Raw genomic sequence first — 144179 nt, 5'->3', positions numbered from 1 at the left:
TATAGCCCAGTTTGAATCAATTCATCTATCATTTTTATTGAGCGCTTATTGTGTGCAGAGCACTGTACTGAGTATTGGGAGAGACAAAAGAAGAAAAAACAGACTTTCAAATAGCAGAAAAGACTAAGAAAAATAGCCTGTCATGAGCCTATTGCCGGGGAATTGTCTCCTCTTTAATATCAGGCACTCAATGTAGGAGCCCTTAATAATAATAATAACAATAATGATATTTCTTAAGTGCTTACTATGTGCCAGGCTACGTACTAAGCACTGGAGTGGATACAAGCAAATCGGGTTGGACACGGTCCCATGTGGGGCTCACAGTCTTAATCCCCATTTTACAGATGAGATAACTGAGGTACAGAGAAGGGAAGAGACATGTAGCCCCCAGGATTCAGACCTGTGCAGGGATTTGATTCCCTTTAATTTCAGGTGTTCAATGACAAGTTTGAAATGAAACTAGACGGTGAGCCCATTTCTAGACTGTGAGCCCATTGTTGGGTAGGGACCATCTCTATATGTTGCCGACTTGTACTTCCCAAGCGCTTAGTACAGTGCTCTGCATACAGTAAGCGCTCAATAAATACGATTGAATAAATGAATGAAACACCTCCACTATGTGTAGCGGAAAGCTTTATTTCATCCTTAATCTACTAAAAGTAGGGGGTAGATATGTACACACACCTACACAAACAACAACCTAAACTACACCACCTTGAGTTACCAATCCAGCGTGGCACAGTGGATAGAGCCCGGGCCTGGGCTGCAGAGGGTCATGGGTTCTAATCCCAGCTCCGCCAATTGTCTGCTGTATGACCTTGGGCAAGCCGCTTCACTTCTCTGGGCCTCAGTTACCTCATCTGCAAAATGGGGATTGAGATTGTGAACCCCACGTGGGGCAGTGTCCAGCCCGATTTGCTTGTCTCCATCCCAGCGCTTAGTACAGCGTCCGGCACATAGTAAGCGCCGGACAAATACCATAATTCTTCAAATTATTAATCCAACTGGTTTCGGGCAGATGGCCCCATACTTGGGGGAGTTTTAAGGAGTTCTAGTTCAAGTCTTAGGTGCTTTGGCAGTGGGTACAGAGCAATTTAACTCCTCCTCAAACCCCGCTGCAAAACAATTCCGTTTCTCCTCAGCCATTCGAGTCATCATCATCAATCGTATTTATTGAGCGCTTACTGTGTGCAGAGCACTGTACTAAGCGCTTGGGAAGTAGAAATTGGCAACATATAGAGACAGTGCCTACCCAACAGTGGGCTCACAGTCTCAAAGTCCCCTTCAAACTTGTCGGCAAGATAATTTAGTTTCTCCTCAGCAGTTCAGTTCTCCTTAAACTTCTCAGCAAGATCATTCAATCTCTCCTCCGATTCCTCCCCAATCCTTGTTGCTCAAAGCTCCTTAAACTTCTCAGCAAGATCATTCAATCTCTCCTCCGATTCCTCCTCGATCCTTGTTGCTCAAAGGGTCGAAGAATAGCTTCTTAGGAAATGGCTTCTGTGGTACAAGACGAATTCACTGTCGCTCACCACATAGCCCAGTTTGGATCAGTCAAGCCATCCACTGTTTTTATTGAGCGCTTCCTGGCTGCAGCGCACTGTATTAAGGGATTGGGAGAATACGATCTAACAAATAACAGACTTTCAAATAGCTGAAAAGACTAAAATAAAACCCCAGTTTGAATCAATCAATCCGTCCATGGTTTTTATTGAGAGCTTACTGTGTGCGGAGCACTGTATTGATCGTTTTGGAGACTACAGTGTGACAAAAAACAGACTTTCAAATAGTAGAAAAGACTATGAAAAATAGTTCAGTTTGAATCAGACTACGAAAAATAGTTCAGTCTGAATTAATCAATCCATCCAACGTTTTTCTTGAACACTTACTGTGTGCAGAGCACTGTATTGATCGTTTTGGAGACTACAGTGTGACAAAAAACAGACTTTCAAATAGTAGAAAAGACTATGAAAAATAGTTCAGTTTGAATCAGACTATGAAAAATAGTTCAGTCTGAATCAATCAATCCATCCAACGCTTTTCTTGAACGCTTACTGTGTGCAGAGCACTGTAGTGATCGTTAGTGACAAAAACCAGACTCTCAAATTGCAGAAAAGACTAAGAAGAATAATCCACTTTGAATGGATCAATCCATCCGTTGTTTTTATTGAGCGCTTACTGTGTGCACAGCACTGTGTTGAGCACTTGGGAGAGCAAAAATATAACAAAAAACAGACTTTCGCATGGCAGAAAAGACCAGGAAAAATAGCCCAGTTTGAATCGATCCATCATTCTTATTGCATGGCTGGAAAGACTAAGAAAAGCAGCCCAGTTTGAATCAATCCATCAATCCATCATTCTTATTGAGTGCTTTCTGTTTGCAGAGCACTCTGCTGAGAGCTTGGGAGAGCAAAATATAACAAAAAACAGACTTTTGCATGGCAGAAAAGACTGAGAAAAACAGCCCAGTTTGAATCAATCCATCATTCTTATTCAATCATTAACACTTTAAATCATATTTATTGAGCACTTACAGTGTGCAGAGCACTGTACTAAGTGCTTGGAAAGTACAATTCAGCAACAGATAGGGACAATCCCTGCCCAACAATGGGCTCACAGTCTAGAAGGGGGAGACAGACAACAAAACAAAACAATTGAGTGCTTACTGGGTGCATAGCACTGAGCTAAGCGCTTGGGAGAGCAAAATATAACAAAAAACTGACTTTCGCATGGCAGAAAAGGCTAGAAAAAATAGCCCAGTTTGACTCAATCCATCAATCTATCATTCCTATTGCATGGCAGAAAAGACTAAGAAAAGCAGCCCAGTTTGAATCAATCCAGCAATCTATCATTCTTATTGGGTGCTTACTGTGTACAGACCACTGTGCTGAGTGCTTGGGAGAGCAAAATATAACAAAAAGCAGTCTTTCACATGGCAGAAAAAACTAGGAAAAATAGCCCAGTTTGAATCAATCCATCAATCCATCATTCTTATTGCATGGCAGAAAAGACTAAGAAAAGCAGCCCAGTTTGAATCAATCCATCAATCTATCATTCTTATTGAGCGCTTACTGTGTGCAGAGCACTCTGCTGAGAGCTTGGGAGGGCAAAATATAACAAAAAACAGACTTTCGCATGGCAGAAAAGACTAAGAAAAGCAGCCCAGTTTGAATCAATCCATCATTCTTATTGAGCGCTTACTGTGCGCAGACCACTGTGCTGAGCAGTTGGGAGAGCAAAATATAACAAAAAACAGACTTTCCCATGGCAGAAAAGATGAGGAAAAATAGCCCAGTTTGACTCAATCCATCACTACACCAATTCTTATTGCACGGCAGAAAACTAGGAAAAACAGCCCAGTTTGAATCAATCCATCAATCCATCATTCTTATTGAGCGCTTACTGTGTGCAGAGCACTCTGCTGAGCGCTTGGGAGAGCAAAATATAACCAAAAACAGACTTTCGCATGGCAGAAAAGACTAGGAAAATTAGCCTAGTTTGAATCAATCCATCAATCTTATTGCATGGCAGAAAAGACTAAGAAAAGCAGTCCAGTTTGAATCAATCCATCATTCTTATTGAGCACTTACTGTGCGCAGAGCACTGTGCTGAGCAGTTGGGAGAGCAAAATATAACAAAAAACAGACTTTCCCATGGCAGAAAGGATGAGGAAAAATAGCCCAGTTTGACTCAAACCATCACTCCACCAATTCTGATTGCACGGTAGAAAACTAGGAAAAACAGCCCAGTTTGAATCAATCCATCAATCCATCATTCTTATTGAGTGCTTACTGTGTGCAGAGCACTCTGCTGAGCGCTTGGGAGAGCAAAATATAACAAAAAAACAGACTTTCGCATGGCAGAAAAGACTAGGAAAATTAGCCTAGTTTGAATCAATCCATCATTCTTGTTGCATGGCAGAAAAGACTTAGAAAAGCAGCCCAGTTTGAATCAATCCATCATTCTTATTGAGCGCTTACTGTGCGCAGAGCACTGTGCTGAGCAGTTGGGAGAGCAAAATATAACAAAAAACAGACTTTCCCATGGCAGGAAAGACGAAGAAAAAATAGCCCAGTTTGACTCAATCCATCACTCCACCAATTCTTATTGCACGGTAGAAAAGATGAGGAAAAACAGCCCAGTTTGAATCAATCCATCATTCTTATTGAGCGCTTACTGTGCACACATCACTCTGCTGAGCGCTTGGGAGAGCAAAATATAACAAAAAACAGACTTTCGCATGGCAGAAAAGATGAGGAAAAATAGCCCAGTTTGACTTAATCCATCACTCCATCATTCTTATTGCACGGTAGAAAAGACGAGGAAAAACAGGCCAGTTTGAATCAATCCATCACTCCATCATTCTTAATGAGGGTTTACTGTGTGCAGAGCACTGTGCTGAGAGTTTGGGAGAGGACAATCGTAAAAGCGGGCCTGAAATAACTGGTCAATAAATACGATTGATGATTGATTGATTGATTGATTGATTGACTGATTGAAATCCCTGCAGAAGCTGGGAGTTTCTGCCCAACTTTGGGCCGAGGATTGAAAGCGGGAGAGCAGCGCCCTCTGCTGGCCCTTTGTGGGAAGGCCCAGAGCGCTCAGCCCTGCAGTTCAACGCCTTTGCTCCACCTCATTTCTCAAAAATGCTCTTAATTAGGGCATTTAATAGGGTAAGTAATAATAATAATAATAATAATAATAATGGTGGTATTTATTAAGCGCTTACTATGTGCAAAGCACCGTTCTAAGCGCTGGGGAGGTAACAAGGTGATCAGGTTGTCCCATGGGGGGCTCACAGTCTTAATCCCCATTTTACAGATGAGGTAACTGAGGCACAGAGAAGTGAAGTGACTTGCCCAAAGTCACACAGCTAAGTGGCGGAGCTGGGATTTGAACCCATGACCTCTAACTCCGAAGCCCAGGCTCTTTCCACTGAGCCACGCTGCTTCCCTAGGACATGGCTTCAAAATCCCCGCTCTGCCACTTGCCGGCTGTGTGACTTCGGGCAAGTCACTTTTAGACTGTGAGCCCACTGTTGGGTAGGGACTGTCTCTATATGTACTTCCCAAGCGCTTAGTACAGTGCTCTGCACACAGTAAGCGCTCAAGAAATACGATTGATTGATTGATTGATTCACTTCTCTGGGCCTCAGTTCCCTCATCTGTAAATGGGGATGAAAACTGTGAGCCCCACGTGGGACAACCTGATCACCTTGTAATAATAGTAATAATGATGGCATTTATTAAGCGCTTACTATGTGCAAAGCACTGTTCTAAGCACTGGGGAGGTTACAACGTGATCATGTTGTCAATCAATCAATCAATCGTATTTATTGAGCGCTTACTGTGTGCAGAGCACTGTGCTAAGCGCTTGGGAAGTACAAGTTGGCAACAGATAGAGACGGTCCCTACCCAACAGTGGGCTCACAGTCTAGAAGGGGGAGATAGAGAACAAAATCAAACGTACTAACAAAATAAAATAAATAGAATAGATATGTACAAGTAAAATAAATAGAGTAATAAATATGTACAATCATATATACATATATACAGGTGCTGTGGGGAAGGGAAGGAGGCAAGACGGGGGGGGATGGAGAGGGGGCGAGGGGAAGTGGAAGGAGGGGGCTCAGTCTGGGAAGGCCTCCTAACATCAATCAATGTTGTCCCACGGGGGGCTCACAGTCTTAATCCCCATTTTACAGATGAGGTAACTGAGGCACAGAGAAGTTAAGTGACTTGCCTAAAGTGACAGCTGACAAGTGGCGGAGCTGGGATTTGAACCCCTGACCTCTGACTCTGAAGCCTGTGCTCTTTCCACTGAGCCACGCCGCTTCCCCGAGCGCTTAGAACAGTGCTTTGCACAGAGTAAGTGCTTAATAAATGTCATCATCATCATCATCATCATCATTTGTTAAGCGCTTACTATGTGCAGGGAACTGTACGAAGCTCTGATGTGGACACCAGCAAATCGGGTTGGACGCAGTCCCCGTCCCATGTGGGACTCGCAGTCTCAATCCCCATTTTAATAATAATAATAATAATAATAATAATAATAATAATAATAATGTTGATATTTGTTAAGCGAGCCCGTTGTTGGGTAGGGACCGTCTCTATATGTTGCCAACTTGTACTTCCCAAGTGCTTAGTACAGTGCTCTGCACACAGTAAGCGCTCAATAAATACAATTGAATGAACGAATATGTGCCAAGCACTGTTCTAAGCGCTTGGGTAAATACAAGGCAATCAGGTTGCCCCACAGTGGGCTCACAGTCTTCATCCCCATTTTACAGATGAGGGAACTGAGGCCCAGAGAAGTTAAGTGAGTTGCCCAAGGTCACACAGCTGACAAGTGGTGGAGCCGGGATTAGAACCCACGACCTCTGGCTCCCCAGCCCGGGCTCTTTCCACTGAGCCACGCTGCTTCTCTACAGATGAGGTCACTGAGGCCCAGAGAGGTGAAGGGACTTGCCCAAGGTCACACAGCGGACTAGTGGTGGATCTGGGATTATTAAGATTATTAATATCAATATTAATAATAATAATAATAATAATAATGGTATTTATTAGGCACTGTCATTGTGGCTCAGTGGAAAGAGCCCGGGCTTTGGAGTCAGAGGTTGTAGGTTCAAATCCCGGCTCTGCCACTTGTCAGCTGTGTGACTTCGGGCAAGTCACTTAACTTCTCTGTGCCTCAGTTACCTCATCTGTAAAATGGGGATTAAGACTGTGAGCCCCACGTGGGCCAACCTGATCACCTTGCAACTTCCCCAGCGCTTAGAACAGTGCTTTGCACATAGTAAGCACTTAAAACATACCATCAATAATTAATTAAGTGCTGGGAGAGACACAAGCAAATTTGATTAGGCACAGTCCCTGTCCCACGTGGGGTTCACAGCTTTAATCCCCATTTTACAGATGAGGAAACAGAGGCCCAGAGAAGTGAGGTGACTTTCTTAGGTCACCCAGCAGACAAGCGGTGGAGCCGGGATTAGAACCCATGACCTTCTCCAGGCCCTGGTTCTGCCCACTACACCATGCTGCTTCTGTAGCCAACTTGTACTTCCCAAGCGCTTAGTACAGTGCTCTGCACACAGTAAGCGCTCAGTAAATACGATTGATTGATTGATTGATTGTAGAAACACAGAAATACAGAATACAGAATTTGTTAGCTGCTGTTAAGTATTTGTTAACTGCTTACTATGCACCAGACACTGTAATAAGCTCTGGGAGAGGAGAAGCAGCATGGCTCAGTGGAAAGAGCCCAGGCTTTGGAGTCAATCAATCAACCAATCAATCAATCGTATTTATTGAGCGCTTACTCTGTGCAGAGCACTGTACTAAGCGCTTGGGAAGTACGAGTCGGCAACACATAGAGACAGTCCCTACCCAACAGCGGGCTCAGAGATCAGGGGTTCAAATCCCGACTCCGCCAATTGTCAGCTGTGTGACTTTGGGCAAGTCACTTCACTTCTCTGGACCTCAGTTACCTCATCTGGAAAATGGGGATTAAGACTGTGAGCCCCCTGTGGGACAACCTGATCACCTTGTAACCTCCCCAGCGCTTAGAACAGTGCTTTGCACGTAGTAAACGCTTAATAAATGCCATTATTATTATTATTATTATTATAAGCAAATCAGGCTGGACACAGTCCCTGCCCCACATGGGGCTCACGCTCTTAATCCCCATTTTCCAGATGAGGGAACTGAGGCCTTCAGAGAGAAGTGAAGTGACCTGTCCAAGGTCACCCAGCAGACAAGTAGAGGAGCTGGGATTAGAACTCAGGTCTTCCGACCCCCAGGGTCGGGCTTTTTCTGGCAGGCCACGCTGCTTCTGTGTTAGCATATAGCTAACATGCTATAGTTAGAACAGTGCTTTGCACATAGTAAGCGCTTAATAAATGCCATTATTATTATATATTGCCCCCCAATGTCCCCAGAGAAGCTGGCTGGCAAGGCCATTGGCTCTGGTGAGCTAATTGTGCCCCAGGGCCCCCATCTCCTGCCATGGGAGATTGGGCATCGGTCAATCAATGCTACTTATTGAGTGCTTACAGTGTGTAAAGCACTGTATTAAGCACTTGGGAGAATCAATCAATCAATCAATCGTGTTTATTGAGCGCTTACTGTGGCAGAGCACTGTACTAAGCACTTGGGAAGTACAAGTTGGCAACATATAGAGACAGTCCCTACTCAACAGCGGGCTCACAGTCTAGAAGTGGGAGACAGAGAACAAAATCAAACATATTAACAGAATAAAATAAATAGAATAGATATGTACCAGTAAAATAAATAGAGTAATAAATATGTACAAACATATATACATATATATAGGTGCTGTGGGGAAGGGAAGGAGGTAAGACGTGGGGGATGGAGAGGGGGACGAGGGGGAGAATACACCATATAACATTCATTCATTCAGTTGTATTCATTGAGCACTTCCTGTGTGCAGAGCACTGTACTAAGAGCTTGGGAGAGGACAATATTACCGCATAACATTCATTCATTAAATTGTATTTATTTATTATTATTATTATTATTATTATTAATTCAATTGTATTTATTGAGCACTTACTGTGTGCAGAGCACTGTACTAAGTACTTGGGAGAGGACAATATTACCATATAACATTCATTCAATCATATTTATTGAGCACTTACTGTGTGCAGAGCACTGTACTAAGTGCTTGGGTGAGTTCACCATATAACATTCATTCATTCAATTATATTTATTGAGCACTTCCTGTGTGCAGAGCACTGTACTAAGCACTTGGGAGAGGACAATATTACCCTATAACATACATTCAATCATATTTATTGAGCACTTATTGTGTGCAGAGCACTGTACTAAGTGCTTGGGTGAGTTCACCATATAGCATTCATTCATTCAATTGTATTTATTGAGCACTTCCTGTGTGCAGAACACTGTACCAAGAGCTTGGGAGAGGACAATATTACCGTATAACATTCATTCATTCAATTGTATTTATTTACTGTTATTATTATTATTTCATTCCTATTTATTGAGCACTTCCTGTGTGCAGAGCACTGTACTAAGCACTTGGGAGAGGACAATATTACCCTATAACATCCATTTAATCATATTTATTGAGCACTTACTGTGTGCAGAGCACTGTACTAAGGGCTTGGGTGAGTTCACCATATAACATTCATTCATTCAATTGTATTTATCGAGCACTTCCTGTGTGCAGAGCACTGTACTAAGAGCTTGGGAGAGGACAATATTACCGTATAACATTCATTCATTCAATTGCATTTATTTATCATTATTATTATTATTATTATTAATTCAATTGTACTTATTGACCACTTACTGTGTGCAGAGCACTGTACTAAGCATTTGGGAGAGGACGATATTTCCATATAATAATGATAGCATTTGTTAACTAGGTGCAAAGCACTGTTCTAAGTGCTGGGGAGGATACAAGGTGATCGGTTTGTCCCATGTGGGGCTCACAGTCCTTCTCCCCATTTTACAGTTGAGGTAACTGAGGTACAAAAAGTTGTGGCTACCAATCAATCTGCGCATCAGGCAGAAACTCCTCACCCTGGGCTTCAAGGCTGTCCATCCATCCCCTCGCCCCCTCCTCCCTCACCTCCCTTCTCTCCTTCTCCAGCCCAGCCCGCACCCTCCGCTCCTCTGCCACCGCTCACCTCCTCACCGTACCTCGTTCTCGCCTGTCCCGCCATCGACCCCCGGCCCACGTCCTCCCCCTGGCCTGGAATGCCCCCAATCCCTCTGCCCCTCCGCCAAGCTCGCTCTCTTCCTCCCTTCAAGGCCCACCTGAGAGCTCACCTCCTCCAGGAGGCCTTCCCACACTGAACCCCTTCCTTCCTCTCCCCCTCATCCCCCTCTCCATCCCCCCCGTCTTACCTCCTTCCCTTCCCCACAGCACCTGTATATATGTATATATGTTTGTACATATTTATTACTCTATTTTACTTGTACATATCTATTCTATTTATTTTATTTTGTTAGTATGTTTGGTTTTGTTCTCTGTCTCCCCCTTTTAGACTGGGAGCCCACGGTTGGGTAGGGACTGTCTCTATATGTTGCCAACTTGTACTTCCCAAGCGCTTAGTACAGTGCTCTGCACACAGTAAGTGCTCAATAAATACAATTGATTGACTGATTGTGACTTGCCCAAAGTCACACAGCTAACAAGAGCACACAGTTCTCCCATCCTCCTGTCTCTCCCCACTTCAGTCTATACTTCACGCTGCTGCCTGGATCATCTTTGTGCAGAAACGCTCTGGGCATGTTACTCCCTTCCTCAAAAAGCTCCAGCGGCTACCAGTCAACCTACGCATCAGGCAAAAACTCCTCACCCTGGGCTTCAAGGCTGTCCATCCATCCCCTCGCCCCCTCCTCCCTCACCTCCCTTCTGTCCTTCTCCAGCCCAGCCCACACCCTCCGCTCCTCCACCGCTGACCTCCTCACTGGGCCTCGTTCTCGCCTGTCCCGCCATCGTCCCCCAGCCCACGTCATCCCCCTGGCCCGGAATGCCCTCCCTCTGCCCATCCGCCAAGCTAGCTCTCTTCCTCCCTTCAAAGCCCTACTGAGAGCTCACCTCCTCCAGGAGGCCTTCCCAGACTGAACCCCCTTTCCCTCTCCTCCTCCCCATCCCCCCGGCGCTAGCTCCTTCCCCTCCCCACAGCACCTGTATATATCTTTGCACAGATTTATCGCTCTATTTATTTTACTTGTACATATTAAGAGAAGCAGCATGGCTCAGTGGAAAGAGCCCGGGCTTTGGAGTCAGAGGTCATGGGTTCGAATTTCGACTCCGCCACGTGTCTGCTGTGTGTCCTTGGGCAAGTCACTTAACTTCTCTGAGCCTCAGTTCCCTCATCTGTAAAATGGGGATTAAGACTGTAAGCCCCACATGGGACAACTTGATCACCTTGTATCCCCCGCCCCAGCACTTAGAACAGTACTCTGCACATAGTAAGCGCTTAACAAATGCCATCATTATTATATTTACTATTCTATTTATTTTGTTAATGATGTGCATCTAGCTTTATTTCTATTCATTCTGATGACTTGACACCTGTCCACATATTTTGTTTTGTTGTCTGTCTCCCCTTTCTAGACTGTGAGCCTGTTGCTGGGTAGGGACCGTCTCTATATGTTGCTAATGTGTACTTCCCAAGTGCTTGGTACAGTGCTCTGTGCACAGTAAGCTCTCAATAAATATGATTGAATTAATGAATGAATGTACGTAACTGTAATTTTATTTATTTTAAAGTCTGTCTCCTCCTGCTAGACTGTAAGATCATTGTGGGCAAGGAATGTTCTGTTTATTGTTCTATTGTACTCTCCGAAGGGCTTACCGTAATACTAATAATGATAATAATGATGGCATTTGTTAAGCTCTTACTATGTGCAAAACACTGTTCTAAGCGTTGGGGAAGATACAAGGTGATCAGGTTGTCCCACGTGGGGCTCACAGTCTTAATAACCATTTTACAGATGAGGTAACTGAGGTCCAAAGAAGTGACGTGACTTGGCCAAGGTCACACAGCAGACAAGTGGAATAGCTGGGAGTAGAACCCATGATTTTCTGACTCCCAAGCCTAGTCTCTAGCCTCTAAGCCACGCTGCTTCTGGTACTTTGTATGACATTAAGGACTCAATAAATGATAATTAATAATAATGATGGTATTCGGTAAGTGCTTATTATGTGCCAGACACTGTTCTAACCGCTGGAGTGGATATAAACAAATCAGGATGGACACAGTCCCTGTCCCGCAAGGGGCTCACAATCTTAGACCCCATTTTACAGATGAGGCAACTGAGGCCTAGAGAAATGACCTGCCCAAGGGAAGTGACATGCCCAAGGTCACACAGCAGACAAGTGGTAGAGTCTGAATTAGAACCCATGACCTTCTGACTCGCAGGCCTGTGCTCTACTTTCCCAGGTGTTTAGTACAGAGAAGCAGCATGGTTCAGTGGGAAGAGCCTGGGCTTGGGAGTCAGAGGCTGTGGGTTCTAATCCCGGCTCTGCCACTTGTCAGCTGTGTGACTTTGGGCAAGTCACTTAACTTCTCTGTGCCTCTGTTACCTCATGTGTAAAATGGGGATTAAGACTGTGAGCCCCACATGGGACAACCTGATTACCTTATATCTACCCCAGGCTTAGAGCAGTGCTTGGCACATAGGAAGCGCTTAACAAATTCCTGCTCTGCACGCAGTAAGAGCTCAATAAATACAATTGAATGAATGAATACGCCATGCTGCTTCTCACCAAATATGATCGAATGAGTGAAAAAAGAAGAAAAAAGACGAGGAGATCCAGAACAGAGTGGTATTGACACCTGTCTACTTGTTTTGTTTGTTGTCTGTCTCCCCACTCTAGACTGTGAGCCCGTCTCTAGATGTTGCCGATTTGTACTTCCCAAGCGCTTAGTACAGTGCTCTGCACGCAGTAAGTGCTCAATAAATATGATTGAATGAATGAATGAGGGATCAAAAAAGTGGAGAAGAGGAGCAGTCAGGTGGGTAGGAGGAAAGCAAGATTAGTATCAGGTCAGTCCCTCTGAGGCCTGAAAGAAAATGCAGCCTCGGGGGATTGAAGAGGTTAAGAGCCTCACATTCATCCAGGCTGGATACACCAACAACTTGTCCATCTTTAGCTTGGTAGGAAGTGGCATAATAATAATAATAATAATAATAATAATAATAATAATAATAATAATAATGGTATTTGTTAAGCGCTTACTATGTGCCAAGCACTGTTTTAAGCCGTGGGGTAGATACAAGGTAATCAGGTTGTCTCACATGGGGCTCACAGTCTTAATCCCCATTTTACAGATGAGGGAACTAAGGCCCAGAGAAGTGAAGTGACTTGCCCAAAGTCACACAGCTGACAAGCAGCGGAGCCGGGATTAGAACCCACCACCTCTGACTCCCAAGCCCTGGCTCTTTCCACTGAGCCTTTATGATGCTTATCATAATGGAAAGAGTAGTAGAGAACTGGGAGTCAAAGAACCTTTTAAAAAAAAAAGCTTTTTGTTAATCACTTCCTATGTGGCAGGCACTGTACTAAGCGCAGGGGTAGACTCAAGCTAATCAGGATGGACATAGTCCCTGTCCCACTTGGGGCTCATAGTTCTTAATCCCCTTTTTACAGAGGAGGGAACTGGGGCACTGAGAAATGACTTGTCCAAGGTCACAAGTCAGACAAATACTCAGACCTAGCTTCTAACCCCAGCTCAGCCATTTACCTGCTTGTGTGACCTTGAGCAAGTCACTTCACTTCTCTGGGCTTCGGTTACCTCATGTGGAAAATGAACCTTGAGACTGTGAGCCCCATGTGAGACAGAGACTGTATCCAACCTGATTAGCTTTTATCTACCCCAGCACTTAAAAAACAGTGCTTGGCACGTAGTAAGCGCTTAACAAAAACCATCATTATTAACATTATTATTTCCTCACCTGTGAAATGGGGATAAGATAGGAACATCTCCAGGAGGCCTTCCCAGACTGAGCCCCCTCCTTCCTCTCCCCCTCCCCATCCCCCCCACCTTACCTCCTTCCCCTCCCCACAGCACCTGTATATATGTATATATGTTTGTACGCATTTATTACTCTTTTTAGTTATTTATTTTATTTGTACATATTTATTCTAATTATTTTATTTTGTGAATGTTTTGTTTTGCTCTCTGTCTCCCCCTTCTAGACTGTGAGCCCGCTGTTGGGTAGAGACCGTCTCTATATGTTGCCAACTTGTACTTCCCAAGCGCTTACTTACAATGCTCTGCACACAGTAAGCGCTCAATAAATACGATTGAATGAATGAATGAATGAACATTCCTCTCATCCGTTGCAGTTGAGTGGAATATGAATAGGAGGCCTTCCCAGACTAGGAGGCCTTCCCAGACTGAGCCCCTTTCTTCCTCTCCCCTTCGTCCCCCTCTCCATCCCCCCATCTTACCTCCTTCCCTTCCCCACAGCACCTGTATATATGGATATATGTTTGTACATATTTATTACTCTATTTATTTTACTTGTACGTATCTATTCTATTAATTTTATTTTGTTAGTATGTTTGGTTTTGTTCTCTGTCTCCCCCTTTGAGACTGTGAGCCCACTGTTGGGTAGGGACTGTATATGTTGCCAATTAGTACTTCCCCAAGCGCTTAGTACAGTGCTCTACACATAGTAAGCACTCAATAAATACGATTGATGATGATGATGATATGAAGGCCCCACACGGCTTCAGTCCTCCCGCCACAGCTGAGGGGATCCTCTGCCAGCTTCCCAGCATATCTTGTGCACACTGGATCCCCTAGGGAAGCCAAGCCAAATGGCTGGGAACTGTAGTCTTTCCCTCCCTGGCATTGTTCTTTTCATTTTCTTTTTTACGGTATTGGTTAAGTGCATTCACTTTCCTAAGCACTGGGGTAGATACAAGATAATCAGGTCAGACACAGTCCCTGTCCCACATGAGGCTCACAGTCTTCATCCCCAATATTGCAGATGAGGGAACTGAGGCCCAGAGAAGTGAAGTGACTTGCCCGAGGTCACATAGCAGACAAGCGGATGGATCACAGGCCTGGGAGTTTGAAGGACCTGGGTTCTAGTCCTGGCTCTGCCATTTATTAATATTAATAATTATTATAATAATAATGCTATTTGTTAAGCCCTTACTATGTGCGCCTAGCACTGTTCTAAGCGCTTGGGTAGATACAGTCTTTTAGACTGTGAGCCCACTGTTGGGTAGGGACTGTCTCTATATGTTGCCAATTTGTACTTCCCAAGCGCTTAGTACAGTGCTCTGCACATAGTAAGCGCTCAATAAATACGTTTGATGATACAAGGTAATCAGGTTGTCCCACAATCTCACGGTCTTAGTCCCCATTTTACAGAGGAGGTAACTGAGGCACAGAGAATCAATCAATCAATCAATCAATCGTATTTATTGAGCGCTTACTATGTGCAGAGCACTGTACTAAGCGCTTGGGAAGTACAAATTGGCATCACATAGAGACAGTCCCTACCCAACAGTGGGCTCACAGTCTAAAAGGGGGAGACAGAGAACAGAACCAAACATAGCAACAAAATAAAATAAGTAGGATAGAAATGTACAAGTAAAATAAATAAATAAATAAATAAATAGAGTAATAAATATGTACAACCATATATACATATATACAGGTGCTGTGGGGAAGGGAAGGAGGTAAGACGGGGGGATGGAGAGGGGGACGAGGGGAGAGGAAAGAAGGGGCTCAGTCTGGGAAGGCCTCCTGGAGGAGGTGAGCTCTCAGCAGGGCCTTGAAGGGAGGAAGAGAGCTAGCTTGGCGGATGGGCAGAGGGAGGGCATTCCAGGCCCGGGGGATGACGTGGGCCGGGGGGTCGATGGCGGGACAGGCGAGAACGAGGTACGGTGAGGAGATTAGTGGTGGAGGAGCGGAGGGTGCGGGCTGGGCAGTAGAAGGAGAGAAGGGAGGTGAGGTAGGAGGGGGCGAGGGGATGGACAGCCTTGAAGCCCAGGGTGAGGAGTTTCTGCTTGATGCGCAGATTGATCGGTAGCCATTGGAGGTTTTTGAGGAGGGGAGTAATATGTCCAGAGCGTTTCTGGACAAAGATAATCCGGGCAGCAGCATGAAGTATGGATTGAAGTGGAGAGAGACACGAGGATGGGAGATCAGAGAGAAGGCTAGTGCAGTAGTCCAGACGGGATAGGATGAGAGCTTGAATGAGCAGGGTAGCAGTTTGGATGGAGAGGAAAGGGCGGATCTTGGCAATGTTGCGGAGCTGAGACCGGCAGGTTTTGGTGACGGCTTGGATGTGAGGGGTGAATGAGAGAGCGGAGTCGAGGATGACACCGAGGTTGCGGGCTTGTGAGACGGGAAGGATGGTAGTGCCGTCAACAGAGATGGGAAAGTCAGGGAGAGGACAAGGTTTGGGAGGGAAGACAAGGAGCTCAGTCTTCGACATGTTGAGCTTTAGGTGGCGGGCGGACATCCAGATGGAGATGTCCTGAAGGCAGGAGGAGATGCGAGCCTGGAGGGAGGGGGAGAGAGCAGGGGCAGAGATGTAGATCTGGGTGTCATCAGCGTAGAGATGATAGTTGAAGCCGTGGGAGCGAATGAGGTCACCAAGGGAGTGAGTGTAGATTGAGAACAGAAGGGGACCAAGCACTGAACCTTGGGGAACCCCCACAGTAAGAGGATGGGAGGGGGAGGAGGAGCCTGCAAAAGAGACTGAGAAAGAACGACCGGAGAGATAAGAGGAGAAGTTAAGTGGCTTGCCCAAGGTCACACAGTAGACAAGTGGCAGAGTCAGGATTAGAACGCAAGTCCTCTGATTCCCACACCCAGGCTCTTTCCGCTAAGCCACGCTGCTTCTCTAGCAGCATTTGTCTGCTGGGTGACCTTGGGCAAGTCATTTTACTTCTCTGGGCCTCAGTTACCTCATCTGTCAAACGGGGACTAAGGCTGTGAGTCCCATGTGGGACATGGGCTGTGTCCAACCTGATGACCTTGTATTTACCCCAGTGCTTGGAACAGTGCTTGGCACATATTAAGAGCTTAACAAATACCACAATTATTATTATTATTATTATTAAAAGGAAACGCTGAGTCTCTCATGGACACCAATCCAGCCTTCTGTCTAGCTGGTCCAGTAAAAGCAGCCGAAACATTAAAGAAAATATTTACAGAACAGAAGGTCTTCAAGCAATCCTTCGATTGATGGTATTTCTTGAGCACTTACTGTGTACAGAGCACTGAACTAAGCCGTTGAAGAGTACAATATAAAAGAGTTGGTGGACACACTCCCTGCCCACAACACGGTTAAAGTCTAGAGGGGGAGATCTTCGAGGAAGTAACTTTCCACCTTCTAAGAACTAGAGAACGCCTTCGAAATAGGTTGTCATTTTTCAAAACTGAAGTAATACGTATCCCTAAAAATGCTTGCCTTAGCAGCATTTTCATAAACTTTCCACGTTCTTCTGCCGATGAACCTTTAAAAACACGTTCCAATCGTATGACAGAAGAATGCCATTTAGAAAATAAAATGAGCTAAAAATAACTGCAGGAAACTGCTGACTGCCTCTGTCACTGACCTAAATTCTGTAAATCACTACAGGTTCCCTCCAAAAGCGCTGAGGCTTGAGGGCCAGGGTAGAGGGAGAGAGAAAATACAAATAATAATAATAGCAACCGCGGTATTTGTTAAGCATTTACTATGTGGCAGGCACTGTACTAAGTGCTGGGGTGGAATCAAGCAAATCGGGTTGGACATAGTCTCTGTCCCTCCCGGGGCTCACAGTCTTAACTTCCATTTTCCAGATGAGAGAACTGAGGCCCAGAGAAGTGATTTGCCCAAGGTCACAGAGCAGACAAATGGGGGAGCCGGGATTAGAACCCATGACCTTCTGACGCCCAGGCCCTGTCTCTGTCCACTAAGCCATGCTGCTTATGTACAGATACAGAAGGCAGAACATCTAACCGAGAAAACGTATTCATGTCCTTTTAAACTGTGAGCCCACTATTGGGTACGGACTGTCTCTATATGTTGCCAACTTGTACTTCCCAAGCGCTTAGTACAGTGCTCTGCACACAGTAAGCGCTCAATAAATATGATTGATGATTATGATGATGATGATGTCCCAAAGCAAATGCCCAAATGAACCAGTTTGGTTCTCCCAGTGGATCAGATTTTATTTTATTTTGTTAGTATGTTTGGTTTTGTTCTCTGTCTCCCCCTTTTAGACTGTGAGCCCACTGTTGGGTAGGGACTGTCTCTATATGTTGCCAATTTGTACTTCCCAAGCGCTTAGTACAGTGCTCTGCACATAGTAAGCGCTCAATAAATACGATTGATGATAGAGGCTAAATCTCATGGTGTAGTGACTAGAGCACAGGCCTGGGAATCAGAAGGTCATGGGTTCTAATTCCGGCTCCGCCACTTGTCAACTATGTGACTTTGGACAAGTCACTTCACTCCTCTGGGCCTCAGTTCCCTCATCTGCAAAATGGGGATTGAGACTGTGAGCCCCACGTGGGACAGGGACTGTGTCCAATCTGATTTGACTGTATCCACCCCAGTGCTTAGTACAGTGTCTGGAGTATAGTAAAGGCTTAACAATTACCTACTGAGAGTTCACCTCCTCCAGGAGGCCTTCCCAGACTGAGCCCGCTCCTACCTCTCCCCCTCCCCATCCCCCCGCCCTACCTCTTTCCCCTCCCCACAGCACCTGTATATATGTTTGTGCAGATTTATTACTCTATTTATTTTACCTGAACATATTGGTCATATTTACTTAGAGAAGCAGCATGGCTCAGTGGAAAGAGCATGCGCTTGGGAGTCAGAGATCATGGGTTCAAATCCCGGCTCCGCCACTTGTCAGCTGTGTGACTTTGGGCAAGTCACTTCACTTCTCTGTGCCTCAATTACCTCATCTGTAAAATGGGGATTAAGACTGTGAGCCCCACATGGGACAACCTGATCACCTTGTATCCTCTCCAGCGCTTAGAACAGTGCTTTGCACATAGTAAGCACTTAACAAATGCCATTATTATTATTATTATTCTATTTATTTTATTTTGTTAATATGTTTTGTTGTCTGTCTCCCCCTTCTAGATTGTGAGCCCACTGTTGGGTAGGGACCGTCTCTATATGTTGCCAACTCGTACTTCCCAAGTGCTTAGTACAGTGCTCTGCACACAGTAAGTGCTCAATAAATACGATTGGATGAATGAATTAATGAATGAATGAATGATCGTAATCATGATTACGGCCCACAGCGAACGCCTGAATGACCCAGTTTCATTGCCCCGTCGATTGGATAAGGACTAAATCTCATTTTGCTTTGTTATGACTTGGAAAGGCCCACCTTCCTCTGCGTCCGCCAAACTTGCCTTTACCTTTGACTCGGTTCTCTCGTTCAACCCGCGACCTACGATCTGTCACCAAATCTTGTCATCAGTGTGGCTCAGAAGAAAGAGCACGGGCTTAGGAGTCAAAGGTCATGGGTTCAAATCCCGGCTCAGCCACATATCAGCTGTGTGACTTTGGGCAAGTCACTTCACTGGGCCTCAGTTACCTCATCTGTAAAATGGGGATTAAGACTGTGAGCTCCCTGTGGCACAACTTGATCACCTTGTAGCCTCCCCAGCACTTAGAACAGTGCTTTGTATGTAGTAAGCGCTTAACAAATGCCATCATTATTATCTCCACAATCCGCCCCTCCCTTTCCGTCCAAACTACTACTGCGTTCATCCCAGCACCTCTTCCATCGTGCTTCGATTGCCTCCTCGCTGACCTCCCTGCCTCCTGTCTCTCCCCATTGACGCGGTCCTCCGCAGTTACCAGCCTTTCTTTACCTACCAAAACTTCTTCGTTCCTGTAATAGCCGTGTTAACAGACGACAAATTTAGCCACTTGCGTGACGAACGTTCAGCTAGCCGGATTCCTGAAACTATTTGTGGAAAGTGAATCGACATTGCATCGCTCTGCCCAAATGCAAAATCGGTTTTCGTGTGTGTGTGTGGCGGGGGGAGAGATGTAAAAATAGGGCCACGAGGCAAAAAGAACTTAGAGGCGTATATAACTGTAAATTTTAAGGATGCGTAATTGATGATTATGAGAACAGAACTGAGAAGCAGCGTGGTTCAGTGGAAAGAGCCCGGGCTTGGGAGTCAGAGGTCATGGGTTCTCATCCCGGCTCCGCCACTTGTCAGCTGTGTGACTTTGGGCAAGTCACTTAACATCCCGGCTCCACCGCTTGTCAGCTGTGTGACTTTGGGCAAGTCACTTCACTTCACTGTGCCTCCGTTCCCTCATCTGTAAAATGGGGATGAAGACTGTAAGCCCAACGTGGGACAACCTGATCACCTTGTATCACCCCCAGCGCTTAGAACAGTGCTTGACACATAGTAAGGGCTTAACAAATGCCATTATTCATTCATTCAATCATATTTATTGAGTGCTTACCGAGTGAGGAGCACTGTACTGAGCACTTGGGAAGTACAAGTTGTTATTATTATTATTATTATGACAATACGGAGGTGGCTCATCATGAGTCGCTCACTGCTTAGGGGGCCACTTCTGTTGAACCCGATTCCCCAAGAAGCCGAGCGTAGGCAATCGGAAGAGGTGGCTTGTCCGGTCACGAGTGTCGGCCAGATTTGCGGAGCAGGCCATTTCGACCACAATCCCTGCCTAGCCTGGAAATGGAAGGCCAAGTGAATACAAATGCAACCCTGAAGAGGGCTTAGCTAATGACGGAGTCGACATTTCGCCCACTTCCCCATTCGGAATGATTTTGAGAATGAGCGCTGCGCTCCCCTACATTACCCGAAAAGGAAATTGCAGAGTGGGTCTGCTTTTTCTTAATGCCAGGGAGAACTCTTCAAGGAGGCCATATAGCTCTGAGTGTTTTGCTGCCACACCCTCAATTCCATTACTTCAAATCCCCGCCGGCCCCAAAGCTCGGAGTGCACTTCCTCAGGCTTGCTCCCAAGCACCAGGAGAAACACAAAACCATCTGGATCTGAACTGGGGGAGGAGGGAATGTTGCTCTTCCTGAATTTTCAGACAAAAGCTTCTACTTGTCCTATGCCGTGGAGTCGTCTCCGACCCATAGCGACTCCATGGACACATCTCTTCCACAACGCCCCGCTCTCCATCTGCCATCGTTCCGGTGGTGGATCCACAGAGTTTTCTTGGGAAAAATCCAGAAATGGTTGACCATCGCCGCCTTCCGCACGGTCAACTTGAGTCTCCACCCTCGACTCTCTCCTGTGCCGTTGCTGCCCAGCGCAGGGGAATTTCTACTAAGCTCCTCATAACGCCATCTCATCGATGCTGGAGAAGCAGCATTGCTCAGTGGAAAGAGCCCGGGCTTTGGAGTCAGAGGTCATGGGTTCAAATCCCGGCTCTGCTACTTGTCAGCTGTGTGACTTTGGGTGAGTCACTTCACTTCTATGGGCCTCAGTTACCTCATCTGTCAAATAGGGATAAAGACTGTGAGCCCCCCGTGGGACCACCTGATCACCTTGTAAACTCCCCAATCAATGAACCAATCATATTTATTGAGCGATTACTGTGTGCAGAGCACTGGACTAATCAATCAATCAATCAATCGTATTTATTGAGCGCTTACTATGTGCAGAGCACTGTACTAAGCGCTTGGGAAGTACAAATTGGCATCACATAGAGACAGTCCCTACCCAACAGTGGGCTCACAGTCTAAAAGGGGGAGACAGAGAACTGAACCAAACATACCAACAAAATAAAATAAGTAGGATAGAAATGTACAAGTAAAATAAATAAATAAATAAATAAATGGAGTAATAAATATGTACAACCATAAGCGCTTGAAAAGTACAAGTTGGCAACATATAGAGACAGTCCCTACCCAACAGTGGGCTCACAGTATAAAATCGCTTAGAACAGTGCTTTGCACATAGTAAGCACTTAATAAATGCTATCATTATTATTATTATTAACGCTGGGGGCTTACAGAGAAGCAGCATGGCCTAGTGGATAGAGCATGGGCTGGGAGTCAGAAAGACGTGGGTCCTAATCCTAGGTCCGCCCCATGTCTGCTGTGTGACCTTGGGCAAATCACTGAACTTCTCTGTGCTTCAGTGATGTCATCTGTAAAACGGGGATTGAGTCTGTGAGCCCCACGGGGGTCGGGAAAGGGGCGCGACCCGATGCTTTGGGCGAGGCCTGTAGTGGGCGGGGTCAGGTGGTCGGGGGCGGGAGGCTCCGGCCTCCGGCCCGGCCGGACAGGGGACAGGAGGGGACGGGAGGGCCCCACCGGGACACCGGCAGACAGACAGACAGACAGACAGGGGGCGGGAGGCGGGGAGGGCCGCCAGCTGATCCGACCTGAGGGACATGCGGTCCGGGCTCCTTCCTCCTCTTCTCCCCCTCCTCCTTTTCTCCTTCTTCTCCTCCTCTTCCCCCTCCTCCTCTTCTCCCCCTCCTCCTTTTCTCCTTCTTCTCCTCCTCTTCCCCCTCCTCCTCTTCCTCCCCCTCCTCCTTTTCTCCTTCTTCTCCTCCTCTTCCCCCTCCTCCTCTTCTCCCCCTCCTCCTTTTCTCCTTCTTCTCCTCCTCTTCCCCCTCCTCCTCTTCCTCCCCCTCCTCCTTTTCGACTTCTTCTCCTCCTCTTCCCCCTCCTCCTCTTCCTCCCCCTCCCCCTCCTTCTCCCCCTCATTCCCCTCCTCCCCCCTTCCCCTCTCATTCCCCTCCTCCCCCTCTCATTCTCCCCCCTGCTTCTCCTTCTTCTCCTCTTCTTATCCTCCTCCTCTTCCCCCTCCTCCTCTCCTCTCCTTCCCCTCCTCCCATTCTCCCCCGTCCTTCCCCTCCTCCTCTCCTCTCCTTCCCCTCCTCCCATTCTCCCCCGTCCTTCCCCTCCTCCTCCTCCTCTCATTCCCCTCCTCCGCCTCCTCCTCCCATTCTCCCCCCTTCCCCTCCTCTCTTCCCCCTCCTCCTCCTATTCTCTCCTCCTCCTCCTCTCCTTCCCCTCCTCCCCCTCTCCTTCCCCTCCTCCCCCTCTCATTCTCCCCCCCTTCTCGTTCTCTTCCTCCTCTCCTCCTGCTCCCCTCCTCCCCCCCTCCCCCCCTCATTCCCCTCCTTCCCCTCCCATTTCCCCCCTTCTTCTTCTCTCCCTCCTTCCTCTTCTCCTCTTCCTATCCTCCCCCTCTTCCCCCTTCTTCCTCCCCCCTCTGCTGGCCCCGCCCCCTCTGCCTGCCCCGCCCCTATTGGCCCCGCCCCTGCGCACCATTGGTTCCTTCTCCCGACCCCGCCCCCTTCTGGCCCCGCCCCCGCACACCATTGGTTCCTTCTCCCGGCCCCGCCCCGCCCCCGTGCCGGCCACGCCCCCCCGGCGCCGAGCCCGCCCCCTGCCGGCCCCGCCTCCCCCCCACCGGCCGTCCCCGGTTCGGTCGGGAACCGACAAACCCCGAGCCGAGCGGGCCCAGGGGCGCCGATGGGGGCGACGGCGCCCCCCCGCGGCCCGCTGCTGACACTGCTGACACTGCTGATCCTGCTGCTGCCGCTGCCGGTGGTGCCGGGGGGCCCCGGCCTTGCCCCCGGCCGCGCCTTGGTGGTCCCGCACAGCCACATGGACGTGGGCTGGGTGTTCACCGTTCAGGTCAGGCCAGCCGCCCCCCCCCCATCCCCCCCCCCCAATACACCCCGGCCCCCCGGCCCGCACCCCCATGGGACCAAACTCAGGCCCGCCGCAGAAAATACAAAAAAAATACAATAATAATGCCCCTTATTAAGCGCCTACTATGTCCGTTCTCTGGGCCTCAATTCCCTCAGCGCTTAGAACAGTGCTTTGCACATAGTAAGCGCTTAATAAATGCCATCATTAGTATTATCATTATCATCTGTCAAATGGGGATTGAGATTGTCAGCCCTATGGGGCAGGGACCGTGTCCGACCCGATTGGCTTGTATCCACCTCAGTGCTTAGCGTAATGATAATAATAATAATAATAGTAATAATAATAATGACATTTGTTAAGCGCTTACTATGTGCAAGCCACTGTTCTAAGCGCTGGGGGGGATGCAAGGTGATCGGGTTGTCCCACGTGGGGCTCACAGTCATAATCTTCATTTTACAGATGAGGTAACTGAGGCTCAGAGAAGTCAAGTGACTTGCCCAAGGTCACACAGCAGGCCTGTGGCGGAGTCGGGATTCGAACCCATGACCTCTGACTCCAAAGCCCGGGCTCTTTCCACTGAGCCACACTGGTTCTCTAATGCCTGGCACATAGTAATAATAATAGTAGTAATGATAATGATCATGGTGGTATTTATTAGGCGCTTACTATGTGCAAAGCACCGTTCTAAGCGCTGGGGAGGTTGCAGGGGGATCAGGTTGTTCCCACAGGGGGCTCACAGTCTTCATCCCCATTTTACAGGTGAGGAAACTGAGGCACAGAGAAGTGAAGCGACTCACCCAAAATCACACAGCTGACAGTTGGAGGAGCCGGGATTTGAACCCCTGACCTCTGACTCCGAAACCCGTGCTCTTTCCACTGAGCCACGCTTCTCTATGGCAAGTGACTCGCCCGAGGTCACACAGCACACAAGCGGCAAAGCTGGGATCAGAACCCACAACCTCTGACTACGTGCCAAGCGCCGTTCTAAGCGCTGGGGTAGATACAAAGCTAATCAGGTTGTCCCCTGTGGGGCTCATAGTCTTCATCCCCATTTGACAGATGAGGGAACTGAGGCCCAGAGAATAATAATAATAATGATGGCATTTGTTAAGCACTTACTATGTGCAAAGCACTGTTCTAAGCGCTGGGGCGGTTACAAGGGGATCAGGTTGTCCCACGGGGGGCTCACAGTCTTCATCCCCATTTTACAGATGAGGGAACTGAGGCACAGAGAAGTGAAGCGACTAGCCCAAAGTCACACAGCTGACAGTTGGCGGAGCCGGGATTTGAACCCCTGACCTCTGACTCCGAAACCCGTGCTCTTTCCACTGAGCCATGCTGCTTCTCTATGGCAAGTGACTCACCCGAGGTCACACAGCACACAAGCGGTGGAGCCGGAATTAGAACCCACGACCTCCGACTACGTGAACCCACGACCTCCGACTACGTGCCAAGCACTGTTCTAAGCGCTGGGGTAAATACAAGCTGTAGATACAAGCTAATCAGGTTGTCCCCCATGGGTCTCATAGTCTTCATCCCCATTTGACAGATGAGGGAACTGAGGCCCAGAGAATAATAATAATAATGATGGCATTTGTTAAGCGCTTACTATGTGCAAAGCACTGTTCTAAGCGCTGGGGCAGTTACAAGGGGATCAGGTTGTCCCACGGAGGGCTCACTGTCTTAATCCCCATTTTACAGATGAGGTCACTGAGGCTCAGAGAAGTGAAGTGACTTGCCCAAAGTCTCGCAGCTGACAGTTGGAGGAGCTGGGATTTGAACCCATGACCTCTGACTGCAAAGCCCGGGCTCTTTCCACTGAGCCAGCTGCTACGGACCCGAATTCATTCATTCATTCATTCATTCAGTTGTATTTATTGAGCACTTACTGTGTGCAGAGCACTGGACTAAGCGCTTATTTGTTAAGCGCTTAGTATGTACCAAGCACTGTTCTAAGCGCTGGGGTCGATACAAGCTCATTATGTTGTCCCGCATGGGGCTTACAGTCTTAGTCCCCATTTGACAGATGAGGGAACTGAGGCTCAGAGAATTTACATGACTTGCCCAAGGTCACACAGCAGACAAGTGGCAGAGGTGGAATTAGAACCCACGTTCCCTGACCCCCGAGCCTGTGCCTCCCCTCCCGAGGTCATGGGTTCAAATCCCAACTCCGCCAGTTGTCCGCCGTGTGACTTTGGCCAAGTCACTTAACTTCTCTGGGCCTCAGTTACCTCATCTTTAAAATGGGGATGAAGACTGTGAGCCCCTCGTGGGACAACCTGATCACCTTGTATCCCCCCAGCGCTTAGAACAGTGCTTCGCACATAGTAAGCGCCTAACAAATGCCATCATCATTATCTTGAGAAGCAGCGTGGCTTAGTGGACAGAGCAACGGCTTGGGAGTCATAGGTCGCGGATTCTAATCCCCAATCCACCACCTGTTAGCTGTGTGACTTTGGGCAAGTCACTTAACTTCTCTGTGCCTCAATTCCCTCATCTGTAAAATGGGGATCGAGACTGTGAGCCCCAAGTCGGACAACCTAATAACCTTGTATCTATCCCAGTGCTTAGAACAGTGCTTGGCACATAGTAAGCGCTTAACAAATACCAACATTATTATTATTATTACATATTATTAACAATATAACTATTATTAATATTAATAGTAATATTAATATTATAATTAATAATAATAATGATAATAAATCCTCTACCATTGTGAAGATCAAGTGTTTGAAACCAACTCAGGAACCCTCCTAAATCCAGACTTAAGCGACTTGTCAACAACGAAACAATAGTACTAATCATAATGAACTTTTCCTGTCCTTCCCCCTCCAAGGGAGCTATCAAGCTCAAGCCCAAAGGAACCGTTTCAATGCTAAGAAGTTATTTAAATTCCGGCAAATGGTGTAATCTCCAAAGATAAGCACCGAGGCTTAGTGGAAAGAGCCCGGGCTTTGGAGTCAGAGGTCATGGGTTCAAATCTCAGCTCCGCCAATTGGCAGCTGTGTGACTTTGGGCAAGTTACTTCACTTCTCTGTGCCTGTTATCGACAAGTAGGGTGCAAAATAGGTTAACTCGGTGTAAATCGGCCGCAGGGTGCTTGTACCCAGGGTGGTGACGCAGATGGGAAATAATAACTCGGAGACATGAGTTCAGATAGAGCAGGAAAGAAGGAAAGTGCTTTGCACATAGTCTTTTAGACTGTGAGCCCACTGTTGGGTAGGGACTGTCTCTATATGTTGCCAGTTTGTACTTCCCAAGCGCTTAGTACAGTGCTCTGCACATAGTAAGCGCTCAGTAAATACGATTGATGATGATGAAAGTGGCTCCCTGCCCGTTCACCTCCCGGGAGAGGTACGAGTGACAGGCAGCCCCAATCCCAATATCCCTGTGTCTTTTATTGAGTTACAGCAACATGGGAATGGGGCATTTGGAAATTTCAGGAATTCAATTGGGACAGGCAGGGTGTTACAAATTCTCTTTGTTCTCCCTTCCTACGGCCTTGTGCAAGATGTTGTTATTTGCCCTATGGCCTTGCATAGATAGGTCTGTAAATTCTCGTTAATAGGGAGGTAAATTCTCGTTAATAGGGAGGTAAATTCTCGTTATCTTCGGTTGGGTGTTCCTTGATGGCCTTGAAGGCATCTGTTGCAGACTTGTTCTCTCGGCCTGCACAAATGGAGGGTTACTGTCAGTATACACAAAATGGAGTCAGTCATGTCAAGTCCATTAGTGGACAACAGTGCCTCAGTTACCTCATCTGTAAAATGGGGATTAAGACTGTGGGCCCCCTGTGGGACAACCAGATTGTCTTGTAACCCCCCCAAACCTTAGAACAGTGCTTTGCACATAGTAAGCGCTTAATAAATGCCATTGTTATTATTATTCTCTGGGCCTCAGTTCCCTCATCTGTAAAATGGGGATGAAGACTGTGAGCCCCCCGTTGGGACAACCTGATCACCTTGTAACCTCCCCAGCGCTTAGAACGGTGCTTTGTACATAGTAAGCGCTTAATACATGCCATCATTATCATTATTATTAAAATGGGGATGAAGACTCTGAGCCCCCCGTGGGACAACCTGATCACCTTGTAACCTCCTCAGCACTTAGAACAGTGCTTTGCACATAGTAAGCGCTTAATAAATGCCATCGTTATCATTATTATTAAAATGGGGATGAAGACTGTGAGCCCCCTGTGGGACAACCTGATCACTTTGTAACCTCCCCAGCACTTAGAACAGTGCTTTGCACATAGTAAGCGCTTAATAAATGCCATCATTATCATTATTATTAAAATGGGGATGAAGATTGTGAGCCCCCCATGGGACAACCTGATCACCTTGTAACCTCCCCAGCACTTAGAACAGTGCTTTGCACAGAGTAAGCGCTTAATAAATGCCATCATTATTATTATTATTATTATTAGATAGGCAACTGTTAATTAAGGTCTGTATTGAACCCAGAGAATAATCTTTCCTGTTCTTCCTTATCCTTGCTCCTCCACCTTCCACCCTTCCATCCCACCCCCAAATGTCGACAATCTCGTACGCATGGCGTAGTGGCTAGAACTCAGCCCTGGGAGTCACAAGGTCACAGTTCGAATCCCACCTCTGCCCCTTGTCAGCTATGTGATCTTGGGCAAGTCGCTCCACTTTCCTGGGCCTCAGTTATCTCATCTGTAAAATGGGGATTGAGACTGTGAGCCCCACGAGGGACAGGGACTGTGTCCAACCTGATTTGCTTGTATCTTCCCCAGTGCTTAGTACGGTGCCTGGCACATAGTAAGCACTTAACAAATACCATAATAATAATAATTATTATGTTCCCAAACATGTAATACAGCGCTCTGCACACAGTAAGTGCTTGATAGATACCAGCGATTGATTGATCTGCCTTCCAAAATGGGAGCTCTCGGCTTCAATTATTACACAGGGTTAAGCACTGGGGTAGATGTGGGATAATCAGCTTGTGCCATGGCTGCCCCTCATGTTCATTGAGTGCTTACCGTGTTTATTCATTCATTCAATCGTATTTATAGAGCGCTTACTGTGTGCATTCATTCATTCCATCGTATCTATTGAGCGCTTACTGTGTGCATTCATTCATTCATTAAATTGTATCTATTGAGCGCTTACTGTGTGCATTCATTCATTCATTTAATCATATTGAGCGCTTACCGTGTGCATTCATTCATTTATTATTATTATTAATAATAATAATAATAATAGTATTTGTTAAGCATTTAACAAATGGTATTTGAGAAGCAGCGTGGCTCAGTGGAAAGAGCCCGGGCTTTGGAGTCAGAGGTCATGGGTTCAAATCCCCACTCCGCCAATTGTCCAGCTGTGTGAGTTTGGGCAAGTCACTTCACTTCTCTGTGCCTCAGTTCCCTCATCTGTAAAATGGGGATTAAGACTGTGAGCCCCCTGTGGGACAACCCGATCACCTTGTAACCTCCCCAGCACTTAGAACAGCGCTTTGCACATAGTAAGCGCTTTATAAATGCCATCATTATCGTTATTATTACTATGTGCCAGGCATTATGCTAAGCACTGAGAAGCAAATCAGGTTGGACACGGTCCCTGTCCCACACAGGGCTCACAACCTCAATCCCCATTTTCCAGATGAGGTAACTGAGTCCCAGAGAAGTGAAGTGACTTTCCCCAGGTCACACAGCACAGAATTGGCGGGGGCCAGAATTAGAACCCATGACCTCCTGTCTCCCAGGCCTGTGTTCTGTCCATTAGACTATGCTGCTTCTGCACCGTCTGCCTGGGGCTGATCCACTGTGCTTATCACGAGGAGCGTGGACTTCACCCCTAAGATTCCCTGTGAACAGATAATGTAGAACAAATCCGAAACAGCTTTGTGGAGTTCTAATCACAGGCAGGATACGGATTGGGGGAATTTCAAGGACTTACCTCGCTACGCTCCGACTCCAGCCCAGCTGGCACACTTCATTTCTCTAATGCCAACCTTCTCACTGTGCCTCCATCTCGTCTGTCTCACCGCCGACCCCTCACCCACGTCCCGCCTCTGGCCTGGAATGCCCTTCCTCCTCAAATCATCAATCAATCGTATTTATTGAGCGCTTACTGTGTGCAGAGCACTGTACTAACCGCTTGGGAAGTACAAGTTGGCAACGTATAGAGACGGTCCCTACCCAACAGCGGGCTCACAGTCTAAAAGGGGAGACAGAGAACAAAACCAAACATATTAACAAAATAAAATAAATAGAATAGATATGGACAAGTAAAATAAATAAATAAAAAGAGTAATAAATATGTACAAACATATATACATATATACAGGTACCATCAGCTTTAAAGCCCTCCATCAGCTCACCCCTCCTACCTCACCTCACTACTCTCCTACTACAGCCTACACTGCACACTCCACTTCCCTAATGCCAACCTACTCACTGCCCATCAGTCTCGCCTATCACACCCCCCGACCTCTCACCCACGTCCTGCCTCTGTCCTGGAACTCCCTTTCTCTCCATATTCTAAGAGATCAACGCTTTTTCACTTTATTGAAGGCACATCTTCTCAAAGAGGCATTCCCTGACAAAGCTCTCATCCCTCGTCTCCCACTCCCTCCTGCGTCACCCCGACTTGCTCCCTTTATTCACCCCCCCCGCCCAGCCCGACGGCACTTATGTCCATGTCTGTAACTTATTTATATTAATACCTATCTCCCCCTATAGATTTGTAAGCTTGTTGTGGGCAGCGAATACGTGTCTTATATTGTTACACTGGACTATCACCAGTGTGCATTACAGTGCTTTACATACAGGAACTGCTCAATAAAGACAATTGATTGCCCTTGCCCTTGGATTTGCACCCTTAAAATCCACCAGACAATCCCTCTCCCTCGCTTCAAAGCCTTATTGAAGGCCCAACTCCTCCAAGGAACCTTCCCTGACTAAGCCCTCCTTTCCTTTTCTTTCATTCCCTTCTGCGTCGTCCTGACTTGCTCCCTTTCTTCATCCCCCCTTCCATCCCCGTACCACTTACGTCCATAGCTGTCATTTATTTATTTCAATGTCTATCCCCCCCTCTAAACTGTAAGCTCACTGTGGGCAGGGATTGTGTCCATTTATTGTTGTACTGTACTCTCCCAGCACTTAGTACAGTGCTCTGCACACAGTAAGCACTCAATAAATACGATTGAGTGAATGATTGAAAGGGACAAGTCCAAGGACAAAGACGATGCACAATCAATCAGTCGTATTTATTGAGCGCTTACTGTGCGCAGAGCACTGTACTAAGCACTTGGGAAGTACAAGTTGGAGGATGGAGTAGGGAAAGGTAGGGGTTAGTCGAGGAAAGCCTTCTTGGAGGAGATGAGAATTTACTAAGACTTTGAAATCATCAATCGTATTTATTGAGCGCTTACTATGTGCAGAGCACTGTTCTAAGCGCTTGGGAAGTACAAATTGGCAACATATAGAGACAGTCCCTACCCAACAGTGGGCTCACAGTCTAAAAATGAGGGAGAGTGGTGGTCTGATGTGGATGGAGGGGGAGGCTTTCAGCTCAGAGGCTGGATGGGAGCAAATCCACCTCCTCTGGAACATAAACTCTTAGTGGGCAGGGGTTGCACCTACCCATTCCCTTGTATTGTGCTCTTCCGAGCCCTTAATAATCATTTGATCGTATTTATTGAGCGCTTACTGTATGTAGAGCACTGTACTAAGCGCTTGGGAGAGGCAGTACAACAATAAACAGACACATTCCCTGCCCACAACAAGCTTTCCGTGCTTGGCACACAGTAAGGGCTCTATACTCAGAGCCCTGGTGACATTCATTCATTCATTCATATTTATTGAGCACCTACTGTGTGCAGAACACTGTACTAAGTGCTTGGGAGAAGAAAAGGTAAGAAGAAACAGACACATTCCCTGCCCACAACAAGCTTACCGTGCTGTGCACACAGTAAGGGCTCAATACTCAGTGCCCCGGTGACATTCATTCAATCATATTTATTGAGCGCTTACTGTGTAGACTGTGAGCCCGTTGTTGGGTAGGGACCATCTCTATATGTTGCCAACTTGTACTTACCAAGCACTTAGTACAGTGCTCTGCACACAGTAAGTGCTCAATAAATACGATTGAATGAATGAATGCGTGCAGAGCACTGTACTACTACTACTACTAATAATGGCATTTGTTAAGCGCTTACTATGTGCCAAGCACTGTTCTAAGCACTGAGGGGGGTACAAGGTAATCAGGTTGGACACAGTCCGTGTCCCACATGGGGCTCACATTGTTAATTCTCATTTTCCAGATGAGGGAACTGAGGCACAGAGAAGTGAAGTGACTTGCCCAAAGTCACACAGCTTAGTACAGTGCTCTGCACATAGTAAGCGCTCAGTAAATACGATTAATGATGATTAGAACCCATGGCCTTGGACTCCCAAGCCCGGGCTCTTTACACTGAGCCACGCTGCTTCTCTGCATTGGGCTAAGTGCTTGGGAAAGGACAAGATAAGAAGAAACGGACAGATTGATTCATTCGTTCATTCAGTCATATTTATTGAGCGCTTACTGTGTACAGTGCACTTTACTAAGCGCTTGGAAAGTACAAATCGGCAACATATAGAGACGGTCCCTACCTAACAGCAGCGTGAGAAGCCGTGTGGCTCAGAGGAAAAAGCTGGGCTTTGGAGTCAGAGGTCATGGGTTCAAATTCCGGCTCCTCCACTTGTCAGCTGTGTGACTTTGGGCAAGTCACTTAACTTCTCCGTGCCTCAGTTCCCTCATCTGCAAAATGGGGGTGAAGACTGTGAGCCCCACATGGGATAACCTGATCACCTTGTAACCTCCCCAAGCGCTTAGAACAGTGCTTTGCACATAGTAAGGGCTTAATAAATGTCATTATTATTATTATTATTATTAACAACGAGCTCACAGTCTAGAAGGGGGGAGACAGACAGTTGTGACAGTTTTGCTGGGCCGGATTCACGGAAAAAAGAGGCCAAGGGTGCAACTCTTTTATGTTTTGTGATCTGCCTGACCTGAGGTCATGGGCCTTACTGATTGTATTTTGCTGCTTTCCTTCTTCCCTTTTTAGGAGAGCATGCAGGCTTACGCAGCCAACGTCTACACTTCCGTGGTGGAAGAATTGACCAAAGGAAAACAGCGCAAATTCGTTGCGGTAGAACAAGAGTTTTTTCGGCTGTGGTGGTACAACATAGCTACGGAGATCCAGAAACAGCAGGTAATTTTGCTGGATTCTTTTTTAATTGTTATTAATAATAAATAATAATTATGGTGTTTGTTAAGCGCTTATTCAGTGCCAGGCGCTGTACTATGTTCTGGGGGGGAATACGAGCAAATCGGGTTGGACACAGGCCCTGTCCCACGTGGGGCTCACAGTCTCAATCCCCATTTTCCAGATGAGGTAACCAAGGCACAGAGAAGTACTCCTTACCTCCTTCCCCTCCCCACAGCACCTGTATATATGTTTGTACGTAGTTATTACCCTATTTATTTATTTATTTTATTTGTACATATTTATTCTATTTATTTTATTTTGTTAATATGTTTTGTTGCCTGTCTCCCCCTTCTAGACCGTGAGCCCGCTGTTGGGTAGGGACCGTCTCTATATGTTGCCAACTTGTACTTCCCAAGCGCTTAGTATGGTGGTCTGCACACAGTAAGCACTCAATAAATACGGTTGAATGAATGAATGAATGAAGTAAAGTGACTCGCTCAAGGTCACACAGAAGACACGTGGCAGAGTTGGGATTAGAACACATGACCTTCTGATTCGCAGGCCTGGGCTGTATCCACTAAACCATGCTTCTATGTGGCAGGCACTGTAATAATAATAATAATAATGATGGCATTTATCAAATCTGCACCAATCCAGTCCCCACTGTTTTCAAATCTACCAATCACTGTGATCAGCAACAGCAGTATATAAGCCCATTGTATCGGGCACTCGGGGCCTTTTCCCTTAAGGAAATGAGCCCGCCGGGTGCGTTACCCCCTATTCGGTCTTCGGGGCCTTTTCCCTTAAGGAAATGAGCCCACCGGGTACGTTCCCCCCTATTCGGTCTTCGGCCTTACCAATAAAACTTTATTAAAACTTTCGGCAGTCACATGCTGTCTGATTAATTCTTTAGTTGCCAGGCGACTTGGTGGCCATCCGGAACAACCGCCGCCATCAACAGCACCCGTATATATTTGTACATATTTATTACTCCATTTATTTTACTTGTACATCATCAATCGTATTTATTGAGCGCTTACTGTGTGCAGAGCACTGTACTAAGCGGTTGGGAAGTACAAATTGGCAACATATAGAGACAGTCCCTACCCAACAGTGGGCTCACAGTCTAAAAGTCCATTATTTATCTATTTATTTTATTAATATGTTTTGTTCTGTCATCTGTCTCACCCTTCTGGACTGTGAGCCCGCTGTTGGGTAGGGACCATCTATATGTTGCCAACTTGTACTTCCCAAGCGCTTAGTATAGTGCTCTCCACACAGTAAGCGCTCAATAAATACGATTGAATGAATGAATGAATGAATAAATGAATTAAGCGCTTACTATGTGCCAAGCACTGTTCTAAGTGCTGGGGAGGTTACAAGGTGATCAGGTTGTCCCATAGGGGGGCTGACAGTCTTAATCCCCATTTTACAGATGAGATAACTGAGGCTCAGAGAAGTGAAGTGACTTGCCCAAAGTCACACAGCTGACAATTGGCGGAGCTGGGATTTGAACCCATGACCTCTGACTCCAAAGCCCGTGCTCGTTCCACTGAGCCATGCTGCTGTACTAAGCGCTTGGGGCTGGGGGGGAGGGTGTGATAAGAGCAAATCGGGTTGGACATAGCCCTGTTCCACAAAGGGCTCACAGTCTCAATCCCCATTTTACAGATGAGGGAACCGAGGGACAGAAAAGTGAAGTGACTTGCCCAAGGTCACGCAGCAGACAAGGGGCAGAGCTGGGATGAGAAGAATTAGAACCCAGGTCCTTCTGACTCTCGGGCCCGTACTCTTTCCACTAGGCCAGGCTGCTTCTAGACTGTGAGCCCACTGATGGGCAGGGACTGTCTCTATATGTTGCCAACTTGTACTTCCCAAGCGCTTAGTACAGTGCTCTGCACACAGTAAGCGCTCAATAAATACGATTGATTGATTGATTGCTTCTCTGTTTATTCAGTCTATTAACCAGTGGAACTTCTGTCAGGATTTTGGTGGCCCGGAAAGGGTAGCCTTTTTGCTGATGTAGTGGACGCAGCCCAATGCTGGCAGGTGGAAAAGATAGAAAAATGAAGGGAAATTTTCAAGTTCCTTTTTTATTTTTTTTTCTGGTGTGTGAGACCAGTTTCTTCTCCACATCCCAGGAGTACTGTCCTCCTCGGTTTTGGAAATTCAGTTAAGAACCGGGACTGAAGATATCCTGTCTACTTGTTCTGTTTTGCTGTCCGTCTCCCACCTTCTAGACTGTGCGGCCCGTTATTGGGTAGAGACTGTCTCTATATAGGTCATGGGTTCAAATCCCAGCTCCGCCAATTGTCAGCTGTGTGACTTTGGGCAAGTCACTTAACTTCTCTGTGCCTCAGTTACCTCATCTGTAAAATGGAGATGAAGACTGTGAGCCCCAAGTGGGACAACCTGATCACCTTATATCCTCCCCAGCGCTTAGAACAGTGCTTTGCACATAGCAAGCGCTTAACAAATGCCATCATTATTATTATTATTACATGTTGCCGAATTGTACTTTCCAAGCGCTTAGTACAGTGCTCTGCACACAGTAAGCGCTCAATAAATACGATTGATTGAATGAATGAATGCATGAATAAATACGATTGAATGAATGAGTATCCCTGGGTTAGATGTTGAATTGGATTACTTTTTTAGCAATGCGAAGCAGCGTTTCTCAGTGGCTAGAGCCCGGGCCTGGGAGTGGGAAGGACCAGGGTTCTAATTCCGCCTCCACCGTTTGTCCACTGTGTGACATTGGACAAGTGACTTAACTTCTCTGCGCCTTACTTACCTCATCTGCAAAATGGGGATGAAGACTGTGAACCCTTTGTGGGATAGAGACTGTGTCCAACCTGATTAGCTTGTATCTACCCCAGCAATTAGTACAGTTCCTGGCACAAAGTAAGCGCTTAACAAATCAATCGTATTTATTTTTTTATTTAACAAATAAAATGTGTTATTTAACAAATACCATCATTATTATTATTATTAAATTACTCATTTATATTAATGTCTCTCTCCCCCTTCTAGACTGTAAGCTTGTTGTGGGCAGGGACCGTGTCTTTTTATTGTTGTATGGTACTCTCCCAAACGCTTAGTACAGTGCTCTGCACACAAAGCAGCATGGCTCAGTGGAAAGAGCCTGGGCTTTGGAGCCAGAGGTCATGGGTTCGAATCCTGGCTCCGCCACATGTCTGCTGTGTGACCTTGAGCAAGTCACTTCACTTCTCTGAGCCTCAGTTCCCTCATCTGTAAAACGGGGATTAAGACTGTGAGCCCCACATGGGACAACCTGATCATCTTGTATCCCCCCAGCGCTTAGAACAGTGCTTTGCACATAGTAAGCGCTTAACAAATGCCATCATTATTATTATTATAACCACTCAATAAATATTACTGATTAAGTGGATGAGGTGAATGCTGCAGTCCGTTACTTAGATTTACTGGGCACATCCAGAAAACAGACACATTCTTCTGAACTTGATTAGTCATTGATGTCATGTTTTCCCAAAGGGCTTCCACATCAATTTTTTCCTTTTATTTTCCTGTATCCTTACAACACCCTGTGAGGCAGAGGGAGGCAGGAATTTTCATTTCCATTTACAGAGGAGGAAACGGAGGTTCAGAGAGGTGAAGTAAGTTGCCCGAGGTCACACAGCTGAGCAGGGCCAGAGAGTAGAAGTATGGCCTAGTGGGTAGGGTGGGAGTCAGAAGGACCTGGAGTCTAATTAATCCCAGCTTCACCACTTTTCTGCTGTGTGACCTTGGGTAGGCCCGTAACCTCTCAGGGTCTCAGTTACCTCATCTGTAAAATGGGGATTAAGAGTGTGAGCTCCTGATTTTCTTGTATCCACCCCAGCGCTTCCAACAGTGCCTGGCACATAGTAAGCACTTAACAAATACCATAATAATAATAATAATTATTATTATCATAATTAATAATAACCAGGATTAGAACTCAGGTCTCCCAAATCCAGGCTCCATGTGTTTTCTGCCAAACACGTTGCCAGGCCATCCTGATAGAGGTTTTTCTGTAGCCTCGCCTTTGAAATGATTTGAAGAATGTGAGGCGGAAATAAACCCGTATTTGAGGGCAGGAATCCTGTTTTCTAACTCTTGTACTCTCCCAAGTCCAGGATTGTTCTGCAAAAATAAGGCTCAATAAATTCTATTTAAGGCGATGATGATCGTTATAATGATGGGGATACTCTATTATGAAGACTAAATGGTATCAGTAGCAATCAAAATTTATTCATCAATTTATTTACAGTAGGTAAAGGTACAGTTTTTTTTTCTTGCAAGGAATACTTTTGTTAGTGGTGTTATCAGAGCAGCAGTGTGGTCTAGCAGAAAGAACCCAGGCCTCGGGAGTCAAAGGACTTGAGTTCTAACCCCAGCTCTGCCTGCTGTGTGACACTGGGCAAGTCACTTCACATCTCTAGGAAGCAGCATGGCTTACTGGCAACAATCAATCAATCAATCAATCAATCGTATTTATTGAGCGCTTACTATGTGCAGAGCACTGTACTAAGCGCTTGGGAAGTACAAATTGGCATCACATAGAGACAGTCCCTACCCAACAGTGGGCTCACAGTGTAAAAGGGGGAAACAGAGAACAGAACCAAACATACCAACAAAATAAAATAAGTAGGATAGAAATGTACAAGTAAAATAAATAAATAAATAAATAAATAGAGTAATAAATATGTACAACCATATATACATATATACAGGTGCTGTGGGGAAGGGAAGGAGGTAAGACGGGGGGATGGAGAGGGGGACGAGGGGGAGAGGAAAGAAGGGGCTCAGTCTGGGAAGGCGGGCTTGGGAGTCAGAGGTCGTGGGTTCTAATCCTGACTCTCCCACTTGTCAGCTTTGTGACCTTGGGCAAGTCACTTCACTTCTCTGTGCCTCAGTTACCTCCTCTGTAAAATGGGGATTAAGACTGTGAGCCCCACGTGGGACAACCTGATTACCTTATATCTACCCCAGTGCTTAGAAAAGTGCTTGACACATAGTAAGCGCTTAACAAATGCCATCATTGTTTTTATTATTATTAAAATGGGGATTCAATCCCTGTTCATTGTCTTAAAAAGTGAGCCCCGTGTGGGACCTACCTGATGATCTTGTATCTAACCCACCACTTAGTACACTCCTGGGCACATAGTAAGCACTTAACAAATACAAACGGTGCTAAACAGCGCTTAATAAAAACAAATGTTAGTGATATTTGTTGAGCACTTACTATGTGTCAGGCACTGTACTAAGTGCTGGGATAGATATAAGATTCATTCATTCATTCAATCATATTTATTGAGCGCTTACTGTGTGCAGAGCACTGTACTAAGCACTTGGGAAGTACAAGTTGGCAACAGAGAAGGTCCCTACCCAACAATGGGCTCACAGTCTAGAAGGGGAAGACAGACAACAAAAAACATGTGGACAGGTGCCAAGTCATCAGAAGAAATAGAAATAAAGCTAGATGCACATCATTAAACAAATAAATAGAATAGTACATATGTACAAGTAAAATAAATTGAGTAATAAATCTGTACAAACATATATACAGGTTCTGTGGGGAGGAGAAGAAGGTAGGGTGGGGGGGATGGGGAAGAGGAGAGGAAAAAGGGGGCTCAGTCTGGGAAGGCCTCCTGGAGGAGGTGAGCTCTCCTGGAAGAGACTTTGAAGGGAGGAAGAGAGCTTGCTTGGCAGATGTGCGGAGGGAGGGCATTCCAGGCCAGGGGAGGACGTGGGCCGGGGGTTGACGGCGGGACAGGCGAGAACGAGGCACAGTGAGGAGGTTAGCGGTGGCAAAGGAGCGGAGGGTGCGGGCTGGGCTGGAGAAGAAGAGGAGGGAAGTGAGGTAGGAAGGGACGAGGGGATGGACAGCCTTGAAGCCGAGAGTGAGGAGTTTTTGCTTGATGCGTCGGTTGACAGGCAGCCACTGGAGATTTTTGAGGAGGGGAGTAACATGCCCAGAACATTTCTGCACAGAGATAATAATAATGGCATTTGTTAAGCACTTACTATGTGCAAAGCACTGTTCTAAGCGCTGGGGAAGTTACAAGGTGATCAGGTTGTCCCATGTGGGGCTCAGTCTTAATCCCCATTTTACAGATGAGGTAACTGAGGCACAGAGAAGTTAAGTGACTTGCCCAGAGTCACACAGCTGACAATTGGCGGAGCCGGGGTTTGAACCCATGACCTCTGACTCCAAAGCCCATGCTCTTTCCATTGAGCCACGCGAGATGATCCGGGCAGCAGCGTGAAGTATAGACTGAAGTGGGGAGAGACAGGAGGATGGGAGATCAGAGAGGAGGCTGATGCAGTAATCCAGTCGGGAGAGGATGAGAGATTGAACCAGCAAGGTAGCGGTTTGGATGGAGAGGAAAGGGAGGATCTTGGCGATGTTATGGAGGTGAGACCGGCAGGTTTTGGTGACGGATTGGATGTGAGGGGTGAATGAGAGAGCGGAGTCGAGGATGACAACAAGGTTGCGGGCTTGTGAGACGGGAAGGATGGTAGTGCCGTCTACAGTGATGGGAAAGTCAGGGAGAGGGCCGGGTTTGGGAGGCAAGATAAGGAGTTCAGTCTTGGATATATTGAGTTTTAGATGGCGGGCAGTCATCCAGATGGAGATGTCCTGAAGACAGGAGGAGACCCGAGCCTGAAGGGAGGGAGAGAGAACAGGGGCACAGATGTAGATTTGGGTGTCCTCAGCATAGAGATGATAGTTGAAGTCGTGGGAGTGGGACACAGTTCACGTTGCAAATGGGGCTTAGTATTACAGGCGACATAATAATACTGATGGTATTTGTTAAGGCACCATACTAAGCTTTGGGGCGGGTACAAGCAAATCAAGGTGGAAACAGTCCCTGTCCCACGTGGGGCTCACAGTCTCAACCCCCATTTTACAGATGAGGGAACTGAGGTCCAGAGAAGTGAAGTGTCTTGCCTAGCTTGTGTCTGCCCCAGCGCTTTGAACAGTACTTGCTACATAGTAAGCACTTAACAAATACTATTATTATCGTTTACAAATGCCATAAAAAAAAAAGAGCCTGATACAGTAGTCAACGCAGGATATGGTAAGTCTGGCCAGGCTGCTTCTCTGAATACCAAATAAACGATGCTAAAATACTAAATAAAGAATAAATCCTATTGATTCAGAAATGTAATTCACTCTGACCTCTTCCTATTCCACAGGTGTCTCAGTTACTGCAAGAAGGACGCCTGGAATTTCTCATCGGCGGCCAAGTGATGCACGATGAAGCGGTGACGCTAATCGACGACCAGATTTTGCAGTTAACAGGTGCGCTGGCAGGTTTTCTTGATCGATAACAGAGGGTGACTCAACTCGCCAAAGTTCATAATGAGAAGCACCGTGGCCTAGCGGCTAGAGCCCGGGCCTGAGAGTCAGAAGGAGCTGGCTTCTAGTCCCGGCTCCACCGCTGTGTGACTTTGGGCAAGTCACTTCACTTCTCTGGGCCTCAGTTACCTCATCTGTAAAATGGGGATGAAGACAGTGAGCCCCCCGTGGGACAACCTGATCACCTTGTAACCTCCCCCGGCGCTTAGAACAGTGCTTTGCACATAGTAAGCGCTTAATAAATGTCATTATTATTATTATTATTATTATTTTACAGATGAGGTAACGGAGGCCCAGAGAAGTGACTTGCACGGCAGACATGCGGCGTAGCCGGGATTAGAACCCATTCATTCATTCAGTCGTACTTATTGAGTGCTTACTGTGTGCAGAGCACTGTACTAAGCGCTTAATCTATGACCTTCGGACTCCCAGGCATGGGCTCTATCCATTGGGCAACGCTGCTTATTGTGCACGACTTGCAGTGAAGAAATATTGGAAATATATATCTACGTGGCTAGGTTTTCTTAGCTTCAAACGCAAAGGGGAATCCCTCTTACAAAGTGAATAAGGGCTGAAGGATTTTTGGAAAGGAAATGGAGGCGTCTGTTGGTTTTAGGTCTGTTTTTCTTTAATGGGTACTTCCCAAACGGCCAGTACAGGGCAGTGAGCCCAGTGGGCTCTCAGTAAATATCCTAGAGAAGCAGCTTGGCTCAGTGGTAAGAGCCCAGGCTTTGGAGTCAGAGGTCATGGGTTCAAACCCCGGCTCCGCCATTGTCAGCTGTGTGACTTTGGGCAAGCCACTTCACTTCTCTGCGCCTCAGTTACCTCATCTGTAAAATGGGGATTAAGACTGTGAGGTCCCCGTGGGACAAACTGATCACCTTGTAACCTCCCCAGCGCTTAGAACAGTGCTTTGCACATAGTAAGCGCTTAATAAATGCCATCATCATCCTAACTCTCACTCTGTACCGCTTCTCTATCCTGTGCCATGGGGCTCAAATTTTTTCCCCTCTTTTCTACCCCCAGTGATCCTGTGAGTTACAACCCATCCATATTCCAATACAGAAACAGATCCGTGTATTTTGGTGGAGTGGCTAGAGCCCGGGCCTGAAAGTCAGAAGGTCATAATAATAATAATAATGTTGGTATTTGTTAAGCGCTTACTATGTGCCAAGCACTGTTCTAAGCTCTGGGGGGGATACAAGGTGATCAGGTTGTTCCACAAGGGGCTCACAGTTTTAATCCCAATTTATGGATGAGGGAACTGAGGCCCAGAGAAGTGAAGTGACTTGCCCAAAGTCACACAGCTGACAAGTGGGAGAGTCGGGATTAGAACCCACAACCCACCCATCCATATTCCAATATAGAAACAGATGCATCAGAAGCAGTGTGGCTCAGTGGAAAGAGCATGGGCTTTGGAGTCAGAGGTCATGGGTTCACATCCCGGCTGCGCCACTTTCATTCATTTCATTCATTCAATCGTATTTATTGAGCGCTTACTGTGTGCAGAGCACTGTACTAAGAGCTTGGGAAGTACAAGTTGACAACATATAGAGACGGTCCCTACCCAACAGTGGGCTCACAGTCTAGAAGGGGGATATAGAGAAAAAAACAAAACATATTAACCAATTAACAGAATAAAATAAATAGAATAAATATGTACAAATAAAATAAATAAATAAATAGAGTAATAAATACGTACAAACATATACACATATATACAGGTGCTGTGGGGAGGGGAAGGAGTTAAGGCTGAGGGGATGTGGAGCTGTGTCAGCTGTGTGACTTTGGGCAAGTCATTTAACTTCTCTGGGCCTCAGTTACCTCATCTGTAAAATGGGGATTAAGACTGTGAGCCCCCCGTGGGACGACCTGATCACCTTGTACCCTCCCCACTGCTTAGAACAGTGCTTTGCACATAGTAAGCGCTTAACAAATACCAACATTATTATTATTATTATTATTATTATTATTATGCATATATTTTGGTGGGGTGGCTAGAGCCCGGGCCTAAGAATCAGAAGGTCATGGGTTCTAATCCCGGGTCCCCCACTCGTCTTCTGTGGGAACTGGGGCCAGTCTTTACTTGACAGGCAGAGCCGTTAATGTTTGCAATTAAAGAGGTGTCTTTGGCATTGCAGAAGGACACGGGTTTTTGTACGAAACCTTTGGGATTCGGCCTGAGTTTTCTTGGCACGTTGATCCTTTCGGAGCGTCTGCTACTACCCCGACTGTGTTCGCCCTGGCCGGCTTTAATGCCCACCTCATCTCCCGAATCGACTACGATCTGAAAGATGCCATGCAGAGAGACAAGGTAAGAATAATAACAGTAATTATGGGACTTCATTCATTCATTCAATCGTATTTATTGAGCGCTTACTATGTGCAAAGCACTGTACTAAGCTCTTGGGAAGTACAAGCTGGCAACATGTAGAGACGGTCCCTACCCAACAACGGGCGCTCAGTCTAGAAAGGGGAGACAGACGACAAAAAACATGTGGACAGGTGTCAAGTCGTCAGAACAAATAGAAATAAAAATACATGCACATCATTAACAAAATAAACAGAATAGTAAATATGTACAACTAAATAGAGTAATAAATCTGTACCAACATGGGCTTACTATGTGCCAAGCACTGTTCTACATTTTGGGGTAGATACAAGTTAATCAGTTTGGACACAGTCCCCGTCCCACGTGGAGTTCACAGTCTCGATCCCCATTTTGCAGATGAGGGAACTGAGGCACACAGAAGTGAAATGACTTGTCCAAGGTCATGCAGCAGACAGGTGAAGGAGCTGGAATTAGAGATGCAGCGTGACTCAGTGGAAGGAGTCCGGGCTTGGGAGTCAGAGGTCATGGGTTCTAATCCCAGCTCTGTCACTTGTCAGCTGTGTGACCTTGGGCAAGTCACTTAACTTCTCTGTACCTCATTTCCCTCATTTGTAATATGGAGATTAAGACTGTGAGCCCCACATGGGACAACCTTGATTACCTGGTAGTCCCCCTCTCAGTGTTTAGAACAGTGCTTGGCACATAGTAGAGGCTTAACAAATACGAACATTACTATTATTATTATTATTATTATTATTATTATTATTATTATTATTATTATTATTATGACTCCCATGTCTGGGCTGTAGCCACTAACCAGCTGACTTCTTTGAGTTTTCTTTTCCTTTGTCTTCTGTGCTTAGAGGTAGTGCGGCCTACTGGAAAGAGCCCAGGCCCGGCGGTCAGGAGGCCTGGGTTGGATTCCCAGAATCAAACTGGGAGAAGCAGCGTGGCTCAGTGGAAAGAGCCCGGGCTTTGGAGTCAGAGGCCATGGGTTCAAATCCTGGCTCCGCCAATTGCCGGCTGTGTGACTTTGGGCAAGTCACTTAACTTCTCTGGGCCTCAGGTCCCTCATCTGTAAAATGGGGATGAAGACTGTGAGCCCCCCGTGGGGCAACCTGATCACCTTGTGAACTCCCCAGCGCTTAGAACAGTGCTTGGCACATAGTAAGCGCTTAATAAATGCCATTATTATTATTATTCCTGGCTCTGCCCCTTGTCTGCTGACTCGCCTTAGTTTCTTTGTGCCCCAGTTTTCTTTGGTAAAATGGGAGTAAAGTCCCCCTCTTCTACCACCCCCCAAAACTGTGAGCCTTATGTAGAAGAAGGACTGCTTACATTAAATCTACCTCAGTGTTTACTGCAATTGCTCAGTGTGGCCTAGTAGCCCTACTGAGAGCTCACTGCCCTCCTGAGAGCTCACCTCCTCCAGGAGGCCTTCCCAGACTCAGCCTCCTCTGTCCTCTCTCCCCCCATCCCCCCACCTTACCTCCTTCCCCTCCCCACGGCACCTGTATATATATGTATATATGTTTGTACGTATTTATTACTCTATTTTATTTGTACATATTTATTCTATTTATTTTATTTTGTTAATATGTTTTGTTTTGTTCTCTGTCTCCCCCTTCTAGACTGTGAGCCCGCTGTTGGGTAGGGACTGTCTCTATATGTTGCCAACTTGTACTCCCCAAGTGCTTAGTACAGTGCTCTGCACACAGTAAGTGCTCAATAAATACAATTGAATGAATGGATGAAAGAGCTTACTGTGTGCCAAGCACTGTTCTCAGCACTGGGGCAGATAGAAGGTAATCAGGCTGGACAGAGTCTCCGTCCCACGTGGGGCTCACAGTCTTAATCCCCATTTTCCAGATGAGGGAACTGAGGCCCAGAGAATAGTAATAATAATAATAATAATAATGGGATTTGTTAAGCGCTTACTATGTGCCAAACACTGTTCTAAGTGCGGGGGTAGATACAAGGTAATCAGGTTGTTCCACATGGGACTCATCGTCTTAATCCTCATTTTACAGATGAAGTTACTGAGGCACAGAGAAGTTAAGTGACTTGTGGTGGATCCGGGATTAGAACCCACATCCTCTGACTCCCTCTTACCAAGCACTGGGCACTTCTGGTTCGCAGAGCACTGTAGTAAGAAGTGGGAAAAATCTAATACAAGAAAGAGTAAGAGTTTCATTCATTCATTCAGTCGTATTTATTGAGCACTTCCTGTGTGCAGAGCACTCTACTAAGCGCTTGGGAAGTACAAGTCGGCAACATATAGAGACGGTCCCTACCCAACAAGGGGCTCACAGTCTAGAAGGGGGAGACAGACAACAAAACAAAACATGTGGACAGGTGTCAAGTCGTCAGAAGAAATAGAATTAAAGCTAGATGCACATCATTAACAAAATAAATAGAATAGTAAATAGGTACAAGTACAATAGAGTAATAAATCTGTACAAACATATATACAGGTGCTGTGGGGAAGGAAGTAGGGCTGGGGGGGATGGGGAGGAGGAGAGGAAAATGGGGGCTCATTGTCCTCGGCCCCCCTGAATGTTTTGTTTTGTTGTCTATCTCCCCCTTCTAGACTGTGAGCCCGCTGTTGGGTAGGGACCGTCTCTATATGTTGCAAACTTGTACTTCCCAAGTGCTTAGTACAGTGCTCTGCACACAGTAAGCGCTCAATAAATACGATTGAATGAATGTCTTTGTTCTCCTGTTTCAGAAACTGCAGTTTGTGTGGCGAGCCTCTCCTTCCTTATCAGAAAATCAGGAGATCTTCACTCATGTTATGGACCAATATAGCTACTGCACCCCATCGTACATTCCCTTTTCTAACAGGTAGGGGCCTTCCTAAGTGCTCTACCTTTTTATATTTTAATGGCATTTATTTATTATTTAGGGGGAAACAGCATGGTGTAATGGAGAGAGCACAAGCCTGGGGAGTCAGAGCGTCACGGGTTCTATTCCCAGATCCGCCACTCATCTGCTGTGTGGGCTGGGGCAAGTCATTTCGCTTCTCTGGGCCTCAGTTCCCTCATCTGTAAAATGGGGATTAGTACTGTGAGCCCTTTTGTGGGACAGGAACTGTGGCCAACCTGATTATATGTTTGTACATATTTTTTACTCTATTTATTTATTTATTTTACTTGTACATATCTATTCTATTTATTTTGTTAGTATGTTTGGTTTTGTTCTCTGTCTCCCTCTTTTAGACTGTGAGCCCACTGTTGGGTAGGGACTGTCACTATATGTTGCCAATTTGTACTTCCCAAGTGCTTAGTACAGTGCTCTGCACATAGTAAGCGCTCAATAAATACGATTGATGATGATGATGATTAGCTTGTATCCATCCCAATGCTTAGTACAGTGCCTGGCCCTGTATTACCAACTTGTACTTCCCAAGCACTTAGTACAGTGCTCTGCACACAGTAAGCGCTCAATAAATACGATTGAATGAATGAATGGCCCATAGTAAGCTGTTCACAAATACCACAATTGTTATTATTATTATTTGTATTAGTATTAGTATTATTTTTGGGTGAAGAGAACTGTACTAAGTGCTTAGGTGAGTCATAATAATAATAATTATGGTACTTGTTAAGCGCTTATGGTGTGCCAATAATAATAATGATGGCATTTATTATGCACTTATTATGTGCAAAGCACTCTTCTAAGCGCTGGGGAGGTTACCAGGTGATCAGGTCGTCCCACGGGGGGCTCACAGTCAATCCCCATTTTACAGATGAGGTAACCGAGGCACAGAGAAGTTAAGTGACTTGCCCAAAGTCACACAGCTGACAATGGGCAGAGCCGGGATTTGAACCCATGACCTCTGACTCCAAAGCCCGGGCTTTTTTCCACTGAGCCACGCTGCTTCTCTAAGCCAAGCACTGGAAGCTCATTCTAGACTGGAAGCTCATCATGGGCAGGGAATGTGTCAGTTTATTGTTATAGTGTACTTTCCCAAGCACTCAGCACAGCAGTCCCCACCCAGTAAACGCTCAGTAAATGTGATCGACTGACAAGTTAATCAGGTTGGATTCAGTCCCTGCCCCACATGGAGCTCCCAGTTTTAATCCCCATTTGACAGATGAGGTAACCAAGGCCCAGAGAAGCTAAGTGACTTGCCCAAGGTCACACAGTGGACACGTGACAGAGCTGGGTTTAAAACCCAGGTCCTTCTGACTCTCAGCTCCATATATATCCACTAGTTTTACGGTACAACGGAGTTGATAGACCTGTTCCCTACCCACAACGAGATTACAGTCATGATGGATTTGAATCAATAATCAGTTGGGCTCAACATCCTATGGGAGAGACATGAAACAGCGGGGAAAATGAGAGCCTTCAAAGAGAGGTAATGTATTCCCCACAGCATGCATATATATCTGTAATTTATCTATTTATTTGTTCATCATCATCATCATCATCAATCATATTTATTGAGCGCTTACTATGTGCAGAGCACTGTACTAAGTGCTTGGGAAATACAAATTGGCAACATATAGAGACAGTCCCTACCCAACAGTGGGCTCACAGTCTAAAAGGGGGAGACAGAGAACAAAACCAAACATACTAACAAAATAAAATAAATAGGATAGATATGTACAAGTAAAATAAATAAATAAGTAAATAGAGTAATAAATATGTATAAACATATACATATATACAGGTGCTGTGGGGAAGGGAAGGAGGTAAAATGGGGGGGATGGAGAGGGGGACGACGGGGAGAGGAAGGAAGGGGCTCAGTCTGGGAAGGCCTCCTTCATTTATAATAATTCATTTATAATAATGAACTATAATAATGTTCATTTATAATAATACTGATGGTATTTGTCAGGTGCTTACTATGTGCCAAGTACCGTTCTGAGCACCGGGGTAGGTACGAGGTAATCAGGTTGTCCAATGTGGGGCTCCCAGTCTTAATCCCCATTTTACAGATGAGGTCACTGAGGCCCAGTGAAGTGACTTGCCCAAAGTCATACAGCTGACAATTGAGGGAGCTGGGATTAGAACCCACGACCTCTGACTCCAAAGCCCAGGCTCTTTCCACTAAGCCACGGTGCTTCTCTACTTATATTAATGTCTCTCCCTGCCCTAGGCTGTGAGGTCCTGTGGGCAGGAATGTGTCTTTTTGTTGTTGTAGTGTACTCTCCAAAGTGCTTAGTACAGTACTTTGCACACAGTAAGCGCTCAATAAATATGACTGAATGAATGAATGAATAATGGGTGGGAAAGAAGAGCTGGTTGTGAGCGGTTTTTGTTTTAATAATATTTGTTATTATTTGTTATTTGTTATTATTATTTGTTATTATAGTGCCAGGCACCTAAGCACTGATAAAAGGTACTCTCCAAAGTGCTTAGTACAGTACTTTGCACACAGTAAGCGCTCAATAAATATGACTGAATGAATGAATAATGGGTGGGAAAGAAGAGCTGGTTGTGAGCGGTTTTTGTTTTAATAATATTTGTTATTATTTGTTATTTGTTATTATTATTTGTTATTATAGTGCTAGGCACCTAAGCACTGATAAAAGGTAATCAGGTTAGACCCAGTCCGTGCTCCACATAATAATAATAATGATGGTATTTGTTAAGCACCTACCATGTGCCAAGCACTGTTCTAAGTGCTAGGGCAAATACAAGGTTATCAGATTGTGTCACGGGGGTTCACAGTCTTAATCCCCATTTTACAGATGAGGGAACTGAGGTACAGAGAAGTGAAGTGACTCGCCCAAGGTCACACAGCTGACAAGTGGCGGAGCTGGGATTAGAACCCAGATCCTCCCAAGCGCTTAGTACAGTGCTCTTCACACAGTAAGCATTCAATAAATAGGATTGAATGAATCCTCTGACTCCCAGGTTTGTGCTATTTCCCTGTAGGCGGTAAAATCGTTATGGGCAGGGAACGTAACTGCTAATTCTGTTGTTCTCTGTCTCCCCCTTCTAGACTGTGAGCCCACTGTTGTCTCTATATGTTGCCAGGTTGTACTTCCCAATCGCTTAGTACAGTGCTCTGCACACACTAAGTGCTCAATAAATACGATTGATTGATTGATTGTGTCATATTCTGCTGTTCATGAAGTACTCTGCCTGTATTAAGCTCTCAATAGATAGCGTAGATCGGTGGATTTCCACTAGGTCATGTTGCTTGTCATGTTGCACGTTGGGAAAAATCCAGGGGGTCAGGGAATGCTTGGCACCTTTAGGTACCGAGCGAGTGCACTAAAGTCTGCCAACACCAAGGGAGGTTTTCAAGGCTAAATTTGGGTATTTAGGGGAGGACAGTAGCTTTTGGCTTAAGCAGCCCGGCCTGGGAAGTAGAGCACGGTCCCGAGGGTCAGGAGGACCTGGGTTCTGTCTGCTGTCAGACCTTGAACAAGTCATTGCACTTCTCTGGGCCTCTGTTACCTCATCTGGAAAGTGGGGATTAAGATTGTGAGCCCTACGTGGGACGGGGACTCTGTCCAACGTGATTAGCTTGGATCTACCCATTCATTCATCGTATTTATTGAGCGCTTACTGTGTGCAGAGCAATCAACCAATCAATCAATCAATCAATCGTATTTATTGAGCGCTTACTGTGTGCAGAACACTGTACTAAGTGCTTGGGAAGTACAAGTTGGCAACATATAGAGACAGTCCCTACCCAACAGTGGGCTCACAGTCTAGAAGGGGGAGACAGAGAACAAAACCAAACATATTAACAAAATAAAATAGAGTAGATATGTACAAGTGGGAGGCAGGCATTAGTATGATTAATCAATACCATAATTATTATTATATCACATTGCTCTCTATCCACACAGACATGTAGTGTCAAAAGACATTTCCTATTTCCCCCAATAGCAGTCAGTCCAAACAGCATAGTTGGAGCATGCTTTATGGAAGAAGGGTCAGTTTCACAATGTTCCTCGGTTAAGGTAGGATCCAGCAAATAGTCCAGAGGATTCCAAATTATTATGCCTGAATAAGGGGAAAGCCCTAAACTGTTTTAAAATGTAACTTGCAAGTCCCCTCGGGGCTTAACCTATGCACTGCAAGAGCCTGAATTTCAAATAAAACCTTTGGCCAACCACAGGAACCTGCAGAGCCCATTAAAAAATATATATAGCAACATATATATATATATATATATATATCAAAATATATATAGCGATATATAGATATGGTCCCTACCCAGCAACGGGCTCACAGTCTAGAAGGGGAGACAGACAACAAAACAAGCGTTTAGTACAGTGCCTGGCATGTAGAAAGTGGTTAACAGATACAATTAAAAAAGAAGAAGAAGGTGAAGGAGACCAGCATTAAGCAGGCCATCTGCCTTCTCTGCGAGCTTGGGACAAGTCACTTCTCTGTGCCTCAGATTCCTCATCTGTACAGTGGGGATCAGATTCCCCTTCTCCTTCCTTTGACTGTGAGCAGCAAATGGGACGGGGACCGTGGTCATTCTAATCGTCTTAGGGCTTAGAACATCATCATCATCATAATAATAATAATAATAATAATGGCATTGTTAAGCAAAACACTGTTCAAAGCTCTGGAGAGGCTACAAAGTGATCAGGTTCTCCCACGGGGCCTCACAGTCAATCCCCATTTTACAAATGAGGTAACTGAGGCCCACAGAAGTGAAGTGACTTACCCAAAGTCACACAGCTGACAAGTTGTGGAGCCGGGATTTGAACCCATGACCTCTGACTCCCAAGCCTGGGCTCTTTCCACTGAGCCAAAATGCTTAATAAATACCATCATTAAGTAGCCTAACATGGCTGACCAATTTTCTGCAGAGCATCAGAAATGAGCCAAAAAGCATAAAATATGTTTAAAGACAACCTATTTTCTCTCTCCGGTCTTCTCTATAATGAAATTGCTCTAACCATTTGATTTTCCTGAAGATGCAGATTTGCTGTCTTCCCTCTAACGAAATCACAGTAACCATTTGGTTTTCCGGAAGATCCGGACTTGATTGGGATGGTTTTGCAGCGTGGCTTAGTGGAAAGAAATCGGGCTTGGGAGTCAGAGGTCGTGGGTTCTAATCCCGACTCCGCCACTTTTCAGCTGCGTGACTTTGGGCAAGTCACGTAACTTCTCTGGGCCTCAGTGACCTTATCTGGAAAATGGGTATTAAGACTGTGAGCCCCATGTGGGACAACCTGATTACCTTGTATCTCCCCCAATGCTTAGAACAGTGCTCAGCACATAGTAAGCGCTTAACAAATACCGTCATTACTATTATTGTTATTATGTACTCTACAGTGAAATGGCCATAACCATTTGGATTCCCTGAAGGTCTGGATCCATTGAATCGTTGCTGCCGTCTTCTCTCATAGTGGAGAGAGCATGAGCTTGGGAGTCAGAAGGTCATGGGTTCTAATCCTGGCTCCACCATTTGTCTGCCATGTGACCTTGAGCAAGTCACTTTACTTCTCTGTGCCTCAGGTGAATACGCTGTGGGAAACCTGTGTGTGGTGGCCAATATGGGTAACCTGTGTGGAGACCAGTGTGGGTAACCTTGGTGGGGATCAATGAGACTTGTCTGCTGTGTGATCTTAAGCAAGTCACTTCACTTCTCTGGGCTCAGTTCCCTCATAATAATAATAATAATAATGGCATTTATTAAGCACTTACTATGTGCAAAGCACTGTTCTAAGCGCTGGGGAGGTAACAAAGTGATCAGGTTGGATCAGGTTGTCCCTCAGGGGGCTCACAGTCTTAATCCCCATTTTACAGATGAGGTAACTGAGGCACAGAGAAGTTAAGTGACTTGCCCAAAGTCACACAGCTGACAATTGGCGGAGCTGGGATTTGAACCCATGACCTCTGACTCTAAAGCCCGGGCTCTTTCCACTGAGCCACGCTGCTTCTCTCAAGTGTAAAATAGAGAATGAGACTGTTAGCCCTACGTGGGAAAAGGACTGTGTCCACCCCGATTTGCTTGTTTCCACCCCAGTGCTTAGTATAGTGCGTGGCGTAGAGTCTTGATCTATTGGATTGGTGTTGCTGTCTTCCCCATAACAAGATTGGTGTAACTATTTGGTTTTCCTGCAGATCCAACACTTGGGATGGTGTTGCCATCTTCTCTACAATGAAACTGCCGTAACCATTTGATTTTCCTGAAGGCCTGGATTTTATTGGAATGGGGCTGCTTGCTTCTCTAAACTGAAACTGCTGAAACTGTTTGGTTTTTCCCGAAGGTCCAGATTTCATTGGAATGGTTTCGCCGTCCTCTCTCTAATGAAATAGCTGTAACCGTTTGGTTTTTCCCGAAGGTCTGGATTTTATTGGAATGGTGTTGCCGTCTTCCCAAATCCTCCAAAAGATGGCATTTACCCAAACATGAGTGTCCCGGTCACCAATGCCACCATTGACCTCTATGCACAGACCATGGTGGCAAACATTAAAGAGAGAGCAGCTTGGTTCGCCACAGACGATGTCCTCTGGCCATGGGTAAGTTGGAAATTATTGGCAGAGAACGTGCCTGCTAATGTATTGTACTCTCCCTAGCGCTTAGTACAGCGCTCTGCCACATAGTAAGCACTTAGTAAATATCACCGACAAGCAGTGAGGGCCTAGTGGACAGAGCATAGGCCTTGGGAGTCAAAGGACCTAGGTTCTAATTCTGACTCTGCCACTTGTCTGCTGAGTGACCTTGGGCAAATCACTTCCCTTCTCTGGGCCTCAGTGACCTCTTCGGTAAAATGGGGATTAAGACTGTGAGCCCTATTCGGGACACGGACCGGAGCCAACCCGGTTAACTTATCTCTACAGTGGCACTTAATACAATGCCAGACACATAGTAAACGCTTAATAATAATTATGGTATTTGTTGGGTGCTTACTATGTGACAGGCACTGTACTATGGGGATTAAGACTGTGAGCCCCGTGTGGGACAACCTGGTCACCTTGTATCCACCCCAATCAATCAATCAATGGTATTTATTGAGCGCTTACTGTGTGCAGAGCACTGTACTAAGCGCTTGGGAAGTACAAGTTGGCAACATATAGAGACGGTCCCTACCCAGCAGTGGGCTCACAGTCTAGAAGGGGGAGACAGAGAACAAAACAAAACATATTAACAAAATAAAATGAATAGAATAGATATGTACAAGTAAAATAAATAAATAGAGTAATAAATAAAAAAATAGAGTAATAGCTTAGAATGCTATTAGAATGCTTAGAACAGGGCTTTGCACATAGTAAGCGCTTAACAAATGCCATTATTATTATTATTACAAAGTGCTGGGGTGGATACAAGTAAATCCAGTTAAACACAATCCCTGTCCCACATGGGGCTCACGGTCTCAATCCCCATTTTATTCATTCATTCATTCGATCATATTTATTGAGCGCTTACTGTGTGCAGAGCACTGTCCTAAGCACTTGGGAAGTACAATTCAGCAATAAAGAGAGACAATCCCTACCCAACAACAGGCTCACAGTCTAGAAGGGGGGAGACAGACATCCAAACAAGTAAACAGGCATCAATTTAAATAAATAGAATTATGGATCTATACACATCAAAACAAGTAAACAGGCAGTAATATAAATAAATAGAATTAAAAATATGTGCATATATACACAAGTGCTGTGGGGCTGGGAGGGAGCGTTAAGCAAAGGGTGCGAGTCCGGGCGGAGGGGTGGGGGAGCTGAGGAAAAAGGGGGTTTAGTCTGGGATTAGTCTGGGATCACTTTACAGATGGAGGTATCTGAGGCACAGTAAGCGCTCAATAAATACGATGGACTGGCTGTCTCTCCACACTCCAGTCCAGTTGCTATTCATTCACCTCAGGGTAGCCCAGGCTTGAAATCTAATTAATCAATCGATTGTATTTATTGAGCGCTTACTGTGTGCAGAGCACTGTACTAAGCACTTGGGAAGTACAAGTTGGCAACTTATAGAGATGGTCCCTACCCAACAGTGGGCTCACAGTCTAGAAGGGGGAGAATTAAATATTTGCCATGAAAAGTAATCAGTTGGAGAGCAAGCAGCGATTTTTTTTCCCTGGGCACCTGGAGTTCAATTTTCTGTGACCTTGAACAAGCCACAGAACATGCGCTTTAATAATAATAATAATAATAATGATGGCATTTATTAAGCGCTTACTATGTGCAAGGCACTGTTCTAAGCGCTGGGGAGGTTACAAGGTGATCAAGTGGTCCCAAGGGGGCTCACAGTCTTCATCTCCATTTTACAGATGAGGTAACTGAGGCCCAGAGAAGTGAAGTGACTTGCCCAAAGTCACACAGCTGACAAGTGGCGGAGGCGGGATTTGAACCCATGACCTCTGACTCCAAAGTCTGTGCTCTTTCCATTGAGCCACACTGCTTTGTCCTGATTTCATCCCTTTCAAATGGAGAAAGTCACACCAAGCCCTCTGCCCAGGGCCAAGAGGAGCAAGCGCTTAGTACAGTGCTCTGCACCCAGTAATGCTCAGTAAATACTATTGAATGAATGAATATTGACAAAATGTCATTTCAAGTGCTCAGATGCAGTGCAAAGAGCCAGGGATTTGGAGTCAGAGGTCATGGGTTCAAATCCCGGCTCTGCCAATTGTCAGCTGTGTGACTTTGGGCAAGTCACTTAACTTCTCTGTGCCTCAGTTACCTCATCTGTACAATGGGGATTAAGACTGTGAGCCCCCGTGGGACAATCTGATCACCTTGTAACCTCCCCAGTGCTTAGAACAGTGCTTTGCACATAGTAAGCGCTTAATAAATGCCATTATTATTATTATTATTATTATTATTATTATTATCTTCATCAGCCCATGGTTTCTGTGATTTGATAGAGTAAATCATTTAATCAGTGATATTTATTGCATGCTTACTATGTGCAGAGCATTGTACTAAGCGCTTGGGAAGGTGTAGTGATAGAGTATGGGCCTGGGAATCAGCTCCGCCCGGTGTCTGCTGTGTGACCTTGGTCAAGTCACTTCACTTTTCCGAGCCTCAGTTCCCTCATCTGTCAAATGGGGATTGAGACTGTGAGCCCCACGTGGGAGAGGGACTGCGTCCAACCCGATTTGCTTGACTCCACCCCAGTGCTTAGTACAGTGCTCAGCACATAGTAAGCGCTTAACAAATCCCATCATTATTATAACAATAAACTGACCCATCCCCTGCCCTCAGCGAGCTTACAGTCTAGATTCAGAATATTTGGGAAAGAGAAAATAAGGTCAGTCCGATTATTTTCCTTTTCCTGATAAAGCACAGAAGAAGCACCCCTCCAGGCGATGGGGGCAGTGGATGGGGGCAGCCCTTTTAGACTGTGAGCCCACTCTTTTAGACTGTGAGCCCACTGTTGGGTAGGGACTGTCTCTATGTGATGCCAATTTGTACTTCCCAAGCGCTTAGTACAGTGCTCTGCACATAGTAAGCGCTCAATAAATACGATTGATTGATTGATTGATTGATTGACTGATTGAAATCCATCCTGGCAGTTCCTGCTTATTTTCCAAGAAGGGCAGGACTGTCTACCTGTTTTGTTTTGTTGTCTGTCTCCTCCTCCTAGACTGTGATCCCATTGTTGGGTAGGGACCATCTCTATATGTTGCCAATTTGTACTTTCCAAGCGCTTAGTCATTCATTCATTCATTCAATCGTATTTATTGAGTGCTTACTGTGTGCAGAGCACTGTACTAAGCGCTTGGGAAGTACAAGTTGGCAACATATAGAGACGTTAGTCCAGTGCTCTGCACACAGTAAGCGCTCAGTAAATACAATTGAATGAATGAATAAGGTCGAGAGAGGACAGCGGCAACCTGTGGGTTGAACAGAGATGGGGATGAACCAGATGGGTTCATTCATTCATTCATTCATTCATTCAATCGTATTTATTGAGCGCTTACTGTGTGCAGAGCACTGTACTAAGCACTTGGGAAGTACAAGTTGGCAACATAGAGATGGTCCCTACCCAACAGTGGGCTCACAGTCTAGAAGGGGGAAACAAAGAACAAAACAAAACATATTAACAAAATAAAATAAATAGAATAAATATGTACAAGTAAAATAAATAAATAGAGTAATAAATACGTACAAACATATATACATATATGCAGGTGCTGTGGGGAAGGGAAGGAGGTAAGGCGGGGGGATGGAGAGGGGAAGGATGGGGAGAGGAAGGAGGGGGTTCAGCCTGGGAAGGCCTCCTGGAGGAGGTGAGCTCTCAGCAGGGCCTTGAAGGGAGGAAGAGAGCTAGCTTGGCGGATGGGCAGAGGGAGGGCATTCCAGGCCACGGGGGAGGACGTGGGCTGGGGGTCGATGGTGGGACAGCCGAGAACGAGGCACGATGAGGAGATTAGTGGCAGAGGAGCGGAGGGTGCGGGCTGGGCTGGAGAAGGAGAGAAGGGAGGTGAGGTAGGAGGGGGCGAGGGGATGGACAGCCTTGAAGCCCAGGGTGACGAGTTTCTGCCTGATGCGTAGGTTGATTGGTAGCCCCTGGAGATTTTTGAGGAGGAGAGTAACATGCCCAGAGTATTTCTGGACAAAGACAATCCGGGCAGCGGCGTGAAGTATGGATTGAAGTGGGGAGAGACAGGAGGATGGGAGATCGGAGAGGAGGCTGATACATATTTTGCCCCTAGGTTATCAGTCAATAGTGTTTTTGTTTCCAATGGTCTTTTTTAAGCGCTTACTATGAAAGCAGCATGGCTTAGTGGATAGAGCATGGGCTAGGTGTCAGGAAGACCTCGGGGAAGCAGTGTGGCTCAGTGGAAAGAGCGAGGGCTTGGGAGTCAGAGGTCATGGGTTTGAATCCCGGCTCCGCCACTTGTCAGCTGTGTGACCTTGGGGAAGCCAGTTCAAATCCCCGCTCTGCCAATTGTCAGCTGTGTGACTTTGGGCAAGTCTCTTAATCAACCAATCATTCGTATTTATTGAGAGCTTACTGTGTGCAGAGCACTGTACTAAGCACTTGGGAAGTACAAGTTGGCAACATATAGAGACAGTCCCTACCCATCAGTGGGCTCACAGTCTAGAAGGGGGAGACAGAGAACAAAACCAAACATACCAACAGAATAAAATAAATAGGATGGATATGTACAAGTAAAATAAATAAATAAATAAATAAATAGAGTAATAACTATGTACAAACATATATACATATATACAGGTGCTTTGGGGAAGGGAAGGAGGTAAGACGGGGGGATGGAGAGGGGAACGAGGGGGAGAAGTTAAGAAGCACTTAACTTCTCTGTGCCTCAGTTCCCTCATCTGTAAAATGGGGATTAAGACTGTGAGCCCCCCGTGGGACAGCCTGATCACCTTGTAACCTCCCCAGCACTTAGAACAGTGCTCTGCACATAGTAAGCATCATCATCATCAATCGTATTTATTGAGCGCTTACTGTGTGCAGAGCACTGTACTAAGCGCTTGGGAAGTACAAGTTGGCAACATCTAGAGACAGTCCCTACCCAACAGTGGGCTCACAGTCTAAAAGGGGGAGACAGAGAACAAAACCAAACATACTAACAAAATAAAATAAATAGAATAGATATGTACAAGTAAAATAAATAGAGTAACAAATATGTACAAACATATATACATAGATATATATATTAGCGCTTAATAAATGCCATCATTATTGGTGGTAGTAGTAGTATTAGCTCCTGAAAATGAACCATTCTGTTCTCCTCTGTGCCTGACAGGGATGCGACAAACAGTTCTTTAACGCATCGGTTCAGTACTCCAACATGGACCGTCTGCTTGACTACATCAATGAGCGGGTGGACCAGTTTGGAGTCACGGTGCAGTACGCCACTCTGGGAGATTACTTCCGGGCCGTTTTCCAGAGGAAGGCTGTGTGGACCGTCCGGAACCATCAGGACTTTCTGCCTTATTCGACAGGTACTGAAAGAGCTCCTCATCCTGGGCTTCAAGGCTGTCCATCACCTCACCCCCTCCTACCCCACCTCCCTTCTCTCCTTCTCCAGCCCAGCCTGCACCCTCCGCTCCTCTGCCGCTAATCTCCTCACCGTACCTCACTCTCACCTGTCCCCCCATCGACCCCCGGCCCACGTCATCCCCCGGGCCTGGAATGCCCTCCCTCCCTCTGCCCATCCGCCAAGCTAGCTCTCTTCCTCCCTTCAAGGCCCTGCTGAGAGCTCACCTCCTCCAGGAGGCCTTCCCAGACTGAGCCCCTCCTTCCTCTCCCCCTCGTCCCCCTCTCCATCCCCCCATCTTACCTCCTTCCCTTCCCCACAGCACCTGTATATATGTATATATGTTTGTACATATTTATTACTCTATTTATTTTATTTGTACATATCTATTCTATTTATTTTATTTTGTTAGTATCTTTGGTTTTGTTCTCTGTCTCCCCCGTTTAGACTGTGAGCCCACTGTTGGGTAGGGACTGTCTCTATATGTTACCAATTTGTACTTCCCAAGCACTTAGTACAGTGCTCTGCACATAGTAAGAGCTCAATAAATACGATTGATGATGATGATGATGATGGTGAAAGAGCTATCCTTTCTCTCCCCCTTTCACCCCCAGCCCATGCCATTCTCTAGACTTCATTCACATCTTTATTCATTCAGTCATATTTATTGAGTGCTTACTGTGTGCAGAGCACTGTAATAAGCGCTTGGGAGAGTGTGGCATAACAATAGAAGCAGTATAAGAAGCAGCGTGGCTCAGTGGAAAGAGCACGGGCTTTGGAGTCAGAGGTCGTGGGTTCAAATCCCGACTCCGCCAATTGTCAGCTGTATGACTTTGGGCAAGTCACTTCACTTCTCTGGACCTCAGTTACCTCATCTGTAAAATCAAATGGGGATTAAAACTGTGACCCCCCCCCGTGGGACAACCTGATCACCTTGTAACCTCCCGAGTGCTTAGAACAGTGCTTTGCACATAGTAAGTGCTTAATAAATACCATTATTATTATTATTATATAACAGTAAAACAGTAGAATCAATCAATCAATCGTATTTATTGAGTGCTTACTGTGTGCAGAGCACTGTACTAAGCGCTTGGGAAGTACAAGTTGGCAACATATAGAGACAGTCCCTACCCAACAGCAGTGTGGTCTAGTGGATAGAGCACAGGGCTGGGAGGCAGAAGGAGCTGGGTTCTAATTCCGGCTCCACCGCTTGTCTGCTGTGTGACTTTGGGCAAGTTACTTCATTTCTCTGGGCCTCAGTTCCCTCATCCGAAAACTGGGGAGTGAGAGAGGGAACCCCATGGGGGTCAGGGACTGTGTCCAACTCAATTAACTTGAATCTACCCCAGTGCTCAGAACAGTGCTTGGCACAGAGTAAGTGCTTACCAAGTAACATTATTAGTAGTATTAGTAGTAATAGTAACAATCAACAGACATTCCTTGTTCACAATGAGCTTCCAGTCTAGAGGGAGGAGACAGACATTAATATAAATAATTTCAGATACAGACTTAAGTGCTGTGGGGCTGGGAGAAAGATATTTGTGAATATGTGTGTGTGTGTGTATATGTTTGTGTGTGTATATATATGCATATATATACACACACATACATATGTGTATATACTTATGCATATATGTATATATATGTACACATGTATATATGTGTGTGTGTGTATATGTGTGTGTATATATATCATCATCATCAATTGTATTTATTGAGCGCTTACTGTGTGCAGAGCACTGTACTAAGCGCTTGGGAAGTACAAGTTGGCAACATATAGAGACAGTCCCTACCCAACAGTGGGCTCACAGTCTAAAAGGGGGAGACAGAGAACAAAACCAAACATACTAACAAAATAAAATAAATAGAATAGATATGTACAAGTAAAATAAATAAATAAATAAATAAATAGAGTAATAAATATGTACAAGCATATATACATATATACAGGTGCTGTGGGGAAGGGAAGGAAGTAAGATGGGGGGATGGAGAGGGGGACGAGGGGGAGAGGAAGGAAGGGGCTCAGTCTGGGAAGGCCTCCTATATATATATATATATATACACACACACACACACACACACACACATATATACACACACACACACAAATACTTCTTCTCCCTCCCCCATAAATCGTGAACTGGGTTTGAGGCAGGCACCATGTCTGATCTGATTGTACCTACCCCAGCGCTTAGCACAGTGTTTGGAAAATAGAAAGAGTTTAACAAATACAATAATCATAATAGTAGCTCTAACAGTATGGAAAGTGGAAAGATAACAGGCCTGAGGGCCAAGAGGCCTGGGTTCTAATCCCAGGGTGGCCACTTGGTTCCTTGAGTCGTATTTATTGAGCATTTACTGTGTGCAGTGCACTGTACTCCGTGCTTGAGAGAGTAGAGTATAACAATAAAAAGACACAGTCCCTGCCCACAATGAGCTTACAGTCTAGAGGGGCCTTGGGCAAGTAACTTAGCTTCTCTTTGCCTCAGTTTCCTAATCTGTAAAAATGGGGAATTAAAGCGCCTCTTCTCTCTCTCCCTTGCACTCTGAGCGACACAAGGGACGTAGACTGTATCCGATCCAGTTCTCTTGGAACTGCCCTGGAATTCAGTACAGCGTTTTAAGCTTGTTGTGGACAGGGCATGTGTCTGTTTATTGTTATAGTGAACTCCCCCAAGCGCTTAGTACAGTGCTCTGCACGCAGTCCTCAGTAGATACGATTGAATGAATGATTGACTCATAGTGAAGGCTTAGCAAGTACCGTGTCTACCTCCCACCTCTTTATTTTTTCCCAGGACTTAGTACAGTGCTCTGCACACAGTATGTGCTTACTAAATATGAGGCTGTTATATTGTTACACTGTACTCTCCCAAGCGTTTAGTACAGTGCCTGCACACAGTCCTCAGTAGATACGATTGAATGAATGACTGACTCGTAGTAAAGGCTTAGCAAGTACTGTGTCTACCTCCCACCTCTTTATTTTTTCCCAGGACTTAATACAGTGCTCTGCACACAGTAAGTGCTTACTAAATATGAGGCTGTTATATTGTTACATTGTCTTCTCCCAAGCGTTTAGTACAGTGCTCTGCACACAGTAAGAGCTCGATAAATACGATCGACCGACTGACGGACTCTCCCAAACTCTTGGTAACAACAATAATAATAATAATGATGGTATTGTTAAGCACTTATTATGTGGCGAGCCTGATCTAGGCACTGGGGGAGATACAAGGTGATCAGGTTGTCCCACATGGGGCTCACAGTCTTAACCCCCATTTTACAGATGAGGCAACTGAGGCCCAGAGAATAATAATAATAATAATTGTGGTATTTGTGAAGCGCTTACCATGTGCCAAGCACTGTTCTAAGCGCTAGGTTAGATACAAGGTGATCAGGTTGTCCCACGCGGGGCGCACGGTCTTTCTCCACATTTCCCAGATGAGGTAACTGAGGCACAGAGAAGTGAAGCGCTTACTACAGTGCTCTGCGCACAGTAAGCGCTCAGTAAATACGATTGATGATGATGAAGTGACTGGCCCAAAGCCACACAGCTGCCAAGTGGCGGAGCCGGGATTAGAACCCATGCCCCCTGATTCCCAAGCCCGGTCTCTTTCCCCTAAAGCAGGCCGGTACTGCACGCCTCCTCCAGGAAGCCCGGCCGGGTGGGGTTTTCACGGCTTTCCTCCGGTTCTCCCCCAGAAGCGTTCCAAGCGTGGAGTGGATTCTACGCATCCCGCGGCCAGCTGAAGGGCCGGGCTCGGAGGGCCAGCGCCCTGCTTTGGGCGGCGGAGTCCATGCTGACCCGCTCCCTCCGGACGGCCTCTCCCGGCACCGTGGATCCCGCCTGGGCCCTGCAGCAGCTCCGCAGCCTCCGTTGGGCCGTGTCCGAGGTAAGCGAATGTTGGCCCCCGGCTCCAGGTTCCTCCGGGCCTGGAATGCCCCCAATCCCTCTGCCCCTCCGCCGAGCTAGCTCTCTTCCTCCCTTCAAGGCCCTGCTGAGAGCTCACCTCCTCCAGGAGGCCTTCCCAGACTGAGCCCCTTCCTTCCTCTCCCCCTCGTCCGCCTCTCCATCCCCCCGTCTTACCTCCTTCCCTTCCCCACAGCACCTGTATATATGTATATATGGTTGCACATATTTATTACTCTATTTATTTATTTATTTATTTATTTTACTTGTACATTTCTATCCTATTTATTTTATTTTGTTGGTATGTTTGGTTTTGTTCTCTGTCTCCCCCTTTTAGACTGTGAGCCCACTGTTGGGTAGGGACTGTCTCTATGTGTTGCCAATTTGTACTTCCCAAGCGCTTAGTACAGTGCTCTGCACATAAGTAAGCGCTCAATAAATACGATTGATTGATTGATTGATTGGCCGCCGGACGTCAGGGACCACGGCAGCTCACCCCCTCGGACTCACCTCTTAGCATCCGCCTAAATAATAATAATAATCATCATCATCAATCGTATTTATTAATAATAATAATATAAAATAATATAATATATAATATAATTATAATATAATATAATATAATCAATCAATCGTATTTATTGAGCGCTTACTATGTGCAGAGCACTGTACTAAGCGCTTGGGAAGTACAAATTGGCATCACCTAGAGACAGTCCCTACCCAACAGTGGGCTCACAGTCTAAAAGGGGGAGACAGAGAACAGAACCAAACATACCAACAAAATAAAATAAGGAGGATAGAAATGTACAAGTAAAATAAATAAATAAATAAATAAATAGAGTAATAAATATGTACAACCATATATACATATATACAGGTGCTGTGGGGAAGGGAAGGAGGTAAGATGAGGGGGATGGAGAGGGGGACAAGGGGGAGAGGAAGGAAGGGGCTCAGTCTGGGAAGGCCTCCTGGAGGAGGTGAGCTCTCAGTAGGGCCGAGGAAGAGAGCTAGCTTGGCGGATGGGCAGAGGGAGGACATTCCAGGCCCGGGGGATGACGTGGGCCGGGGGTCGATGGCGGGACAGGCGAGAGCGAGGTACAGTGAGGAGATTAGTGGTGGAGGAGCGGAGGGTGCGGGCTGGGCAGGAGAAGGAGAGAAGGGAGGTGAGGTAGGAGGGGGCGAGGGGATGGACAGCCTTGAAGCCCAGGGTGAGGAGTTTCTGCCTGATGCGCAGATTGATCGGTAGCCATTGGAGGTTTTTGAGGAGGGGAGTGATATGTCCAGAGCGTTTCTGGACAAAGATAATCCGGGCAGCAGCATGAAGTATGGATTGAAGTGGAGAGAGACACGAGGATGGGAGATCAGAGAGAAGGCTGGTGCAGTAGTCCAGACGGGATAGGATGAGAGCTTGAACGAGTAGGGTAGCGGTTTGGATGGAGAGGAAAGGGCGGATCTTGGCAATGTTGCGGAGCTGAAACCGGCAGGTTTTGGTGACGGCTTGGATGTGAGGGGTGAATGAGAGAGCGGAGTCGAGGATGACACCAAGGTTGCGGGCTTGTGAGACGGGGAGGATGGTAGTGCCGCCTACAGTGACGAGAAAGTCAGGGAGAGGGCAGGGTTTGGGAGGGAAGACAAGGAGCTCAGTCTTCGACATGTTGAGCTTTAGGTGGCGGGCGGACATCCAGATGGAGATGTCCTGAAGGCAGGAGGAGATGCGAGCCTGGAGGGAGGGGGAGAGAGCAGGGGCAGAGATGTACATAATATATACATAATATAATGTAATATAATGTAATATATAATATACTATAATATATAATATAATATAATAATAATAATGATGGCATGTATTAAGCGCTTACTATGTGCAAAGCACTGTTCTAAGCGCTGGGGAGGTTCCAAGGTGATCAGGTTGTCCCACATGGGGCTCTCACAGTCTTCATCCCCGTTTTACAGATGAGGTAACTGAGGCCCAGAGAAGTGACTTGCCCAAAGTCACACAGCTAAGTGGCGGAGCCGGGATTTGAACCCACGGCCTCTGACTCCAAAGCCCGGGCTCTTTCCACTGAACCACGCTGCCTCTACTGTTTTGCTCTCCCCCAAGCACTGACGCCACTTCTGTAGACTTGAAGTGTGAATCCTGACTGGAAGTTCATTGTGGGCAGGGAATGTTAATAATAATAAGTTGTTGCCAACTTGTACTTCCCAAGCGCTTAGTACAGTGCTGTGCACACAGTAAACGCTCAAGAAATGCGATTGAATGAATGAATGAATAATAAGATTCATAATATATACCTGTATATATGTATATATGTTTGTACATATTTATTACTCTATTATTTATTTATTTTACTTGTACATATCTATTCTATTTATTTTATTTTGTTAGTATGTTTGGCTTTGTTCTCTGTCTCCCCCTTTTAGACTGTGAGCCCACTGTTGGGTAGGGACTGTCTCTATATGTTGCCAACTTGTACTTCCCACGCGCTTAGTACAGTGCTCTGCACACAGTAAGCGCTCAATAAATACGATTGATGATGATGATGATAATAATAATAATAAAAGTGCTTACTATGTGCCAGGCACTGGACTAAGTACTGGGGTGGATACAAGCAAATCGGGTTGGACACAGTCCCTGTCCCACATGAGGCTCACAGTCTTCATCCCTTTTCAATCATATTTATTGAGTGCTCCTCGTGTGCAGATCACTGTAATAATAATAATAATGATGGTATTTGTTAAGCGCTTACTAAGTGCAAGGCACTGTTCTAAGCACTGGGGAGGTTACAAGATTATCAGGTTGTCCCACGGGGGGCTCACAGGTTTAATCCCCATTTTACAGATGAAGGAACTGAGACCCAGAGAAGTGAAGTGACTTGCCCAAAGTCACAGAGCTGACAATTGGCAGCCGGAATTTGAACCCATGACCTCTGATTCCAAAGCCTGTGCTCTTTCCATTGAGCCACACTGCTTCTGTGCTTCTGTGCTTCTGTACTAAGCGCTTGGGAGAATACAATACAACAATAAACAGACATATTCCCTGCCCACAACGATTTGACAGTCCAAAGTGGGAGACATTCATTCATTCATTCAATCGTATTTATTGAGCGCTTACTGTGTGCAGAGCACTGTACCAAGCACTTGGGAAGTACAAGTTGGCAACATATAGAGACGGTCCCTACCCAACAGCGGGCTCACAGTCTAGAAGGGGGAGACAGACAACAAAACAAAACATATTAACAAAAATAAAATAAATAAATATGTACAAATAAAATAAATAAATAAATAGAGTAATAAATAGAGACAGACGTTAGTAGAAATAAATGACAGGTAGGGACATAAGAGAAGCAGCATGGCTCAGTGGAAAGAGCACGGGCTTGGGAGCCAGAGGTCATGGGTTCTAATCCCGACTCCGCCACTTGTCAGCTGTGTTACTTTGGGCAAGTCACTTCACTTCTCTGGGCCTCAGTTACTTCATCTGGAAAATGGGGATTAATCAATCAATCGTATTTATTGAGCGCTTACTATGTGCAGAGCACTGTACTAAGCGCTTGGGAAGTACAAGTTGGCAACACATAGAGACAGTCCCTACCCAACAGTGGGCTCACAGTCTAGAAGCGGGAGACAGAGAACAAAACCAAACATAATAACAAAATAAAATAAATAGAATATATATGTACAAGTAAGATAAATAAATAGAGTAATAAATATGTACAAACATATATACATATACAGGGATATATAATCACAGATTAAGACTGTGAGCCCCCCGTGGGACAACCTGATCACCTTGTATTCCCCCAGCGCTTAGAACAGTGCTTTGCACATAGTAAACGCTTAACAAATGTCATTATGATTATTATTATAAATGGTGTGGGGCTGGGAGGGAGGATGAAGAAAGGGAGCAAGTCAGGGTGACGCAGAAGCAAGTGGGAGAAGAGGAAAGGGGGGGCTTAGTACAGTGCCCTTAGTACAGTGCTCTGCACATGGAAAGCACTCATAAATATGATTGATTCTCTGCATTCAGTAAGTGCTCAATCAATAGCAATTATTATTATTAATAATCATCATAATAGTGGTACTTGTTAAGCACTTCCTATGTGCCAAGCAGTATTTTAAGTACCGAGGTTGATTCAAGTCAGTCAAGGTAGACACAGTTTCTTATCACACATGGGGCTCACCCTCTTAATCCCCATTTTACAGATGAAGTAACTAAGGCACAGAGAAGTGAAGGGAAACACTTCATTGTGCTTCATGGGAAGCAGTGTGGCTTAGTGGAAAGAGCCCTAGCTTGGGAGTCAGAGTTCATGGGTTCTAATCATTCCTTCAATTGTATTTATTGAGTGCTTACTGTGTGCAGAGCACTGTACTAAGTGCGTGGAAAGAACAATTCAGAAACAGAGACAGTTTCTGCCTACAGCAGGCTACAAGCGCTCACTAAATGGGAAGCAGCGTGGCTCAGTGGAAAGAGCCCTGGCTTTGGAGTCAGAGGTCATGGGTTCACTTCTCCGGGCCTCAGTTGCCTCATCTGTAAAATGGGGATTATGACTGGGACAACCTGATTGCCTTGTATCTACCTCAGAGCTTAGAACAGTGCGTGGCACATAGAAAGAGCTCAACAAATACCATCATCATTATTATTATTATTATCATTAAAGGGACTTGCCCAAGATCCCACAAGCGGACAAGTGGAGGGTCCGGAATTAGAACCCAGGTCCTTCTGACTCCGTGCTCTTCCTCTGTCTCTCCAAAGCGCTTACTACAGTTCCCTGATAATAACAGTAATTCTGGTAATGGTTCAGCACTTACTATGCGTCATGCGCTGTTCTACGCGCTGGGGTAGATATAAGATAATCGGGTTGGACACAGTCCCCGGCCCACATTCTTCATCCCCATTTTACAGGGGAGGAATCTGAGGCAGGGAGAAGTGACTCGTCCAAGGTCACGCAGCAGATAAGTGGCGGAGCAGGGATTAGATGCCAGGCCCTTCCGACGCCCAGGCTCTAACCACTAGGCCATGCTGCTTCTCTCCTGTAAGCTCGCCTCTATCATCATCATCAATCGTACTTATTGGGCGCTTACTATGTGCAGAGCACTGTACTAAGCGCTTGGGAAGTACAAATTGGCAACGTATAGAGACAGTCCCTACCCAACAGTGGGCTCACAGTCTAAAAGGGTGAGACAGAGAACAAAACCAAACATACTAACAAAATAAAATAAATAGAATAGATATGTACAAGTAAAATAAATAGAGTAATAAATATGTACAAACATATATACATATATACAGGTGCTGTGGGGAAGGGAAGGAGGTAAGATGGGGGGGATGGAGAGGGGGACGAGGGGTAGAGGAAGGAAGGGGCTCAGTCTGGGAAGGCCTCCTGGAGGAGGTGAGCACTAAGTAGGGCCTTGAAAAATATGGAACGCTTCACGAATTTGCATGTCGTCCTTGCGCAGGGGCCATGCTAATCTCCTCTGTATCGTTCCAATTTTAGTATATGTGCTGCCGAAGCGAGCACAGACTATAAGCTCACTGCGGGCGGGGAATGTGTCTGTTTTATTGTTCCTCCCAAGTCCGTGCTCTATCCACTGAGCCCCACGGCTTCTAGGAAGCGCTCAATAAATGCCCCCGATGGATTGATCGATTGATTCCTCAAGGTTCAGCATCACGATGGCATAACAGGCACCGAGTCCCCCAAGGTGCGAGACATGTACATGAAGAACTTAATGGAAGGAATGCGTGCTGTGAAGAAGCTGATGGCGTCCATTATATCCAACATGGTCCAAGAGGAGGAGAAGGAAAAGGCACAAGCTTCCGTTGATGACAACAATTCCGGCAGACAAGGTAGGGGTCACAGACATTTTGCTCCCATCCTCGTGAATGAATGACAGAAGCAGCGTAGCTCAGTGTCAAGAGCCCGGGCTTGGGAGTCAGAGGTCATGGGTTCTAATCCCGGCTCCGCCACTCGTCCGCTGTGTGACCGTGGGCGAGTCTCTTCACTTCTCTGGGCCTCAGTTCCCTCATCTGTAAAATGCGGGTTAAGACTGTGAGCCCCCTGTGGGACAACCTGATTGCCTTGTAACCTCCCCAACACTTAGAACAGTGCTTTGCACATAGTAAGCGCTTAATAAATGCCATTATTATTATTATTGCTTTATAAAAATAAATAAATTCTCTGGGCCTCAGTTCCCTCATCTGTAAAATGGGGATTAAGGCTGTGAGCCCCATGTGGGACAGGGATTGTATCCAAGCTGATTAGCTTGTATCTACCCCAGGGCTTAGAACAGTGCCTGGCACATAGTAAGCGATTAACAAGTACTATTATTATTATTATTATTATCATTATTGTCATTATTATTACTATTATCGAAGACCGCAGCTATTATCATTGTACTATACTATACGTTGTCATTATCATTATATATCATTATCATTATCAGAAGCAGCATAGCTTAGTGGAAAGAGCGCAAGCTTGGGAGTCAGAGGTCATGGGTTCTAATCCCCACTCCATCACTTGTCAGCTGTGTGACCTTGGGCAACCCACTTAACTTCTCTGTGCCTCAGTTACCTCATCTGTAAAATGGGGATAAAGACTGTGAGCCCCACATGGGACAACCGGATTATCTTGTGTCTTCCCCAATGCTTAGAACAGTTCTTGGCACATAGTAAGTGCTTAACAAATACAATTATTATTATTATTATTATTATTATTATTATTATTATTATTCTCCATTATTTCTTATCAGTCATTTACTTTCCCCTGGTCAGTTTCCAGGGTCAGTTTTCCCCTGCTAGAATGTAAACTGCTTGAGGGCAGGGACTGTGCCTACTAATTCCGTGACATTCCCCCAAGCAATCAGTACCATGCTCTGTCATTCATTCATTCATTCAATTGTATTTATTGAGCGCTTACTGTGTGCAGAGCACTGTACTAAGTGCTTGGAAAGAACAATTCAGAGACAGAGACAGTCTCTCTGCCCACAACAGGCTATAAGCGCTCACTAAAATGGGAAGCAGCATGGCTCAGTGGAAAAAGCCCGGGCTTTGGAGTCAGGGGTCATGGGTTCAAATCCTGGCTCCGCCACTTGTCAGCTATGTGACTTTGGGCAAGTCACTTCACTTCTCTGGGCCTCAGTTACCTCATCTTTAAAATGGGGATTAAGACTGTGAACCCCATGTGGGACAACCAGATCACCTTGTAAAATCCCCAGGGCTTAGAACAGTGCTTTGCACATAGTAATCGCTTAATAAATGCCATTATTATTATTATTATTACTGAATACTACCTGGAAATTGATTCAAGTGGAGAAATAATAATAATGGTGGTATTTGTTAAGCAATTACTATGTGCCCAACACTGCTCTAAGCACTGGGACAGGTACAGTATAATCACATTGTCCCACGTGGGGCTCACAGTCTCAATCCCCATTTTGCAGATGCGGTAACTGAGGCACAGAGAAGTTAAGTGGGTTGCCCAAGGTCACACAGCTGACAAGTAGTGGAGCTGCATTTAGGACCTACATCCTCTGACTCCCAATCCCAGGCTCTTTTCACTGAGCCACGCTGCTTCTCTGCCGTCATACGGCAGCCCTGAAGAATATTGCTCCCACCTACTTGACTTTTTTAGTTGTCAAAGGGGATTCCTTTTTCTCTTCTCGTTTGTGGCAAGGTTCTAGAAACGGTGACTATTACGCAGTGGTTTATAATCCTTTGGCCTGGACCATCACGACTTTTGTTACGGTTTCCCTGGACTACGTGGAAGTCAGCGTCTTCGATGAGCTCGGGTACCCCGTGCCTGCCCAGGTATTTTTTAAAATGGTGTTTCATTCATTCATTCAATCGTATTTATTGAGCGCTTACTGTGTGCACAGTACTGTACTAAGCGCTTGGGAAGTACAAGTTGGCAACATATAGGGACGGCCCCTACCCAACAACAGGCTCGCAATCTAGAAATTTGTTTATTTAAGTGCTGACTGTGTGCCAGACACTGTACTAAGCGCTGGGGTAGCTACAGACTACTAAGGTTGGTTACAATCCGTGTCCTACACGGGGCTCCCAGTCTTAATCCCTGTTTGACAGATGAGGTGATAATAATAATGATGATGATGGTATTTGTTAAGCGCTCACTATGTGCCAAGCACTGTTCTAAGCATTGGGGGAGATACAAGGTAATCAGGTTGCCCCATGTGGGGCTCATAGTCTTAATCCCCATTTTACAGATGAGGTAACTGAGGCACAGAGAAGTTAAGTGGCTTGCCCAAGGTCACACAGCAGACAGGTGGCGGAGTCGGGATTAGAACCCACGCCCTCTGACTCCCAAATCCGTGCTCTTTCCACTAAGCCATGCTGCTTCTCCCAGCGTTAACTGGGGCCAGTGAAGTGACTTGTCCAAGGTCACACAGCCGACAAATGGTGGGTCAGGATTAGAACCCAGGACCTTCCGACTCCCAAGCCCGGGCTCTTTCCACTTAGGCCACGCTGTTTCAAACTGATGCCCCAGCCTCAGTCCATTGTGTGGCGCATAGTAAGTACTTAACAAATACCGTAAAAAAACCAGTAATGATGAGAATAATTACTGCCAGAGAAGCAGCGTGGCTTAGTGGAAAGAGCACGGGCTTGGGATTCAGAGGTCATGGGTTCTAATCCCGACTCCACCACTTGTCAGCTGTGTGACCTTGGGCAAGTCACTTAACTTCTCTGTGCCTCAGCTACCTCATCTGTAAAATGGGGATCGAGATTGTGAGCCCCAAGTGAGACAACCTGATAACCTTGTATCTATCCCAGCACTTAGAACAGTGCTTGGCACCTAGTAAGCGCTTAACAAATACCATCACTATTATTATTATTAACACTACTAATAAAATAATAATCTGACATTTTACCCAAGTGAGTTCTCTGGAATATTTGGACCACTCGATGAATGCAAAGTTACTGGAACCAGTTTGAAGCAACTTTGGCATGGCCCTCTTCAATCTGATGGGGGAATTCCTGAAACGAGCTCTGTCTTCTAAGACTGTGAGCTCGTTGCAGACGGGGAATGTGTCTGTTTGTTATTATATTGTCAATCAATCAATCGTATTTATTGAGCACTTACTGTGTGCAGAGCACTGTACTAAGCACTTGGGAAGTACAAGTTGGCAACATATAGAGACGGTCCCTACCCAACAAAGGGCTCACAGTCTAGAAGGGGGAGACAGAGAACAAAACCAAACATACTAACAAAATAAAATAAATAGAATAGATATGTACAAGTAAAATAAATAAATAAATAGAGTAATCATCATCATCATCATCATCATCAATCGTATTTATTGAGCGCTTACTATGTGCAGCGCACTGTACTAAGCGCTTGGGAAGTACAAATTGGCAACATATAGAGACAGTCCCTACCCAACAGTGGGCTCACAGTCTAAAAGGGGAAGACAGAGAACAAAACCAAACATACTAACAAAATAAAATAAATAGAATAGATATGTACAAGTAAAATAAATAAATAGAGTAATCATCATCATCATCATCATCATCATCAATCATATTTATTGAGCGCTTACTATGTGCAGAGCACTGTACTAAGCGCTTGGGAAGTACAAGTTGGCAACATATAGAGACAGTCACTACCCAACAGTGGGCTCACAGTCTAAAAGGGGAAGACAGAGAACAAAACCAAACATACTAACAAAATAAAATAAATAGAATAGATATGTACAAGCAAAATAAATAAATAAATAAATAGAGTAATAAATATGTACAAACATATATACATATAAACAGGTGCTGTGGGGAAGGGAAGGAGGTAAGATGGGGGGGATGGAGAGGGGGACGAGGGGGAGGGGAAGGAAGGGGCTTGTCCTCTCCCAAGCGCTTAGTTCAGTGCTTTGCACACAGTAAGGGCTCAATAAATATGATTAAATTGAATTGAATTTACAGATCCAAAACTCTACCGACTCTCCAGCTGCCTACGACCTGTATATCCTGGTCACCATCCGGGGTCTCAGCTATCGGCGCTTCAACATCCGAGCGTCCAAGCCCTCCGACGTCGGGTCGGCCTCCGTCGCCAGAGCGATGCGGTTCGGTCGAAAAACAGCAAACCCTTCCCGTCCACGTGGTAACCGGCTGTTTCCTGTGGGAAACGATTGCTATGATGTGCTAATGGACCTAGACACCAATTTAATTCACAGTATCACTGATCGGTAAGGGGTTCATTCAGTCAGATTTATTCAATAATAATAATAATAATAATAATTGGCATTTGTTAAGCACTTACTATGTGCAAAGCACTGTTCTAAGTGCTGGGGAGGATACAGGGTGATCAGGTTGTCCCACGTGGGGCACACAGTCTTAATCCCCATTTTACAGATGAGGTAACTGAGGCCCAGAGAGGTTAAGTGACTTGCCCAAGATCACACAACAGACATGGTGGAGTCGGAATTCGAACCCATGACCTCTGACTCCAAAGCCCGTGCTCTTTCCACTGAGCCACACTGCTTCTCTAATCAATCAGATTTCTTGAGCAGAAAAGCAGCGTGGCTCAGTGGAAAGAGCTCAGGCTTGGGAGTCAGATGTCATGGGTTCTAATCACGGCTCTTGTCTGCTGTGTGACTTGGGGCAACTCACTTAACTTCTCTGGGCCTCAGTTACCTCAGTCTGTAAAATGGGGATGAAGACTGTGAGCCCCACATGGGACAAGCTGCTTTTATTCTATTTGTTCTGGTGACTTGACACCTGTCCACATGTTTTGTTTTGTTGTCTGTCTCCCCCTTCTAGACTGTGAGCCCGTTGTTGGGTAGGTACCGTCTCTATATTCATTCAATCATATTTATTGAGCACTTACTGTGTGCCAACTTGTACTTCCAAAGCGCTTAGTACAGTGTTCTGCACACAGTAAGCGCTCAATAAATTCGAATGAATGAATGAATGACTTTGTATCTTCCCCTGCACTTAGAACAGTGCTTGGCACATAGTAAGCGCATAACAAATACCATCATCATCATTATTATTATTATCATTATTGAGCGCTTGTCGTGTGCAAAGAACTGTACTAATCACTTGGGAGAGTGTACTAGAACAATAATCAGACACATTCCCTGTCCAGAAAGAGCTGTGAGCCCCATGCAAGACAGAGACTGTGTCTGACCTAATTTCACTTCGTACCTACCCTGGCGCATAGAACAGCATTTAACACATAGTAGGCGCTTAACAAATGTCATCAAAAAAACTGTGGACATGTCAAAAGGGACTGCTTTAGGTTCCAGAGGTGATTTGGATGGTGTGGTGGTAATAATCGGCATCGGTGTGGTGGTAATAATAATAATAATAATAATAATAATAATAATAATGGCATTTATTAAATGCTTACTATGTGCCAATAATAATAATAATAATAATAATAATAATAATAATTTTGGTATTTGTTAAGTGCTTACTATGTGCAAAGCACTGTTCTAAGTGCTGGGGAGGATACAAGGTGATCAGGTTATCCCCCATGGGGCTCACAGTCTTAATCCCCATTTTACAGATGAGGTAACTGAGGCACAGAGAAGTTAAGTGACTTGCCCAAAGTCGCACTGCTGACAATTGGTGGAGCCGGGATTTGAACCTATGACCTCTGACTCCAAAGCCCGGGCTGTTTCCACTGAGCCAACACTGTTCTAAGTGCTGGGGAGGATACAAAGTGATCAGGTTATCCCACGTGGGTCTCACAGTCTTAATCCCCATTTTACAGATGAGGGAACTGAGGCACAGAGAAGTTTAGTGACTTGCCCAAGGTCACACAGCTGACAATTGGTGGAGATGGGATTTGAACCCATGACCTCTGACTCCCAAATCCATGTTCTTCCATTTAGCCACACTGCTTCTCTACTGGTAATGGAGAGGAGGGCATTGGGAGGGAGGGGGAAAACGGTTCTGCCCTACACAGTGGAGCTTGCTGACGACTGACTTTCTGTCCTTTTGAAACTATGAAAGGACCCTAATTCCCCCTCGGGGTGTAGCTGTAATCAATCAATCAGTCGTATTTATTGAGCGCTTTACGGTGTGCAGAGCACTGTAACTCAGCACTTGGGTATTGTTCATTCATTCATTCAATCATATTTATTAAGCTCTTGGGAGAGTACAGTATAACAACGAATGGGCACATTCCTGCCCACAACAAGCTCACAGTCTAGAAGGGGAGACAGACATTAATAGAAATAAATAGATCAATAAATTACAGATAACTACATATGTGCTGTGAGGATGGGAGGGAGCATGAATGAAGGAGCAAGTCAGAGCGGCGCAGAAGGAAGTGGGAGATGAGAGGAGGTCTTAGGGAGGGCTTCTTGGAGGAGAATAAAATACAATATTGTATTGTACTCTCCCAAACGCTTAGTACAGTGCTCTACACACTGTAAGCACTTAAAATATAGGATTGAATAAATAGGAAGACAGTATATACAGAGTTGATGTAATAATAATAATGATGGTATTTGTTAAGCGCTTACTATGTGCCAAAAACTGTTCTAAGCCCTGGGTTAGATACATGGTAATCAGATTGTCCCAAGTGGGGCTCACAGTCTTAATCCCCATTTTACAGATGAGGTAACTGAGGCACAGAGAAGTTAAGTGGCTTGCCCAAGGTCACACAGCAGACAAGTGGCAGAGGCGGAATTAGAACCCATATCCTCCGTCTCCCAAGCCCAGGCTCTTTCCACTAAGCCACAGTAGACATGTTCCCTGCCCACAAGGAACTTATAGTCTAGCTCGTGGTGGGCAGGGAATGTGTTTGTTATACTGTTCCATTGGATTCTCCCAAGCACACAGTAAGTGCTCAATAAATGTGTTGGATGGATTGAGATGAACATTAATATAAAGAAATTACAGATATGTGTATAAGTGCTTTGGGAAGGATGAATAAAGGGGGCAAATCATCATCATCATCATCAATAGTATTTATTGAGCGCTTACTATGTGCAGAGCACTGTACTAAGCGCTTGGGAAGTACAAATTGGCAACATATAGAGACAGTCCCTACCCAACAGTGGGCTCACAGTCTAAAAGGGGGAGACAGAGAACTAAACCAAACATACTAACAAAATAAAATAAATAGAATAGATATATACAAGAAAAATAAATAAATAAATAAATAGAGTACTAAATATGTACAAACATATATACATATATACAGGTGCTGTGGGGAAGGGAAGGAGGTAAGATGTGGGGGATGGAGAGGGGGACAAGGGGGAGAGGAAGGAAGGGGCTCAGTCTGGGAAATCCAAGTGCAAGAGCGACAAGTTGGAGAAGAGGAAAGGAGGGCTTAGTCAGGAAAGGCCTCTTGGAGGAGATGGGCCTTCATTAAGGCTTTGAAAGTTGGAAGTGTCGTCTCTTGGATATGAGGAGGGAGGACAGGGAGCATGTCTGTTTATTGTTATTTTGTACTTTCTTCAAACGCTTAGTGCTCCGCACACAGTAAGCACTAAATACATACCATTGAATGAATGGGTCAATGAATGTCTCCCCTTCTAGACTGTAAGCTTGTTGCAGGCTGGGAACGTGTCTGCTAATTCAGTTTCCTTGTACTCTCCCAGGCGTGCAGGACAATATTCTGATTCAGGCCAGAGTTAGGACAGGGGCGACAGGTTGGCGATGAGATAGATGAGATGGAAGTACAGTGAGAAGATTGGCGTTAGAGGAGCGGAGCGTGTGGGCTGGATTGGAGTATGAGAACAGTGAAAACTCCTCACTCTCAGCTTCAAGGCTGTCCATCCCCTCGCCCCCAACTACCTCACCTCCCTTCTGTCCTTCTCCAGCCCAGCCCGCACCCTCCGCTCCTCTGCCGCTGCTAACCTCCTCACTGGGCCTCGTTCTCACCTGTCACGCTGTCGACCCCAGGCCCACATCCTCCCCCTGGCCTGGAATGCCCTCCCTCCGCACATCCGCCAAGCTAGCTCGCTTCCTCCCTTCAAAGCCCGACTGAGAGTTCACCTCCTCCAAGAGGCCTTCCCAGACTGAGCCCCCTTTTTCCTCTCCTCCTCCCCCTCCCCCCTGCCCTACCTCCTTCCCCTCCCCACAGCACGTGTCTAGATGTTTGTACAGATTTATTACTCTATTTATTTTACTTGTACATATTTACTATTCTACTTATTTTAAGCACTTAGTAAGGCTCTGCACACAGTAAGCGCTCAATAAATTGAATGAATGAATTTAGTTTTCTGTTTGTTCTGATGACTTGACACCTGTCCGCATATTTTGTTTTGTTGTCTGTTTCCCCCTTCTAGACTGTGAGCCTGTTGTTGGGTAGGGACCGTCTCTATATGTTGCCAACTTGTACTTCCCGAGTGCTTAGTACTGTGCTTTGCACACAGTAAGCGCTCAATAAATACGATTGAATGAAAGAATGAATGAATGGATGAGGGGGCAAGGGGATTAAAAGTGCTCTAAAGCCAATTGTAAGGAGCTTTTGTTTGATGCGGAGGTGGATGGGCATCCACTGGAGTTTTTGAGGAGTGTCCACAACGAGGTGAGGTAGGAGGGGGCAAGAGGATGGACGACTTTAGAGACGACGATGAGGAATTTCTGTTTGTCGCAGAGGTGGGTGGGCATCCACTGGAGGCTCTTGAGGAGCGGGGAAATGTGGACCCAATGGTTTTTGGGGAAAAATCAGCAGCAGCAGAGAGACTCTCGCTCTTTCCGCTTCTCTTCCGCAGAGAAGCCAAGAGGACCGTCAAGGTGACCCAGCAATTCCTGGAATATCACGCCAATGGAGACGTTAGACGAGGACCTATTTCCGACAACTACCTGTTTGCTCCCAGTGGACCAGCCGTCCAAGCCAGCCAAGCAGTGGGCCTGGAAATTGTCGCTGGAAAACTAGTGACAGAGGTTCGGCAGTATTTTTACAGGTATTTCAGGGGAAATTCTACTGGTATCGTATAATAATAATAATTGTGGTATTTGCTAAGCTCTTACTCTGTGCCAAGCATTGTACTAAGCACTGGGGTGAGAAGCAGTGTGGCGTAATGGAAAGAGCCTGGGCTTGGAGTCAGAGGTAGTGGGTTCTAATGCTGACTCCCACTTATCATTCATTCATTCATTCGATTGTATTTATTCAGCGCTTACTGTGTACAGAGCACTGTACTAAGTGCTTGGGAAGTACAAGTTGGCAACATATAGAGATGGTCCCATATCTGCTGTGTGACTTTGGGGAAGTCACTTCACTTCTCTGTGTCAAGTTACCTCATCTGTAAAATGGGGATTAAGGCTGTGCGCCCCACATGGGACAACCTGATTACCTTGTATCCACCCCAGCGCTTAGAACAGTGCTTGGAACATAGTAAGTGCTTAACAAATACCATCATCATCGTCATACCAGCAAATTGGGCTGGACACAGTCTCTGTCCCTCATGGGGCTCACGGTCTCAGAGGAGGTAACTGAGGCACAGAGAAGTGAAGTGACTTGCCCAAGGTCACACAGCAGACATGTGGTGGAGCCAGGGTCATATCAGTGGTATTTATTGAGCGCTTCTTATAAACAGAGCACGTGCGAGAGTACATTGCCACAGAATTGGCAGATACATTCCCCGCCCACAACAAGCTCACAGTCAAGGGGAAGACAGATATTAATATGAATAAGTCATTTATAATATAGAATTAAAAGAGATGTACAGAAGTGCTGTGGGATTGTGGGTGGGGTGAATATGGAGTATTAACAGGTCACAATTTAAAGTGCATTGACGATTCAGAAGGGAGATTGAGGTGGGGAAAAGAGGACTTCATCAGGGAAGCCCTCTCGGGGGAAATGTCACCTTAATGATGCTTTGATGGTGGGGTTTGCAGTTAGATTCTTAGTCCTGTCTCTCAGCCATAGTAACGATTATTCTTATTATCGTATTTTTTAAGTGCTTATAGCGAGCTGAGCACTGAATTAAGCACTGGGGTGGATGTTTAATAATCAAGTCAGACACAGCCTTATCGCACATGGGGCTCAGTTTATTCAGTTGTATTTATTCAGCACTTACTGTGTGCAAAACACTGTACCAAGTGCTTGGGAGAGTACGCTATAACAATAAACAGACACATTCCATGCTCACAGTTTACAGTCTAGAAGGGGAGATGAATATTGATAATGAATCCCTGTTTATTGATGAGAATAAACTTAAGCCCAGAGAAGTTCAGTGATGAGCCCAAGGTTAGGGAAGAGAAGCAGTGTGGCCGAGTGGATAGAACTCGGGCCTGTGAGTCAGAAGGAGCTGGATTCGAATCCCGGCTCTGCCGCTTGTCTGCTGTGTGACCTTGGGCAAGTCACTTCACTTCTCTGAGCCTATTACTTCAACTGTAAAATGGGAATTAAGACTGTGAACATCATGTGGGACAGGGACTGTGCCCAATCTAATATGCTAGTATCTACCCCAGCACTTAGTAAGCATTCAACAACTACCATTAAAACTTTTTTATAATAATAATCATGGCATTTATTAAGTGCTTACTATGTGCAAAGCACTGTTCTAAGCACTGGGGCGGTTACAAGGTGATCAGGTTGTCCCGGGGGGCTCACAGTCTTAATCCCATTTTACTGATGAGGGAACTGAGGTCCAGAGAAGTGAAGTGACTTGCCCAAAGTCACACAGCTGACAATTAGCGAAGCTGGGATTTGAACCCATGACCTCTGACTCATCATCATCATCATCATCATCAATCGTATTTATTGAGGGCTTGCTGTGTGCAGAGCACTGTACTAAGTGCTTGGGAAGTACAAGTTGGCAACATATAGAGACAGTCCCTACCCAACAGTGAGCTCACAGTCTAAAAGTGGGCTCACAGTCTAAAAGACTCCAAAGCCCATGCTCTTTCCACTGAGCCACGTTGCTTCCAGAACCAAGGATTAGATTCCCACTTCTAGACTGTGAGCCTGTTGTTGGGTAGGGATTGTCTCTCTCTCTCTTGCTGAATTGTACTTTCCAAGTGCTTATTACAGTGCTCTGCACACAGCAAGCGCTCAATAAATACGACTGAATGAATGAATGAATGAATGAAACCAGGTCCTCTGATTCGCAAGCCTGCACTCTTTGCATAAGGTTATCTGCTGAAGAAAATGTTCCTAAAGCCTTTCACTGTTCCGTGGGCTCACCATCTCTATCTTTTCTACATAAGGGTATGTACATCTCCCCCTATATGAATCCCATAGCTCTAAATTCCCTTAGCCCAACCCAGCCCCCACACTTCACTCCTCCGGTGCTCACCTTCTCACTGTCCCTCCATCTCATTTATCTCGCCACCAACCTCTCGCTCACATCCTCCCTCCTCAAATCCTACAGACAATGACTCTCCCCCGCTTCAAAGCCTTATTGAAGGCCCATCTCCTCCATGAGGCCTTCCCTGACTAAGCGCCCCTTTCCTCTTCTCCCACTCCCTTCTGCATCACCCTGACTTGCTCCCTTATTCATCCCCTCTCCCAGCCCCACACCACTTATGTCCATATCTGTCATTTATTTCTAGTGGTGTCTCTCTCCCCCTCTAGACTGTAAACTCGTTGCGGGCAGAGAATGTCTGTTTATTTTTATACTGTACTCTCCCAAGCGCTTAGTACAGTGCTCAGCACACAGTAAGCACTCAGTAAATACAATTGAATTGAATCGAATTAAATGTATGTGTGCGTGCTTTCTCCTAATGGTTGTCTCTAGCTAAATACCTCAGGCAATAAGAACACGTTTTTGACATTCAGGCCAGAGACCAGCTATTTTTAAAGCGACGACCCATGAGCCGGTAGGCGTTTTCACATGTTTTCACCCTGGCTGTGGGTTGGAATGGTGTTTGTGATGCAAAGTGTTTGTGGTCACAGGTACCAAGTATTGAATTTTGTTTTCAACGTGCTCATAAATTGAAGCCTCAGCTAATAGTGAGGCTTCTCTGCACATAGTAAGCGCTCAATAAGTACGATTGATGATAGGAAAGGAAATAATAAACTGCAGAAATGGAAGCAGCAGGTTGCGGGGAAGATAAAATATAATCGGGTTGGATGCAGTCTCTGTCCCACATAGGGCTCACAGTGTTCATCCTCATTTTACGGATGAGGGAACTAAAGCACAGAGAAGTTAAGTGACTTGCTCGCGGTCACACAGCAGACAAGTGATGGAGCTGGGATTAGAACCCAGGCCCTCTGACTCCCAAACCCAGGCTCTTTCCACTAGGTCATGCTGCTTCTCTAGCTAATTAATTATGTGCCAGGCACTGTACTAAGCGCTGGGGTGGATACAAGCAAATCGGGTTAATGTGGGGCTTATGGTCTCGGTCCCCATTTTACAGATGGGGTAACTGAGGCCCAGGCAAGTTAAGCAGCTTGCCCAAGGTCACACAGCAGACAAGTGGCGGAGCCGGGATTAGAACCCTGTCCATCATCATCAATCAATCGTATTTATTGAGCGCTTACTATGTGCAGAGCACTGTACTAAGCGCTCCATCCCCCCCATATTACCTCCTTCCCTTCCCCACAGCACCTGTATATATATATATATATATGTTTGTACATATTTATTACTCTATTTATTTATTTATTTATTTATTTTACTTGTACATATCTATTCTATTTATTTTATTTTGTTAGTATGTTTGGTTTTGTTCTCTGTCTCCCCCTTTTAGACTGTGAGCCCACTGTTGGGTAGGGACTGTCTCTATATGTTGCCAATTTGTACTTCCCAAGCACTTAGTACAGTGCTCTGCACATAGTAAGCGCTCAATAAATATGATTGATGATGATGATGATGACCTTCGGATCCCAGGCCCATGCTCTATCCCCTAATCAGGTCGGTCCCAATCCATGTCCCACATGGGGCTCACAGTCCTAATCCCCATTTCATAGATGAGGAAACAGGCCTAGAGCAGTGAAGTGACTTGCCCAAGGTCACACAACAGACAAGGGGCAGAACTGGGATTAGAACCCAGGTCCTCTAACTCGTACTCTTATATGCCCAGCACTACTGTAAGCACCGGGGTAGATCCAAATTCATCAGGTTGGACACAGTCCCTGTCCCACATGGGGCTCACGGTCCTAATCCCCGTTTAACAGATGAGGAAGCTGAGGCCCAGAGACGTGAAGTGACTTGCCCAGGGTCACACAGCAGACAAGTGGCAGAGCTGGGATTTGAACCCAAGTCCTTCTGACCCCCCGGGCCGTGCCGTACCCAGAAGACCACACCGCTTCTCCACTGAACCAAACTGCCTTCCTTTCTCATCCTAGGAACGTCACATCCCAGGATTACCAGTACGCCGCCTATTCGAGAATCTTCAACATCCCAGAGGGATACGATGGAGAACTGGCCTGTCACCGGATAGAGCAGGAATACCGGGTCGGGCCTTTGGATATGAACCGGGAGGCCATCCTGAGGACCAGTACGAATTTAAACAGCGGGCAGATCCTCTACACGGATAACAATGGATACCAGATGCAGAAGAGGCCCTTCAAGGCTTACGTGAATAACTCCGTGGCGCGGGTAGGCGATCGGTCGATAGTGATGTTTACTGAGCGCTTACTGTGGGCAGAGCACTGTACTAAGTGCTTGGGAGAGTACAGTGTGACAGAATTAACACACATGTTCCCCTGCCTACAGAGAGTTCACTGTCCGGAGGGGGAGATGGACATTAAAATAGATTTTGGAAAGACTATGGATAGATCTGTATATATCTGTTATATATTTATCTATTTATTTACACTAATGTCTGTTTCCCCCTCTGTATATATCTGTGTCCCCCTCTGTATATATCTGTTATTTATTTATGTATTTCATTCAATCATATTTATTAAGCGCTTACTGTGTGCAGAGCACTGTACTACATATCTATTTATTTTATTTATTTATTTTATTTTGTTAGTATGTTTGGTTTTGTTGTCTGTCTCCCCCTTTTAGACTGTGAGCCCACTGTTGGGTAGGGACTGTCTCTATACGTTGCCAACTTGTACTTCCCAAGCGCTTAGTACAGTGCTCTGCACATAGTAAGCGCTCAATAAATACGATTGATGATGATGATGTACTAAGCGCTTGGGAAGTACAAGTCGGCAACATATAGAGTCGGTCCCTATTTATTTATTTATATTAATGTCTGCTTCCCCCTCTAGACTGTGAGCTCCTTGTGGGCAGCAGTGTGTATGTTGTTATACTGTACTCTCTTCCAAGCGCTTAGTACAGTGGTTTACACACAGTAAGCACTCAGTACAGATTATTGACGCCTGTCTACTTGCTTTATTTTGTTGTCTGTCTCCTCCTTCTAGACTGTGAGCCCGTTGTTGGGTAGGGGTTGTCTCTGTCTCTGTCTGTTGCCGAATTGTACTTTCCAAGCGCTTAGTACAGTGCCCTGCACACAGTAAGCGCTCAATAAATGCGATTGAATGAATGAATAAATTGAATGCCTGAATGAAAGTGCTGGGTGCGGTGACTATGATGTTCTCAAAGGGTACAGATCTAAGCGCATGGAATTTCATTCATTCATTCATTTATTTATTTATTTATTTGTTTTATTTGTACATATCTATTCTATTTATTTTATTTTGTTAGTATGTTTGGTTTTGTTCTCTGTCTCCCCCTTTTAGACTGTGAGCCCACTGTTGGGTAGGGACTGTCTCTATATGTAGCCAATTTGTACGTCCCAAGCGCTTAGTACAGTGCTCTGCACATAGTAAGCGCTCAATAAATACGATTGATGATGATGATTCAGTCGTATTTATCGAGCACTTACTGCGTGCAGAGCACCGTAGTAATCAATCAATCGTATTTATTGAGCGCTTACTGTGTGCAGAGCACTGTACTAAGCGCTTGGGAAGTATATAGAGACAGTCCCTACCCAACAGTGGGCTCACAGTCTAGAAGGGGGAGACAGAGAACAAAACCAAGCATATTAACAAAATAAAATAAATAGAATAGATATGTACAAGTAAGCGCTTGGAAAATACAATACAACAGCTAACAGACACGATCCCTCCCCACGAGGAGCGTAGACATCACAGAAGGGAAAGGGACTATGGGGAATGAGGGCCTTTTTTTAGTCAGAAAAGGCCTCTTGGAGGAGGTGTGATTTTAATAAGGTTTAGGAGGTGAGGACGTGAAGGGGGACGGGGCACCAGGCCTGAGACGGGGCATCATCATCATCATCAGTCGTATTTATTGAGCGCTTACTATGTGCAGAGCACTGTACTGAGCGCTTGGGAAGTACAAATTGGCAACATATAGAGACGGTCCCTACCCAACAGTGGGCTCACAGTCTAAAAGCAGAAGCAGCGTGGCACAGTGGAAAGAGTCCGGGCTTGGGAGTCCGAGGTTGTGAGTTCTAATCCCGGCTCCGCCACTTGTCTGCTGTGTGACTTTGGGCAAGTCACTTAACTTCTCTGTGCCTCAGTTACCTCATCTGTAAAATGGGGATTAAGACTGTAAGCCCCCTGTGGGACAACCTGGTTACCCTGTATCTCTCCCAGCGCTTGGAACAGTGCTTGGCACACTGTCAATGCTTAACAAATGCCATTATTATCCCTTTTAGACTGTGAGCCCACTGTTGGGCAGGGACTGTCTCTATGTGTTGCCAATTTGTACTTCCCAAGCGCTTAGTACAGTGCTCTGCACATAGTAAGCGCTCGATAAATACGATTGATTGATTGATTGATTGATAAAAGGGGGAGACAGAGAACAAAACCAAGCATACTAACAAAATAAAATAAATAGAATAACAAAATAAAATAAATAGAATAACAAAACAAAATAAATAGAATACAAAATAAAATAAATAGAATGGGGCATGGGCGACGGGGTGGCGGCAAGACAGATGAAATGGAGCTGGGGCAACTAGGTTGGCATCAGAGGAGCAAAGTGAATGTACTGGACTGTTGTCGGAAATTGGCGAGGTAAGATAGGATGGGACAAGGGGCTTGGGGGCTCTCGGAATTGAGGTGAGGGCTCCGTTCGGGCCTATTTATCTGTAAACCGCCTGGCCTCGTGGGTAGAGTGAGTGCCTGGGAATCAGAAGTACCTGGGTTCTAATCCAGGCTCCTCCACTTGTCTGCTGTGTGACCTTGGGCAAGCCACATAATTTCTCTGTGCCTCAATGACCTCATCTGTAAAATGGGGATTAAGACTGTGAGCCCCAAATGGGACAACCTGATTACCTCGCATCTGCCCCAGTGCGTAGTACAGCGCTTGGCATGTAGTAAGAGTTTAACAAATACCATAATTTTTTTTTTCTAATCCCAGCTCCGCCGCTTGTCTGCTGTGTGACCTTGGGGAAGTCTATTAATAATAATAATAATAATAATAATGGCACTTATTAAGCGCTTACTATGCGCAAAGCACTGTTCTAAGCGCTGGGGAGGTTACAAGGTCATCAGGTTGTCCCACATGGGGCTCACAGTCTTAATCCCCATTTTACAGATGAGGTAACTGAGGCCCAGAGAAGTGAAGTGACTTGCCCAAAGTCACACAGCTGACAATTGGCAGAGCAGGGACTCGAACCCATGACCTCTGACTCCAAAGCCCGGGCTCTTTCCACTGAGCCACGCTGCTTCTCTGTTCTATTCCATTTATTCATATTGGTGCTATTGATGCCTGTTTACTTGTTTTGAGGTCTGTCTCCCCTTTCTAGACTGTAAGCCCCTCCTTATGGGTGGGGATTGTCTTTATTGCTGAATTGTACTTTCCAAGTACTTAGTACAGTGTTCTGCACACAATAAGTGCTCAGTTAATATGAGTGAATGAGTGAAAGTCACTTCATTTCTCTATGCCTCAGTTTTCTCTTCTGTAAAATGGAGATTGACACTGAGACGGGGACTGTGTCCAACCCAGTTGGCTTATATCTACCCCAGCACTCAATACAGTGCCTGGCACATAGTAAGCGCTTAACAACTACCACAGTTATGGTTATTATCATTATTTGTTTAGTTGAGAAGCAGCGTGGCTCAGTGGAAAGAGTACGGGCTTGGGAGTCATAAGTCATGGGTTCTAATCCCAGCTCTGCCACTTGTTGGCTGTGTGACTTTGGACAAGTCACTTAACTTCTCTGTGCCTCTGTTCCCTCATCTGTAAAATGGGGATTAAGACTGTGAGCCCCACGTGGGACAACCTTGATTACCTTGTATCCCCCCAGTGCTTAGAACGGTGCTTGGCACATAGTAAGTGCTTAACAAATACCAACATTATTATTAACAATATTATCATTATTATTATAAATGTCTGTCTCCCCCTCTAGATAGCGAGCATGTCATGGGCAGGAATGTGTCTCTTTGTTGTTATATTGTAACAATAGTAATAATGATGATGATGGCATTTGTTAAGCGCTTACTATGTGCAAAGCACTGTTCTAAGCGCTGGGGGGGATACGAGGTGATCAGGTTGTCCCATGTGGGGCTCACAGTCTTAATCCCCATTATACTGAGGCCCAGAGAAGTTAAGTGACTTGCCCAAGGTCACACAGCTGATAATAATAATAATAATAATAATGGCATTTATTAAGCGCTTAGTATGTGCAAAGCACTGTTCTAAGCTCTGGGGAATTTACAAGGTGATCAGGTTGTCCCATGTGGGGCTCACAGTCTTAATCCCCATTTTACAGAGGAGGTAACTGAGGCCCAGAGAACTGAAGTGACTTGCCCAGAGTCACACAGCTGGCCAGTGGCAGAGCCAGGATTTGAACCGATGACCTCTGACTTCAAAGCCCGGGCTCTTTCCGCTGAGCCACGCTGCTCCCCTACTTCCCAAGCGCTTAGTACAGTGCTCCGCGCACAGTAAGCGCTCGATAAGTGGCGGAGCCGGGATCAGAACCCATGATCTCTGGCTCCCAAGCCCGGGCTCTTTCCACTGAGCCGCGCAGCTTGTCTTCGCCATGCTGCTTCTTGTACTCTCCCAACCACTTAGTATAATGCTTTTAGACTGTGAGCCCACTGTTGGGTAGGAACTGTCTCTATATGTTGCCAATTTGTACTTCCCAAGCGCTTAGTACAGTGCTCTGCACATAGTAAGCGCTCAATAAATACGATTGATGATGATGATGATAATGCTGTGCACAGAATGAGCACTCAATAACTACGGTGGAGTGAATGCACGTTTATTCCGTCCCCATCTGTTGTCTGATCCACCGTCCGTCCGTCTTCCAGAACTATTATCCGATGGTCCAGGCGGCTTTCATCGAGGACGACGAGGGGAGGTTGACGCTGCTGTCGGAGCGATCTCACGGGATCTCGAGTCAGGCCGACGGGCAAGTGGAGGTAAATGAGAACCACGATGGCAGGCCTCGGCTCCCGGCGCGGGAAGGGGCGAGGTCCGATGGGTCTTCCCTCCCCAGGTCATGCTGCACAGGCGTCTGTGGAACAACTTGGAGTGGGACCTGAATTACAATCTCACCCTGAACGATTCATCCGTGGTGCGGCCCACCCTCTGGCTCCTTCTAGGCTCCAAACCCGCCACCACCGCTCTATATCCGCGGAGCTCCTTGGCTCTGGAGCACAGGCCGGTGGTCATGGTGGGCTGGTTGCCGGGTAAGTGGGATTCTTGCTTTAACAGGCGGGCTAGGAATTTTAGTCGCAGTAGTCAGCAAACATTCATTCATTCAATCATATTTATTAAGCACCTACTGTTTGCAGAGCACTGTACTAAGCACCTGGGAGAGTGCAGTGTAACAACAAACAGGCACATTCCCGCCCATGGCAGAGTGGATAGAGCAGGGGCCCGGGAATCAGAAGGTCGTGGGTTCTAATCCTGGCTCTGCTACTGTCTGCTGTGTGACCTTGGGCAAGCCACTCTGCTTCTCTGGGCCTCAGTGACTTCATCTGTAAAATGGAGGTGGAGAGTGGGAGCCCCACGGGGGACAGGGACTGTGTCCAACCCGATTTGCTTGTATCTACCCCAGCGCTCAGTATGGTGCCTGGCATATAGTAAGCGCTTAACAAACACCATTATTGTTATTATTTATTGAGCACCTACTGCTCATTCATTCAGTCGTATTTGAGGCTGAGCGATGCAAGGGGTTTTCTGCGTATACTCAGTGCACTCCCACTTCTCAGAGAAGTAGCGTGGTATAGCGGGTAGAACGTGCTCCTGGGAGTCAGAAGGTCATGGTTCCTAAGCTCAGCTCCGCCACTTGTCTGCTGTCTGAACTTGGGCAAGTCACTTCACTTCTCTGGGCCTCAGTTACCTCATCTGTGAAATGGGGATTGAGACTGTGAGCCCCACGGGGGACAGGGACTGTGTCCAATCTGATTCGATTGTATCCACCCCAGGGCTCAGTACAGTGCCTGGCACATAGCACTTAACAAATGCCACGATTATTATTGTCAAATGGCAGAGTGTATCGTTTCACAATGATTTGGTTTTGCCACAGCTAACACGCGGTGGAAACCAGGGCCAATTCCTGAAGAAGCCCTGGCCCTCCCCCCGAATCTTCACCTGCAGATCCTGAGCATCCCGGGCTGGACGTACAGCTCCAATCACACCGAGCACCTCCAGTGCCTGCGGAAAGGTACGGCGGCATCTGCCCGCACATCTGGGCGTCCATCTCTGCTATTTATTGAGCGCTCACTGTGGGCGGTGGACTGTACTAAGCGCTCGGGAGAGGGTGGTGTAACAGAGTTGGTTGACACGTTCCCTGTCCACAGAATCAGTAACTAAACATCCAGTTGACGAGAAGCCATGAGCCCTAGTGGATAGCAATCAGAAGGACCTGGCTTCTTCATCCTGGCTCTGTCAATTACCTGCTGTGTGTCCTTGGGCAAGGCACTTCACTTCTCTGTCCTTCAGTTACCTCACTTTTTTTTATAGCATTTATTAAGCGCTTACTATGTACAAGCACTGTTCTAAGCGCTGGGATAGATACAGAGTAATCAAGTTGTCCCACGTGGGGCTCACACTTAATCCCCATTTTAAAGATGAGGTAACTGAGGCACAGAGAAGTGAAGTGACATGCCCAAAGTCACACAACTGACAAGTGGTGGAGCCGGGATTTGAACACATGACCTCTGACTCCCAGTTACCTCACTTTATTTTATCATCATCATCATCAATCGTATTTATTGAGCGCTTACTGTGTGCAGAGCACTGTACTAAGTGCTTGGGAAGTACAAGTTGGTAACATATAGAGACAGTCCCTACCCAACAGTGGGCTCACAGTCTAAAAGGGGGAGACAGAGAACAAAACCAAACATACTAACAAAATAAAATAAATAGAATAGATATGTACAAGTAAAATAAATAAATAAATAAATAGAGTAATAAATATGTACAAACATATATACATATATACAGGTTCTGTGGGGAAGGGAAGGAGGTAAGATGGGGGGATGGAGAGGGGGACGAGGGGGAGAGGAAGGAAGGGGCTCAGTCTGGGAAGGCCTCCTGGAGAAGGTGAGCTCTCAGCAGGGCCTTGAAGGGAGGAAGAGAGCTAGCTTGGCGGACGGGCAGAGGGAGGGCATTCCAGGCCCGGGGGATGACGTGTGCTGGGGGTCGATGGCGGGACAGGTGAGAACGAGGCCTAACGGTGAGGAGATTAGTGGCAGAGGAGCAGAGGGTGCGGAGTGGGCTGGAGAAGGAGAGAAGGAGAGAAGACAAGGGGCAGAGCCGGGATTAGAACCCATGACCCCTGACTCTCAAGCCCGTGTTCTTGCCACTAGGCCATGCTGTCCCATACCATTAAAAAAATAGGCTTGAGCGCTGAGAACGCGTAAGTTTAAAGCAGATGACCAGGTCCTTCAGCTTTTCCATTCATTCTTGTCTCCATTAGAGGGATCAATTATATTTAGTGGTTGTATCCTAGGGATTGTCTTTTTTGTTCTCCTCCAACAGAGATATTTGGGGCAATTGGCCCTACCCCCTAGGGACATCAAAGCTCTCCACAACTCTTCCCATCTTACCCATCTTCTGGCCAGCTCACTCTCTTCTTTTCTCTGAAGCCAGCCTTGGAGTTGCAGCTCACCATGGATTTCCCCACCGTGCTTCCATCAAACTGGAGCTCCTTTCCTAACCTGGCCATCTCCCTCTTTCCTTTTCTCTCAAGACAACCTTCTCAGTTGTAGCTCACCCTAGATTTGCCCACCTCTCTTCCATCAACCTAGAGCTCCTTTCCTTTCCTAACCCAAAAGATTCCCGCACTCTCCACCTTCAACGACCTGCTTAAGTCCCACCTCCATTCATTCATTCAATCGTATTTATTGAGCGCTTACTGTCAGAGCACTGTACTAAGCGCTTGGGAGAGTATAATAATAAACAGACATATTCCCTGCCTACATCAAATTACAGTCTGAGGGGGATGGGGGGAGAGACAGACATTAATATAAATAAAGAAATGACAGCTATTCATTCATTCATTCATTCAATCGTATTTATTGAGCACTTACTGTGTGCAGAGTACTGTACTAAGCCCTTGGGAGAGTATAATAATAAACATATTCCCTGCCCACATCAAATTACAGTTCCTTGATTCGCTTCTAAGTCAGCCCTCTCTACTCATTCTTTCATTCATTCAATCAATCATATTTATTGGCGCTTACTGTGTGTACTAAGCACTTGGGAGGGTACAGTATAACAATAAACAGAAAACATTCCCTGCCCACAGTGAACTCACAGTCTAGAGGGGAAGACAGACATTAATGTACATAAATAACAGTTTCAATTCAATTCAGTACTGGCATATAGTAAGCGCTTAACAAACACCATTATTATTATTATTTATTGAGCACCTACTGCTCATTCATTGTCGTATGAGTGAAATAAGTGAACTCTAGCACCTATATATGTGTTCATGCTCTCCCTCTGCACTTACGTATGTATAGTAATGTTGGTATTTGTTAAGCGCTTGCTATGTGCCAAGCACCGTTCTAAGCGCTGGGGTAGATACAAGGTAATGAGGTTGTCCCATGTGGGCTCACAGTCTTCATCCCATTTTACAGATGAGGTAACTGAGGCACAGAGAAGTTAAGTGACTTGCCCAAGGTCACACAGCTGACAAGTGGCAGAGCCGGGATTAGAACCCATGACCTCTGACTCCCAAGCCTGTGCTCTTCCCACTAAGCCATGATATGTATGATGGCTTGTTTAATTTATTCTAATTGTCCAATTGTAAATATTTTTATGTCATCTCTCTATAGACTGTAAGGTCCTCGTGGGTAGGGATCGTGCCTGCCGACTCTGTGGTATTGTACTCTCCCAAGTGCGTAGCACAGTGCTATGCATACAGTGAGCACTTAATAAATACCGCTGATTGATCGATTGATCATGCTTGTGTTGTGTTTTCCCAGGACGGTCCACTGCACTCAGAGTATTCAGCAAATACTCTTACTACTATTATCAGTCAAACAAGGGTATTTATTGAGCCCTTACTGTGTGCAGAGCAGTGTACTAAGTGCCGGGAGAGTCCAGTGCAACAGAGTTTGTAGTCATATTCCCCTCCCTCAAGGAGCTTATCCTCAAATCAGTCAATCAGTGGTATTTATTGAGCGCTTACAGTGTGCAGTAAGTGCACACTCAAGTGTCACATCCAAGCCGTCACCAAAACCTGCCGGTCTCAGCTCCGCAACATTGCCAAGATCCGCCCTTTCCTCTCCATCCCAACCTCTACCCTGCTCATTCAAGCTCTCATCCTATCCCGTCTGGACTACTGCACTAGCCTTCTCTCTGATCTCCCATCCTCGTGTCTCTCTCCACTTCAATCCATACTTCATGCTGCTGCCCGGATTATCTTTGTCCAGAAACGCTCTGGACATATTACTCCCCTCCTCAAAAACCTCCAATGGCTACCGATCAATCTGCGCATCAGGCAGAAACTCCTCACCCTGGGCTTCAAGGCTGTCCATCACCTCGCCCCCTCCTACCTCACCTCCCTTCTCTCCTTCTCCAGCCCACCCCGCACCCTCCGCTCCTCTGCCGCTAATCTCCTCACTGTACCTCGCTCTCGCCTGTCCCGCCATCGACCCCCGGCCCACGTCATCCCCCGGGCCTGGAATGCCCTCCCTCTGCCCATCCGCCAAGCTAGCTCTCTTCCTCCCTTCAAGGCCCTGCTGAGAGCTCACCTCCTCCAGGAGGCCTTCCCAGACTGATTCCCTTCTTTCCTCTCCCCCTCGTCCCCCTCTCCATCCCCCCGTCTTACCTCCTTCCCTTCCCCACAGCACCTGTATATATGTATATATGGTTGTACATATTTATTACTCTATTTATTTATTTATTTATTTATTTTACTTGTACATTTCTATCCTACTTATTTTATTTTGTTGGTATGTTTGGTTCTGTTCTCTGTCTCCCCCCTTTTAGACTGTGAGCCCACTGTTGGGTAGGGACTGTCTCTATGTGATGCCAATTTGTACTTCCCAAGCGCTTAGTACAGTGCTCTGCACATAGTAAGCGCTCAATAAATACGATTGATTGATTGATTGATTGCAGAGCACTGTACTGAGTGCTTGAGAGAGTACAGTAATAATAATAATACTGATGGTATTTGTTCATCATCATCGTCATCATCAATCGTATTTATTGAGCACTTACTATGTGCAGAGCACTGTACTAAGTGCTTGGGAAGTACAAATTGGCAACATATAGAGACAGTCCCTACCCAACAGTGGGCTCACAGTCTAAAAGGGGGAGACAGGGAACAAAACCAAACATACTAACAAAATAAAATAAATAGAATAGATATGTACAAGTAAAATAAATAAATAAATAAATAAATAGAGTAATAAATATGTACAAACATGCATACATATATACAGGTGCTGTGGGGCAGGGAAGGAGGTAAGATGGGGGGGATGGAGAGGGGGACGAGGGGGAGAGGAAGGAAGTGTTAAGCACTTACTATGTACAAAGCACTGTTTTAAGCACTGGGGAGGATACAAGGTGATCAGGTTGTCCCACGTGGGGCTCACAGCCTTAATCCCCATTTACAGATGAGGTAACTGAGGCCCAGAGAAGTGAAGTGACTTGCCCAAAGTCACACAGCTGACAAGTGGCAGAGCTGGGATTAGAACCCATGACCCCTATCTCCCAAGCCCGTGCTCTTTCCACTGGACCACGCTGCTTCTTAGTACCACAGAGTTGGTAAACACATTCCCGAGCTCAAGCCTATCCAGGGCGACAGACATTACAAAAGATAAACAGTTTAGAATATGTCACTCAGAGATATGTACATATGTCTGTTTCCCCCAAAGTGGGGGACAGAAAAATATTCACAAATAAGGCATTCGGAATAAGGAAATTGCACAATTCATGTACCGTAATGGACACGTTCCCAAAATGTTGTGGGGGAAACACCCTGAGAAACAGAAACTGCCCAAAGAAATCCTTCTGGGAGGGCTTTTTTTATAATACTAACAATAATAGTTCATCATCATCATCAATCGTATTTATTTATTTATTTATTTTTAATGGCATTTATTAAACGCTTACTATGTTCAGAGCACTGTTCTAAGTGCTGGGGAATTTACAGGGTGATCAGGTTGTCCCACGTGGGGCTCACGGTCTTCATCCCCATTTTACAGATGAGGGAATTGAGGCCCAGAGAAGTTAAGTGACTTGCCCAAAGTCACACAGTTGACAAGTGGTGGAGCCGGAATTTGAACCCATGACCTCTGACTCCAAAGCCCGTGCTTTTTCCACTGAGCCACGCTGCTTCAGCGCTTACTGTGTGCAGAGCACTGTACTAAGCGCTTGGGAAGTACAAATTGGCAACATATGGAGACAGTCCCTACCCAACAGTGGGCTCACAGTCTAAAAGGGGGAGACAGAGAACAAAACCAAACATACTAACAAAATAAAATAAATAGAATAGATATGTACAAGTAAAATAAATAAATAAATAGAGTACTAAATATGTACAAACATATATCCATATATACAGGTGCTGTGGGGAAGGGAAGGAGGTAAGATGGGGGGGATGGAGAGGGGGACAAGGGGGAGGGAAGGAAGGGTATTTGTTAAGCGCTTACTATGTGCCAGGCAGCATACCAAGTACTGGGATAGAAATGAGGTAATCAGGTTGGACACAGCTCCTGTCCCATGTGGGGCTCATAACAATAATGCTACTACTACTAATAATAATAATGGCATTTATTAAGTGCTTACTATGTGCAAATCACTGTTCTAAGCACTGGGGAGGTTACAGGGTGATCAGGTTGTCCCACGGGGGCCTCACAGTCTTAATCCCCATTTTACAGAAGAGGCAACTGAGATACAGAGAAGTTAAGTGACCTGCCCAAAGTCACACGGCTGACATTTGGCGGAGCCAGGATTTGAACCGGGACAGTCCTAATCCCCATTATACAGACAAGGTTACTGAGGCCCAGAGAAGTGAAGTGACTTGTCCAAAATCCCACAGCAGACAAGTGGCGGAGCTGGGATTGGAACCCAGGTCCTTCTGACTCCTAGAAGGAGCATGTTCTGTCCACTAGGCCCTAATACTTCCCTCAGCCAGTCAGTCAATCGTACTTACTGAGCGCTTACTGCATGCAGAGCACTGTACTAGGTGCTTGGGCAAGTCTGACAGAATGACAGAACAGACACGTTCCCTGCCCACAATGAGCTGACAGTCTTGAAATTTTCAGTTTGGGTGTCAATCGCTGAAACGTCCCTCCGTTTCTTTCCAAAGGCCACTGCGGAGAGACGGCAGAGGCCAACTCGGAGCGTGTCCTCGTCCGCCTCCGACACTTGTACGAGGCGGGAGAAGATCCCATCCTGTCTCAGCCGGCAACTGTCAATCTGAAGGTGAGATCAACCTTCCCCTCGCTTCTCCCTGGGCCGCTGACGCTCCGGATTTTCTTTCATTGTGTGGGGCAGAGTCTTCCTCTAGGATTTCAGAGACCTTCGTTCTAGTCTGTTCTGCCACTGGCCTGTTGCTTAATAATAACGACGGCACTTGTAAGTGCTAACTATGTGCCAGGCACTGTTCTAAGTGCTGGGGTAGGGGCAAATTAATCAGATTGGATTCAGAGTCTTAATCCCCATTTTATAGATAATAATAATAATGTTGGTATTTGTTAAGCGCTTACTATGTGCAAAGCACTGTTCTAAGCTCTGGGGTAGATACAAGGTAATCAGGTTGTCCCACGAGGGGCTCAGTCTTCATCCCCATTTTACAGATGAGGGAACTGAGGCCCAGAGAAGTGAAGTGACCTGCCCAAAGTCACACAGCTGACAAGTGGCGGAGCCGGGATTTGAACCCACGGCCTCTGACTCCAAAGCCCGGGCTCTTTCCACTGAGCCACGCTGCTTCCCGATGAGGCCACTGAGGCACAGAGAAGTCAATCGACTCACCCAAGGTCACACAGCACGCAAATGGCAGAGCTGGGATGAGAATCCTTCCAACTTCTGGGCCCATGCTCTATCCGCTGGGCAATGACCTTGAGCAAGTCACCACCTCTCTGTGCCCCAGTTTTCTCATGTGTAAATGGGAATAATAATATCTCTTTCCCCCTACTGATGTTAAAGCACTCGGGAAAATCTTATCAATCAATCGGTGGTTTTCATTGAGTGCTTACTATAATAATAATAATAATTGTGGTATTTGTTAAGCAATTACTAAGCACTTTGTTAAGCATTGAAATAAGGATTGGGGTGGATACAAGCAAATCAGGTTGGACACAGTCCCTGTCCCCAGCGGGGCTCACAGTCTCAATCAGTGGTTTTCACTGAGTGCTTACTATAATAATAAGAATAATTGTGGTATTTGTCAAGCAGTTACTAAGCACTTTGTTAAGCACTGAAATAAGGATTGGGGTGGATACAAGCAAATCAGGTTGGACACAGTCCCTTGTCCCCCGTGGGGCTCCCAGTCTCAATCCCCATTTTGCAGATGACATCACTGAGGCCCAAAGAAGTGGAGTGACTTGCCCGAGATCACACAGCAGACCGTGGCTTAGTGGAAAGAGCACGGCCTTGGGTGTCAAAGGTCATGGGTTCTAATTCCGTCTCCGCCACTTGTCAGCTCTGTGACTTTGGGCAAGTCACTTCACTTCTCTGTCCTTCAGTTACCTCATCTGTCAATGGGGATTAAGCCAGTGAGCCCTACATGGGCCAACCTGAATACCTTGCATCTACCCCAGAGCTTAGAACAGGGCTCGGCATGTGGTGTTTACCAAATACCATCGTCATCATCAAGTGGCGGAGCTGGGATTAGAACCCGTGACCTTTTGAGTCCCAGCCTGTGCTCTATCCACTCCGCCGTGCTGCTTCCCTTGCTGTACAATCCAACAGAGTTAATTGACCACCCAACCCACCTTCCTTCCCCTCCAGCCCCTCCAGGTTATCACCCACCTCCACCTTCCTTCCTCTGCAGCCTCCTAACCTGCCGCATATTTCTCTACGGTGTTTATTGAGCCCCTCTAGACTGTAAGCTCGTTGTGGGCAGCGAACGTCTCCACCACCTCTGTTGGATTGTACTCTCCCAAGCACTTAGTACAGTGCTTTGTACAAAATAAGAGCTCAGTAGATACCGTTGATTGATTGATCGATTGATTAAGCATTTTTAAGCAGCTGAGCTGGAACTAGAAGCTAGGGAAAACAAATCAAACATAAGTTCATTCAATTCAATCATATTTACTGAGCGCTTACTGTGTGCAAAGCACTGTACCAAGTGCTTGGGAGAGTGCTTAGTACAACAAACAGACACATTCCTGCCCACAATGAGCTCACAATCTAGACAAACTCACGGTCTAGAGAATGTGAAATAGAATCAACCAAGCCAATTCACTCCCTCACTCTGAGCTTGAGCTGTTTTACCATTAGACGTATCACTTTTATTTCGGTCAATTTTCGGGGCCTTTGAATGCAAACCACACACTTCCTCCTGTGCTAGCGATCTCCTTAAACAATGTGTCTTGGCTTTTACTGTGTTTAGACATGTGTGTGTGGGGGCGCCTATATAAATGTATACGCAGTCAGACAAAAAACACATATACTAGTTTTTGAAGTAGACACCACCAGGACAATAGGAGATCCACAGTCTCGGCCTCGTCGTCCATTCACTTGCCCATCCATTCAATAATAATAATAATGGCATTTATTAAGCGCTTACTATGTGCCAAGCACTCTTCTAAGCACCGGGGAGGTTAGAAAGTGATCAGGTTGTGCCACGGCGGGGCTCACAGTCTTAAATCCATTTTACAGATGAGGTAACTGAGGCCCAGAGAAGTTAAGTGACTTGCCCAAAGTCACCCAGCTGACAATTGGCGGAGCTGGGATTTGAACCCATGACTTCTGACTCCAAAGCCCGTGTTCTTTCCACTGAGCCATGCAGCTTCTCCAATCTTACTCAGTCTTACTTATTGAGCATTTAGAGGACAATACAACAATGAACAGACCCATCCCCTGCCCACAAGGAGCTTACAGCCCAGAGGGGGAGACAGACGTAGAGAAAGGTGTCATTGGGCTTAATGTTTTCAAAACATAGCGCTTCCTTCCCTCTGGTCTACTCACCTCTCTTCCCAAGCAAAGTGTTCGGTCAGAGAGCCGCTCCGTTCTTGACGGCACTTCACCAAGCTGGTGTGTCCTCAGCCATGGTCTCCCAGCTGCTTTGTCCCCGTCTTTGTTTCACCGAGTCCTCAAAACCCTCCCTCCTGCCATTGAGCTTCCCACGTTGGGTTCTCCTCCCAACAGCCGTTGGGGTCTACCTCTGTCATTCCTTCTCCTCACACCACGCGCCCGGCACAGCCGTGTTGTGGTGAGCGGAGTTCCGATGCTAGGATTTAAAAAAAATCAGGGCTTAGAACAGTGCTTTGCACATGGTAAGGTTTTAATAAATGCCATCATTATTATTATAGGACACTGATGACCTTCCAGAACGTCAGTGTTCATGATCTTATCTCGAAACAAATAGCTATGATTGTGTACGCTCATTGTGGACAGGGAAGGTGTCTGTGGATTGTTATAAAGGACTCTCCCAAACGCTTAGTACAGCGCTCTGCACTCAGTAAGCCCTCAATAAATATGACTGACTTACCGGGAAGGCATCAACGCTGAATAGCCCAGTCACTGAAAGTGGACAGAAAGTACTTGTGTAAAACATTTATCACAGATATTTGGGCAGTGTGTAAAATAATTATTGCAAAGAGCAATAATAATAATAGTAATAATGATGGCCTTTGGTAAGCCGTTACTATGCACCAGACACTGTACTAAGCACTGGGGTGGGTACAAGCAAATGGCTTTGGACACTGCCCCACTTGCACAGGGGGCTCACAGTCTCAATCCCCATTTTATAGATTTTAAGCGCTTAGTACAGTGCTCTGCACACAGTAAGTGCTCAATAAATACGATTGAATGAATGAATGAATAGATGAGGCCAAGAGAAGTGAAATGACTTGCCCGAGGTCATACAGAGGACAAGCGGCTGAGCTGGGGTGAGAACCCAAGTCTTCCGACTCATAGGCCTGCCCTCTTTCCACCAGGCCCCACTGCTGCCTAATTTCACCTTCAATTTCAGACTCTCTCAATTCCTATAATAATAATAATCCTGATGGCATTTATTAAACGCTTACTATGTGCCAAGCGCTAGGGTAGGTACAAGGTGATCAGGTTGTCCCACGTGGGGCTCACAGTCTTAATCCCCATTTTCCAGATGAGGTAACTGAGGCACAGAGAAGTGAAGTGACTTGCCCAAAGTCACACAGCTGACAAGAGGTGGAGCCGGGATTTGAACCCATGACCTCTGCCACTAAGCCACACTGCTTCCCTTTGACATCATTCCATCCTAGTGGAGGCAAAATCCAAATGATTGAAGAACAGCTGTTATCCAAGACCCAGAGCGGGGCCCTTTGTGAACCTTGAGGTTCACCTTGAAAAACCTTGAAACCTTGAGGATTTTTGTAGGCAGTTCTGTCCAGCGCGTCTCGCACAAGGTATTTTGCATCACGTATTAAGTACCGGCAGCAACTGTGTGACTCTTTTAGCCACTGTCCTAGAGTTTGAAAAACCTTGAAAAACCTTGAGGTTTTTTTTAGGCAGTTCTGTCCAGCGTGTCTAGCACAGGGTATTTTGCATCACGTATTAAGTACTGGCAGCAACTGTGTGACTCTTTTAGCCACTGTCCTAGAGTTTGAAAAACCTTGAAAAACAGTGAGGTTTTTTTAGGCAGTTATGTCCAGCGTGTCTAGCACAGGGTATTTTGCATCACGTATTAAGTACCAGCAGCAACTGTGTGACTCTTTTAGCCACTGTCCTAGAGTTTGAAAAACCTTGAAAAACAGTGAGGGTTTTTTTAGGCAGTTCTGTCCAGTGTATCTAGCACAGGATATTTTGCATCACGTATTAAGTACCGGCAGCAACTGTGTGACTCTTTTAGCCACTGTCCTAGAGTTTGAAAAACCTTGAAAAACAGTGAGGTTTTTTTAGGCAGTTCTGTCCAGCGTGTCTAGCACAGGGTATTTTGCATCACGTATTAAGTACCAGCAGCAACTGTGTGACTCTTTTAGCCACTGTCCTAGAGTTTGAAAAACCTTGAAAAACAGTGAGGGTTTTTTTAGGCAGTTCTGTCCAGTGTATCTAGCACAGGGTATTTTGCATCATGTATTAAGTACCGGCAGCAACTGTGTGACTCTTTTAGCCACTGTCCTAGAGTTTGAAAAACCTTGAAAAACCTTGAGGGTTTTTTTTAGGCAGTTCTGTCCAGCGTGTCTAGCACAGGGTATTTTGCCTCACGTATTAAGTACCAGCAGCAACTGTGTGACTCTTTTATCCACTGTCCTAAAGTTTGAAAAACCTTGAGGTTTTTTTTAGGCAGTTCTGTCCAGCGTGTCTAGCACAGGGTATTTTGCATCACATATTAAGTACCGGCAGCAACTGTGTGACTCTTTTAGCCACTGTCACTCTTTTAGCCACTGTCCTAGAGTTTGAAAAACCTTGAAAAACAGTGAGGTTTTTTAGGCAGTTCTGTCCGGCGTGTCTAGCACAGGGTATTTTGCATCACGTATTAAGTACCGGCAGCAACTGTGTGACTCTTTTAGCCACTGTCACTCTTTTAGCCACTGTCCTAGAGTTTGAAGAACCATGAAAAACCTTGAGGTTTTTTTTAGGCAGTTCTGTCCAGCGTGTCTAGCACAGGGTATTTTGCATCATGTATTAAGTACCCGCAGCAACTGTGTGACTCTTTTAGCCACTGTCCTAGAGTTTGAAGAACCTTGAAAAACCTTGAGGTTTTTTTTAGGCAGTTCTGTCCAGCGTGTCTAGCACAGGGTATTTTGCATCACGTATTAAGTACCGGCAGCAACTGTGTGACTCTTTTAGCCACTGTCACTCTTTTAGCCACTGTCCTAGAGTTTGAAAAACCTTGAAAAACCTTGAGGTTTTTTTTAGGCAGTTCTGTCCAGCGTGTCTAGCACAAGGTATTTTGCATCATGTATTAAGTCCCGGCAGCAACTGTGTGACTCTTTTAGCCACTGTCCTAGAGTTTGAAAAACCTTGAAAAACCTTGAGGTTTTTTTTTAGGCAGTTCTGTCCAGTGTGTCTAGCACAGGGTATTTTGCATCATGTATTAAGTACCGGCAGCAACTGTGTGACTCTTTTAGCCACTGTCCTAGAGTTTGAAAAACCTTGAAAAACAGTGAGGTTTTTTTTTAGGCAGTTCTGTCCAGCGTGTCTAGCACAGGGTATTTTGCATCACGTATTAAGTACCGGCAGCAACTGTGTGACTCTTTTAGCCACTGTCACCCTTTTAGCCACTGTCCTAGAGTTTGAAAAACCTTGAAAAACCTTGAGGGGTTTTTTAGGCAGTTCTGTCCAGCGTGTCTAGCACAGGGTATTTTGCATCACGTATTAAGTACCGGCAGCAACTGTGTGACTCTTTTAGCCACTGTCACTCTTTTAGCCACTGTCCTAGAGTTTGAAGAACCTTGAAAAACCTTGAGGTTTTTTTTAGGCAGTTCTGTCCCGCGTGTCTAGCACAGGGTATTTTGCATCACGTATTAAGTACCGGCAGCAACTGTGTGACTCCTTTAGCCACTGTCACTCTTTTAGCCACTGTCCTAGAGTTTGAAAAACAGTGAGGTGTTTTTTAGGCAGTTCTGTCCAGCGTGTCTAGCACAGGGTATTTTGCATCACGTATTAAGTACCGGAAGCAACTGTGTGACTCTTTTAGCCACTGTGACTCTTTTAGCCACTGTCCTAGAGTTTGAAAAACCTTGAAAAACCTTGAGGTTTTTTTTAGGCAGTTCTGTCCAGCATGTCTAGCACAGGGTATTTTGCATCACGTATTAAGTACCGGCAGCAACTGTGTGACTCTTTTAGCCACTGTCCTAGAGTTTGAAAAACCTTGAAAAACCTTGAGGTTTTTTTTAGGCAGTTCTGTCCAGTGTGTGTAGCACAGGGTATTTTGCATCACATATTAAATCCGGCAGCAACTGTGTGACTCTTTTAGCCACTGTCACTCTTTTAGCCACTGTCCTAGAGCTTGAAAAACCTTGAAAAACAGTGAGGTTTTTTTAGGCAGTTCTGTCCAGCGTGTCTAGCACAAGGTATTTTGCATCACGTATTAAGTACCGGCAGCAACTGTGTGATTCTTTTAGCCACTGTCCTAGAGCCGGAGCAACGCTGAAAAGAACCAAGAGCGAAGGAGCAGGAAGTGTAGGCTGCCTCTCAGTTCACACCTGTACACTAGCACTTAGGGAGGAAGTCGAGCAGAGACCAGCGTTGCGTGCGTAGCTTAGTGGCTAGAGCCCAGGCCTGGGAATTGGAAGGACCTGGGTTCTGATCCCGGCTCTGCCACGCATCTGCTGGGCGACCTTGGGGAGTCATTTCACTTCTCTGGGCCTCAGTGACTTCAGAAAAAAGCGGGGTTAAGATTGGGAGCCCCAAGTGGGACAGGGACTGTCCCCGATCTGATTAGCTTGGATCTATCTCACTTCTAGAACTGTTATCCCCCACTTCAAAGCCTTATTAAAGGCACATCTCCTCCAAGAAGCCTTCCCTGACTAAGATCTCTTCTCTTCTCCCATTCCTTTTCACGCTGCTCTTACTTGCTCCTTCATTCATCCTCCCTCCCATCCCCACAGCACATATTTATGTATCTGTCATTTCTTTATTTATTTATCTATTTATTTCTATTAATGTCTCTCTCCACCTCTAGACTGTGAGCTCGCTGTGGGCAGGAATGTGTCTGCTGTTATTTTGTACCCTCTCAAGCACTTAGGACAGTGCTTGGCACATAGTAAGTGCTTAATAAATACGACTGACTCTACCCTAGTGCTTAAAACAGTGCTTGGCACATAGTAAGTGTTTAATAAGTACAATTATTATTATTATCTCCATTTTTGGAATGGTGGGAACTAAGACACTGTCTGGACAGCAGGCTTCGCAACAACCCACAAAAAAGCAGAGGAAGTTCATCTCTTGTCGGTCATCCTAGGACAGACTGACAGACAGACCTCATTGGTCACATAACAACAACAACAATAATAATAATAATAATTATGGTACTTGTTTAAGTGCTCACTATGTGCCACACACTTTCTAAGTGCTGGGGTAGATAACAAGTTAATCAAGTTGGACACAGTCCCTGTCCCACATGGGGCTCACAGTCTTAATCTTCATTTTACAGATTGAGGCCCAGAGAAGTGAAATGACTTGCCCAAGGTCACACAGCAGACATGTGCCAGAGTTGGTATTAGAACCCCCACCCTTCTGACTTCCAGGCCTGGGCTCTATCCACTAAGCCACGCTGCTCTGGACTGTAATTTATTTATTTTAATATCTGTCCCCCCCACCCTCCAACCTTCCCCAAGACTGTCAGCTCATTGTGGGCAGCAAATGTGTCTGCTGTTGTATTATCAATCAATCAATCAATCGTATTGAGCACTTACTGTGTGCAGAGCACTGTACTAAGCTCTTGGGAAGTACAAGTTGGCAACATATAGAGACAGTCCCTACCCAACAGTGGGCTCACAGTCTAGAATGGGGAGACAGAGAACAAAACAAAACATATTAACAAAATAAAATAAATAGAATAGATATGTACAAGTAAAATAGACTAATAAATATGTACAAACATATATACATATATACAGGTGCTGTGAGGAAGGGAAGGAGGTAAGGCAGGGGGAATGGAGGGGGGGAGGAGGGGGAGAGGAAGGAGGGGGCTCAGTCTGGGAAGGCCTCCTGGAAGAGGTGAGTTCTCAGTAGGGCCTTGAAGGGAGGAAGAGAGCTAGTATGGCGGATGGGCAGAGGGAGGGTATTCCAGGCCCGGGGGAGGACGTGGGCCAGGGGTCGATGGCGGGACAGGCGAGAGCGAGGCCCGGTGAGGAGATTAGCGGCGGAGGGTGCGGGCTGGGTTGGAGAAGGAGAGAAGGGAGGTGAGGTAGGAGGGGGCGAGGGGATGGACAGCCTTGAAGCCCAGGGTGAGGAGTTTCTGCCTGATGCATAGGTTGATTGGTAGCCACTGGAGATTTTTGAGGAGGGGAGTAACGTGCCCAGAGCGTTTCTGGACAAAGACAATCTGGGAAGCGGTGTGAAGTATGGATTGAAGTGGGGAGAGACACGAGGATGGGAGATCGGAGAGGAGGCTGATACAGTAGTCCAGACAGGATAGGATGAGAGCTTGAACAAGCAGGGTAGCGGTTTGGATGGAGAGGAAAGGGCGGATCTTGGCATTGTTATGGAGCTGAGACCGGCAGGTTTTGGTGACGGCTTGGATGTGAAGGGTGAACGAGAGAGCGGAGTCAAGGATGACACCAAGGTTGTGGGCTTGTGAGACAGGAAGGATGGTAGTGCCGTCAACACTCTCCCAAGTGCTTTGTACAGTGCCCTGCACAGAGCGCTCAATAAATATAATTGCATGAATGGGGGTTAGGACTGTGAGCCCCTTGTGGGACATGCGCTGTGTCCAGCCTCATTAGCTTAACAGTCAGTCGCTCACATTTATTGAGCGGTTACTGTGTGCAGAGCACTATGCTAAGTGCTTGGGGAATACAATATAATGATAAACAGACACATTCCCTGCCCACTAATAATAATAATTGTGGTATTTGTTAAGTGCTTACTATGTTCCAGGCACTATTCTAAGCGCTGGGGTAGATACAAGCTAATCAGGTTGAACCCAGTCCCTGTCCCGCATGGGGCTCCCACTCTTAATCCCCATTTTGCAGATGAGGGAACTGAGGCCCAGAGAAGTGATGTGACTCACCCAAGGTCACACAATAGACATGTGTGATGCTACTGATGCCTGTCTACTTGTTTTATTTGCTTTGTCTGTCTCCCCCTTCTAGACTGTGAGCCTGTCGTTGGGTTGAGATTGTCTCTGTTGCCAAGTTGTACTTTCCAAGTGCTTAGTACAGTGCTCTGCACATAGGAAGTGCTCAGTAAATCCGATTGAATGAGTGAATGTGGCAGAGTGGGATTAGAACCCAGGCCCTTCTGACTCCTAGGCCTGTGCTCTATCCGCTAAACCGTCCCGCTCCCTTGGGGGTTAAGACTGTAAGCGCTGTGTGGGCCATGGACTGTCAGACCTGATTAGCTTAACAGTCAGTCAGTCAGGACTATTTATTGAGTACTTATTCTATGCAGAGCACTGTGCTAAGCGCTTGGGAAAGTCCAGTGTTACACTAAACAGACACATTCTCGACCCACTCATAATTATTGTGGAAATCAGGAGGACTGATTCTCTGGAAAAGTCACCAATGCGAGGAAAAATCCAAGGAAAACGTGGAAGAGGGAGACTGGCAGATAGATGGACATTGATTCATTCATTCATTCAATCGTATTTATTGAGCGCTTGTTGAGCACTTACTGTATGCAGAGCACTGTACTAAGCACTCGGAAAGTACAATTTGGCAACAGAGATCATAACAACGATAACGGAAGAACCGTTAGAAAACTTGCAGATTGTGGCAGAAGACGGGATGTCCTGGAGAAAAAATATCAGAAATCACTCAGCGGCACTTGATAATAATAATTTATTAAGCGCTTACTATGTGCCAGGCACTGTACTAAGCACAGGAGTGGATGCATGGTAATCAAGATGGACACAGGCCCTGTCCCATAAAGGGCTCACAGTCTTAATCCCCATTTTGCAGGTGAGGGAACTGAAGCCCAGAGAAGTGAAATGACTTGTCCAGGGTCACACAGTAGATCAGTAGCGGAGCCAAGATTAGAACCCAGGCCTTCTGATTTCCAGGCCCATGCACTTTTCACTAGGCTACACTGCTTCTTGTCGCTTGTATCTAGCCCAGCGCTTAGTACAGCCTGGCACATAGTAAGTACATAAATACCATTTAAAAAAATAAATAGACAGATGTTGCTATTGCATGGGCCATGGAGGAGGACTGGGGGAGCTCTTTCCTTTGGATGCAATAGGGGTACCCTCTCCAGGGTCCCCCCTGCCGCAAAAACACACACACACACACACACACACTCTCTCACTCCTACCACAGGTTAATCAATCAGTAGAATGTTTTGAGCATTTCTTGTGTAGAGCATTTTTCCAAGCGGTTGGCAGAGCGTGGCCTAGTAAAGACAGCACAGGCCTCAGAGCCAGAGGACCTGGGTTCTAATCCTGCCTTTGCCACGTTCCTGCTTGTGACCTTGGGTGACTCACTTCACTTCTCTTGGCCTCAGTTCCCTCATCTGGAAAATGGAGATTCCATACTGAAGCAGCGTGGCTCAGTGGAAAGAGCCTAGGCTTGGGAGTCAGAGGTCATGGGTTCTAATTCCGGCTCCGCCACCTGTCAGCCATGTGACTGTGAGCCCACTGTTGGGTAGGGACTGTCTCTATGTGTTGCCAACTTGTACTTCCCAAGCGCTTAGTACAATGCTCTGCACACAGTAAGCGCTCAATAAATACGATTGATGATAATGATGATGATGATGACTTTGGGCATGTCACTTCACTTCTCTGTGCCTCAGTTACCCCATCTGTAAAATGGGGATTAAGACTGTGAGCCCCACGTGGGGCAACCTGATCACCTTGTATCCCCCTCACCAGCACTTAGAACAGTGCTTGGCACATAGTAAGCACTTCATTCATTCATTCATTCAATCATATTTATTGAGTGCTTACTGTGTGCCGAGCACTGTACTAAGCGCTTGGGAAGTACAGATTTGCAACATATAGAGACGGTCCCTATGCCAACATTATTATTAGTAGTACTAGTTCACCCGCCTATTTCATTCATTCATTTATTCATTCAATCGTATTTATTGAGCTCTTACTGTGCGCATAGCACTGTACTAAGCACTTGGAAAGTACAGTTTGGCAACAGAGACAATCCCTACCCAACAACGGGCTCACAGTCTAGAAGAGGGGGAGACAGACAACAAAACAAAACAAGTAGACGGGCATCAATAGCATCAATATGAATAATTAGAATTATAGACATATATACACAAGTCCTGTGGGGCAGGGGGGTTGGTAGAGCAGAGGGAAGGAGTCAGGGTGATGGGGAAGGGAGGAGGAGCAGAGGAAAAAGGGGGTTGCTCAGTCTGGGAAGGCCTCCTGGAGGAGGTGAGCTCTCAGTAGGGCTTTGAAGGGAGGAAGAGAGCTAGCTTGGCGGATGTTGGGAGGGAGGGCATTCCAGGCCCGGGGGATGACGTGGGCCGGGGGTAGACTGTGGGACAGGCGAGAACGAGGCCCGGTGAGGAGATTAGCAGCAGAGGAGCGGAGGGTGCGGGCTGGGCTGGAGAAGGGGAGAAGGGAGGGGAGGTAGGAGGGGGTGAGGGGATGGACAGCTTTGAAGCCAATTTAGCGTATTTAGGTTGTGAGCCTTGTTTGGACCACGGACTGTGTCGGACCTGATCCTCCTGGATCCTCCCCAGCACTTAGAATGGTGCTTGAAGCAGCTCACAGCAGCGCTTAAGAAATATCACAATTCCGTTACAGTTATTACACTATAACAGGGTGGCTAGACACGTTCGCTGCCCACAACAAGCTTGCTCTAGGCCACACACACACACAGATCTCCCCCACAGGCCTCCCCCCCGCACCCCACAGACCACCGCCACAGGCTCCCCACACGAGACCCCACATGGGTTACCCACATTGGCCTCTACACAAGTTTGTGTTGTTTTTGTTTTGTTAAGCGCTTGCTCCGTGCCAGGCACCGTCTTAAGCGCTGGGGTAGATATGAGCAAATCGGGTTGAACACAGACCCTGTCCCAGCTGGGGCTCGCAGTCTCCATCCTCATTTGACAGATGAGGGAACCGAGGCCCAGAGAAGTAAAGTAACTCACCCGAGGTCACTCAGCGGACCAAGTGGCATCGTCGGGATGAGGATCCTTGTCCTTCCAGCTCCCTGGCCCGTGCTTTATCCATTAGCCAATGCTGCATCTCACATTACCCACATTGGCCCCCACACAGGTAAATAATCATGGTATTTGTCAAGCGCTCACTATGTTCCAGGCACTGTACTAAGCACTGGGGTAGATACAAGCAAATCGGGTTGGTTCCATGTGAGGCCCACAGTCTCAATCCCCAGAAGCAGCGTGGCTCAGTGGAAAGAAGTCATGTGTTCAAATCCTGGGTCTGCCAATTGTCAGCTGTGTGACTTTGGGCAAGTCACTTCGCTTCTCTATACCTCAGTTACCTCAACTGTACAATGGGGAGTAAGACTGTGAGCCCCCCGTGGGACAACCTGATCACCTTGCAACCTCCCCAGTGCTTAGAACAGTGCCTTGCACGTAGTACGCGCTTAATAAATGCCATCATTATCATTATTTTACGGATGAGGGAACCGAGGCCCAGCGAAGTGAAGTGACTTGCCCAAGGTCACACAGCAGACAAGTCTCATTGATCCCCACAGACAGGCCCCCACCAAGGTTACCCACACAAGTTCCCCACAGGCTCCCCACCCAGTACATTTCATTCATTCAGTCATATTTACTGAGCGCTTACTAGGTGTAAAGCACTGTACCTGTCCCGCCTGTCCCACCATCGACCCCCGGCCCACGTCATCCCCCGGGCCTGGAATGGCCTCCCTCTGCCCATCCGCCAGGCTAGCTCTCTTCCTCCCTTCAAGGCCCTGCTGAGAGCTCACCTCCTCCGGGAGGCCTTCCCAGACTGAGCCCCTTCCTTCCTCGCCCCCTCGTCCCCCTCTCCATCCCCCCCATCTTACCTCCTTCCCTTCCCCATAGCACCTGTATATATGTTTGTACATATTTATTACTGTATTTATTTATTTATTTTACTTGAACACATCTATTCTATTTATTTTATTTTGTTAGTATGTTTGGTTTTGTTCTCTGTCTCCCCCTTTTAGACTGTGAGCCCACTGTTGGGTAGGGACTGTCTCTATATGTTGCCAATTTGTACTTCCCAAGCGCTTAGTACAGTGCTCTGCACATAGTAAGCACTCAATAAATACGATTGATGATGATGATGTACTAAGCGCTTGGGAGAGGACAGTAGAGCACCTACCCAGGTCCCCACGCAGACCTCCATACAGGCCCTCAACCCAGGCCCTCACCTAGGTTACCCACACGGGTTTCGCACAGGATATTCCCATTAGCCCCCAAACAAAGAGCCCCCAGCCAGGTTACCCACATTGGACCCCACACACAGGCCTCTGTACAGGCTACCCACATTGATCGCCACACACAGATTCCCCCTAGGCACCCCACACAGATCACTTTACTCATTTATTCAGTCAGTCATATTTATTGAGTGCTTACTGGATTCCAAGCACTGCACTAAGCACTTAGGAGAGTACAGTAATAATAATGGTACTTGCTAAGCACTTACTCTGTGCCAAGCAATGTTCTAAGCGCTGGGATAGGTACAAGATTATCAGGTTGTCCTTAGTCCCCATTTTACAGATGAGGTAACTGAGGCACAGAGAAGTGAAGTGACTTGCCCAAAGTTACACAGCTGACAAGCGGCCGAGAGGGGATTTGAACTCACGACCTCTGACTCCCAAGCCCGGGCTCTTTCCACTAGGCCACCTCCACAGGTCCCCTTATAGGCGCCCATACACAGGCCCCTAGAGAAGCAGTGTGGCTCAGTGGAAAGAGCGTGAGCTTGGGAGTCAGAGGTCATGGGTTCTAATCCTAGCTCCGCCACTTATCAGCTGTGTGACTTTGGGCAAATCTCTTAACTTCTCTGTGCTTCAGTTACCTCATCTGGAAAATGGGGATTAAGACTGTGAGCCCCACATGAGACAACCTGATTACCTTGTATCTCCCCCAGTTCTTAGAACAGTGCTTTGCACATAGTATGCACTTAACAAATGCCAAAATAACAATAATTATTATTATTATTATTACCCAGGTTCCCCACCCAAGCCTCCACCCAGGTTGCCCACATTTGGCCCCTCCACAGAGACCCCCACATAGGCTCTCCCCTCACAAGTCACCTACACAAATCCCCACACAGTCCTCCATAATAATAGGTATTTGTTAGGCGCTTACTATGTGCCAAGCATTTGTTCATTCATTCAATCATATTTTTTGAGCGCTTACTGTGTGCAGAGCACTGTACTAAGCACTTGGGAAGTACAAGTCGGCAACATTACAGAGATGGTCCCTACCCAACAACGGGCTCACAGTCTAGAAGGGGGAGACAGACAACAAAACAAAACATGGAGACGGGTGTCAAAATCATGAAAACAAATAGAATTATAGCTATGTAGCACTGTTGTAAGCGCTGGCCCTCCCACCCAGGTTCTCCTCCCAGGCATCCACTCAGGTTACCCACATGGGCCCCCCTACTCAAGTTCTCCCCACCCATTTCACCTACACAAATCCCCACACAGTCCTCCAAACAGGCCCTCACACACACACACATACACACAGTTTCCCCATACACAGACTCCCCCCCAAACAGTTCAGCTACACAGGCCCTCACATTCATTCATTCATTCAATCGTATTTATTGAGCGCTTACTGTCGGCAAGATATAGAGACGGTCCCTACCCAACAACGGGCTCACAGTCTAGAAGGGGGAGACAGATAGCAAAACGAAGCATGTGGACACGTGTCAAGTCATCAGAACAAATAGAATTAAAGCTAAATGTACATCATTAACAAAATAAATAGAATAGTAAATAGTAGAATAGTAAAATAGAGTAATAATTCTGTACAAACATATATATAGGTGCTGTGGGGAGGGGAAGGAGGTAGGGTGGGGGGATGGGGAGGAGGAGAGGAAAAAGAGGGCTCAGTGTGGGAAGGCCTCCTGGAAGAGGTGAGCTCTCAGTAGGGCTTTGAAGGGAGGAAGAGCACTAGCTCAGCGGATGTGCGGAGGGAGGACATTCCAGGCTGGGGGAGGACGTGGGCTGGGGGTCGACGGCGGGACAGGTGAGAACGAGATACAGTGAGGAGGTTAGCAGTGGCAGAGGAGCGGAGGGTGCGGGCTGGGCTGGAGAAAGAGAGAAGGGAGGTGAGGTAGGAGGGGGTGAGGTGATGGACAGCCTTGAAGCCGAGAGTGAGGAGTTTTTGCTTGATGCGTAGGTTGACAGGCAGCCACTGGAGATTTTTGAGGAGGGGAGTAACATGTCCAGAGGGTTTCTGCACAAAGATAATCCAGGCAGCAGCGTGAAGTATAGACTGAAGTGGGGAGAGGCAGGAGGATGGGATATCAGAGAGGAGGCTGATGCAGTCATCCAGTCGGGATAGGATGAGAGATTGAACCAGCAAGGTAGCGGTTTGGATGGCGAGGAAAGGGCGGATCTTGGTGGTGTTGTAGAGTCTCCACACAAAGCCTCAACCCAGTGCACCCAAATGCTTAGTACAGTGCTCTGCACACAGTCAGCACTCAATAAATACAAATGAATGAGTTATGATTGAATGAACACCCATACAGGGCCCCCATAAGCCTCTAGGCAAGCCCTACACAGGTTCCCACTCAATCCCCCACACCATGTCTGCTGTCTTGCCCCACTCCAATCCATACTTTATTCTGCTAAATGGATCATCTACCAACAGAAGCATTCAGCCCATGTCTTCCCACTCATTCATTCATTCAATTGGATTTATTAAGCGCCTACTGTGTGCCGAGCCCTGTACTAAGCACATGGGAAAGTACATCACAACAGTAAAGAGTGACTATCCCTGGCCACAGCGAGCTCACAGTCTAGAGGTGGGGAGGTTAGCGGTGGCAGAGGAGCGGAGGGTGCGGGCTGGAATGGAGAAGGACAGAAGGGAGGTGAGGGAGGAGGGGCAAGGGGATGAACTGCTTTAAAGCCAATGGTGAGGAGGTTTTGTTCGATAAAGAGGTGGATGGACAACCACTGGAGATTTTTGAGGAGTGGGGTGAAGTGTCCTGAACGCTTCTGTACAATGATGATCCAGGCAGCAGAGTGAAATATGGACTGGAGTGGGGAGAGGCAGGAGGTTGGGAGGCCAGAAAGGAGGTTGATGCAATGATCTAGGTGGGATACGATGAGTGATTGTATTAATAATAATAATAATAATGGCATTTGTTAAGCACTTCCTATAATAGTAATAATAATGGCATTTATTAAGCGCTTACTATGTGCAAAGCACTGTTCTAAGCACTGGGGAGGTGACAAGGTGATCAGGTTGTCCCCCGGGGGGCTCACAGTCTTCATTCCCATTTTATAAATGAGGTAACTGAGGCCCAGAGAAGTTAAGTGATTTGCCCAAACTCACACAGCTGACAATTGGCAGAGCCTGGATTTGAACCCATGACCTCTGACTCCAAAGCCCGGGCTCCTGTCCACTGAGCCACACTGCTTCTCTATGTCCCAAGCATTGTTCTAAGTGCTGAAACAGGGTAGCAGTTTGAATGGAGAGAAGAGGGTGGATATTATAGATGTTGTGAAGGTGGGACTGACAGGATTTAGTGAGGGATTGAATATGTGGGTTGAGTGAGAGGAGTCAAGGATAACGCCAAGGTTACAGCCTTGTGAGACGGGAAGGATGGTGGTGCCGTCTACAGTGATGGGAAAGTCTTGGGGAGGACCAGGTTTGGGTGGGAAGATCGGGAGTTCTGTTTGGGACTTGTTAAGTTTGAGATGACGGGAGGACGTCCAAGTAGAGATGTCTTGAGCTCCCAACGAGCTTAAAGTCTAGAGGGTTATTGTAGGTTAGCTGGGCTCTGCTACCTGTGCTCAGATGGAGTTCATTCATTCATTCAATTGTATTTATTGAGCGCTTACTGTGTGCAGAGCGCTGTACTAAGCGCTTGGGAAGTACAGGGTGGCAACATATAGAGACGGTCCCTACCCAACAACGGGCTCACAGTCTAGGAGGGGGAGACAGACAACAAAACATGTAGACAGGTGTCAAAATCGTCAGAATAAATAGAATTATAGCTATATGCACATCATTAACTAAATAGAGTAGTAAATATGTACAAGTAAAATAAATAGAGCAATAAATCTGTACAAATATATACAAGTTCCGTGGGGAGGGAAAGGAGTTCAGAGGCTCCAACTGCACTGACTTTGTCTTAGCTTTGGTTTTCTCACCCATCCCCATCATTGACCTAAATCTTAGTGGCGAAAGTAGACTAAGCAGAAAGAGCCACTGGAAATAATAAAAAATGGTATTTGTTCACTGTGGTACTTGTTAAGTGCTTACTATATGTGCTTACTATGCTGAAGTAGCGTGGCTGAAGAAGCAGTGTGCTTAGTAGATAGACCCCGAGCCTGAGAGTCAGAAGGTCATGGGTTCTAATCCTGGATCCGCCACGTGTCTGCTATGTGACTTGGGGCAAGTCACTTAACTTTTCCAGTCAATCGTATTTATTGAGCGCTTACTGTGTGCAGAGCACTGTACTAAGCGCTTGGGAAGTACAAGTTGGCAACATATAGAGACGGTCCCAACCCAACAGTGGGCTCACAGTCTAGAAGGGGGAGACAGACAACAAAACATATTAACAAAATAAAATAAATAGAATAAATATGTACAAGTAAAATAGAGTAATAAATATGTACAATAGGGACCGTCTCTATAAGCTGCCAACTTCCCTGGGCCTCAGTTATCTGTAAAATGAGGATTAAGAGTGTGAGCCCTATGTGGGACAGGGACAGTGTCCAACCTAACTTGAATCTACCCCAGCGCTTAGAACAGTGCATGGCACATAGTAAGCACCTAACAAGTACCATAATTATTATTATTATGTGCCAGTCACTGTTGTAAGCGCTGAGGTAGATACAGGTTAATCAGGTTGGACGCAGTCCCTGTCCCACATGGGGCTCACAGGGTAAGTAGGAGAGAGAACAGGTATTAAATCCCCATTTTACAGATGAGGTAACTGATGATCAGAGAACCGAAGTGACTTTCCTGAGATCACACAGCAGACAAGTGGCGTATTCAGCATTGGAACCCAGCTCCTTCGACCCCAGGCCTGTGCCCTTCCTACTAGGCCAAACTGCTTCTCTGGAAGATTCTGCTGCTCAGTGTATTCTCACCACAACCAGCGAGTTCAGTTTCCCCCCCAGCGCTTAGAACAGTGCTTTGCACATAGTAAGCGCTTAACAAATGCCATCATTATTACTGACACAGACTCTTCCCTGCTGATGGTACAGGCCCGGTTCAATATGCTTCCATTTCAGTAATAATAATAACAGAAATAACAAAAATTATGGCATTTTTGAGCCCTTAATATGTGCCAGACACTGTACTAAGCGCTGTGGCTGAAACAAACAAATCGGGTTGGACACAGTCCCTATCCCACATAGGGCTTACACTTTTAATCAGTGTGGCTTAGTGAAAAGAGCATGGGCTTGGTAGTCAAAGGACATGGGTTCTGATCCCAGCTCTGCCACTTAATAGTTATAATAATAATGATGATATTTGTTAAGTGCTTACTATGTGCGAAGCACTCTTCTAAGCGCTGAGGGGGATACCAGGTGATCAGGTTGTCCCACGTGGGGCTTACAGTCTTCATCCCCATTTTACAGATGAGGTAACTGAGGCACAGAGAAGTTAAGTGGTTTGCCCAAGGTCACACAGCTGACAAGTGGTGGAGCCCGGATTCAAACCCATGACCTCGGACTCACAAGCCAGTACTCTTTCCACTGAGCCATGCTGCTTCTCTGTCTGCTGTTGTCTGCTGTTTGACTTTAGCCATGCTACTTACTTTCTCTGGGCCTCAGTTACCTCATCTGTAAAATGGGGATTAAGACTGTGAGCCCCGCGTGGGACAACCTGATTACCTTGTATGTACCCCAATGCTTAGAACACTGCTTGGCATATAGTAAGCGCTTAACAAATACTATTATTATTATTAATCCCCTTTTCCCAGATGAGGTAACTGAGGCCCAGGGGAGTGAAGTGACTTGCCCAGGGCCACACAGCAGACAAGTGGTGGAGCGGAGATTAGAACCCATGACCTCCTGATTCCCAGGCCCGGCTCCGTCCGCTACACCAGGCTGCTTCTTGCCGGTAGTAGACGGGCCTCCTAACGTCATGTCCTTGCTTCCACTTAGACCTTCCTGCGGGAGCTGGGGACGGTGGTGGTTGTGGAAGAACGCTCTCTCACGGGAACGTGGGATGTAAACACCCTCAGACGCTGGAAGTGGCGGACAGCCGGTCACCGAGGCAAAGGTTTGAGAAGCTTGACGGTTTGGGGTGGTTCGTCGATGTTTTCCCGAACCTAAGGATGTTGGAAAACTAGCACGCAAAACTTAGGCTGCCTCCCTCCGCACCTCCCCGATGAGCCCTGCTCTCTCTGATAACAGAAATAATAACAGTATCCTTCCCCTCCCCATAGCACCTGTATATATATATGTGTGTGTGTATATATATATATATATATATATAGTTTGTATGTATTTATTACTTTATTTATTTTATTTGTACATATATATGTATATATATGTATATGTATATGCATGTATATGTATATGTATATATACATATATATACATGCATATACATATACATATATATACATATATATACATATATATGTACAAATAAAATAAAGTTTGTATAGTTTGTATGTATTTATTACTTTATTTATTTATTTTATTTGTACATATTTATTCTATTTATTTTATTTTGTTAATGTGTTTTGTTTTGCTCTCTGGCTCCTGCTCCTAGACTGGGTAGGGACCGTCTCTATATGTTGCCAACTTGTACTTCCCAAGTGCTTAGTACAGTGCTCTGCACACAGTAAGCGCTCAGTAAATACGATTGAATGAATGAATGAACAGTAGTTGTGCTATTTATTAAGCGCTCACTCTGTGCCAAGCACTGTACTAAGGGCTGCGGTAGTTACAAGATAAACAATAATAATAATGATGGCATTTATTAAGCTCTTACTATGTTCAAAGCATTTTCTAATCAATCAATCAATCATATTTATTGAGCACTTACTGTGTGCAGAGCACTGTACTAAGCGCTTGGGAAGTACAAGTTGGCAACATATAGAGACAGTCCCTACCCGACAGTGGGCTCACTGAGGAGGTTACAAAGTGATCAGGTTGTCCCATGGGGGGCTCACAATCTTGATCCCCATTTTACAGATGAGGTAACTGAGGCCCAGAGGAGTTAAGTGACTTGCTCAAGGTCACACAGCTGACAGTTGGTGGAGCCAGGATTTGAACCCATGACTTCTGACTCCAAAGCCCATGCTCTTTCCACTGAGCCACGCTGCTTCTCTGTCCAAACAAGTCCTACATGGGGCTCCCAATCTAAGTAGGAGGAAGAACAGGTATTGACTCAGTCAATCAGTGGTATGTATTGAGCACTTACTGTGTGCAGAGCACTGTACTAAGCGCTTGGAATAGTACAGTACAACAGAGTTGATAGATCCGAGGCACAGAGAAGGGTGGTGGTTTGCCTAAGGTCACGGAGCAGGCAAGTGGCTGAGCTGGGATTAGAACCCAGGACCTCTGTCTCCCAGGCTGGGGCTCATTCCACTAGGCCACGTTGCTTCGCAGGGCTTAGTGGAAATAGCCCGGGCTTGGGAGTCAGAGGTCGTGGGTTCTAATCCTGACTTCACCACTTGTCAACTGCGTGACCTTGGGCAAGTCACTTAACTTCTCTGTGCCTCAGTTCCCTAATCTGTAATATGGGGATGAAGACTGTGAGCCCTACGTGGGATAACCTGATTACCTTGTATCTACCCCAGCGCTTAGAACAGTGCTTGGCCCATAGTAAGCGCTTAAGCAAAAACCAACATTATTATTATTAATCCATTCTATTGCTTCCCAAGGCAAAATAATGATAGTCGTTGTGATATTTAAAGGCCTACTATGTAGCAAGTACTGTGCTGGGGTAGATACAATATGGAAGTAAGTGCTGTGGGACTGGGAGGAGAGATGAATAAAGGGAGAAAGTCAGGGTGATGTAGAAGGGAGTGAGAGAAGAAGAAGGGAGGGTTTAGTCAGGGAAGGCCTCCTGGAGGAGATGGGCCTTCATTAAGGCTTTAAAGAAGGTGGGTCGGGAAAGAAATTGTCTGTCGGATATGAGGGGGGAGGGCATTCTAGGCCAGAGACAGGATGTAGCGATAGAGGTGGGACAGAGAAGTGTAACAAGTGATTGGGACAGAATATTCTAGGCATAAAGGGATTGAAACATCAGATAATTGGACAAGAACATCGTGGGCAGGGAATGTTCATTCATTCATTCATTCAATCGTATTTATTGAGCACTTACTGTGTGCAGAGCACTGTGCTAAGCACTTGGAAAGTACAATTCGGCAACAGATGGAGAAGCAGCGTGGCTCAGTGGAAAGAGCCCGGGCTTTGGAGTCAGAGGTCATGGGTTCAAATCCCAGCTCCGCCACTTGTCAGCTGTGTGACTTTGGGCAAGTCACTTAACTTTTCTGGGCCTCAGTTCCCTCATCTGTAAAATGGGGGTGAAGACTGTGAGCCCCCCGTGGGACAACCTGATCACCTTGTAACTTCCCCAGCGCTTAGAACAGTGCTTTGCACATAGTAAGCGCTTAATAACTGCCACTAAAAAAAAAATCCCTGCCCAACAACGCCCTCACAGTCTAGAAGGGGGAGACAGACAACAAAACAAGTAGACAGGCATCAATAGCATCAGAATAGGTAAATAGAATTATAGATAATAATAATAAATAAAAATGGCATTTATTAAGCGCTAACTATGTGCAAAGCACTTTTCTAAGCACTCGGGAGGTTACAAGGTGATCAGGTTGTCCCACAGGGAGTCACAGTCATAATCCCCATTTTACAGTTGAGGGAACTGAGGCCCAGAGAAGTGAAATGACTTGTCCAAAGTCACACAGCTGACAATTGGTAGAGCTGGGAATTGAACCCATGACCTCTGACTCCAAAGCCCGGGCTCTTTCCACTGAGCCACGCTGCTTCTATATACACATCATTAATAAAATAAATAGACTAATGAAATAAATAGAATAATAAATATGTACAAATAGACACAAGTGCTGTGGGGCGGGGAGGGGGATTGAGCAGAGGGAGGGAGTCGGGGCGATGGGGAGGGGAGGAGGAGCAGAGGAAAAGGGGGGCTCAGTCTGGGAGGAAAAGGGTGGGCTCCTACTCTCCCAAATGCTTAGTTCAGTGCTCTCTGCACAGTAAGCGCTCAATAAATATGATTAAATGATTGAATGAAAGTTCACAAATGGGATGTTAAAACAGCATGTGGATTGTTTTAGGATTTTCAGATGCCGCAAAGAAGATCACAGATTACACCGTCACTCTTCACCCCAAGGAAATCAAGACCTTTTTCATATATTTTCAAAAACATTAAAAATCTGGAAAATTATATCTGTGGCAAATGGTCAATTTTTTTTTCTGAGCCTCTTTCAACAAACCCTGTGAAGGAACAGTGTGATTTATTTCCCCATTATTGTACATAGCATATGAGAAAATATTTTATAATAAACAATGCATTGTGATGATAAACTAGCAACTTCATAGTCATTTGGCAAGCAGCATTTCTTAGTGGAAAGAGCCCGGGCTCGGGAGTCACAGGTCGTAGGTTCTAATCCTGGCTCTGCCACTTATCAGCTTTGTGACTTTGGGCAAGTCACTTAACTTCTCTGTGCCTCAGTTACCTCATCTGTAAAATGGGGATTAAAACTGTGAGCCCCACGTGGGACAACCTGATGACCTTGTATCTACCCCAGCGATTAGAACAGTGTTTGGCACAGGGTAAGCACTTAACAAATGCCATCATTATTTATTATTTATTTGCTTTTCCAAAGGAAACAAATTCAGGCTCCTTTTAGCCCTTACTGGTTCTTTCCATGATAATCCAATATAGAGATGTGGAGGACTAGGACAAGTTGGGAAAAATAGAGGCCAGTGCAGAATTGTAGGTGTCAATTGTAGGTGTGGACTCAGTATGTCCAAGACTGAACTCCTTATCTTCCCTCTCAAGCCCTGCCCTCTCCTGACTTTCCCATCACCGTAGATGGCACTACCATCCTTCCCATCTCACAAGCCCACAACCTTGGTGTCATCCTCGACTCCACTCTCTCGTTCACCCCTCACATCCAAGCCATCACCAAAACCTGCCAGTCTCAGTGCTGCAACATCGCCAAGATCCGCCCTTTCCTCTCCATCCAAACCGCTACCCTGCTGGTTCAATCGCTCATCCTCTCCCGACTGGATGACTGCATCAGCCTCCTCTCTGATCTCCCATCCTCCTGTCTCTCCCCGCTTCAGTCTATACTTCACGCTGCTGCCCGGATCATCTCTGTGCAGAAACGCTCCGGGCATGTTACTCCCCTCCTCAAAAATCTCCAGTGGCTACCTGTCAACCTACGCATCAAGTAAAAACTCCTCACTCTCGGCTTCAAGGCTGTCCATCCATCACCTCACCCCCTCCTACCTCACCTCCCTTCTCTCCTTCTCCAGCCCAGCCCGCACCCTCCGCTCCTCTGCCACTGCTAACCTCCTCACTGTACCTCATTCTCGCCTTTCCCGCCATTGACCCCCAGCCTACGTCCTCCCCCTGCCCTGGAATCCCTTCCCTCCGCATATCCACCACACTAGCTCTCTTCCTCCCTTCAAAGTCCTACTGAGAGCTCACCTCCCCCAGGAGGCCTTCCCAGACTGAGCCCCCTTTTTCCTCTCCTCCTCCCCCTCCTCCCCCTCCCTACCTCCTTCCCCTCCCCACAGCACCTGTATATATGTTTGTACAGATTTATTACTCTATTTTACTTGTACATATTTACTATTCTATTTGTTAATGATGTGCATATAGCTATAATTCTATTTGTTCTGACGATTTTGACACCTGTCTACGTGTTTTGTTTTGTTGTCTGTCTCCCCCTTCTAGACTGTGAGCCTGTTGTTGGGTAGGGACCGTCTCTAGATGTTGCAGACTTGTACTTCCCAAGTGCTTAGTACAGTGCTCTGCACACAGTAAGCGCTCAATAAATATGATTGAATGAATACGATTGAATGAATGAATGAATAATGGGCCTGGACCAATCAATGACTGCCACATAGAGCCACAGCTGCCATGCCTAAGGCAGATAAAAGGCGGTTGCTTTGAGTCCCGCAAAGTGCACAGTGCCCGGCACATAGTAAGCGCTTAACAGCAGTATGTCGTAGTTGATAGAGCCCAGGCCTGGGAATCAGAAGGTCATGGGTTCTAATCCTGGATCCCCCGTATTTCTGCTGTGTGACCTTGGGCAAGTCACTTCTCTGGGCCTCAGTGACCTCATCTGTAAAGTGGCACTTGAGACTGTGAGCCCCATGTTGGATAGAGACTGTGTCCAATTCGATTTGCTTGTATTCACCTCAGTGCTTAGAACAGTGCCTGGCACAAAGTAAGTGCTTAACCAATATCGCCATTATTATTATTAGTCTCCCAATTAATCTTGCTTTTTTATTCATTCATTCATTCAATCGTATTTATTGAGTGCTTACTGCGTGCAGAGCACTGTACTATGCACTTGGAAAGTACAGTTCAGCAATAAAGAGAGACAATCCCCGCCCACAACGGGCTTGCAGTCTAGAAGGGGGAAGACAGACGTGAAAACAAGTAAACAGGCATCAATAGCATCAATATAAATAAATAGAATTATAGCTATATACACATCAAAGCAAGCAAACAGGCATTAATATAAATAAATAGAATTACAGATATGTCAGCACTTAGAACAGTGCTTTGCACATAGTAAGCACTTAATAAATGCCATCATTATCCTTATTACATATAAACACAAGTGCCATCGGGTTGTAGGGGTAGAGCAAAGGGAGCGAATTGGGGCAATGGGGAGGGGAGGAGGAGCTGAGGAAAAGGGGGCTTAGCACATACTATGTGCAGAGCACTTTACTAAGCATTTGGGAGATAATTCATTCATTCAATCGCATTTATTGAGCGCTTACTGTGTGCAGAGCACTGTACTAAGCGCTTGGGAAGTACAAGTTGGCAACATATAGAGACGGTCCCTACCCAACAGTGGGCTCACAGTCTAGATAATATGAGAAGCAAAGTGGCCTAGTGGAAAGAGTACGGGCTTGGGAGTCAGAGGTCGTGGGTTCTAATCCCGGCTCAGCCACTTATCAGCTTTGTGACTTTGGGCCTTAACTTCTTACCTTCTCTGTGCCTCAGTTACCTCATCTGTAAAATGGGGATTAAGACTGTGAGCCCCACGTGAGACAACCTGGTAACTTTGTATCTATCTCAGTGCTTAGAACAGCGCTTGACACATAGTAAGCGCTTAATAAATGCCATTATTATTATTTACTAAGTATGTGGGAGTTACAGTAGAAGTACTAGATATGATACTTGTCCTCAAGAAGCTTACAATCTAGCAGGGTACTCAGACACTAAACCAGTTACTGACTTGCCACAGTAGATAAAGCGGAGGATTTCATATCCAACAGACTGCCTCCCTTCCCATCTTCAAAACCCTATGAAAGTCACACCTCCTCCAAGAGGCCTTCCTCGACTAACCTTTCATTTTCCCTACTCGCTCTCCCTGCTGCGTCATCTGGGGACTTGGAACTGTACCCTTTAAACACCTGATATTCACCCAATCTCAGCCCCTCAGCACTTATGCGCATATTCCTAATCTATTTTAATGTCTATCTCTCCCCCTAGACTGTAAACTCATTATGGGCAGGGAACGCGTCTACGAACTCTATTGTAATGTACTCTCCCGAGCCCTTAGTACAGCGCTCTGCACAGCGTAAGTGCTCAAAAAATACCACTGATTGATGGGTTGGAGATGGGGGAAATGGAGTCGGAAGTGAGACAGGTTAATGAACACTGATGTGTCAAGAAAGGTCAGCTCTTTACGGTCTTTCTTCAATCATTCAGTCGTATTTATTGAGCGCTTACTGTGTGCAGAGCACTGTACTAAGGGCTTGGGAAGTACAAGTCGGCAACATAGACGCTTTCTACCCAACAAGAGGCTCATGGTCTAGAAGGTGGGAGACTGACAGACAACAAAACAAAACATGTAGACAGGTGTCAAAACCATCAGATAGCTGATACCTCACCACAGTTCTTGATTTCTTGAACTGTTTATTGCTAGCTATTTCTTGATAGCTCACCACGCTTTTCCACTCCAGATTGCTTCAGTATTTTTTACAAAGATGCTATTGGATGAGAGACTCTAATGGGCTTGTAAACATCAAAACGCCCATCAGTCAATCAATTGTATTTATTGCGCACTTACTGTGTGTAGAATACTGTATTAAATGCTTGGGAGAGTACACTACAGCAATATAACAGACACATTTTCTGCATTCCCTTGTGGGTCACCCCGACTTGCTCCCTGTTCTCTAAACAGTGTGGCTTAGGGAGAAGCAGTTTGGCCTAGTGGATAGATTACGGGCCTGCGAGTCAGAAGGACCTGGGTTCTAATCCTGCCTCTGCCACCTGTCTGCTACAATAATAATAATAGCTTTTGTTAAGCGCTCACTATGTTCCAAGCACTGTTCTAAGCACTGGAGTGAATAGTCAGTAGTCAGGTTGTCCCACATGGGGCTCACAGTTTTAATCACCGTTTTACAGATGAGGTAACTGAGGCACAGAGAACTGAAGTGACTTGCCCGGGGTCACCCAGCAGACAAGTTGCAGAGCCGGGATTAGAACTACATCCTCTGACTCCAAAGCCTGTGCTCTTTCTACTGAGCCACACTGCTTTTCTACAGTGACTTTGGGCATGTTTGGGAAGCAGCGTGGCTCAGTGGAAAGTGCCCGGGCTTTGGAGTCAGAGGTCATGGGTTCAAATCCTTGCTCCGCCACTTCTCAGCTGTGTGACTCTGGGCAAGTCACTTCACTTCTCTGGGCCTCAGTTACCTCATCTGTCAAATGGGGATGAAGACTGTGAGCCCCACATGGGACAATCTGATCACCTTGTAACCTCCCCAGCACTTAGAACAGTGCTCTGCACATAGTAAGTGCTTAATAAATGCCATTATTATTATTATTATTATTATTATGTTGCTTAACTACTTTGGGCCTTGGTTCTCTCATCTATAAAATGTGGGACAGAGACTCTGTCCAACCTGATTAGCTTGTATCTGTGTCAGAACAGTGCTTGGCACATAGTAAGCACTTAACAGGCACTATTATTATTATTATTATTATTATTATTATTCCTCTCCCAGCCCCAAAGCACTTCTGTACACATCTGCAATGTTTATATTATTAATAATACTTATATTAATATTTACATATTATAGTATTTATATTCATTTCTGTCTCCCCTTCTAGACTATAAGCTTGTTGTGGGCAGGGAATGTGTCTGTTAATATTGTTGTATTATACTCTCCCAAGCACTTAGTACAGTGATCTGCACACAGTAAGCACTCAGTAAATAGGATTGAATAATTGACTGACTGCCCCAAATAGTAATAATGATAATCATAATAATGGTGATATTTATTAAGTACTTACTATGTGCCATGTGCTGTTCTAAGCGCTGGGTAATCAGGTTGTCTCATGTGGGACTCACAGTCTTAATCCCCATTTTACAGATGAGGGAACTGAGGCCTGGAGAAGTGAAGTGACTTGCCCAAAATCACACAGCTGACAAGTGGCGGAGCCGGGATTAGAACCCATGACCTCTGACTCCAAAGCCCGTGCTCTTCCCACTGAGCCACACTGCTTCTCAAATGAGTTTACACTCTAGAGTGGGAGATAGACATTCATTCAATCATATTTATTGAGTGCTTACTGAGTGCAGCGCATTGTACTAAGCGCTTGGGAGAGCTCAATATAAAAATGAACAGACACATTCCCTGCCCAAAACAAGCACCATAATCATTATTATTATTATTATTATTATTATTCCCCTCCCAGCTCCACAGAACTTCTGTATACATCTGCAATGTTTATATTATTATTAATAATAATTATATTAATATGTATTTATTATTTACAGTATTGATATTCAAGTCTGTCTCCCCTTCTAGGCTGTAAGCTGGTTGTGGGCAGGGAATGTGTCTGTTAATATTTTATTATACTCTCTCAAGCGCTTAGTACAGTGCTCTGCACACAGTAAGCACTCAATAAATAGGATTGACTAATTGGCTGACTGCCCAAAATAGTAATAATAATATTCATAATAATGAAGGTATTTATTATTATTATTAATAATAATAATGGCATTTATTAAGCGCTTACTATGTGCAAAGCACTGTTCTAAGCGCCGGGGAGGTAACAAGGTAATCAGGTTGTCCCACGGGGGGCTCACAGTCTTAATCCCCATTTTACAGATGAGGGAACTGGGGCACAGAGAAGTTAAGTGGCTTGCCCAAAGTCACACAGTTGACCATTGGTGGAGCCGGGATTTGAACCCATGACCTCTGACTCCAAAGCCCGGGCTCCTTCCACTGAGCCACACTGCTTCTGTTAAGCACTTACTATGTGCCATGCACTGTTCTAAGCACTGGGGTAGATACGAGGTGATCAGGTTGTCTCATGTGGGGCTCATAGTCTTCATCCCCATTTTACAGATGAGGGAGCTGAGATCTGGAGAAGTAAAGTGACTTGCCCGAAGTCACAGAGCTGACAAGTGGCAGAGCCGGGATTAGAACCCATGACCTCTGACTCCAAAGCCCGGGCTCTTTCCACTGAGCCACGCTGCTTCTCAAATCATCATCATCATCATCAATCGTATTTACTGAGTGCTTACTATGTGCAGAGCACTGTACTAAGCGCTTGGGAAGTCCAAATTGGCAACATATAGAGACGGTCCCTACCCAACAGTGGGCTCACAGTCTAAAAGGGGGAGACAGAGAACAAAACCAAACATGTTACTCTAGAGTGGGAGATAGACATTCATTCAGTCATATTTATTGAGTGCTTATTGAGTGCAGCGCACTGTACTAAGCGCTTGGGAGAGTTCAATATAACAATAAACAGACACATTCCCTGCCCACAACAAGCTTACCGAATGATTCCTTTCCATCTGAATCACCATCTCCTTGGAACCTCGGAAAGGAGGAAGCCGTGCGTCCTACGAGCTACCAGCTTGCAGGCTTCCTCCAGCTGTTTATCTTTAGAAAATGAGCTCCTACTATGTGCACAGCACTGTAGTAAACGCTTGGGCAAGTACAGTACAGAGTGGGTAGGCGCAATCCCTGCCCACAAGGAGCTTACAGTCTAGCGGAGGAGCTTTCCATATCTCCCATCACAGGGGAAGCGGCACGGCGTAATGGATAGAACACAGGCTTGGGAGTCAGAAGGTCATGAGTTCTAATTCCGGCTCCGCCATTTGTCTGCTATGTGACCTTAGTCGAGTCACTTCCCTTCTCTGAGCCTCAGTTCCCTCATCTGGAAAATGGAGATTGAGACTGTGAGCCCCACGTGGGACAGGGACTGTGCCCAACCTGATTTACTTGTACCCACCCCAGCGCTTAGTCCAGTGCCTGGCACGTAGTTGCCGAATTGTACTTTCCAAGTGTTTAGTACAGTGCTCTGCCCACATTAAGCACTCGATAAATACGATTGAATGAAAAGCACTTAATAAATACCATAATTGGAGAAGCAGCGTGGCTCAGTGGAAAGAGCACGGGCTTTGGAGTCGGAGGTCATGGGTTCAAATCCCGGCTCTGCCAGTTATCAGCCGTGTGACTTTGGGCAAGTCATTTAACTTCTCTGTACCTCAGTTACCTCATCTGTAAAATGGAGATTGATTGTGAGCCCCACATGGGACAACCTGATCATGTTGTAAGCTCTCCAGCGCTTAGAACAGTGCTTTGCACATAGTAAGCACTTAATAAATGCCATTATTATTATTATTATTATTATTCCCAATCCATGTTACCCAAACTACACAGAAGAATGCCCCATTTAAAGTCACCTGGAATAAAGTGGGGCTAAGTTTTCGATGAGTTCCCTTAGATTTCAGTGAGATCATCTTCTAGACTGTGAGCCAGTTGTTGGGTAGGGAACGTCTCTTTATGTTGCCAACTTGTACTTCCCAAGCGCTTAGTACAGTGCTCTGCACACAGGAAGTGTTCAATAAATACTATTGAATGAATCTTCTTATGTGGAAAGTGTACAGCACTGGGAGACAGAAGATCTGGGTTCTATTTTAGGCTCTGCCACTTGGCTGATTTCTAACACTGGCCAGCTCACTTAACCTCTGCGCCTCAGTTTCCTCCTCTGTAAAACGAGATGCAGCGTGGCCTAGTGGCAAGAGCCCGGCCTTGGGCGTCAGAGGACCTGGGTTCTAATCCCGGCTCTGCACTTGTCTGCTGTGTGACCTTGGGTAAGTCGCTTCACTTCTCTGTGCCTCACTTCCCTCATCTGTAAAATGGGGGTTAAGACTATGACCTGATTACCTTGTATCTACCCCATTGCTTAGAAGAGTGCTCGGCACAAAGTAAGCGCTTAACAAATACCATCATTATCATTTATTATTATTGTTATTATTATTATTATTAAAATGCCCGTTCTCCCTCTCATATAGACAGAGTCCCAGGTGCCTGATCTGATTTTGTTCAGATGACCCCAGTGTTTAACACAGTGCTAGGTACATAGTAAATTTTGAACAAGGACCACTATTCCACCCTCTCAGAATGGCTCCCGGAGAGTTTCCAGTCCTCTACCAGTCTCATCTCTGGAAGGGGGACTGTCTCTATATGTTGCCAATTTGTACTTCCCAAGCACTTAGTACAGTGCTCTGCACATAGTAAACGCTCAATAAATACGATTGATTGATTGATTGAGAGTGAAGCAGAGGCCTACCCATCCCAATCCTAGCTTGGCCAGTGGCTAGCGGACGGCAGACCATCTACTACCAGTCCAAACTCACCTGTGCTGGGCATTCATTCATTCATTCAATCATATTTATTGAGCGCTTACTGTGTGCCGAGCACTGTACTAAGCGCTTGGGAAGTACCAATTGGCAGCATATAGAGATGGTCCCTACCCAACAGCAGGCTCACAGTCTAGAAGGGGGAGACAGACAACAAAATGAAACATGTGGACAGGTGTCAAGTCGTCAGAAGTAATAGAAATAAAGTTAGATGCACGTCATTAACAAAATAAATAGAATAGTAAACATGTACAAGTAAAGCAGAGTAATAAATCTGTACAAACATATATACAGGGCAGCAACGGCACGGGAGACAGTCGAGGGCCGAGACTCAAGTTGACTACGCGGAAGAAGTCAGTGGTAAACCACTTCCATATTTTTTTTACCAAAAATGGCAAAAATGGAACCACTACCAGAATGATTGCAGATGAAGAGTGGGGCTTTCTGGGAGAGGTGTGTCTATGGCATCACTAAGGGTGGTAGACAACTCGACTGCATACGACAAGACCGCTATTTTAATGGCTTATAAATTAATAATAATGATAATGACATTTATTAAGCGCTTACTATGTGTAAAGCACTGTTCTAAGTGCTGGAGAGTTTACAAGGTGATCAGGTTGTCCCACGTGGGGCTCACAGTCTTAATCCCCATTTTACAGATGAGGTAACTGAGGCCCAGAGAAGTTAAGTGACTTGCCCAAAGTCACACAGCCGACAAGTGGCGGAGCCGGGATTTGAACCCATGACCTCTGACTCCAAAGCCCGTGCTCTTTCCACTGAGCCATGCTGCTTCCCTAAATTCTGTTCCCACCCGGATCACCCAACACTAGCTAATGAAAGGAACCTGAAATTGCTGTTTGGTTTGCTTTCCCAAGAACCCTGAAGCATCCAAGAAGGGATTTCTTCCCTCCGGTCTCATTTGCTGTTAGCCCATTCGCTTCTAGACCGTGAGCCTGTTGTGGGCAGGGATTGTCTCTGTTGCTGAATTATACTTCCCAAGTGCTTAGTACAGTGCTCTGCTTGCAGTAAGTGCTCAATAAATACGATTGAATGAATGAATTTACTGAACAGCAGAATTTCCTCAGCTAAGCACCAGTATGGGTTCATTTGCCACTGGCCATATTTGGGGCACTTTTGCCACTGGCCATAGTTGGGGCACTGATAGAGGTACAATGCCACCACTTGGGGACATCTTTGTTATCATTCTTCTGGATTTTGTGTGGGGTTTTTTTGGTTAATCGTATTTGTTAAGTGCTAAATACGATTGAGTGACAGTTAAACTCATCATATGAAGCAGTGTGGCGTAGTGGAAAGAGCCCAGGCCTGGGCGCCAGAAAGACCTGGGTTCTAAGGCCATCTCAGGGACATCTTTGTTATCATTCTTCTGGATTTTTTGTGGGGGTCTTTTGGTTAATCGTATTTAAGTGCTAAATACGATTGACTGTTGAACTCATCATATGAAGCAGTGTGGCATAGTGGAAAGAGCCCAGGCCTGGGCGCCAGAAAGACCTGGGTTCTAAGGCCATCTCCACTACTTGTCTGCTGTGTGAACTCGGGTAATAATAATAATAATAATAATGATGGCATTTATTAAGCGCTTACTATGTGCAAAGCACTGTTCTAAGCGCTGGGGGGGAAACAAGGTCATCAGGTTGTCCCACGTGGGGCTCACAGTCTTAATCCCCACTTTACAGATGAGGGAACTGAGGCCCAGAGAAGTGAAGTGACTTGCCCAAAGCCACACAGCTGACAAGTGGCGGAGCCAAGATTTGAACCCATGACCTCTGACTCCAAAGCCCGGGCTCTTTCCACTGAGCCACACTGCTGTCACTGCATTTCTCTGGGCCTCTGTTCCCTCCTCTGTAAAATGGGGATTTGATATCTATTCTTCTTTCTAGCTAGTCTAGGGAGCACTTAATGATAGTAATAATGATGGTATTTGTTAAGTGTTTGCAGTGTGCCAGGCACTGTGCTAAGTGCTGGGTTGGACACTGGGTTGGACACAGTCCTTGTCCCACGTGGAGCTCACAGACTCCCCATTTTACAGATGAGACACAGAGAAGTTAAGTAACTCACCCAAGGTCAAACAGCAGACAAATGGCAGAGTTGGGAGTGGAACCCATGACCTTCTGACTCCCAAGCTGCTTCCACAAATCCCACAGTGATTATTGTTATATGTCTGAAGTAATTGGGGATTTGGATTCCTTTTGGGCCCACATTCAGGCCTGGGAAGACCAAACTCCCATCAGCAATGGACATGGGGAATCCAAATTGGCCCACCTTTTGCCAGCTTGGGTTATTAATAATGGCTATTATTATCATTAACAAATTTGTTAAGTGCTTATTATGTGCCAAGAACTGTACTAATCACTGGGATAGATACAAAGTAATCAGGCTAGAAATGGTCGCTATCCCAGACGGGGCTCATTGTCAAAGTAGGAGGGAGTAGGATTTAATTCCTATTTTAGAGATGAGAAAATTGAGCAGCATCATCAATCGTATTTATTGAGCGATTACTGTGTGCAGAGCACTGTACTAAGTGCTTGGGAAGTACAAGTTGGCAACATATAGAGACAGTCCCTACCCAACAGTGGGCTCACAGTCTAAAAGGGGGAGGCAGAGAACAAAACCAAGCATACTAACAAAATAAAATAAATAGAATAGATATGTACAAGTAAAATAAATAAATAAATAGAGTAACAAATATGTACAAACATATATACATATATACAGGTGCAGTGAGGAAGGGAAGGAGGTAAGATGGGAGGATGGAGAGGGGGACGAGGGGGAGAGGAAGGAAGGGGCTCAGTCTGGGAAGGCCTCCTGGAGTAGGTGAGCTCTCAGTAGGGCCTTGAAGGAAGGAAGAGAGCTAGCTTGGTGGATGGGCAGAGGGAGGCCATTCCAGGCCCGGGGGATGACGTGGGCCGGGGGTCGATGGTGGGACAGGTGAGAACGAGGTACGGTGAGGAGATTAGCGGCAGAGGAGCGGAGGGTGCGGGCTGGGCTGGAGAAGGAGAGAAGGGAGGTGAGGTAGGAGGGGGCGAGGTGATGGACAGCCTTGAAGCCCAGGGTGAGGAGTTTCAAGTGTCTGCTGCATGAACTTGGGCGTTTCATTCAACTTCTCCGTGCCTCACATACCTCGTTGATTAAGTGGGGAATAAGACTGTGAGCCCTATGTGGGACAGGGACTGTGTCCAACCTGATTAACTTGTGTCTACCCCAGTGCTTAGTACAGTTCCTGGCAATAGTAAGCACTTAACAGGAACCATGAAAATGTGGAAGAACTTTGCTCTGGGCATGTTACTGCCCTCCTCAAAAATCTCCAGTAGCTGCCTGTCAACCTACGAATCAAGCAAAAACTCCAAACTCTGGACTTCAAGGCTGTCCATCCCCTCACCCCGCCACCGCTCCTCCCTTCTCTCCTTCTCCAGCCCAGCCCACACCCTCCATTCCTCTGCTTCCACTAACCTCCTCACTGTACCTCGTTCTCGCCTGTCCCGCCGTCGACCCCCGGCCCACGTGCTCCCCCGGGCCTGGAATGCCCTCCCTCCACACATCCGCCAAGCTAGCTCTCTTCCTCCCTTTAAAGCCCTACTGAGAGCTCACCTCCTCCAGGAGGCCTTCCCAGACTGAGCCCCCTTTTTCCTCTCCTCCTCCCCTTCCCCCTGCCCACCTCCTTCCCCTTCCCACTGCACTTGTATATATTTGTACAGATTTATTACTCTATTTTACTGGTAAATATTTACTATTTTATTTATTTTGTTAATGATGTGAATATAGCTTTAATTTATTTGTTCTGACAATTTTGACACCTGTCTACATGTTTTGTTTTGTTGTCTGTCTCCCCCTTCTAGACTGTGAGCCTGTTATTAGGTAGGGACCATCTCTATATGTTGCTGACTTGTAATAATAATGATAGCATTTATTAAGCGCTTACTATGTGCAAAGCACTGTTCTAAGCACTGGGGAGGTTACAAGGTAATCAGGTTGTTCCATGGGGGGCTCACAATCTTCATCCCCATTTTACAGATGAGGTAACTGAGGCCCAGAGAAGTTAAGTGAATAATAATAATAATAATGGTGGTATTTGTTAAGTGCTTACTATGTGCCAAGCATTGTTCTAAGTGCTGGGGGGATACAAGGTGATCGAGGTTGTCCCATGTGGGGCTCACAGTCTTAGTCCTCATTTTACAGATGAGGGAATTGAGGCCCAGAGAAGTTAAGTGACTTGTGCATGGTCGCGCAGCTGACAAGTGGCGGAGCTGGATTCGAACCCAGGACCTCTGACTCCCAAACCCGTGCTCTTTCCACTGAGCCATGCTGCTTCTCCAAAGTCACACAGCTGACAAGTGGTGGAGCCGGGATTTGAACCCATGACCTCTGACTCCAAAGCCTGGGCTCTTTCCACTGAGCCACGCTGCTTCTCCTGAGAGACTTGTACTTCCTAAGTGCTTAGTACAGTGCTCTGCACACAGTAAGCACTCAATAAACATGATTGAATGAATGAATGAATTAGAATCCAAGTCCTCTGACTCCCAGCCTGGGCTCTTTTCACTAGGCCACACTGCTTTTACGCAATCAAAAGTCCAGTTCAACTGCTATTGCTACATCTCAGAATGAGTCGGAGGTCATCATCATCATCATCAATCGTATTTATTGAGCGCTTACTATGTGCAGAGCACTGTACTAAGCGCTTGGGAAGTACAAATTGGCAACATATAGAGACAGTCCCTACCCAACAGTGGGCTCACAGTCTAAAAGTCTAAAAAGTAAAAGTCTAAAAGTCTAAAAGGTCCAGGGAGAGCTGCTTATAACCCAGCCTAATTAGAAAGATTGCCCACTTTCTGCTGACGAGCACCCTGGGAACGAGAGGAAAAATTGGATCGTGAGGAAAATAAATTGTCCAAATAAGGCTAACCAAGCTGTCACCAAAGACCAAGCCCGCGTGTGTCCATTTGGCAGCAAGTAAAATTAGATAAGAACGATGAGGAATTAGTAATAGTTCGTAATCAGTAAATCGAGATCAGCATGCTGATAAAGAAACGTGAGAACGACAGTCGACGAAGCCAGTCAGACAGCGTAATCCGGGTTGCAATATCAGAAGAAGAGAAAAAATATCACCTTGAAGACCTCAAACAGGTGACTGAGTACCCTCTCCAAATTAGAACACCACAAATGAGGTGGCACATCTTTGTTTGTCGGATTGAAAATTAGGTCACTCTCATTAGTGTTATTAATAAAAAAATGTGGGGCATCTTTTCACTTGGGTAGTAACAATGATGGCATTTGTTAAGTGCCTACTATGTGCAAAGCACTGTTCTAAGTGCTGGAGGGATACAAGATAATCAGGTTGTCCCACAAGGGGCTCACAGTCTTAATTCCCACTTTACAGATGAGGTAACTGAGGCACAGAAAAGTTAAGTGACTTGCCAAAAGTCACACAGCTGACAACTGGCGGAGCAGGGATTTGAGCCCATGACCTCTGACTCCAAAGCCTGTGCTCTTTCCACTGAGTCACACTGCTGTATTGGTTTTGGCCTCACAAATACCTCATCTCTATCTTTTCACGACATGGAGTTTCCTTTTTTTCCTTGTTTCTATTTATTAGTGACATCATTTCCACGTGGTGACATTCTCCGGCTAAGCCACCATCCCTCTGAGCTGCCTGTATCCTTTCTTCCAGGTTGGTGGTTTTGAAAGAGAAACATTCTTACATGCTCAAGTATCTTTGTTTAGGCAAAGAACTGAGAAACGCTGACCCCCTCTCAGAGGGGACTGTTCAATTGCCATGTCAAGAGGAAGAGGAAGTTTCAGACGTTTCATCTGACACTCTTGCCTGTGTTGTCGTAGTGTCATGCAACTAATGCCACTTTTGGAAACACTCTTTGGTCTAGAGAGGATGAAGACAACATCCCTGAAATGGTTTCTGCTGACAGCTCAGTGCGCCTATCTGGGTGAGTACAGCCTTGCAGTCTGGGGCTCCTTTTCCTTCGGTCGCCTTGAGTTTTAATAACTTTAATTCTCAGAACTGAAGGACCAAGTCTGTCTTCTCGTCTTACAAACTTGAAGAAACATAGAAGCGCAGTCAACAACTCTATCCCTTTGAAGTAGGTCAGCGCTGCTATTCCATTTTAGCAAGAAGGGAGGGTCCTCTAGAAATGAGAGTTTAAGAGCAGAGCAAGTGAGAAGGTGAGGTTAGAACAATCCATCTTCTTAAGATTGACCTGGATGGGAGGGTTGGGTTTGTCTTCAACCCCACTTCATAATTATTTTGAGCAGTAATAATAATAATAACATTTGTTAAGCTCTTACTATGCATCAATCAGTTGGGTGCTTACCATGTGCAGAGCACTGTACTAAGCATTTGGAAGCGTACATTGAAACAGAGTCAGTAGACATGTTCCGTGCCCACAAAGAGCTTACAGTCTAGAGGGGGAGACCGACGTGAATGTAAGGAAATAAATTATGGCTAAGGGAGCAGGACATCGTGAAAAGGAATAAGGAGAGAGTCTGAGGAAAGGCACTGCAGTTTCAGTCAATCCATCAATCAGTCAAGAGTATTTATTGAGCATCTACTGTGTGCAGACATTGTGCTGAACACTTGGGAGCAGTCAGTAGATTTAGTCAACATGATAATTGTAGATTTCTGTGGGGCAGCCGCTGCTAGAGGAAGGATTGATTTCCTTCATTTTATTTCTAAAAAGTTTCATTTTTAAAAAGTGAATCCTGGAAACAATCGGAATAGACTAGAGTAATTTCAACGATGAAGAAAAGTCATTTCCAAGCGTCATATCAAACATGATGATTACATTTTGATCACCAGTAAATATGTGAAGCAAAGTGGCTTAGTGGAAAGAGCCCGGGCTTAGTAATCAGAGGACATGGGTTCTAATCCCGACTCTGCTACTTGTCTGCTGTATGACCTTGGGCAAGCCACTTCACTTCTCTGTGCCTCAGTTACCTCATCTATAAAATGGGGGTTAAGACTGTGACCCCCACGTGGGACAACCTGATTACCTTGAATCTACCCCAGCACTTAGAACAGTGCTTGGCACATAGTAAGGGGTTAAAAAATACCATCAATATTATTATTTTTATTATTATATGTAAAATTAAGTCCCAAAGTGACATTTACTGTTACCTTGCTAACATCGTGGAATTTTTCTTCAGGAGCAGGGTTGCCCTGATATCTATGTTCTTTGAAGGGATGAATTTTATTTATGACTCCTAGTTTCTGGAGAATTTATTTGGCTCTAGGTGGTCTTTAGAAATGCAAACAACCGTGTGCCCTTTCTTTATTCTGAACATAATTTTCGGCTCTATACAGAAATCAAAATTAGAGAGCTAAATTCAATCATTCATGCATTCAATTGTATTTATTGAGTGCTTAGTATGTGCAGAGCATTGTACAAAGCATATGGGAAGTACAATTCAGCAAATAGAGACAATCCCTGCCCAGAAAAGGCTCACAGTCTAGAATGGGGGACAGACATCAAAACAAGTAAACAGGCTACCAGAGACAAAAAAAAAAATGATTGAAAAAGGAAATAGAAAGTCGATTTGAGAACATAACTGTTAAGTTGACATAAGGAATGAAATGAGAAAGTTCACTGCGCATACAGTGATGTTTAATAAAATCCCATTTGCTGCTGCTTTGATGATGATAATGATGATAATGTTTTGTTTTGTTGTCTGTCTCCCCACTTCTAGATTGTGAGCCCGTTGTTGGGTAGGAATTATCTCTAACTGTTTCCGAATTGTACTTTCAAAGCACTTAGTACAGTGCTCTGCACACATTAAGCGCTCAATAAATATGATTGAATGAATGAATGAATGATGCTTGGGGTGGTAGTTCTTCAGTCTCCATTGTAACATTGTAGAACTGAGTGAAGCCAGAAGAAAATATAACAATAGTCAGTGCCAATTCATTTATTCAGAAGAAAATGGCAGACTTTGCTTCTCAAGTTCCTAAATCAGGAAAGGAAAGATTAACCAAGAGGATGAGATAGTGGATAGTGGAACCTCCAACAAAATAATAATAATAATTGTGGTATTTGCTAAGCACTTGCTATGTGTCAAGCACTGTACTAAGCGCTGGGGTAGATACAAGATAATCAGGTCCCACATGGGGCTGGCAGTCAAGTAGGAGAGAGAACAAGTCTTGGCTCCCCATTTTGCAGGTGATGGAACTGAAGCCCAGAGAAGTTAAATGACTTCATTCATTCAGTCATTCATTCAATCGTGTTTATTGAGCACTTACTGTGTGCAGAGCACTGTACTAAGCACTTGGGAAGTACAAGTTTGCAACATATAGAGACAGTCCTTACCCAACAGCGGGCTCACAGACTAGAAGACTTACCCAAGGTCACACAGGATGATGAATAGCGAAGAAAAGTCTCGTCAAGAGAAGGCCGGTTGGTTTAAAAGTACAAAGGCAATGTTGAAGAGAAGTCAGAAAATTTCACTGAGATTTCTGTGTTTGAAATAGTGCATTTTAAATAGAAATTACAATTATTCAGCTGTCTTCGAGATTCAGTGCTCTGCCCACAGTATGCACTTAATAAATATGTTTGCTTGCTTGATTGATTGATTGTGAAATCCTAAGCTTGCAGACACTAGCTTGGTAGAAAAAGATCAATGAGTGGTAACACCTTTCTGTATGGTTTGTTTGTGAGACTAGATCCCTTTTTCTTTTTTTCCTATGGTATTTGTTAAATGCTTACTCTTACTCTATGCCAAGCACTGTACTAAACTTTAGGATAAATACAAGATAATACGATTGGCAACAGATCCTTGTCAAAGGACATGAGTTCTAATCCCAACTTTCCCACTTGCCTACTGTGTGATCTTGGCCAAGTCACTTAACTTCTCTGTGCCCCAGTTTCCTTAACTGCAAAATGGGGGTCCAATAACCTCCTCTCCCTCCTACTTAGTCTGTGAGCCCCATGAGGGACAAGCACTGAGTCCAACACGATTAATAATGATACTTATTATGGTATTTGTTAAGTGCTTACTATGTGCCAAGCACTGTTCTAAGCCCTGGGATAATAATAATAATAATGATGGCATTTATTAAGCACTTACTATGTGCAAAGCACTACAAGGTAGTCAGACTATCCTATGTGGGGCTCACAGTCTTAATCCCCACTTTTCAGATGAGATAACTGAGGCACAGAGAGCTTTGCACATAGTGAGCACTTAACAAATACCATCAAAAAAAAAAAGTGCCTTGCCCAAGGTCACACGGCAGACAAGTGGCGGAGCTGGGATATTGCCAACTTGTACTTTCCAAGCACTTAGTACAGTGCTCTGCACACAGTAAGCACTCAATAAATGCGATTGAATGAATGAATTAGAACCCACGTCCTCTGACTCCCAAGCCCGGGCTCTTTCCACTAAGCCATGCTTCTCTTGATTGATTAACTTGATCAATCAATCAATCAATGGTATTTATTGAGCACTTACTATGTACAGAGCACTGCACTAAGCGCTGGGGAGAGCGTACAGTATTGATTCATTCAACTGTATTTATTGAGCGCTTACTGTGTGCAAAGCACTGTTCTCTGCACTTGGGAGAGTACAGTAGAACAGCAAACAGACACATTAAAGCCCAAAACGAGCTCACAGTCTAGAGGGGGAGACAGATATTAATATAGATAGATAGATAAATAAATAAATAAATGAATAATAAATACATAAACACATAAATAACAGATATATGCATATGTGCTGTGGGGTTGGAAGGGAGGATGAATGAAGGAGCAAGTCAGAGCGGTGTGAAAAGGAGTGGGAAAAGAGAGGAGAGCTTAGTCAGGGAAGGCTTCTTGGAGGAGGTGTGCCTTCAGAAAGGCTTTGAAGTGGGGAAGAGCAATTGTCCGTAGAATGTGAAGAGGGAAGTCATGCTAGGCCAGAGGTAGGAGGAGGGCAAGAGGTCGGCGGCGAGACTGAGGTACAGTGAGAAGGTGAGCATTAGAGAAACGAAGGGTGTAGGCAGGATTGGAGTAAGAGAGATCAGAGAGATCTACTCCAGCGCTTAGAACAGTGTGTCCCATAAAGTGCCCGACTGTTTTGAAGGCTACCTCTTTGTATTCCAATCTACTGCCCAATTTTTGCCCGAGAGAGATGCCTATTTTTGCCTGCCAGGTTGGTCGGAGTCTTTCTGCTTCTATCCCAATCTGCAAGGCTAAGTTGTGTTCTTTAAGCTACTCATCGATCAATCAATCGTTGCTATTTATTGAGTGCTTACTATGTGCAGAGCAGTGTCTAAGAACTAGGGAGACCACAGCAGAATTAGCGGAAACATTCCTGTCTCACAAGCCCGTAACCTTGGCGTTATCTTCGACTCCTCTCTGTCATTAAACCCACGTATGCAATCCATCACTAAATCCTGTCAGTCCCACCTTCACAACATGGGTAAAATCCACCTTTTCCCCTCCAGCCCAAAATCCTGTCAGTACCACCTTCACAACATGGCTAAAATCCACCTTTCCCCCTCCATCCAACCATTAATCCAAACACTTATCCTACCCCACCTTGATTACTATATCAGCCTCCTTGCTGATCTTCCAGCCTCCTGCCTCTAAGCAGCGTGGCTCAGAGGAAAGAGCACGGGCTTTGGAGTCAGAGGTCATGGGTTCAAATCCCAGCTCCACCACTTGTCAGCTGTGAGACTTTGGGCACGTCACTTCACTTCTCTGGGCCTCAGTTACCTCATCTGGAAAATGGGGATTAAGACTGTGAGCTCCCCAGGGGACAACCTGATCACCTTGTAACCTCCCCAGTGCTTAGAACAGTGCTTTGCACATAGTAAGCACTTAATAAATGCCATCATCATCACTCCAGCCCAGACTTCACTCTGCTGCCCAGATCATTTTTCTACCAAAACGTTCAGGCCATGATTTCTTCATTCCTCAAGAACCTCCTGTGGTTGCCCAACCACCTCCACATCAAATGGAAACTCCTCACCGTCGGCTTTAAAGCCCACGATCACCCTGCCCCTCATTCATTCATTCATTCATTCATCCAGTGGCATTTATTGAGTGCTTACTGTGTGCAGAGCACTGTACTAAGCGCTTGGGAAGTACAAATTGGCAACATATAGATATGGTCCCTACCCAACAGCGGGCTCACAGTCTAGAAGGGGGAGACAGACAGCAAAACAAAGCATATTAACAAAATAAAATAAACAGAATAGTAAATATGGACAAGTAAAATAGAGTAATAAATCTGTACAAATAAATGTATATACAGGTGCTGTGGGGAGGGGAAGGAGGTAAGGCGGGGGGATGGGGAGGGGGAGGAGGGGGAGAGGAAGGAAGGGGCTCAGTGTGGGAAGGCCTCCTGGAGGAGGTGAGCTCTCAGTAGGGCTTTGAAGGGAGGAAGAGAGCTAGCTGGGCGGATGTGCGGAGGGAGGGCATTCCTACCTCACCTCACTACTCTTCTACTCCAACCCAGCCTACATATTTCAATCCCCTAACGCCAAGCTTCTCACTGAACCCCCGTCTTGTTTATCTGGCTGCTGGCCACTTGCCCACATCCTGCCTCTGAACTGAAACACCCTTCCTCCTCATATCCGAAAGACAGTGACTCTTCTCCCATTTCAAAGCCTTATCGAAGGTCCGTCTCCTCCAAGAGGCCTTCCCTGACTAAGCCCCCATTTCTTCATCTCCTACTCCCTTCTGTATCACCCTGACCTGCTCCCTCTATTCATTCCCCCTCCCAGCCCCACACCATTCATTAGCATATCTGTAATTTATTTACTAACATCGATATCTGTCTCCCCCCTAGACTGTAAGCGCATTGTGGACAAGAAATGTGTCTGTTACATTGTTATGCTGTACTCTCCCAAGCGCTTAGTACAGTGCTCTGCACACAGCAAGTTCTCGATAAATATGATTGACTGACAGACTCCCAAGTGCTTGGCACAGTGTTATGCACATAGTAAGTGCTCAATAAAGATGATGATATACTATCATGCCTCAGTTACCTCATCTGTAGAATGATTAAGACTGCAAACCCCACATAACAATCCCAGATTGAGCCCCCTTTTTCCTCTCCCCCCTCCATCCTCCCCACCCTACCTCCTTCCCCTCCCCACAACACCTGTATATATGTTTGTACAGATTTATTACTCTATTTATTTTACATGTACATATTTACTATTCTATTGATTTTGTTAATGATGTGCATCTAGCTTGACTGCTATTTATTCTGATGAATTGACACATGTCCACATGTTTTCTTTTGTTGTCTGTCTCCCCCTTCTAGACTGTGAGCCCACTGTTGGGTAGGGACCGTCTCTATATGTTGCCAACTTGTACTTCCCAAGCGCTTAGTACAGTGCTCTGCACACAGTAAGCGCTCAATAAATACGATTGAATGAATGAATGAATAGGGACCGTCTTTATATGATGCCAACTTGTACTTCCCAAGTGCTTACAGTGGTCTGCACACAGTAAACGCTCAATAAATCATCATCATCAATTGTATTTATTGAGCGCTTACTGTGTGCAGAGCACTGTACTAAGCGCTTGGGAAGTACAAGTTGGCAACATATAGAGAGACAGTCCCTACCCAACAGTGGGCTCACAGTCTAAAAGGGGGACACCGAGAACAAAACCAAACATACTAACAAAATAAAATAAATAGAATAGATATGTACAAGTAAAATAAATAAATAAATAAATAGAGTAATAAATATGTAAATATTATTGAATGAAAGAATGAATGAATGATAATAATAATAATGGTTTTTTTAAAACTCTTACTATTCGTCAAGCACTGTTCTAAGAGCTGGGGTAGATACAAGTTAATCAGGTAGGACCCAATCCCTGTCCCACATGGGGCTCACAGTCTTCATCCCCATATTACAAATGAGGTAACTGAGGCCCATAGAAGTGAAGTGACTTGCCCAAGGTCACCCAGCAGACAGGTGGCAGAGCCAGGATTAGAATCCTGTACAGGATTAGACAGGTGGCAGAGCCTGGGCTGTATCTACTAAGTGTGGTACATGGACCCAGTTAGCTTGTGTCTACCCCAGTGCTTAGTACAGTGTCTCGCACATAGTAAGCGCAGAACAAACACCATAAAAAAGAAAATCATACATAAGTATCATGGGGTTGGGGGTGGGGTGGGATATCAAAGTGGTTTGTACATATTTATTACTCTATTTATTTATTTATTTTACTTGTACATATCTATTCTATTTATTTTATTTTGTTAGTATGGTTTTGTTCTCTGTCTCCCCCTTTTAGACTGTGAGCCCACTGTTGGGTAGGGACTGTCTCTATATGTTGCCAACTTGTACTTCCCAAGCACTTAGTACAGTGCTCTGCACACAGTAAGCGCTCAATAAGTATGACTGATTGATTGATTGATTGATTAAGGGATAAGCTCATCGTGGGCAGAGAATGGGTCTGTTTATTGTTGTATTTTACTCTCCAGTGCTTAGTATAGTGCTTTGCAGACAGTAAGTGCTCAATAAATACGATTGAAAGAATGAATGACTACAGACCCTTCTGCATAGATGATGCAGAAGGGAGAGCAAATAGGATGGGGAAATTAGAGCACAATCAGGGAAGGTTTCTCGGATTTTAAGAGGGCTTTGAAGATAGAGATTGCGGTGGGCCCTTGGATAATAATAATAATAATGGCATTTATTAAGCGCTTACTATGTGCAAAGCACTATTCTAAGCGTTGGGGAGGTTACAAGGTGATCAGGTTGTCCCACGGGGGGCTCATGGTCTTCATCCCCATTTTACAGATGAGGTAACTGAGGCACAGAGAAGTTAAGTGACTTGCCCAAAGTCACACAGCTGACAATTGGCAGAGCTTGGATTTGAACCTATGACCTCGGACTTCAAAGCCCGGGCTCTTTTCCACTGAGCCACGTTGCTTCTCTAATGGATGAAGAAGCAGCATGGCCTAGTAGCAAGAATACGGGCTTGGAAATCAGAAGACCCTGGGTTCTAATCCCGGCTCTGCCACTTATCTGTTGTGTGACCCTGGCAAGTTGCTTAACTTCTCTGTGCCTCAGTTACCTCATCTGTAAAATGGGGATTAAGACCTTGAGCCCCTTGTGGGGCAGAGACTGTGACCAACCTGACTACCTTGTATCTACCACAGTGCTTGGAACATAGTAAGTGCTTAACAAATAACATAATTTATTTTAATAACATAATTATTTTAATTTATTTTAATTTTTTATTTAATTTAATTTAATTTTTATTTTATTTTATTTTAATTTTTAATTTATTTTAATGACATGATTCAGTCTTATTTATTGAGCATTTACTGTGTGCAGAGCACTGTACTAAGCACTTAGGAAGTACAAGTTGGCATCATATAGAGACGGTCCCTACCCAACAATGGGCTCACAGTCTAGAAGGGGGAGACAGACAACAATAAATAAATATGTTATTTTTTTATTATGTTATGAGAAGCAGTGTTGCTCAGTGGAAAGAACACGGGCTTTGGAGTGAGAGGTCATGGGTTCAAATCCCAGCTCTGCCAATTGTCAGCTATGTGACTTTGGGCAAGTCACTTAACTTCTCTGTGCCTCAGTTACCTCATCTGTAAAATGGGGATTAAGACTGTGAGCCCCCTGTGGGACAACCTGATCACCTTTTAATCTCCCCAGTGCTTTGAACAGTGCTTTGCACATAGTAAGTGCTTAATAAATGCCATTAAGATTATTATTATCTATTATCATTTGGTGAATGGGAGGGAGTTACAGGCCAGAGGAAGGACGTGAGAAAGAGGTTGGCAGCAAGAGAGATAATTATAACAATAACAATAATAATAATAATAATAATAATGGTATTTTTTTAAGGACTTACTATGTGCCAGGCACTGTCCTGAGCGCTGGGGTGGATACAAGGAAATCAAGTTGGACACAGTCTCTGTCCCATGAGTGGCTTACAGTCTCTAATCCACTCTTAACATTGGCAAGATCTGCACTTTCCTCTCCATCCTAACGGCTACCTTGCTGGTTCAATCTCTCATCCTATCCCGAGTGGATTACTGAATCAGCCTCCTTTCTGATCTCCCATCCTCCTGTCTCTCCCTACTTCAGTCTATCCTTCACTCTGCTGTCCAGATTATCTCTGTACAGAAACGCTCTGGGCATGTCACTCCCCTCCTCAAAAACCTCCAGTGTTTGCCTATCAACGTTCACATGAAGCAAAAACTCCTCACTATTGGCTTCAAAGCCCTCCATCCCCTCGCCTCCTCCTCCATCTCGTCCCTTCTCTCCTTCTCCAGCCCAGCCCACACCCTCTGCTCCTCTGCCGCAGCTCATATCCTCATCGTGCCTCGTTCTCGCCTGTCCCACCGTCGACCCCCGGCCCACGTCCTACCTCTGGCCTGGAATGCCCTCCCTCCACACATCCGCCAAACTAGCTCTCTTCCTCCCTTCAAAGCCCTACTGAGAGCTCACCTCCTCCAAGAGGCCTTCCCAGACTGAGCCCCCATTTTTCCTCTCCTCCTCCTCCTCCCCTTCATCGCCCCCCCTCCCTCTGCCCTACCCCTTCCCCCCACAGCACTTATATATATTTGTACATATTTATTACTCTATTTTATTTGTACATATGTTTACTCTGTTTTATTAATGATGTGTATATAGCTATAATTCTATTTATTCTGATGGTATTGACACCTGTCTACTTGTTTTGTTTTGTTGTCTGTCTCCCCCTTCTAGATTGTGAGCCTGTTGTTGGGTAGGGACCATCTCTATATGTTGCCGATTTGTACTTCCCAAGTGCTTAGTTCAGTGCTCTGCACACAGTAAGCACTCAATAAATATGATTGATTGAATGAATGAATGAATGAATGAATAATTCTCATTTTACAAATGAGGTCACTGAGGCCCAGAGAAGTGAAGTGATTTGCCCAGGTCACACAGCAGACGAGCGGCGGATCCGGGATTAGAACCCATGACCTCCGGACTCCGAGGCCCCTGATGTATCCACTAGGCCAAACGCTGGGGAAGATACAAGCTAATTAAGTTGGATACAGTCAATGTCCCCCATGGGGCTCCCAGTCCTAATCCCCATTTTACAGATGGGGGAACTGAGGCCCAGAGAAATGACATGACTTCATCATCATCATCATCAATCATATTTATTGAGCGCTTACTGTGTGCAGAGCACTATACTAAGAGCTTGGGAAGTACAAGTTGGCAACATATAGAGACAGTCCCTACCCAACAGTGGGCTCACAGTCTAAAAGGGGGAGACAGAGAACAAAACCAAATATACTAACAAAATAAAATAAATGGAATAGATATGTACAAGTAAAATAAATAAATAAATAAATAAATAGAGTAACAAATATGTACAAACATGTATACATATATACAGGTGCAGTGGGGAAGGGAAGAAGGTAAGATGGGGGGATGGAGAGGGGGACGAGGGGGAGAGGAAGGAAGGGGCTCAGTCTGGGAAGGCCTCCTGGAGTAGGTGAGCTCTCAGTAGGGCCTTGGACTTGCCCAAGGTCCCACAGCAGAAAAGTGGCGGAACTGGGATTAGAACCCAGGGCCTGGGGCCTGTTCTCTCTCCGCTAGGCTAAGCTGCTTCCCGAAGATCATCTTCTTAAAGCATCATGCAGCCCACATCTCTCGTCACCTCAGAACCCACTACTGGCTTCCTGTGTCCTTCCGCATCAAACAAAATTTCCTCCCGGATGGCTTCCAGGCTTTCCCCTACCCCACCTATCCCAACTTGCTTCTCTGCTCTCTTCCCCAATTTTTCCACAACTCATCCTCTTCGTTCCCCTCAAGTCCAACTTGTAATTGCCTCTTTTTAATAATAATAATAATGTTGGCATTTGTTAAGTGCTTACTATGTGCAAAGCACTGTTCTAAGTGCTGGGGGGGCTACAAAGTGATCAGGTTGTCCCACGTGGGGCTCACAGTCTTAATCCCCATTTTACAGATGAGGTAACTGAGGTTCAGAGAAGTTAAGTGACTTGCCCAAGTTCACACAGCAGACATGTGGAGGAGCTGGGATTCAAACCCATGACCTCTGACTCCAAAGCCCATGCTCTTTCCACTGAGCCATGCTGCTTCTCTGTTTCTTGAGTCCCCAGTCTCTGCCTTTTTTTGTCCGGGCTTGAAAATCCTTCCCTCCTCAGATTCATTCAGTCTTATAATAATAATAATGGTATTTGTTAAGCACTTATTGTGTGCCAAGCACATAATAAGTGCTTAACAATGCACTTAATAATAATAATAATGTGCCAAGCACTGTTCTAAGCCCTGGGGTACATACAAGCTTATCAGGTTGGACACAGTCCCTGTCCCACATGGGGCTCACAGCCTTAATCCCCATTTCACAGATGAGGGAACTGAGGCTCAGAGAAGTGAAATGACTTCCCCAAGTCACACAGCAAACCAGTGGCAGAGCAGAGATTAGAACCCATGACCTTCTGACTCCCAGGCCTGTGCTCTATATGTGTCCATAATAATAATATTAATAATAATAATAATAATAATGTATGATGTAAGTGCTTACTATGAGCCAGGCACTGTACTAAGCATGGATTGGATACAATTCCAGCGCTTAGAACAGTGCTTTGCACATAGTAAGCACTTAAATGCCATCATCATTATTATTATTATTATTATTATTATTACAAGGAGTTGGGTAGGACACAGTCCCTGTCCCACGTGGGGCTGCCAATCTCCATCCGCATTTTACAGGTGAGGTCACTGTGGCCCAGAGAAGTGAAGTGACTTACCCAAGGTCACACAGCAGGTAAGTGGCAGAGGCAAGATTAGAACCCATGACCTTCTGAATCCCAGACCCGAGCTCTTTCACTAGGTCATGCAGCTTCCATGATTGCCCAGGGAGTGCAGACTACTGTACTAGGTTGTTTGGGAGGGAACGGTGGAAATAAAAATACACAGTCACTGATGTCAGTAAGTCAGGGAAGTCAGTCATATTTATTCAGCGCTTACTGTGTGCAGAGCACTGTACTAAGCACTTGCAAGAGTACAATGGAGTCGGAAGATATGTTTCCTGCCCACAACGAGCTTTTAATCTGCATTATCGGTTTACCACTCGAGAAGCAACTTGGACTAGTGGAAAGAACCCAGGCCTGGGCGTCAGAGGACCCGGGTTCTAGACTTTACAGTTGTGGCTCGTTGTGGGTGGGGGAATCTGTCTGGTTCTTGTACTATTATACTCTCCCAAGCACTTAGCAGAGTGATCTGTACGCAGTAAGCGTTCAGTAAATAGGATAGATCGACTATGTGTCCAACTCATTTCTTGGCACATAGAAAGTGCTTAACAAATACCATCATCATTATTATTATTATTATTAGCTGGTCTCAACAGTATGGCCCAGTGACAAGACCATGGGCTTGGGAGTCAGAGGACGTAAATTCTAATCCCAGCTCCGCCACTTATCATTCATTCATTCATTCAATTGTATTTATTGAGTGCTTAAAATGTGTGCAGGGCACTGGACTAAGTGCTTGGGAAGTACAAATCGACAGCACATAGAGGCGGTCCCTACCCAACAAGGGGCTCACATTCTAGAAGGGGGAGACAGACAACAAGACAAAACATGTACACAGGTGTCAAAATCGTCAGAACAAATAGAATTATAGCTATAGTAGAATTATATTATCAGCGGTGTGACTTCGGGCAAGTCACTCTGTGCCTCGGTTGCCTCATCTGGAAAATGGGGATTAAGACTGTGAACCCCACGTGGGACAATCTGATTACCTTGTATTTCCCGCAGCGCTTAGAACAGTGCTAGGTACATAGTAAGTGCTTAACAAATACCACCATTATTGTTATTATTATTATTATTATAACCCCCATGTCTGGCACGTAGTAAGTGCTTAACAAATGTCATTATAAAAAAAGAAGCTTACAGTGGGGAGGGGAAGGGGGAGAGAGATATCATCATCAATGATATTTATTTATAATTAATAACCAATTCATTATTAAAATAAATTACCAATATGTGCATCAGTGCTGTGGGGCTGAGGGCAGGGAGAATACCAAATGCTCAAGGGGTATACAAGTAGGGATCTTGTATGTCCCTTTTGTCTACATTGATGCAGAAGGGAGAAGGAGCCAGGGAAAAGAGGGCTTAATTCGGGAAGGCTTCTTGGAGGAGACGTGACCTAGTATCCTGCTAGCGTTGACTTTCCTCTCAGCTCTCAGCCTCAGTTGTGCCTCCGTCTCCCTATCTGAAAAATGGGATTAATTCCTCACTCCCCCTATCTCTCAGGGTGTTGGGAAGACTAAAACGAGAGAATTGATGTGAAAGTGCTTTGAAAACATAAAAGCAATTGACAAAATAAAAGTGTCAGTTTCCCTCACAGCATCGTCTCACACGTCGCTCCTTCTGAAAATAGGAGGCGACAGATATAATTTCCATAATGAGGAGCTGATTTTGTTCCATAATTTTACTGCCTTATGATCCTCCTTCATTAATTCAATCATATTTATTGAGCGCTTACTGTGTGCAGAGCACTGTACTAAGCGCTTTGATATCTGACCATGTGGCAGACCACAGATGCTGATGGATTTGCCCATGAAGTATGCTAGTGGTAATGGACCCTGATATTTTTTTTATTTGTCTCCTACTAAAAAGGAAAGAAAAAGTATCAAACCAATAAATATAAGCTCTATGTGGGCAGGGAACGTGTCTGCTGTGGTATTGTCCTCTCCCAAGTGCTTAGTATGGTGCTCTGCACACACAGTAAGTGCTCAATAAATACCACTGATGATGATATGCAGTTGAAAATAACTGTTTCTGTCTATCACCTAGTTGGCTGCCCCTGTTTAATTTTAAGCCATTTGAGGGCAGGAACAGCGTTATCTGCTTTCATTATCTGCTCCGGAACAGTGCTCCAGTTATTCAATCAGTAGTAAATGGGGACTAAAACTGTGAGCCCCATGGTTTACTGGATAGAGCACAGGACTGGGTGTCAGAAGGACCTGGGTTCTAATTCCGGTTCTGCCACGTGTCTGCTGTGTGACCTTGGGCAAATCACTTAATTCTCTGGGACTCAGCTACCTCATCTGTAAAATGGGGATTGAGACTGGGAGCCCCAGGGGGGACAGGGACTGTGTCCAACCCAATTTGCTTGTATTCACTCCAGCTCTTAATACAGTGCCTGGCACACAGTAATGCTTAACAAGTACGATAATCCTGACCATCTTGTATCTACTCCAGCACTTAGTACAGTACATGACATGTGGTAAGCACTTAACAAATCTTAACAAATCCCATTTATTGAGCAATTACTCTGTGTAGAGCACTGTGATTAA

At 45.7% G+C, this 144179-nt stretch overlaps 1 protein-coding gene and 1 non-coding gene across 2 annotated transcripts; one reads left to right on the top strand and one right to left on the bottom strand.

Moving 5' to 3' along the window:
* The first annotated feature begins 22956 nt into the window (after window positions 1-22956).
* MAN2B2 (mannosidase alpha class 2B member 2) lies at window positions 22957-115418 on the top strand. Its single transcript, XM_038745766.1, has 19 exons — window positions 22957-23136; window positions 32233-32379; window positions 39583-39688; window positions 41887-42059; window positions 44806-44921; window positions 51353-51530; window positions 56729-56927; window positions 60662-60852; window positions 66525-66711; window positions 68537-68670; window positions 70795-71057; window positions 75549-75740; window positions 80072-80324; window positions 84962-85072; window positions 85150-85342; window positions 86185-86322; window positions 92428-92543; window positions 112148-112265; window positions 115309-115418. Exons 1-19 carry the CDS (start codon window positions 22972-22974, stop codon window positions 115401-115403), a joined length of 3075 nt encoding a protein of 1024 aa, XP_038601694.1. The 5' UTR covers window positions 22957-22971; the 3' UTR covers window positions 115404-115418.
* On the bottom strand, window positions 66279-66385 carry LOC119927903. The gene has a single exon (XR_005450869.1). It is a non-coding gene; the product is annotated as a U6 spliceosomal RNA (small nuclear RNA).
* Window positions 115419-144179: the final 28761 nt, after the last annotated feature.

The sequence above is a fragment of the Tachyglossus aculeatus genome, chromosome 4, assembly GCF_015852505.1.
Source record: "Tachyglossus aculeatus isolate mTacAcu1 chromosome 4, mTacAcu1.pri, whole genome shotgun sequence".
Lineage (NCBI taxonomy): Eukaryota > Metazoa > Chordata > Mammalia > Monotremata > Tachyglossidae > Tachyglossus > Tachyglossus aculeatus.
This window is presented reverse-complemented; position numbering and strand designations above follow the sequence as displayed.

Coding starts and splice junctions, on each gene's coding strand:
- MAN2B2 (XM_038745766.1), top strand. CDS start 22,972: ATGGGGGCGACGGCGCCCCCCCGCGGCCCGCTGCTGACACTGCTGACA. Junction 56,928..60,661: donor CTTTCTGCCTTATTCGACAG/GTACTGAAAGAG, acceptor GTTCTCCCCCAG/AAGCGTTCCAAGCGTGGAGT. Junction 80,325..84,961: donor TGAATAACTCCGTGGCGCGG/GTAGGCGATCGG, acceptor TCCGTCTTCCAG/AACTATTATCCGATGGTCCA.